This window comes from Triticum aestivum, chromosome 5D (genome assembly GCF_018294505.1).
Source record: "Triticum aestivum cultivar Chinese Spring chromosome 5D, IWGSC CS RefSeq v2.1, whole genome shotgun sequence".
Classification (NCBI taxonomy): Eukaryota; Viridiplantae; Streptophyta; class Magnoliopsida; order Poales; family Poaceae; genus Triticum; species Triticum aestivum.
Window position 1 is genome coordinate 330,660,448 of NC_057808.1, and position 144,179 is coordinate 330,804,626.

The following is a 144,179-nucleotide window of genomic DNA, read 5'->3' on the forward strand; positions in this document are numbered from 1 at the left end:
GCCCATCTCGATGAGACCGAGATCCCATCGGTGAGACCGAATTGGCTAGGGTTTGGCAGTGGCTATGTCAACAGAGGCGCTGGATATAAAGTTTTGGTAGGGCCGAGTTTGACTTTTGGTTTGGGACATATGTGGATGTGAGAAAGTGGTTGAGGGTTTTGGAGCATATCACTAAGCATTTTGAGCAAGCAAGCCATTAAGCAACACCTCATCCCCTTTTAATAGTATTGGCTTTCCTATGGACCCAATGTGATCTTGGATCACTAAAATAGAAAATGTAGAGTCCTGAGCTTTGAGCTTGAGCCAATCCTTTGTCCTCATCATCTTGAAGGGGTTCCACATCCTCTAGTCTATGCCACTCCATTGTTGAACTTATTACCAAAATCACCCAGGGAGCACTTGTGCTTTCACTTGTTGACCATCAACACTTGATGCTCTTTCTTGATTTCTACCTCCGCAACCTTTAGCATTGCGAAGAGGTCGGGAATTTTCTTATCCATCCCTTGCATATTATAGTTCATCACAAAGCTCTTGTAGCTTGGTGGCAGTGATTGAAGAATTCTGTCAATGACACTATCATCAGGAAGATTAACTCCCAGTTGAATCAAGTGATTGTTATACCCAGACATTTTGAGTATATGCTCACTTACATAACTATTCTCTTCCATTTTGCAGCTGTAGAACTTATTGGAGACTTCATATCTCTCAATCCGGGCATTTGCTTGAAATATCAACTTCAACTCCTGGAACATCTCATATGCTCCATGACGTTCAAAATGTCGTTGAAGTCCCGGTTCTAAGCCGTAAAGCATGGCACACTAAACTATCGAGTAGTCATCAGCTTTGCTTTGCCAGACGTTCATAACATCTGGCGTTGCTCCTGCAGCGGGTTTGGAACCTAGTGGTGCTTCCAGGACGTAATTCTTCTGTGCAGCAATGAGGATAATCCTCAAGTTACGGACCCAGTCCGTGTAGTTGCTACCGTCATCTTTCAACTTAGCTTTCTCTAGGAACGCATTAAAATTCAATGGAACAACATGATGGGCCATCTATCTACAACAACATAGACATGCAAAATACTATCAGGTAATAAGTTCATGATAAATTAAAGTTCAATTAGTCAAATTACTTAAGAACTCCCACTTAGATAGACATCCCTCTAATCATCTAAGTGATCACGTGATCCAAATCAACTAAACCACGTCCGATCATCACATGAGATGGAGTAGTTTTCAATGGTGAACATCACTATGTTGATCATATCTACTATATGATTCACGCTCGACCTTTCGGTCTCAGTGTTCCGAGGCCATATCTGCATATGCTAGGCTCGTCAAGTTTAACCCGAGTATTCTGCGTGTGCAAAACTGGCTTGCACCCGTTTTATATGAACGTAGAGCTTATCACACCCGATCATCACGTGGTGTCTCGGCACGACGAACTTTCGCAACGGTGCATACTCAGGGAGAACACTTGTACGTTGAAATTTTGTGAGAGATCATCTTATAATGCTGCCGCCGAACTAAGCAAAATAAGATGCATAAAGGATAAACATCACATGCAATCAATATAAGTGATACGATATGGCCATCATCACCTTGTGCCTTTGATCTCCATCTCCAAAGCACCGTCATGATCACCATCGTCAACGTTGACACCTTGATCTCCATCAAAGCATCGTTGTCGTCTCGCCAACTATTGCTTCTACGACAATCGCTACCGCTTAGTGATAAAGTAAAGCAATTACATGGCGATTGCATTTCATAAAATAAAGCGACAACCATATGGCTCCTGCCAGTTGCCGATAACTCCGTTACAAAACATGATCATCTCATACAATAAAATTTAGCATCATGTCTTGACCATATCACATCACAGCATGCCCTGCAAAAACAAGTTAGACGTCCTCTACTTTGTTGTTGCAAGTTTTACGTGGCTGCTACGGGCTAAGCAAGAACCGTTCTTACCTATGCATCAAAACCACAACGATTTTTCTTCAAGTATGTGCTGTTTTAACCTTCAGCAAGGACCGGGCGTAGCCACACTCGATTCAACTAAAGTTGGAGAAACTGACACCCGCCAGCCACCTGTGTGTGAAGCACGTCGGTAGAACCAGTCTCGCGTAAGCGTACGCGTAATGTCGGTCCGGGCCGCTCCATCCAACAATACCGCCGAATCAAAGTATGACATGCTGGTAAGCAGTATGACTATTATCGCCCACAACTCACTTGTGTTCTACTCGTGCATATAACATCTACGCATAAACCTGGCTCGGATGCCACTGTTGGGGAACGTAGTAATTTCAAAAAAATTCCTACGCACACGCAAGATCATGGTGATGCATAGCAATGAGAGGGGAGAGTGTTGTCCACGTAGCCTCGTAGATTGAAAGCAGAAGCGTTATGACAATGCGGTTGATGTAGTCGTACGTCTTCACGATCCGACCGATCCTAGTACCGAAAGTACGGCACCTCCGCGATATGCACACGTTCAGCTCGGTGAGGTCCCATGAACTCTCGATCCAGCTGAGTATCGAGGGAGAGCTTCGTCAGCACGACGGCGTGATGACGGTGATGATGAAGCTACCGGCACAGGGCTTCGCCTAAGCACTGCAACGATATGACCGAGGTGGATTATGGTGGACGGGGGCACCGCACACGGCTAAGACAATGTCTGTTGTTGTGTTCTAGGGTGCCCCTGCCCCCGTATATAAAGGAGCAAGGGGGAGGCCGGCCGTCCCTTGGGGCGCGCCAAGGAGGGAAGGAGTCCTCCTCCTTGTAGGAGTAGGACTCCCCCTTTCCTAGTCCAACTAGGAGGAGGAAGGGGGAAGGAAGGAGAGGGAGGGTGGGAGGGAAAGAGGGGGCATTGTCGTGGTTCTAAGACTGACAGTAGAATGGGGGGTAGGCATGAGGAGGCAAGATCCTAGCTATGGTGAAGTTGTGCACGCAAGATTTACGAGTTCAGGCCCTTCTCACAGGAAGTAATAGCCCTACGTCTCGGTGCCCGGAGGCTGGTCGATTGGATTATGCGTGAAGTTACAGGGGGTGCGAACCCTTGTGCCAGTGGAGGGGGTGGCTTATATAGAGTGCGCCAGGACCCCAGCGAGCCCACGTTACAAGGGGTTCAATGTACATAAAGAAGGGACGTTACTGGTAACGTCAGCATTAAAGTCATATAAATGATCACTGAAACTACGGAGTGAATGCCTGACCATTGCCATCCATAGTGACCTTATATCTTCGGTACTCTGAGTGGTTTCCGATATGGTCGAATGATTATACCCTGGTCGAATGGAATTGGGTTATCCGAGTGGAACCGTTGGTCGAGAGGGTCATATCTTGAGGTCATTCCAGTCGGTTGATGTAGCTGTCCTTTGAATGCTTCTGACTGTAGGGCAGTGTCCTTGGGAGGGGCGTTTAGATTAGTTCTATTGGCTGGTACATGTCATCATCATTAGCCCCCAAATGGTTTAGGGTCCGAGTGGAGGTGGGGTCGAAGATGGTTCCGACCCAATTTTTGTGCTTTGGAAGCATTTAACTTGGATTAGTGAACCATGCAGAAACTTCGATCTCATTTTCAGTCGCCTTGATCCATTCCGAAGTTGTCGAATGAACATTACTGATAAGCTTCGAATGCTTGATATGGTATGAAATCTCCAGCACGATTGATTGCTCTGCCGTTCCCGGATCTCGCGGGATTCGAAATTTGGGGAAGCGCGCGGGGTGGAGAGGGCCGCGGTAATCGGAGTGGATTAGGCAGAGGCGCCTTGATCCCCGCGCCACCTTTTTCGCCATGTACCACGCGCGCGACTGTTGCGGGATTTGACAGGATTGCCTGGGCCCACAAGTCAGTCACTCGGGGAATAAGCCCATATAAGGCGTCTGGGCCGGTGCCTTCGCATTGTGCGCCCCATTTCCTTTCTTCCTCCTCTGCTTCTCCACTGTGTCCGCCTCCTCCCTCGATGCCGCCGCCCAGCCCGAGCGCAACCCGCAGCGATGGCGAAGGACAAGACGGCAGCCCTGGAGCGTGAGAAGAAGAAGGCGGCGGCGAAGGCGAAGGGCAAGAAGACGAGCCGGGGAGGGTCGTCGTCGAGATCTGGTCTGCCGTTCGGCTGGATTCAGAGCGACTGGATTCGCTCCACGATCCAGCAGGAGGATCTGGAGGATCTAGAGGAGGGGGATTGATTCCCCCTGGCTCATGGCGACTTCCGGAGGACGAGACCGAGCTGCGGCCGCAAGAGGGTGAGTGTGTCCTTGCCATGCACGTCGACCGCGGTTTCTCTTTGCCCCCACATCCTTTTTCCGGGGTTTTCTGAACTTCTTTGGAGCCCAACTTCATCACTTTTCTCCCAACACCATCACATACCTTGCTGCATTCGTGTCCATGTGCGAGAACTTTCTGGGATGTCGACCGCACTGGGGTCTCTTCAAGCACATTTTCACTTGTCGTTCTCAGTCTGTAAAAAAGGCTAATCCGAGTGATGAGAGGACACATGTGATCCAGATGTGTGGAGGTCTAGGGATCCAGATGAGGGGTAAAAGCACTTTCCCTACTATGATTCTTCCCGATTCAGTCAGAGGGTGGCAGTCGACCTGGTTCTACTGCAAAGACCAACCGACTCCTGGTCAGTCGACTGGCCTTCCTCCGTTTTCCATGGAGCGGGTTGAGAAGCTCTCTCCCTTGAAAGTGACTCTAGCTGAGAAAGTGGAGGTGAATATGTTGGTTGATCGAGTAGTCCAACTTGTCCGCGATGGTGTGACTGGCATGGACTTGCTAGAGGTATTTCTCAGTCGACACATCCAGCCACTCCAAGCCCGCGATCATCCAATGTGGATGTACTCGGGTATGGAAGACAGCACTCGGATCCACCCGGAAGAAGTCGATGAGGAGACGGTGGCGCAGTGGTTGCAGGGCATCACTGGCAACAAGGACATCCCAGGGGTTCTAGGAGGGTCCCTCCACTCGACAACACCAACGAACCAGACAAGGTTTGACTCTTTCCTTCCGAGTGTCTTTTTGTTCTGACATGTAATTGCTTTTGACACCGACTGATACCCGGTCGACTCTGTGTCTTGCAGCTTTATACTGAGATGTATTCGATGCCCAATGGGGGGCAGGAGCAGGAGCAAGAGGGAGAGGCGAGCGGAGGTGACAGCGGGGAGTGGCATTCTGACGGACGAGAAGATGATGAGAGTGATGACTCAAGCAATGGCGAGGAAGTTGACGCTCCACCTCGCTCGGAAATACGCTCCAAGTAGAGGCAAGATCCAGCGAGTGTCCGGGGCAAGGCAACTGCACCAACTGGACAGACTTCAAAGCGCACTCGAACATCCTCTCCTGTGCCGACTGAGAAAGCCCCGAAGCAGCCCAAAGTCACGCCGACAAAGCCCCGGAAGGCCTTGCCCAAGATCAAAGTGGTCATCCCTATCGCTTCTAGGTAATTATCATGCTCGACCTCTTAGTTTTGCATAACTTGATTTTAGGTCGACTCACTTTCTTGTTCTGACCGAGTGAATTCTGAAATTTGCAGTGCTGCTACCTCTAGGACTTCTATTTATAAAGATGGTGACGATGAGGAGATGGAAGACGCAGTCACTTCCAACGCGGGTATAACTCTTGTCATCTTGCCTTTACTTTATCAACCACTTTAATGGTCGACTAAACTCTTGCGATCGATTCCTTTGCAGCTCCGCCCAATGTTATTGAACTTCCAGACGACGATGAAGATGTGCCACAGAGGCCCATGGGAAGAAGGGGCAGGACTTCGGGCAAGAAGGCGCCAGTTAGCAAGATGCCCCAGTCGACGCCGGTGACAGAACCAGTGAATCAGCAGTCTGGAGACCTCAACAGGGCTTCTGTTACTTTTGTCGTTCCACTGTCGAGCGCACAGCCTTCAGCATCGACCGCATAGGCTCCTGTTTCATCTGCGCAACTCCAAGCCTCGGATTCTCGAGCTGCTACGGCTGATCCACCGTCTTCACTTTTCACCGCCCATCATGTCCCAGAGGACCAAGTAGGCGCCGCCAAGGAAGCTATACGCCAGGCGGGTCTTATGATGGAGCAGATGAAAGTGGTGCGCGAGGCCAGCCAAGCTGCCTATGATGCTAGCTCAGCCCTCCAGACCAACGTCCAGGTTAGTTGATTTCCGACTGATCTCTTAGCTTGACGCTTGTTCTGTTAGGATATGCTACCTGAAAAACTTTTCATTGTGCATCCATTTGTCGGTCTGCACTTCGCATCTGTACACCCACTGGGTGTTTCAATTTATGCTGAGTAATTTCTCCAATTGAGTCGACTAGGTTGTGTCGATTATATCCTTGGACTAGTGGGGGCACGCAGAGTGCACCCACTTGGTGTAGTCCCCGAGGCCGCCGTCGAATGTGTGATTCGGCGGGGGTCTTGATAAAAATATCTTGTTCTTCAGCTCTTCCACTCGATCTGGGCGGACCATGCCGAGTGGAACCTAAACCAGTGGGGGCACGCTGAGTGCACCCACTGGGTGTAGTCACCGAGACCGCGGTCGAATGCGGGCAGCCGGCTGTGGTCTGAGAATAACTGTGACTTCTCTCTTTTTTGACATTCTTCCACTCGGCCTGGACGGACCATGTCGAGTGGGACATGGACCAGTGGGGGCACGCTAAGTGCACCCACTGGGTGTAGTCCCCGAGACTACTGTTGAATGTTTGATTCGGCAGTAGTCTTAGAACTTTTTTGAATTTGAACTTTATTGCCTGGTAAGCAACCAAACTTTGTATCTGTCGACTGACTGTCCTCTGACCACAGAGATCTTGTGAACTTGGAGCCTGGTTTGCTGACTTGGAACAGAAGCAGATCCAGCTCAATCTTGATCTAGAGCTGGCCAAGGAGAACTTGCAGAAGGCTAACGATGATGCTGCTGGTATGGAAAACTTGCCGACTGACTCTTTTCTAAACCGAATATTATTTCCTTCCTCTGAACCGAGCGTTATTTCTTTCAGAAAAAATGAACCAGGCTTTAGAGAAGAAGAATCTTGACCTTGCGGCTGCACAAAAATTGGCCGAAGAGAAAACAGCACTTGCCGACCAGAAGCTAGCTTCAGTCGGAAAGTTAGAAACAGGAAATGCCAAGCTGAAGACTGCTCTTGACGAGGCCAACAAAGAGGTGACTGATACGTCTCCAATGTATCTATAATTTTTTTATTGTTCCATGCTATTATATATTCTGTTTTGGATGTTTAATGGGCTTTATTATACACTTTTATATTATTTTTGGGACTAACCTATTAACCGGAGGCCCAGCCCAAATTGCTGCTTTTTTGCCTATTTCAGTGTTTCGCAGAATAGGAATATCAAACGGAGTCCAAACGGAATGAAACCTTCGGGAACGTGATTTTTGGAACAAACGTGATCCAGAGGACTTGGAGTGGACGTCAAGAAACGAACAAGGAGGCCACGAGGCAGGGGGCGCGCCTATCCCCTGGGCGCGCCCTCCACCCTCGTGGGCCCCTCGTAGCTCCCTCGGGTCCATAGTTATTAGCTAGATGGCTTCTTCTCTCTCTTTGGATCTCAATACAAAGTTCTCCTTGATTCTCTTGGAGATCTATTTGATGTAACTCTTCTTTTGCGGTGTGTTTGTCGAGACCGATGAATTGTGGGTTTATGATCAAGATTATCTATGAACAATATTTGAATCTCCTCTGAATTCTTTTATGTATGATTGGTTATCTTTGCAAGTCTCTTCGAATTATCAGTTTGGTTTGGCCTACTAGATTGATCTTTCTTGCAATGGGAGAAGTGCTTAGCTTTGGGTTCAATCTTGCGGTGCTCGATCCCAATGACAGTAGGGGAAACGACACGTATTGTATTGTTGCCATCGAGGATAAAAAGATGGGGTTTATATCATATTGCATGAGTTTATCCCTCTACATCATGTCATCTTGCTTAAAGCGTTACTCTGTTCTTATAACCTTAATACTCTAGATGCATGCTGGATAGCGGTTGATGTGTGGAGTAATAGTAGTAGATGTAGGCAGGAGTTGGTCTACTTGTCACGGACGTGATGCCTATATACATGATCATACCTAGATATTCTCATAACTATGCTCAATTCTATCAATTGCTCGACAGTAATTTGTTCACCCACCGTAATACTTATGCTATCTTGAGAGAAGCCACTAGTGAAACCTATGGCCCCCGGGTCTATTCTCCATCATATTAATCTTCCGTCAACAAGCTATTTCTATCTTTGTTTATTTTGCTTTCTTTACTTTTACTCTTTATTATAAAAGTACCAAAAATATTATCTTATCATCTCTATCAGATCTCACTCTCGTAAGTGACCGTGAAGGGATTGACAACCCCATTATCACGTTGGTTGCAAGGTTCTTATTTGTTTTTGTAGGTGCAAGGGACTCGAGCGTGGCCTCCTACTGGATTGATACCTTGGTTCTCAAAAACTGAGGGAAATACTTACGCTACTTTACTGCATCACCCTTTCCTCTTCAAGGGAAAACCAATGCAGTGCTCAAGAGGTAGCAAGAAGGATTTCTGGCATCGTTGCCGGGGAGGCTTACGCCAAGTCAAGTCAAGCTTTGCTCTCCCGACAACGAGCCATTTCTGGCGCCGTTGCCGGGGAGTATACGCAAAAGTCAACATACCAAGTACCCATCACAAACTCTTATCCCTCGCATTACATTATTTGCCATTTGCCTCTCGTTTTCCTCTCCCCCACTTCACCCTTGCCATTTTATTCGCCCTTTCTTTCTGTTCGCCTCTTTTTTGCTTGCCTCTTGTTTGCTTGTGTGTTGGATTGCTTATTCATCATGATGGCTCAAGACAATACTAAATTGTGTGACTTTACCAATACCAACAACAATGATTTTCTTAGCACTCCGATTGCTCCTCTTACCGATGCTGAATCTTGTGAAATTAATGCTGCTTTGCTTGAAGAAAAATTGGCTAGGAATGTGGATAGAATTTCTCTTGATGTTGATTCTTTGAAACTTAGATCTATTCCACCTAAGCATGATATCAATGAGTCTCTCAAAGCCATGAGAATTTCCATTGATGAGTGCAAAGAAAGAACCGCTAGGATGCATGCTAAGAAAGATTGCTTTGTAAAAGCGTGTTCTTCTAATTTTTATGAGAGTAAAGATGAAGATCTAAAAGTTATTGATGTGTCCCCTATTAAATCTTTGTTTTGCAATATGAATCTTAATAATGATGAGACTGGAGATGAGTCAACTTTAGTTAGAAGGCGTCCCAAAAATTTGGAGTTTTTAGAGCTTGATGCAAAAATTGGTAAAAGTGGGATTGAAGAGGTTAAAACTTTAGATACCAATGAACCAACTATCTTGGATTTCAAGGAATTTAATTATGATAATTGCTCTTTAATAGATTGTATTTCCTTGTTGCAATCCGTACTAAATTCTCCTCATGCTTATAGTCAAAATAAAGCTTTTACCAAACATATCGTTGATGCTTTAATGCAATCTTATGAAGAAAAACTTGAGTTGGAAGTTTCTATCCCTAGAAAACTTTATGATGAATGGGAACCTACTATTAAAATTAAAATTAAAGATCATGAATGCTATGCTTTGTGTGATTTGGGTGCTAGTGTTTCCACGATTCCAAAAACCTTGTGTGATTTGTTAGGTTTCCGCGAATTTGATGATTATTCTCTAAACTTGCACCTTGCGGATTCCACTATTAAGAAACCTATGGGAAGAATTAATGATGTTCTCATTGTTGCAAATAGAAACTATGTGCCCGTAGATTTCATTGTTCTTGATATAGATTTCAATCCTTCATGTCCTATTATTCTTGGTAGACCTTTCCTTAGAACCATTGGTGCAATTATTGATATGAAGGAAGGGAATATTAGATTCCAAGTTCCGTTAAGGAAAGGTATGGAACACTTTACTAGAAAGAAAATAAAATTACCTTATGAATCTATTATGAGATCCACTTATGGATTGCCTTCCAAAGATGGCAATACCTAGATCTATCCTCGCTTTTATGCCTAGCTAGGGGCGTTAAATGATAACGCTTGTTGGGAGGCAATCCAATCTTATTTTAGTTTTTTTGCTTTTTGGTTCTGTTTAGTAATAAATAATCCATCTAGCTTCTGTTTAGATGTGGTTTTGTGTTTTAATTAGTGTTTGTGCCAAGTAGAACCTTTGGGATGACTTGGGGAAAGTCTTTGCGATCTTGCTGTAAAAAACAGAAACTTTAGCGCTCACTAGATTAGCTTCAACTTTTTACTGGAGAGTGCTATTTAGTTTATTATTTTTGCATATGATTAATAGATAATTTCCTCACGTCCAGAGATTTATTTTAGAATTTTTGGAGTTCCAGAAGTTTGCGTTAGTTACAGATTACTACAGACTGTTCTGTTTTTGACAGATTCTGTTTTTCGTGTGTTGTTTGCTTATTTTGATGAATCTATGGCTAGTAAAATAGTTCATAAACCATAGATAAGTTGGAATACAGTAGGTTTAACACCAATATAAATAAAGAATGAGTTCATTACAGTACCTTGAAGTGGTGTTTTGTTTTCTTTCGCTAACGGAGCTCACGAGATTTCCTGTTAAGTTTTGTGTTGTGAAGTTTTCAAGTTTTGGGTGAAGATTTGATGGATTATGGAACAAAGAGTGACAAGAGCCTAAGCTTGGGGATGCCCATGGCACCCCAAGGTAAATCCAAGAACACCAAAAAGCCAAAGCTTGGGGATGCCCCGGAAGGCATCCCTTCTTTTGTCTTCGTCCATCGGTAACTTTACTTGGAGCTATATTTTTATTCACCACATGATATGTGTTTTGCTTGGAGCGTCTTGTATAATTTGAGTCTTTGTTTTTAGTTTACCACAATCATCCTTGCTGTACACACCTTTTGAGAGAGACACACATGATTCGGAATTTATTAGAATACTCTATGTGCTTCACTTATATCTTTTGAGCTATATAGTTTTTGCTCTAGTGCTTCACTTATATCTTCTAGAGCACGGCGGTGGTTTGTTTTATCGAAACTATTGTTCTCTCATGCTTCACTTATATTATTTTGAGAGTTCTACAAAACAGCATGGTAATTTGCTTTAATTTTGAAATTAGTCCTAATATGATAGGCATACAAGATTAGTAAAAACTTCCTTATAAGTGCGTTGAATACTAAGAAAAGTTTGATGCTTGATAATTGTTTTGAGATATGAAGATGGTGATATTAGAGTCATGCTAGTTGAGTGGTTATGAATTTGAGAAATACTTGTGTTAAAGTTTGTGATTCCCGTAGCATGCACGTATGGTGAACCGTTATGTGATGAAGTCGGAGCATGATTTATTTATTGATTGTCTTCCTTATGAGTGGCGGTCGGGGACGAGCGATGGTCTTTTCCTACCAATATATCCCCCTAGGAGCATGTGCGTAATACTTTGCTTTGATAACTAATAGATTTTTGCAACAAGTATATGAGTTCTTTATGATTAATGTTGAGTCCATGGATTATATGCACTCTTATCCTTCCACCATTGCTAGCCTCTCTAATACCGCGCACTTTTCGCCGGTATCATACACCCACCATATACCTTCCTCAAAACATCCACCATACCTACCTATCATGGCATTTCCATAGCCATTCCGAGATATATTGCCATGCAACTTACCATCGTTCCGTTTACTATGACACGCTCCATCATTGTCATATTGCTTCGCATGATCATGTAGTTGACATCGTATTTGTGGCAAAGCCACCGTTCATTATCTTCATACGTGTCACTCTTGATTCATTGCATATCCCGGTACACCACCGGAGGCATTCATATAGAGTCATATTTTGTTCTAAGTATTGAGTTGTAAGTAAATAAAAGTGTGATGATTATCATTATTAGAGCATTGTCCCAAGTGAGGAAAGGATGATGGGGACTATGATTCCCCCACTAGCCGGGATGAGACTCCGAACTAAATAAGAAAATAGGCCATTAAAAAAAGAGAGAAAAGGCCCAACAAAAAAATGATGAGAGAAAAGAGAGAAGGGACAATGCTACTATCCTTTTTCCACACTTGTGCTTCAAAGTACCACCATGATCTTTATGATAGAGAGTCTCTTGTTTTGTCACTTTCATATACTAGTGGGAATTTTTCGATTTAGAACTTGGCTTGTATATTCCAATGATGGGCTACCTAAAAATGCCCTAGGTCTTCGTGAGCAAGCAAGTTGGATGAACACCCACTTAGTTTTCATTGTTGAGCTTTCATACACTTATAGCTCTAGTGCATCTGTTGCATGGCAATCCCTACTCACTCACATTGATATCTATTAATGGGCATCTCCATAGCCCGTTGATACGCCTAGTTGATGTGAGACTATCTTCTCCTTTTTGTCTTCTCCACAACCACCGTTCTATTCCACCTATAGTGCTATATCCATGGCTCACGCTCATGTATTGCATGAAGATTGAAAAAGTTTGAGAACACCAAAAGTATGAAACAATTGCTTGGCTTGTCATCGGGGTTGTGCATGATTTAAATATTTTGCGTGGTGAAGATAGAGCATAGCCAGACTATATGATTTTGTAGGGATAACTCTCTTTGGCCATGTTATTTTGAGAAGACATGATTGCTTTATTAGTATGCTTGAAGTATTATTACTTTTATGTCAATATTAAACTTTTATCTTGAATCTTTCGGATTTGAATATTCATACCACAAATAAGAGAATTACATTAAAAATTATGCCAAGTAGCATTCCACATCAAAAATTCTGTTTTTATAATTTACCTACTCGAGGACGAGCAGGAATTAAGCTTGGAGATGCTTGATACGTCTCCAATGTATCTATATTTTTTATTGTTCCATGCTATTATATATTCTGTTTTGGATGTTTAATGGGCTTTATTATACACTTTTATATTATTTTTGGGACTAACCTATTAACCGGAGGCCCAGCCCAAATTGCTGTTTTTTTTGCCTATTTCAGTGTTTCGCAGAAAAGGAATATCAAACGGAGTCCAAACGGAATGAAACCTTCGGGAACGTGATTTTTGGAACAAACGTGATCCAGAGGACTTGGAGTGGACGTCAAGAATCGAACGAGGAGGCCACGAGGCAGGGGGCGCGCCTACCCCCCTGGGCGCGCCCTCCACCCTCATGGGCCCCTCGTAGCTCCACCGACCTACTTCTTCCTCCTATATATACCTACGTACCCCCAAACCATCAGACACGGAGCCAAAAAAACCTAATTCCACCGCCGCAACCTTCTGTACCCGTGAGATCCCATCTTGGGGCCTTTTCCGGCGCTCCGCCGGAGGGGGGCATTGATCACGGAGGGCTTCTACATCAACACCATAGCCTCTCCGATGATGTGTGAGTAGTTTACCTCAGACCTTCGGGTCCATAGTTATTATCTAGATGGCTTCTTCTCTCTCTTTGGATCTCAATACAAAGTTCTCCTCTATTCTCTTGGAGATCTATTTGATGTAACTCTTCTTTTGCGGTGTGTTTGTCGAGACCGATGAATTGTGGGTTTATGATCAAGATTATCTATGAACAATATTTGAATCTCCTCTGAATTCTTTTATGTATGATTGGTTATCTTTGCAAGTCTCTTCGAATTATCAGTTTGGTTTGGCCTACTAGATTGATCTTTCTTGCAATGGGAGAAGTGCTTAGCTTTGGGTTCAATCTTGCGGTGCTCGATCCCAGTGACAGTAGGGGAAACGACACGTATTGTATTGTTGCCATCGAGGATAAAAAGATGGGGTTTATATCATATTGCATGAGTTTATCCCTCTACATCATGTCATCTTGCTTAAAGCGTTACTCTGTTCTTATGAACTTAATACTCTAGATGCATGCTGGATAGCGGTCGATGTGTGGAGTAATAGTAGTAGATGCAGGCAGGAGTCGGTCTACTTGCCACGGACGTGATGCCTATATACATGATCATACCTAGATATTCTCATAACTATGCTCAATTCTATCAATTGCTCGACAGTAATTTGTTCACCCACCGTAATACTTATGCTATCTTGAGAGAAGCCACTAGTGAAACCTATGGCCCCCGGGTCTATTCTCCATCATATTAATCTTCCGTCAACAAGATATTTCTATCTTTGTTTATTTTGCTTTCTTTACTTTTACTCTTTATTATAAAAATACCAAAAATATTATCTTATCATCTCTAGCAGATCTCACTCTCGTAAGTGACCGTGAAGGGATTGACAACCCCTTCATCGCGTTGGTTGCGAGGTTCTTATTTGTTTGTGTAGGTGCAAGGGACTCGAGCGTGGCCTCCTACTAGATTGATACCTTGGTTCTCAAAAACTGAGGGAAATACTTACGCTACTTTACTGCATCACCCTTTCCTCTTCAAGGGAAAACCAACGCAGTGCTCAAGAGGTAGCAGTGACTCGACTGAAGAAGGACAAGGGAGCTTTGACTGACAAGGTTGTTGATCTCAGTCGGAGGAGAGACGAGTTGGAGACTTATCTGGGAGGACACGCCAAGAAGTTATTCCTTACGCTTGAAGGTACCTTTCCTTGTCCGACTGTTTTATTATCGCCGATTCATCATAAAGCCGTCGACTCATTATTTCTTTGTGAGTGCAGAATTCTGCCAAAACTTTGAGGAAGAAATTGGGCGGATCAAGACAAGCTTGGATCCCATCAACTCCCCTGTTAAGGACGAAGCTGCCATGAACATGCTCCGACTAGAATCCCGACTTGCCAGTGTCATAGACTACCTCGCTCGACTGAAGGTTGCGGTGTCGCGGATCGACACGGCGCTCTGGCCAAGGGAGACGGTCCAAAATGACCTCGAGTCTTTGATGACTCGACTCAATGAGATCCCTGGTCGAGTGCAGGAATGGAAGAAATCTTCTGCTCGGTGCGGCGCTGACGTAGCTCTGTCCCTTGTTCGCGTCCATTGCAAGGAGGTCAAAGAAGAGAAGTTGGCAGCGATCAAGGTTGCCAACACCAAGATACTTGACTTCCAGTCTTTCATGGAGACCTTCATTGCTGCTGCTACTCGTATTGCAGATGGAATCGACCTGGATGAGTTCGTCAAGCCTGCCAGTCCTCCCCCTACAGAGTGAACAAACTTTTACAATCCGATTAAATTTGCCTCGGTATACCGAGTGGTTTTGTAACCGTTAAACTCCTTCAGGCCTGATGCCCGAATACTTTAATCTGCGGTCCGGAACCTCGTGGCATTTATCTGAACTTGGTTTTTCCTCAAACATGTTTGTCTTTATTTCCGAGTGGAACTTGTATCTTCACTCGGAGCAGATTTTTGTTCTTGTGATACAACTCTGAGGAGGGGGTCGCGGACGACCTGCACCTCGTCGTTCTTGCAGATCGGGATGGAGCGCACATTTTACTTGCAGCGCAGCTCTGAGGAGAAGGTCGTAGTTGACCTGTACCTCGTCCTCCTTGCGAATCAGGATGGAGCGCACATTGTACTTGTGGCGCAGCTCTGAGGAGAAGGTCGTAGTCGACCTGCACCTCGTCGTCCTTGAGGATCAGGATGGAGCATACATTGTACTTGTGGCGCAGCTTTGAGGAGAAAGTCGTAGTCGACCTGCACCTCGTCGTCCTTGCGGATCAGGATGGAGCGTGTGGCCAAGCCCCCGAGAGAATCATTCTTCACTCGGAGCGTATTTTAAACTTAGGCGAGTACGGAACTGCACCTAAGCCCCTGAGTGAGAGGATTTCTCTTCACTCGGTGGGATTTTTTTCAACTTAGGCGAGTATGGAACTGCAGCTAAGCCCCCGAGTGAGAGGGTTGCTCTTCACTCGGTGGGATTTTTTAAACTTAGGCGAGTACGGAACTGCAGCTAAGCCCCAGAGTGAGAGGATTGCTCTTCACTGGGTGGGATTTTTTAAACTTAGGCGAGTATGGAACTGCAGCCAAGCCCCCGAGTGAGAGGGTTGCTCTTCACTCGGTGGGATTTTTTAAACTTAGGCGAGTACGGAGCTGCAGCTAAGCCCCCGAGTGAGAGGATTGCTCTTCACTCGGTGGGATTTTTTAAACTTAGGCGAGTACGGAACTGCAGCTAAGCCCCCGAGTGAAAGGATTTCTCTTCACTCGGTGGGATTTTTTTTCAAACTTAGGCGAATCGGATTCGCAGCTAAGCCGCCTGAGTACGAGGCTTGCTCTTCACTCGGTGGGATTTTGTTTTTGAAACTTAGGCGAATCAGATTCGCAGCTAAGCCACCCACTGGGGGATTTTGAACATATGTATAAGTAACAACAATCATTTAGGAGACTGTAAAACCGTGTCTTCGATAAACAAACTGAAAGGTACTTCTTATTACATCTCAACAGTCTGAATGCTTAAGTATGAAAATGGCGGAGCAACTCCGCATTCCAAGCGCGTGACTCGTCTTTCTTGTGTTCCACATCGTACAGGTGGTACGCTCTGTTGTGGAGCACTTTGGTGATGATGAAGGGGCCTTCCCAAGCGGGAGCAAGCTTGTGTGGTCGTTGCTGATCCACTCGGAGAACCAGGTCTCCCTCCTGAAATGCTCGACCTCTCACGTTTCTAGGGTGGAACCGACGAAGGTCTTGCTGATAAATAGTCGACCTGATCAAGGCCATCTCTCTTTCCTCTTCCAGAAGATCAACAACATCTTGCCGGGCTTGTTCTGCTTCTGCCTCTGAGAAAAGTTCCACTCGCAGGGCATTGTGGAGTAAATCAGTCGGCAGCACAGCTTCGGCTCCATAGACCATGAAGAAGGGAGTTCGGCCAGTCGACCGATTTGGCATTGTTCTCAGACCCCACAGTACTGATGGTAACTCATCTACCCAGGCACCGGCCGCATTGTTGAGGTCGCGCATCAATTTGGGCTTCAACCCTTGGAGGATCAAACCATTTGCGCTTTCTGCTTGTCCATTCGACTGCGGGTGAGCGACTGAAGCATAGTCAACCCGGGTGCCTTGGGAAGCACAGAAAGCTCTGAACTCATCTGAATCAAAGTTTGAACCGTTGTCTGTGACGATGTTGTGTGGGACTCCATATCTGAATGTTAACTCTCTGATGAAGCTGACGGCGGTACCCGAGTCGAGGTTCTTGATGGGTTTGGCTTCAATCCATTTAGTGAACTTGTCGACTGCAATGAGCAGGTGGGTGAAGCCACTTCTGCCGGTCCTCAGAGGTCCAATCATATCCAATCCCCAAACAGCAAAGGGCAAGACGAGTGGAATGGTCTTCAAGGCTGACGCAGGCTTATGAGACATGTTGGAGTAGAACTGACATCCTTCACATTTGTCGACTATGTCTTTTGCCATTTCATTCGCCCATGGCCAATAGAATCCCGCTCGGTATGCTTTGGCCACAATTGTCCGAGAGGACGCATGGTGACCATAGGTCCCCGAGTGGATGTCATCAAGAATCATTCGACCTTCCTCTGGCGTGATGCATCGCTGAGCAACTCCAGTAACACTCTCTCTGTAAAGCTGTCCACCTATTATGGTGAAGGCTTTGGATCGTCGGACAATCTGACGTGCTTCATATTCGTCTTCTCGAAGCTCTTTCCTGATAATATACGCGATATACGGCACTGTCCAATCTGGAATGACGACCAAAACCTCCATGATTATGTTGACCACGGCTAGGGTTGCAACTTCAGTTGGATCAGTAGAACTCTTAGGTTGTGGGGGCTCTTCCAGGAAGGGATCTTCTTGAACTGATGGTGTGTGAAGATGTTCCAAGAAGACATTGCTGGGAATGGGCTCCCGCTTGGAACCTACCTTTGCCAGGTCATCCTTTGCCTGGTTCTTCAGTCGGGGAATGTGGTGGAGCTCTAGCCCATCAAAGAACATAGTCCAATGTTCCGAGTGAACTTGAGTCGGTTGCTACTGTTCAATCCACTCGACGAGGAAATCTGTTGGGGAACGTAGTAATTTCGAAAAAAAATCCTACGCACACGCAAGATCAAGGTGATGCATAGAAACGAGAGGGGAGAGTGTGTCCGCGTACCCTCGTAGACCAAAAGCGGAAGCGTTATGACAACGCAGTTGATGTAGTTGTACGTCTCCACAGTCGACCGATCCTCAGTACCGAACATACGGCACCTCCGTGTTCAGCACAGGTTCAGCTCGGTGATGTCCCGCGAACTCACGATCCAGTAGAGCTTCGGGAAGAGCTTCGTCAGCACGACGGCGTGATGACAGTGTTGATGAAGTTACTGACAGAGGGCTTCGCCTAAGCACCGCTACGACATGACCGAGGTGGATTATGGTGGAGGGGGGCACCGCACACGGCTAAGAGAGATCAATGATCAACTTGTGTGTCTATGGGGTGCCCCCTAGCCACGTATATAAAGGAGTGGAGGAGGGGGAGAGGGCCGGCCCCTATGGCGCGCCCTGGAGGAGTCCTACTCCCAACGGGAGTAGGATCCCCCCCACCTCTTCCCTAGTTGGACTAGAAGAGAAGGAAGGGGGAGAGAGGGATGAAGGAAAGGGGGGGCGCCGCCCCCCTCCTAGTCCAATTCGGACCAGAGGGGGAGGGGGCGCGCGGCCTGCCCTGGCCTCCTCTTCTCTCTCCACTATGGCCCATTAAGTCCCATACAATTACCGCGGGGTTCCGGTAACCTCCCGGTACTCCGGTAAAATCCCGATTTCACCCGGAACCATTCGGATGTCCAAATATAGGCTTCCAATATATCGATGTTTACGTCTCGACCATTTCGAGACTCCTCGTCATGTCCGCGATCATATCCAGGACTCCGAACTACCTTCGGTACATCAAAACACAAAAACTCATAATAACGATCGTCACAGAACTTTAAGCGTGCGGACCCTACGGGTTCGAGAACTATGTAGACATGACCGAGCACGTCTCCGGTCAATAACCAATAGCAGAACCTGGATGCTCATATTGGTTCCTACATATTCTACGAAGAGCTTTATCGGTCAAACCGCGTAACAACATACGTTGTTCCCTTTGTCATCGGTATGTTACTTGCCCGAGATTCGATCGTCGGTATCTCAATACCTAGCTCAATCTCGTTACCGGCAAGTCTCTTTACTCGTTCTATAATGCATCATCCCGCAACTAACTCATTAGTTGCATTGCTTGCAAGGCTTATAGTGATGTGCATTACCGAGAGGACCCAGAGATACCTCTCCGACAATCGGAGTGACAAATCCTAATCTCGATCTATGCCAACTCAACAAGTACCATCGGAGACACCTGTAGAGCACCTTTATAATCACCCAGTTACGTTGTGACGTTTGGTAGCACACAAAGTGTTCCTCCGGTAATCGGGAGTTGCATAATCTCATAGTCATAGGAACATGTATAAGTTATGAAGAAGGCAATAGCAGTAAACTAAAATGATCAAGTGCTAAGCTAACGGAATGGCTCAAGTCAATCACATCATTCTCCTAATGATGTGACCCCATTTATCAAATGACAAACTTAACCATCTTTGATCAACGAGCTAGTCAAGTAGAGGCATACTAGTGACACTCTGTTCGTCTATGTATTCACACATGTATTATGTTTCCGGTTAATACAATTCTAGCATGAATAATAAACATTTATCATGAAATAAGGAAATAAATAATAACTTTATTATTGCCTCTAGGGCATATTTCCTTCAGTCTCCCACTTGCACTAGAGTCAATAATCTAGATTACACAGTAATGATTCTAACACCCATGGAGCCTTCGTGCTGATCATGTTTTGCTCATGAGAGAGGCTTAGTTAACGGGTCTGCAACATTCAAATCCGTATGTATCTTCCAAATATCTATGTCTCCCAACTGGACTTGATCGCGGATGGAATTGAAGCGTCTCTCGATGTGTTTGGTTCTCTTGTGAAATCTGGATTCCTTTGCCAAGGCAATTGCACCAGTATTGTCACAAAAGATTTTCATTGGACCCAGTGCACTAGGTATGACACCTAGATCGGATATGAACTCCTTCATCCAGACTCCTTCATTTGCTGCTTCCGAAGCAGCTATGTACTCCGCTTCACACGTAGATCCCGCCACGACGCTTTGTTTAGAACTGCTCCAACTGACAGCTCCACCGTTCAATATAAACACGTATCCGGTTTGTGATTTAGAATCGTCCGGATCAGTGTCAAAGCTTGCATCGACGTAACCATTTACGACGAGCTCTTTGTCACCTCCATAAACGAGGAACATATCCTTAGTCCTTTTTCAGGCATTTCAGGGTGTTCTTGACCGCTGTCCAGTGATCCACTCCTGGATTACTTTGGTACCTCCCTGCTAAACTTATAGCAAGGCACACATCAGGCCTAGTACACAGCATTGCATACATGATAGAGCCTATGGCTGAAGCATAGGGAACATTTTTCATTTTCTCTCTATCTTCTGCATTGGTTGGGCATTGAGTCTTACTCAACTTCACACCTTGTAACACAGGCAAGAACCCTTTCTTTGCTTGATCCATTTTGAACTTCTTCAAAACTTTATCAAGGTATGTGCTTTGTGAAAGTCCAATTAAGCATCTTGATCTATAGATCTTGATGCCCAATATATAAGCAGCTTCATCGAGGTCTTCCATTGAAAAACCCTTATTCAAGTATCCTTTTATGCTATCCAGAAATTCTATATCATTTCCGATCAACAATATGTCATCCACATATAATATTAGAAATGCTACAGAGCTCCCACTCACTTTCTTGTAAATATAGGCTTCTCCAAAAGTCTGTATAAAACCATATGCTTTGATCACACTATCAAAACGTTTATTCCAACTCCGAGATGCTAGCACCAGTCCATAGATGGATCGCTGGAGCTTGCACACTTTGTTAGCACCCTTTGGATTGATAAAACCTTCAGGTTGAATCATATACAACTCTTCTTCCAGAAATCCATTCAGGAATGCAGTCTTTACATTGCCAAATTTCATTATCATAAAATGCGGCAATTGCTAACATGATTCAGACGGACTTAAGCATCGCTACGGGTGAGAAAGTCTCATTGTAGTCAACTCCTTGAACTTGTCAAAAACCTTTCGCAACAAGTCGAGCTTTGTAGACAGTAACATTACCATCAGCGTCAGTCTTCTTCTTGAAGATCCATTTATTCTCGATGGCTTGCCGATCATCGGGCAAGTCAACCAAAGTCCACACTTTTGTTCTCATACATGGATCCCATCTCAGATTTCATGGCCTCAAGCCATTTTGTGGAATCTGGGCTCATCATCGCTTCCTCATAGTTCGTAGGTTCGTCATGGTCAAGTAACAAGACCTCCAGAACAGGATTACCGTACCACTCTTGTGTGGATCTTACTCTGGTTGACCTACGAGGTTCGGTAGTAACTTGATCTGAAGTTTCATGATCATCATCATTAGCTTCCTCACTAATTGGTGTAGGTGTCACGGGAACCGGTTTCTATGATGAACTACTCTCCAATAAGTGAGCAGGTACAGTTACCTCATCAAGTTCTACTTTCCTCCCACTCACTTCTTTCGAGAGAAACTCCCTCTCTAGAAAGGATCCATTCTTAGCAACAAATGTCTTGCCTTCGGATCTGTGATAGAAGGTGTACCCAAGAGTCTCCTTTGGGTATCCTATGAAGACACATTTCTCTGATTTGGGTTCAAGCTTATCAGGTTGAAGCTTTTTCACATAAGCATCGCAACCCCAAACTTTAAGAAACGACAACTTTGGTTTCTTGCCAAACCATAGTTCATAAGGCGTCGTCTCAACGGATTTAGATGGTGCCCTATTTAACGTGAATGCAGCTGTCTCTAAAGCATAACCCCAAAACGATAGCCGTAAATCGGTAAGAGACATCATAGATCGCACCATATCCAGTAAAGTACGATTACGATGTTCGGACACACCATTACGTTGTGCTGTTCCGGGTGGCGTGAGTTGCGAAACTATTTCGCATTGTTTCAAATGATGACCAAACTCGTAATTCAAATATTCTCCTCCACGATCAGATCGTAGAAACTTTATTTTCTTGTTATGATGATTTTCCACTTCACTCTGAAATTCTTTGAACTTTTCAAATGTTTTAGACTTATGTTTCATTAAGTAGAAATACCCATATCTGCTCAAATCATCTGTGAAGGTGAAAAAATAACGATATCCGCCGCGAGCCTCAATATTCATCGGACCACATATATCAGTATGTATGATTTCCAACAAATCTGTTGCTCGCTCCATTGTTCCGGAGAACGGTGTTTTAGTCATCTTGCCCATGAGGCATGGATCGCAAGTACCAAGTGATTCATAATCAAGTGATTCCAAAAGTCCATCAGAATGGAGTTTCTTCATGCGCTTTACACCAATATGACCTAAACGGCAGTGCCACAAATAAGTTGCACTATCATTATCAACTCTGCATCTTTTGGCTTCAACATTATGAATATGTGTATCACTACTATCGAGATTCATTAAAAATAGACCACTCTTCAAGGGTGCATGACCATAAAATATATTACTCATATAAATAGAACAACCATTATTCTCTGATTTAAATGAATAACCGTCTCGCATCAAACAAGATCCAGAAATAATGTTCATGCTCAACACTGGCACCAAATAACAATTATTCAGGTCTAAAACTAATCCCGAAGGTAGATGTAGAGGTAGCGTGCCGACGGCGATCACATCGACTTTGGAACCATTTCCCACGCGCATCGTCACCTCGTCCTTAGCCAATCTTCGCTTAATCCGTAGTCCCTGTTTCGAGTTGCAAATATTAGCAATAGAACCAGTATCAAATACCCAGGTGCTACTGCGAGCTTTAGTAAGGTACACATCAATAACATGTATATCACATATACCTTTGTTCACCTTTCCATCCTTCTTATCCGCCAAATACTTGGGGCAGTTCTGCTTCCAGTGGTCATCCCCTTTACAGTAGAAGCACTCAGTCTCAGGCTCAGGTCCAGACTTGGGTTTCTTCTCCTGAGCAGCAACTTGTTTTCCGTTCTTCTTGAAGTTCCCCTTCTTCTTCCCTTTACCTTTTTTCTTGAAACTGGTGGTCTTGTTGACCATCAACACTTGATGCTCCTTTTTGATTTCTACATCCGCAGCCTTTAGCATCGCGAAGAGCTCGAGAATTGTCTTATCCATCCCTTGCATGTTATAGTTCATCACAAAGCTCTTGTAGCTTGGTGGCAGTGATTCAAGAATTCTGTCAATGACCCTATCATCCGGAAGATTAACTCCCAGTTGAATCAAGTGATTGTTATACCCCAGACACTTTGAGTATATGTTCACTGACAGAACTATTCTCTTCCATCTTACAGCTGTAGAACTTATTGGAGACCTCATATCTCTCAATCTGGGCATTTGCTTGAAATATTAACTTCAACTCCTGGAACATCTCATATGCTCCATGACGTTCAAAATGTCGTTGAAGTCCCGGTTCTAAGCCGTAAAGCATGGCACACTGAACTATCGAGTAGTCATCAGCTTTGCTTTGCCAGACGTTCATAACATCTGGCGTTACTCCTGTAGCAGGTTTGTCACCTAGCGGTGCTTCCAGAATGTAATTCTTCTGTACAGCAATGAGGATAATCCTCAAGTTACGGACCCAATCCATGTAATTTCTACCATCATCTTTCAACTTTGCTTTCTCAAGGAACGCATTAAAATTCAACGGAACAACAGCACGGGCCATCTATCTACAACAACATAGACAAGCAGAATACTATCAGGTACTAAGTTCATGATTAAATTAAAGTTCAATTAATCATATTTAAGAACTCCCACTTAGATAGACATCCCTCTAATCATCTAAGTGATCACGTGATCCAAATCAACTAAACCATGACCGATCATCACGTGAAATGGAGTAGTTTTCAATGGTGAACATCACTATGTTGATCATATCTACTATATGATTCATGCTCGACCTTTCGGTCTCAGTGTTCCGATGCCATATCTGCATATGCTAGGCTTGTCAAGTTTAACCCGAGTATTTCTGCGTGTGCAAAACTGGCTTGCACCCGTTGTATGTGAACGTAGAGCTTATCACACCCGATCATCACGTGGTGTCTCGGCACGACGAACTTTGGCAACGGTGCATACTCAGGGAGAACACTTATACCTTGAAATTTAGTGAGAGATCATCTTATAATGCTACCGTCAATCAAGCAGAATAATATGCATAAAGGATAAACATCACATGCAAACAATATAAGTGGTATGATATGGCCATCATCATCTTGTGCCTTTGATCTCCATCTCCAAAGCACCGTCATGATCACCATCGTCACCGGCGCGACACCTTGATCTCCATCGTAGCATCATTGTCGTCTCGCCAACTATTGCTTCTACGACTATCGCTACCGCTTAGTGATAAAGTAAAGCAATTACAGGGCGATTGCATTGCATAGAATAAAGCGATAATCATATGGCTCCTACCAGTTACCGATAACTCCGTGTGATGCCCCCGATTCGACCGTACACTAATCATGCACGCAAACACTAATCATGCACGCAAATGTGTATGATCAAGATCAGGGACTCACGGGAAGATATCACAACACAACTCTACAACATAAATAAGTCATACGAGCATCATAATACAAGCCAGGGGCCTCGAGGGCTCGAATACAAGTGCTCGATCATAGACGAGTCAGCGGAAGCAACAATATCTGAGTACAGACATAAGTTAAACAAGTTTGCCTTAAGAAGGCTAGCACAAAAGTAGCAACGATCGAAAAGGCAAGGCCTCCTGCCTGGGACCTCCTAACTACTCCTCGAAGCCGAACTCCACGTAGAATCATCCTCGGGATCTCTAGCTCCTGGACTCCAGCATCTGGTTGCGACAACCAGGTAGAAAGGAAAGGGGGAAAAGAGGAAGGAAAGCAACCGTGAGTACTCATCCAAAGTACTAGCAAGCAAGGAGCTACACTACATATGCATGGATATATGTGTAAAGGGCCATATCAGTGGACTGAACTGCAGAATGCCAGAATAAGAGGGGGATAGCTAGTCCTGTCGAAGTCTACGCTTCTGGCAGCCTCCATCTTGCAGCATGTAGAAGAGAGTAGATTAAAGTCCTCCAAGTAGCATCGCATAGCATAATCCTACCCGGCGATCCCCTCCTCGTCGCCCTGTTAGAGAGCGATCACTGGGTTGTATCTGGCACTTGGAAGGGTGTATTTTATTAAGTATCCGGTTCTAGTTGTCATAAGGTCAAGGTACAACTCCGGGTCGTCCTTTTACCGAGGGACACGACTATTCGAATAGATAAACTTCCCTGCAGGGGTGCACCACATAACCCAACACGCTTGATCCCATTTGGCCGGACACACTTTCCTGGGTCATGCCCGGCCTCGGAAGATCAACACGTCGCAGCCCCACCTAGGCTCAACAGAGAGGTCAGCACGCCGGTCTAAATCCTATGCGCGCAGGGGTCTGGGCCCATCGCCCATTGCACACCTGCACGTTGCGAGGGCGGCCGGAAGCAGACCTAGCCTAGCAGGCGTTCCAGTCTAATCCGGCGCGCGCCGCTCCGTCGTTGACGTCAAGAAGAGCTTCGGCTAATACCATGACGTCGAGTGCCCATAACTGTTCCCGCGTAGCTGGTTAGTGCGTATAGACCAAATGGCCAGACTCAGATCAAATACCAAGATCTCGTTAAGCGTGTTAAGTATCCGCGAACGCCGACCAGGGCCAGGCCCACCTCTCTCCTAGGTGGTCTCAACCTGCCCTGTCGCTCTGCCATAAAGTAACAATCGGGGGCCGTCAGGAACCCAGGCCCACCTCTACCGGGATGGAGCCACCTGTCCTTTCAGCCCCCTCATCAGAATCACTTGCGGGTACTCAACGAGCCGACCCGAATTTAGTCACCACATGTGTCATGTATATAAAGTATATAGTATATACCCGTGATCACCTCCCGAAGTGATCACGGCCTAGTAGTATAGCATGGCAGACGGACAAGAGTGTAGGGCCACTGATGGAACACTAGCATCCTATACTAAGCAGTAGGATAGCAGGTAAGGGTAACAACCGTAGCAACAATGATAGGCTATGCATCAGTATAGGATTAACCGAAAGTAGTAACATGCTACACTACTCTAATGCAAGCAGTATAGAGAAGGAATAGGCGATATCTGTTGATCAAGGGGGGGCTTGCCTGGTTGCTCTGGCAAGTAGGAGGGGTCGTCAACTCCGTAGTCGAACTGGGCAGCAGCAGCGTCGGTCTCGTAGTCTACCGGAGAGAAGAGGGGGAAGAAACAGTAAATACAATGCAAACATAAGCATGACGATGCGTGACAAGGCAATGAGCGGTGCTAGGTGTGCCCTAACGCGGCAGTAGGTGGTACCGGCGAAGGGGGGGAACATCCGGGAAAGTATTCCCGATGTTTCGCATTTTCGGACAGATGAAACGGAGGGGGAAAGTTGCGAGTTCGATATGTTAGGGATGTGTGGCGGACGAACGGGCTGCATATCCGGATTCGTCTCGTCGTTCTGAGCAACTTTCATGTAGAAAGTATTTTCATCCGAGATACGGATTATTTTATATGATTTTCTAAAGACTTAATCATTTTCTAGAATTTATTTAATTAATTTAAATCAACATTATCCAGAACAGTGTTTGCTGACGTCATCATGACGTCAGCAGTCAACAAAGGTGTTGACCGGTCAAACTGACGTGTGGGCCCAGTGGGACCCACCTGTCATACACTGTTAGGTTAATTAGGGTTTAGGTTAAACTAATTACTGTTTACTTAAACTAACTAGTTAATTAGATTAATTAAACCGGATTAATTAACTTAATTAATTAATTAATTTTATTTTTTATTTTATTTTATTTTATTTGTTAAACACGTTCTGTGGGCGGGCCCCCGTTGCCATAGGCCCATAGGCCAAAACGGGTGCGGGCGCGTGGGCGCCAGCCCGTTAGGCCAGTTGCCCAGGCCAGGGGTGGGACTGGCGGTGCGCCGGCGGCCACCGCAACGAGCGGCCGCAACCGCCGGGGAAGGAAGAGGGCGGCCACGGCGCGGCCCCGGTGAGGCCAGGCGTGGCCGGCAAGCGACACAGGCAGGGGCGACGGGGTACAGGCAGCGAGCGGCGGGTCGAGCAAATGCTGGGGAGGCGGGGGCCGCGGTAGCAGGGGAGCAGGGAGGCGACGTGCACGGGCAGCATCGTGCGCGCGCGCACGGCTGGAGCAGCAGCGAGGCAAGCCGGCACGATGGTGGTGTGGTGGAGCAGGGGAGCGAGCTGGGCATGAGCGGGGAGGGGGCCGGAGTGGCGCGGCAGTGCGGGACGGCCGAGGGCGAGCTGCCATGGCAGCAGTCGCAGCGCTGCAGCAGCAGCCGCAGCGGGGAGGACGGGGTGCGGCCAGGTGCGTGGTCTGGACGCGCGAGGCGCACGGTCGAGCGCGGCGACCGCGGTGCAGGGGCTTGGCCCGCGGCGATGCGTGCGTGCAGCGCACGAGCAAGCGGCAAGAGCGAGCGGGGCGGTGGCCAGCAGAGGCAGCGGCGCACGGCGTCAGCGGGATGAGGTGGGGTGCGGCAAGGGCGTAGGCAGAGGCGGGGAACGGCGGGCGCGTGACCAGTGGCGTGCGCGGCCGAACACGGCAGGGGGCATGCGGGGGGGAGGCGAGCAGTGGGGCTGCAATGGTGGTGGCGGCAGAGCCGCAGCAGTGGCAGAGTTAGGCTCGGGGGCCGCGGCTAGACGGCGCGGCGGCGTGCGCGCGGGGCGCAGGGGGAGGGGCTGCGGGCGGGCAGCGGGGCCGCGCGAGGCCGCAGCGGCTGGCGCCGGCTGTAGTGGTGGCCACGGGGTCTGGCGCGATGAGCACGGGGAGGCCGCGAGCGAGCACGGCATCGGGCGCGCGGTGATGAGGCGAGCCAGGGAAGGCGAGTGCGCGGCCGACGCGGGGAGAGGAGGGAAAAGGCGGCGGCTCACGGCGGGGAGTAGGGTCCAGGGCAGCGTGCTCGATGGAGGTTGATGCGGCGGGATCCAGCGACGGCGGGGACGAGGTCGAGGATGGAGAGGACGGCGACGGGGCGGCGCATGTGGGGGCCGACGACGGCGTCGAGCGGCGGGGGCGGAGCCGGGCTCGATCTCGATCCATAACTGGATCGGGGGGAAGCGAACGAGTGGGGGAGTGGGGTGTCGGTCGGGCTAGGGTTTCCTCAGGGTGGGTTATGGAGAGGAGTGGGGTGGGCCGGCCTGGTGGCCCGGTTGGGCCGAACGGCCCAGGGGAGGGGGGATCTTCTTTGTTTTTTTTGTATTTGCTTGTTTTATGTTTTATTTTAGTTACACTTTATTTTTAGTTTAGTAAAATATGACAATAGCTTCAAAAATAGTGTTTCAAAATAACCCACTACCCTAAAAAGTTCTACCTCAAAAATAAATAGTTTATCATTTTATAAAATATCAAAGGCACTTTTTTTAATCGTTACAACTACTGTTTTAATCATTTTAGAGTACTAAAACATTTTATAAAAGTGGGGTTTCTTCACCACAATTAACTTTGCATTATTTGGTACAACCGGGACATTTTAGTTTTAAAGTTTGAAAACTTTTGTTGTTTGCCTTTAATTCAATTTTGAATTTGAATCGGTTTCGAACTAACGTGAGATTAGCAATAGTAATCGAGGTGACGTGGCATCATTAGTAGAAAGTTACTGTAGCTTAATTATCCGGGCGTCACACTCCGCTACAAAACATGATCATCTCATACAATAAAATATAGCATCATGCCTTGACCATATCACATCATAACATGCCCTGCAAAAACAAGTTAGACGTCCTCTACTTTGTTGTTGCAAGTTTTACGTGGCTGCTACGGGCTGAGCAAGAACCGTTCTTACCTACGCATCAAAACCACAACAATATTTCGTCAAATTAGTGCTGTTTTAACCTTCAACAAGGACCGGGCGTAGTCACACTCGGTTCAACTAAAGTTGGAGAAACTGACACCCGCCAGCCACCTGCGTGCGAAGCACGTCGGTAGAACCAGTCTCGCGTAAGCGTACGCGTAATGTCGGTCCAGGCCGCTTCATCCAACAATACCGCCGAACCAAAGTATGACATGCTGGTAAGCAGTGTGATTTGTATCGCCCACAACTCACTTGTGTTCTACTCGTGCATATAACATCTACGCATAAACCTGGCTCGGATGCCACTGTTGGGGAACGTAGTAATTTCAAAAAAATTCCTACGCACACGCAAGATCATGGTGATGCATAGCAACGAGAGGGGAGAGTGTGTCCACGTACCCCTCATAGACCGAAAGCGGAAGCGTTATGACAACGCGGTTGATGTAGTCGTACGTCTTCACGATCGACTGATCCTCAGTACCGAACATACGGCACCTCCGTGTTCAGCACACGTTCAGCTCGGTGACGTCCCGCGAACTCATGATCCAGTAGAGCTTCGGGAGAGCTTCGTCAGCACGACGGCGTGATGACAGTGTTGATGAAGTTACCGACGCACGGCCTCGCCTAAGCACCGCTACGATATGACCAAGGTGGATTATGGTGGAGGGGGCACCGCACACGGCTAAGAGAGATAAATGATCAACTTGTGTGTCTATGGGGTGCCCCCTGGCCACGTATATAAAGGAGTGGAGGAGGGGGAGAGGGCCGGCCCCTATTGCGCGCCCTGGAGGAGTCCTACTCCCATCGGAAGTAGGATCCCCCCCCTGCTTCCCTAGTTGGACTAGGAGAGAAGGAAGGGGGAGAGAGGGAGGAAGGAAAGGGGGGCGCCCCCCCCTCCTAGTCCAATTCGGACCAGAGAGGGAGGGGGCGTGCGGCCTGCCCTGGCCTCCTCTCTCTCTCCACTATGGCCCATTAAGGCCCATACAATTACCGGGGGGTTCCAATAACCTCCCGGTACTCCGGTAAAATCCCGATTTCACCCGGAACCATTCCGATGTCCAAATATAGGGTTCCAATATATCAGTATTTACGTCTCGACCATTTCGAGACTCCTCGTCATGTCCGTGATCATATCCAGGACTCCGAACTACCTTCAGTACATCAAAACACAAAAACTCATAATAACGACCGTCACAGAACTTTAAGCGTGCGGACCCTACGGGTTCGAGAACTATGTAGACATGACCGAGACACGTCTCCGATCAGTATCCAATGGCGGAACCTGGATTCTCATATTGGTTCCTACATATTCTACGAAGATCTTTATCGGTCAAACCGCATAACAACATACGTTGTTCCCTTTGTCATCGGTATGTTACTTGCATAATCTCATAGTCATAGGAACATGTATAAGTCATGAAGAAAGCAATAGCAACATACTAAACGATCAAGTGCTAAGCTAACGGAATGGGTCAAGTCAAACACATCATTCTCTAATGATGTGATCCCGTTAATCATATGACAACTCATGTCTATGGCTAGGAAACTTAACCATCTTTGATTCAACGAGCTAGTCAAGTAGAGGCATACTAGTGACACTCTGTTTGTCTATGTATTCACACATGTACTAAGTTTCCGGTTAATACAATTCTAGCATGAATAATAAACATTTATCATGATATAAGGAAATATAAATAACAACTTTATTATTGCCTCTAGGGCATATTTCCTTCAGAAACCACTCGGAGTACAGAAGGTCTAAAGTCACTCAGGATAGCAACGGTCAGGCGTTCACTCCGTAGTCTTAATGATCATTTATATGTCTTTATTATTGGCATTACCAGTAACGTCCCATCTTAATGTACATTGAACCCCTTGTCACGTGGGCTGGCTGGGGTCCTAGCGCACTCTATATAAGCCACCCCCTCCACTGGGACAAGGGTTCGCACCCCCTGTAACTTCACGCATAATCCAGTCGACCAAGCCTCTAGGCACCGAGACGTAGGGTTTTTACTTCCTCCACGAAGGGCCTGAACTCGTAAATCTTGCGTGCACAACCTCATCGTAGCTAGGATCTTGCCTCCTCCTACGTACCCCCTATTCTACTGTCAGACTTCACTAGTGCAGAACCGGCCTTTATCACCGGTTCGTAAGGGCCTTTAGTGCCGGTTCTGCAACCGGCACTATGGAGTGGAGACTAAAGCCCCCCCCTTTAGTACCGGTTTGGCACGAACCGGTGCTAACGTGCCACCACGTGGCATGAGCCAGGCCCGGGTGCGTGTAGGACATTAGTACCGGTTGGTAACACCAACCGGTACTAAATGTTTGGGTGTGTTTTGGTTTTAATTTTTATTTTTCCTTTAGTTTTGTGTTTTCAATTTAATTTAGTGATTGTTTTACATTATAATGAGTTGTTAAATCATTAGGTGAAAGTACCGCAGATTAGTTTCGACTGGATGCATGTGGATCCTAGCTAAGTGATCAAGTATATGCCATATCCATATTACTTGATCACTTAGTAATCTAAGTAATATGGATATGGCATATACTTGATCACTTAGCTAGGATCCATCCAGTTGAAACTAATATGCGGTTTCTTTCATAAATGATATAATAACTCATCATCATCATATTATAAGCGTTCATAACACCACAAAAGCAAATCACTCTTTGAGATTAAGTTCAGGACGAAGAACACGGACATGCATGAGAGGACAACAAGTACTAAGAGCATGATAACTAGCTAAATCACTCCTGCTGCTCTCTCTCAGGTAAAATAGCATAGAACATGTATAGCTCTCCTGATTCATCATATTGGAGCATGCAGATGAACCTGTCTCCTAATCGTGGGCTGCGCTTCTGATTGCTGCCCCCTAGTACTTCTCTGCGATCATTAACAATTTTGCTCCAATCTTTCACTATTAAGCATTCATCGCTTTCAGAAATCCTGAATGCACTCATGTGCACTGTAGGATATCTTGGCCGTAAGCTAACAATTGACATGCGACCTTTAGTCTCGATCCACTGAGGCACAACTGTCATCGGGAGTCCTGTTGAAGAACATCGTATAGTAATTAATATACTTAGCAATGAAAGTTTAGCTTGAAAAATAATGTATGCAAAAGATGCACTGAGGACTAATAGTAAAAATCTTACCATCTTTCCTAAATACATGTGACCGTAGTTCAATACGATCACTATTGGTCGCACGTTTTGAGTACTAGATTTTCAAATTCAGGAAAATGATTTCTCTTAACAGCATCAAGATCCTCAAGCCATGAAACATAATGACTTATCTCCTCGCAGTTTAGTTCAGCTCCGGGACAGTAGTAGGTCCTGTCTACCAAGCGCCGGACATGTTTGCTTGAATGGAAATAAGCTGTCAATAGAAATTAGTTGTGAACTATTTTTGAATAAACAATATCAAAGACATAAATATGGTTGAGAAACTCACATAATGGTAGAACTGGAGGCGTCTGCACATCGACCCAGATGTCACTATTACCTTCAATATCATCTTCCGGACGAATATCAAAGGTGATAACCATATCAGGCTCAAATGCATAAGCCTTGCATAGTGCTTGCCAAGTTTTGCATTCAAAATAGGTGTACATGTCTGCATTGTATAATTTGACGTTGAAAGTATAACCATGCTCGGTCTTCAGGTATACTCTTTACCTCAATAGTTTCCATAGCACTGAACCTATCTTATCCAAGACAAAAATTCTTGCATGGCAGGGGATGCGCTAGTAGAATAGTGAAAATTTAAAATTATAAGGAAGCAAATGAAGCATATATAAGTCATGCTTAATTACGAAAAAATACTTGTCGTTGTGACTTACTGTATCCACTTCGAAGGTCTCATCCAGCTTGATGCTGAAGCACCTATCATCAACAAGGAAATTTCTGTCGCACAGGCCGCGCTGGTTTTCACAGAACTCGCACTTAATGAAATCTTTTTCGTCGTCAGACGACATTTCCTATGTTCATATAGGTGAAACATTAAACACTTACTAGTTCTATTAATTCAACTAATTCAACTATTTCTATTAGTTCAACTAGTTCTATTAATTCAACTAATTCAACTAAGCATTTAATAAAAATAAACGTGTTCTATTAATTTTCTTACTAAAATAAAGTAGCTAGTTCCATATAGTAATATTTTAATTAGATCATCAAATCTCAGATATCTAAATTTTCTTACTAAAAATAAACTAGTTTTATTAATTCAACTAATTCAACTAAGAATTTACTAAAAATAAACTAGTTCTATTAATTTTCTTACTAAAATATATAAAGTAGCTATATATATAGTAATATTTTAATTAGATCATCAAATCTCATATACCTAAATTTTCTTACTAAAAATAAACTAGTTCTACTAATTCAACTAGTTCAACTAAGCATTTACTAAAAATAATTCAACTAGTTTAAATAATCTCATATACCTAAATTTTCTTACTAAAAATAAACTTGTTCTATTAATTTTCATACTAAAAATAAACTAGTTATATTAATTCAACTAGTTCAAATCTCATATATATACCTAATTAATATCTAGCTAATTCATCTAAAATTGACATGAATATTTAACATCTTTTCCATATAATTCATCTAACATTAACATTCTAACATTCTTATCTACGTAATTTATCTAACATTAATCTAAACAACAGAAAACAGAAAATAAGTGAAAACAATATGTGTGTGTGTGTATGTGTGTGTGTGTGTGTGTACGAGCGGGGGGCGGCGGCATACGGGCGGCGGCGCGAGACGGCGATGCGACGGGGACGGCGCGACGACGAGCGGCAGGCCGGGGGCGATGGCGCGATCGAGACGGCGACGTGGTACGGGGCGGCGGCGACCGGCGGCGGGGGCGACGGTGGTGAGGGCGACGACGGGCGGTGAGGGCGACGGCGGTGACGGAGACGACGGGCGGTGAGGGCGACGGCGGTGACGGCGACGATGGGCGGCGGGGGCGACGGCGCGCGGCGGGGCGGCGAGGGCGGCGGCGATGTCGCGCGAAGTAGTTGGAGAAGAAGTGGTGGTCGATGGAACTGAATTTTTCGTAAGTGTCATATATATAGGAGGGGCCTTTAGTACCGGTTGGAGCCACCAACCGGTACTAAAGGCCAATTTTCGCCAGGCCAAGGGGCGGGAAACCGCCCCTTTAGTACCGGTTCGTGGCTCCAACCGGTACTAAAGGCCCCCCTTTAGTACCTCGCTACCCGAGGGGCGCCCGCACCAGTTTAAAATCCCCGGCGCGGCTGCTGTCTCGAACTCCTCTCTATAGCAGGCTTCTGGGCCTAACTCTGGCGCGCTGCCCGTTGAGCCTGCATGCCCTTCTGGGCCTGTATTTGCAAACCCTAGGGTTGGCAGGCCCAGCGGGCAGCGCCCCAACAAATTTTTATACAATTTTCTTCTATTTATTTCTGAGTAATTTTTTTGCTGTATTTAGTTTCTTTGTGAATATAAAAAAATTATATAGTTTTTTTCTTTTCTGCATAATTTATTTTCTCCTATTCATTTTGTAGTGATTTTCAATTTCACCGTCATTTAGCTCTCTAAAAAAATCGGTAAATGACTGAAAAACAGCAAATGATGTCAGAACGTGTTGGAAATTGATGACGTCGCTTTGAATGATGCATACTGAACGCAAAAATAGGCTGGAGTTCAAATAAGTTTAAAAAACATTGAAGTGCCCGTGTAACAGATGAGTTCTCGTCCGAAACCCTGATACCCCAAAAGAGATTGTCCAGTTTGTACACGAGGTGCGTCCAGTTTTCGCCGTGACCCTCTCTACTCTTTTGCACATGCTATGCGGGCGAAATGATGATACCATGCCAAGTTCCAACATTTTCAGAGTTCATTTTGTAGTGATTTTCAATTTCACCGTCATTTAGCTCTCTAAACAAATCGGTAAATGACTGAAAAACAGCAAATGATGTCAGAACGTGTTGGAAATTGATGACGTCGCTTTGAATGATGCATACTGAACGCAAAAATAGGCTGGAGTTCAAATAAGTTTAAAAACATTGAAGTGCCCGTGTAACAGATGAGTTCTCGTCCGAAACCCTGATACTCCGAAAGAGATTGTCCAGTTTGTACACGAGGTGCGTCCAGTTTTCGCCGTGACCCTCTCTACTCTTTTGCACATGCTATGCGGGCGAAATGATGATACCATGCCAAGTTCCAACATTTTCAGAGTTCATTTTGTAGTGATTTTCAATTTCACCGTCATTTAGCTCTCTAAACAAATCGGTAAATGACTGAAAAACAGCAAATGATGTCAGAACGTGTTGGAAATTGATGACGTCGCTTTGAATGATGCATACTGAACGCAAAAATAGGCTGGAGTTCAAATAAGTTTAAAAAACATTGAAGTGCCCGTGTAACAGATGAGTTCTCGTCCGAAACCCTGATACTCCGAAAGAGATTGTCCAGTTTGTACACGAGGTGCGTCCAGTTTTCGCCGTGACCCTCTCTACTCTTTTGCACATGCTATGCGGGCGAAATGATGATACCATGCCAAGTTCCAACATTTTCAGAGTTCATTTTGTAGTGATTTTCAATTTCACCGTCATTTAGCTCTCTAAACAAATCGGTAAATGACTGAAAAACAGCAAATGATGTCAGAACGTGTTGGAAATTGATGACGTCGCTTTGAATGATGCATACTGAACGCAAAAATAGGCTGGAGTTCAAATAAGTTTAAAAAACATTGAAGTGCCCGTGTAACAGATGAGTTCTCGTCCGAAACCCTGATACTCCGAAAGAGATTGTCCAGTTTGTACACGAGGTGCGTCCAGTTTTCGCCGTGACCCTCTCTACTCTTTTGCACATGCTATGCGGGCGAAATGATGATACCATGCCAAGTTCCAACATTTTCAGAGTTCATTTTGTAGTGATTTTCAATTTCACCGTCATTTAGCTCCCTAAACAAATCGGTAAATGACTGAAAAACAGCAAATGATGTCAGAACGTGTTGGAAATTGATGACGTCGCTTTGAATGATGCATACTGAACGCAAAAATAGGCTGGAGTTCAAATAAGTTTAAAAAACATTGAAGTGCCCGTGTAACAGATGAGTTCTCGTCCGAAACCCTGATACTCCGAAAGAGATTGTCCAGTTTGTACACGAGGTGCGTCCAATTTTCGCCGTGACCCTCTCTACTCTTTTGCACATGCTATGCGGGCGAAATGATGATACCATGCCAAGTTCCAACATTTTCAGAGTTCATTTTGGAGTGATTTTCAATTTCACCGTCATTTAGCTCTGAAATTGATGATGTCGCTTTGAAAGATGCATACTGAACGCAAAAATAGGCTGGAGTTCAAATAAGTTTAAAAAACATTGAAGTGCCCGTGTAACAGATGAGTTCTCGTCCGAAACCCTGATACCCCGAAAGAGATTGTCCAGTTTGTACACGAGGTGCGTCCAGTTTTCGCCGTGACCCTCTCTACACTTTTGCACATGCTATGCGGGCGAAATGATGATACCATGCCAAGTTCCAACATTTTCAGAGTTCATTTTGTAGTGATTTTCAATTTCACCGTCATTTATCTCTCTAAACAAATCGGTAAATGACTGAAAAACAGCAAATGATGTCAGAACGTGTTGGAAATTGATGACGTCGCTTTGAATGATGCATACTGAACGCAAAAATAGGCTGGAGTTCAAATAAGTTTAAAAAACATTGAAGTGCCCGTGTAACAGATGAGTTCTCGTCCGAAACCCTGATACTCCGAAAGAGATTGTCCAGTTTGTACACGAGGTGCGTCCAGTTTTCGCCGTGACCCTCTCTACTCTTTTGCACATGCTATGCGGGCGAAATGATGATACCATGCCAAGTTCCAACATTTTCAGAGTTCATTTTGTAGTGATTTTCAATTTCACCGTCATTTAGCTCTCTAAACAAATCGGTAAATGACTGAAAAACAGCAAATGATGTCAGAACGTGTTGGAAATTGATGACGTCGCTTTGAATGATGCATACTGAATGCAAAAATAGGCTGGAGTTCAAATAAGTTTAAAAAACATTGAAGTGCCCGTGTAACAGATGAGTTCTCGTCCGAAACCCTGATACTCCGAAAGAGATTGTCCAGTTTGTACACGAGGTGCGTCCAGTTTTCGCCGTGACCCTCTCTACTCTTTTGCACATGCTATGCGGGCGAAATGATGATACCATGCCAAGTTCCAACATTTTCAGAGTTCATTTTGTAGTGATTTTCAATTTCACCGTCATTTAGCTCTCTAAACAAATCGGTAAATGACTGAAAAACAGCAAATGATGTCAGAACGTGTTGGAAATTGATGACGTCGCTTTGAATGATGCATACTGAACGCAAAAATAGGCTGGAGTTCAAATAAGTTTAAAAAACATTGAAGTGCCCGTGTAACAGATGAGTTCTCGTCCGAAACCCTGATACTCCGAAAGAGATTGTCCAGTTTGTACACGAGGTGCGTCCAGTTTTCGCCGTGACCCTCTCTACTCTTTTGCACATGCTATGCGGGCGAAATGATGATACCATGCCAAGTTCCAACATTTTCAGAGTTCATTTTGTAGTGATTTTCAATTTCACCGTCATTTAGCTCTCTAAACAAATCGGTAAATGACTGAAAAACAGCAAATGATGTCAGAACGTGTTGGAAATTGATGACGTCGCTTTGAAAGATGCATACTGAACGCAAAATAGGCTGGAGTTCAAATAAGTTTGAAAAACATTGAAGTGCCCGTGTAACAGATGAGTTCTCGTCCGAAACCTGATACTCCGAAAGAGATTGTCCAGTTTGTACACGAGGTGCGTCCAGTTTTCGCCGTGACCCTCTCTACTCTTTTGCACATGCTATGCGGGCGAAATGATGATACCATGGCAAGTTCCAACATTTTCAGAGTTCATTTTGTAGTGATTTTCAATTTCACCGTCATTTAGCTCCCTAAACAAATCGGTAAATGACTGAAAAACAGCAAATGATGTCAGAACGTGTTGGAAATTGATGACGTCGCTTTGAATGATGCATACTGAACGCAAAAATAGGCTGGAGTTCAAATAAGTTTAAAAAACATTGAAGTGCCCGTGTAACAGATGAGTTCTCGTCCGAAACCCTGATACTCCGAAAGAGATTGTCCAGTTTGTACACGAGGTGCGTCCAGTTTTCGCCGTGACCCTCTCTACTCTTTTGCACATGCTATGCGGGCGAAATGATGATACCATGCCAAGTTCCAACATTTTCAGAGTTCATTTTGTAGTGATTTTCAATTTCACCGTCATTTAGCTCTCTAAACAAATCGGTAAATGACTGAAAAACAGCAAATGATGTCAGAACGTGTTGGAAATTGATGACGTCGCTTTGAATGATGCATACTGAACGCAAAAATAGGCTGGAGTTCAAATAAGTTTAAAAAACATTGAAGTGCCCGTGTAACAGATGAGTTCTCGTCCGAAACCCTGATACTCCGAAAGAGATTGTCCAGTTTGTACACGAGGTGCGTCCAGTTTTCGCCGTGACCCTCTCTACTCTTTTGCACATGCTATGCGGGCGAAATGATGATACCATGCCAAGTTCCAACATTTTCAGAGTTCATTTTGTAGTGATTTTCAATTTCACCGTCATTTAGCTCTCTAAACAAATCGGTAAATGACTGAAAAACAGCAAATGATGTCAGAACGTGTTGGAAATTGATGACGTCGCTTTGAATGATGCATACTGAACGCAAAAATAGGCTGGAGTTCAAATAAGTTTAAAAAACATTGAAGTGCCCGTGTAACAGATGAGTTCTCGTCCGAAACCCTGATACTCCGAAAGAGATTGTCCAGTTTGTACACGAGGTGCGTCCAGTTTTCGCCGTGACCCTCTCTACTCTTTTGCACATGCTATGCGGGCGAAATGATGATACCATGCCAAGTTCCAACATTTTCAGAGTTCATTTTGTAGTGATTTTCAATTTCACCGTCATTTAGCTCTCTAAACAAATCGGTAAATGACTGAAAAACAGCAAATGATGTCAGAACGTGTTGGAAATTGATGACGTCGCTTTGAATGATGCATACTGAACGCAAAAATAGGCTGGAGTTCAAATAAGTTTAAAAAACATTGAAGTGCCCGTGTAACAGATGAGTTCTCGTCCGAAACCCTGATACTCCGAAAGAGATTGTCCAGTTTGTACACGAGGTGCGTCCAGTTTTCGCCGTGACCCTCTCTACTCTTTTGCACATGCTATGCGGGCGAAATGATGATACCATGCCAAGTTCCAACATTTTCAGAGTTCATTTTGTAGTGATTTTCAATTTCACCGTCATTTAGCTCTCTAAACAAATCGGTAAATGACTGAAAAACAGCAAATGATGTCAGAACGTGTTGGAAATTGATGACGTCGCTTTGAATGATGCATACTGAACGCAAAAATAGGCTGGAGTTCAAATAAGTTTAAAAAACATTGAAGTGCCCGTGTAACAGATGAGTTCTCGTCCGAAACCCTGATACTCCGAAAGAGATTGTCCAGTTTGTACACGAGGTGCGTCCAGTTTTCGCCGTGACCCTCTCTACTCTTTTGCACATGCTATGCGGGCGAAATGATGATACCATGCCAAGTTCCAACATTTTCAGAGTTCATTTTGTAGTGATTTTCAATTTCACCGTCATTTAGCTCTCTAAACAAATCGGTAAATGACTGAAAAACAGCAAATGATGTCAGAACGTGTTGGAAATTGATGACGTCGCTTTGAATGATGCATACTGAACGCAAAAATAGGCTGGAGTTCAAATAAGTTTAAAAAACATTGAAGTGCCCGTGTAACAGATGAGTTCTCGTCCGAAACCCTGATACTCCGAAAGAGATTGTCCAGTTTGTACACGAGGTGCGTCCAGTTTTCGCCGTGACCCTCTCTACTCTTTTGCACATGCTATGCGGGCGAAATGATGATACCATGCCAAGTTCCAACATTTTCAGAGTTCATTTTGTAGTGATTTTCAATTTCACCGTCATTTAGCTCTCTAAACAAATCGGTAAATGACTGAAAAACAGCAAATGATGTCAGAACGTGTTGGAAATTGATGACGTCGCTTTGAATGATGCATACTGAACGCAAAAATAGGCTGGAGTTCAAATAAGTTTAAAAAACATTGAAGTGCCCGTGTAACAGATGAGTTCTCGTCCGAAACCCTGATACTCCGAAAGAGATTGTCCAGTTTGTACACGAGGTGCGTCCAGTTTTCGCCGTGACCCTCTCTACTCTTTTGCACATGCTATGCGGGCGAAATGATGATACCATGCCAAGTTCCAACATTTTCAGAGTTCATTTTGTAGTGATTTTCAATTTCACCGTCATTTAGCTCTCTAAACAAATCGGTAAATGACTGAAAAACAGCAAATGATGTCAGAACGTGTTGGAAATTGATGACGTCGCTTTGAATGATGCATACTGAACGCAAAAATAGGCTGGAGTTCAAATAAGTTTAAAAAACATTGAAGTGCCCGTGTAACAGATGAGTTCTCGTCCGAAACCCTGATACTCCGAAAGAGATTGTCCAGTTTGTACACGAGGTGCGTCCAGTTTTCGCCGTGACCCTCTCTACTCTTTTGCACATGCTATGCGGGCGAAATGATGATACCATGCCAAGTTCCAACATTTTCAGAGTTCATTTTGTAGTGATTTTCAATTTCACCGTCATTTAGCTCTCTAAACAAATCGGTAAATGACTGAAAAACAGCAAATGATGTCAGAACGTGTTGGAAATTGATGACGTCGCTTTGAATGATGCATACTGAACGCAAAAATAGGCTGGAGTTCAAATAAGTTTAAAAAACATTGAAGTGCCCGTGTAACAGATGAGTTCTCGTCCGAAACCCTGATACTCCGAAAGAGATTGTCCAGTTTGTACACGAGGTGCGTCCAGTTTTCGCCGTGACCCTCTCTACTCTTTTGCACATGCTATGCGGGCGAAATGATGATACCATGCCAAGTTCCAACATTTTCAGAGTTCATTTTGTAGTGATTTTCAATTTCACCGTCATTTAGCTCTCTAAACAAATCGGTAAATGACTGAAAAACAGCAAATGATGTCAGAACGTGTTGGAAATTGATGACGTCGCTTTGAATGATGCATACTGAACGCAAAAATAGGCTGGAGTTCAAATAAGTTTAAAAAACATTGAAGTGCCCGTGTAACAGATGAGTTCTCGTCCGAAACCCTGATACTCCGAAAGAGATTGTCCAGTTTGTACACGAGGTGCGTCCAGTTTTCGCCGTGACCCTCTCTACTCTTTTGCACATGCTATGCGGGCGAAATGATGATACCATGCCAAGTTCCAACATTTTCAGAGTTCATTTTGTAGTGATTTTCAATTTCACCGTCATTTAGCTCTCTAAACAAATCGGTAAATGACTGAAAAACAGCAAATGATGTCAGAACGTGTTGGAAATTGATGACGTCGCTTTGAATGATGCATACTGAACGCAAAAATAGGCTGGAGTTCAAATAAGTTTAAAAAACATTGAAGTGCCCGTGTAACAGATGAGTTCTCGTCCGAAACCCTGATACTCCGAAAGAGATTGTCCAGTTTGTACACGAGGTGCGTCCAGTTTTCGCCGTGACCCTCTCTACTCTTTTGCACATGCTATGCGGGCGAAATGATGATACCATGCCAAGTTCCAACATTTTCAGAGTTCATTTTGTAGTGATTTTCAATTTCACCGTCATTTAGCTCTCTAAACAAATCGGTAAATGACTGAAAAACAGCAAATGATGTCAGAACGTGTTGGAAATTGATGACGTCGCTTTGAATGATGCATACTGAACGCAAAAATAGGCTGGAGTTCAAATAAGTTTAAAAAACATTGAAGTGCCCGTGTAACAGATGAGTTCTCGTCCGAAACCCTGATACTCCGAAAGAGATTGTCCAGTTTGTACACGAGGTGCGTCCAGTTTTCGCCGTGACCCTCTCTACTCTTTTGCACATGCTATGCGGGCGAAATGATGATACCATGCCAAGTTCCAACATTTTCAGAGTTCATTTTGTAGTGATTTTCAATTTCACCGTCATTTAGCTCTCTAAACAAATCGGTAAATGACTGAAAAACAGCAAATGATGTCAGAACGTGTTGGAAATTGATGACGTCGCTTTGAATGATGCATACTGAACGCAAAAATAGGCTGGAGTTCAAATAAGTTTAAAAAACATTGAAGTGCCCGTGTAACAGATGAGTTCTCGTCCGAAACCCTGATACTCCGAAAGAGATTGTCCAGTTTGTACACGAGGTGCGTCCAGTTTTCGCCGTGACCCTCTCTACTCTTTTGCACATGCTATGCGGGCGAAATGATGATACCATGCCAAGTTCCAACATTTTCAGAGTTCATTTTGTAGTGATTTTCAATTTCACCGTCATTTAGCTCTCTAAACAAATCGGTAAATGACTGAAAAACAGCAAATGATGTCAGAACGTGTTGGAAATTGATGACGTCGCTTTGAATGATGCATACTGAACGCAAAAATAGGCTGGAGTTCAAATAAGTTTAAAAAACATTGAAGTGCCCGTGTAACAGATGAGTTCTCGTCCGAAACCCTGATACTCCGAAAGAGATTGTCCAGTTTGTACACGAGGTGCGTCCAGTTTTCGCCGTGACCCTCTCTACTCTTTTGCACATGCTATGCGGGCGAAATGATGATACCATGCCAAGTTCCAACATTTTCAGAGTTCATTTTGTAGTGATTTTCAATTTCACCGTCATTTAGCTCTCTAAACAAATCGGTAAATGACTGAAAAACAGCAAATGATGTCAGAACGTGTTGGAAATTGATGACGTCGCTTTGAATGATGCATACTGAACGCAAAAATAGGCTGGAGTTCAAATAAGTTTAAAAAACATTGAAGTGCCCGTGTAACAGATGAGTTCTCGTCCGAAACCCTGATACTCCGAAAGAGATTGTCCAGTTTGTACACGAGGTGCGTCCAGTTTTCGCCGTGACCCTCTCTACTCTTTTGCACATGCTATGCGGGCGAAATGATGATACCATGCCAAGTTCCAACATTTTCAGAGTTCATTTTGTAGTGATTTTCAATTTCACCGTCATTTAGCTCTCTAAACAAATCGGTAAATGACTGAAAAACAGCAAATGATGTCAGAACGTGTTGGAAATTGATGACGTCGCTTTGAATGATGCATACTGAACGCAAAAATAGGCTGGAGTTCAAATAAGTTTAAAAAACATTGAAGTGCCCGTGTAACAGATGAGTTCTCGTCCGAAACCCTGATACTCCGAAAGAGATTGTCCAGTTTGTACACGAGGTGCGTCCAGTTTTCGCCGTGACCCTCTCTACTCTTTTGCACATGCTATGCGGGCGAAATGATGATACCATGCCAAGTTCCAACATTTTCAGAGTTCATTTTGTAGTGATTTTCAATTTCACCGTCATTTAGCTCTCTAAACAAATCGGTAAATGACTGAAAAACAGCAAATGATGTCAGAACGTGTTGGAAATTGATGACGTCGCTTTGAATGATGCATACTGAACGCAAAAATAGGCTGGAGTTCAAATAAGTTTAAAAAACATTGAAGTGCCCGTGTAACAGATGAGTTCTCGTCCGAAACCCTGATACTCCGAAAGAGATTGTCCAGTTTGTACACGAGGTGCGTCCAGTTTTCGCCGTGACCCTCTCTACTCTTTTGCACATGCTATGCGGGCGAAATGATGATACCATGCCAAGTTCCAACATTTTCAGAGTTCATTTTGTAGTGATTTTCAATTTCACCGTCATTTAGCTCTCTAAACAAATCGGTAAATGACTGAAAAACAGCAAATGATGTCAGAACGTGTTGGAAATTGATGACGTCGCTTTGAATGATGCATACTGAACGCAAAAATAGGCTGGAGTTCAAATAAGTTTAAAAAACATTGAAGTGCCCGTGTAACAGATGAGTTCTCGTCCGAAACCCTGATACTCCGAAAGAGATTGTCCAGTTTGTACACGAGGTGCGTCCAGTTTTCGCCGTGACCCTCTCTACTCTTTTGCACATGCTATGCGGGCGAAATGATGATACCATGCCAAGTTCCAACATTTTCAGAGTTCATTTTGTAGTGATTTTCAATTTCACCGTCATTTAGCTCTCTAAACAAATCGGTAAATGACTGAAAAACAGCAAATGATGTCAGAACGTGTTGGAAATTGATGACGTCGCTTTGAATGATGCATACTGAACGCAAAAATAGGCTGGAGTTCAAATAAGTTTAAAAAACATTGAAGTGCCCGTGTAACAGATGAGTTCTCGTCCGAAACCCTGATACTCCGAAAGAGATTGTCCAGTTTGTACACGAGGTGCGTCCAGTTTTCGCCGTGACCCTCTCTACTCTTTTGCACATGCTATGCGGGCGAAATGATGATACCATGCCAAGTTCCAACATTTTCAGAGTTCATTTTGTAGTGATTTTCAATTTCACCGTCATTTAGCTCCCTAAACAAATCGGTAAATGACTGAAAAACAGCAAATGATGTCAGAACGTGTTGGAAATTGATGACGTCGCTTTGAATGATGCATACTGAACGCAAAAATAGGCTGGAGTTCAAATAAGTTTAAAAAACATTGAAGTGCCCGTGTAACAGATGAGTTCTCGTCCGAAACCCTGATACTCCGAAAGAGATTGTCCAGTTTGTACACGAGGTGCGTCCAGTTTTCGCCGTGACCCTCTCTACTCTTTTGCACATGCTATGCGGGCGAAATGATGATACCATGCCAAGTTCCAACATTTTCAGAGTTCATTTTGTAGTGATTTTCAATTTCACCGTCATTTAGCTCTCTAAACAAATCGGTAAATGACTGAAAAACAGCAAATGATGTCAGAACGTGTTGGAAATTGATGACGTCGCTTTGAATGATGCATACTGAACGCAAAAATAGGCTGGAGTTCAAATAAGTTTAAAAAACATTGAAGTGCCCGTGTAACAGATGAGTTCTCGTCCGAAACCCTGATACTCCGAAAGAGATTGTCCAGTTTGTACACGAGGTGCGTCCAGTTTTCGCCGTGACCCTCTCTACTCTTTTGCACATGCTATGCGGGCGAAATGATGATACCATGCCAAGTTCCAACATTTTCAGAGTTCATTTTGTAGTGATTTTCAATTTCACCGTCATTTAGCTCTCTAAACAAATCGGTAAATGACTGAAAAACAGCAAATGATGTCAGAACGTGTTGGAAATTGATGACGTCGCTTTGAATGATGCATACTGAACGCAAAAATAGGCTGGAGTTCAAATAAGTTTAAAAAACATTGAAGTGCCCGTGTAACAGATGAGTTCTCGTCCGAAACCCTGATACTCCGAAAGAGATTGTCCAGTTTGTACACGAGGTGCGTCCAGTTTTCGCCGTGACCCTCTCTACTCTTTTGCACATGCTATGCGGGCGAAATGATGATACCATGCCAAGTTCCAACATTTTCAGAGTTCATTTTGTAGTGATTTTCAATTTCACCGTCATTTAGCTCTCTAAACAAATCGGTAAATGACTGAAAAACAGCAAATGATGTCAGAACGTGTTGGAAATTGATGACGTCGCTTTGAATGATGCATACTGAACGCAAAAATAGGCTGGAGTTCAAATAAGTTTAAAAAACATTGAAGTGCCCGTGTAACAGATGAGTTCTCGTCCGAAACCCTGATACTCCGAAAGAGATTGTCCAGTTTGTACACGAGGTGCGTCCAGTTTTCGCCGTGACCCTCTCTACTCTTTTGCACATGCTATGCGGGCGAAATGATGATACCATGCCAAGTTCCAACATTTTCAGAGTTCATTTTGTAGTGATTTTCAATTTCACCGTCATTTAGCTCCCTAAACAAATCGGTAAATGACTGAAAAACAGCAAATGATGTCAGAACGTGTTGGAAATTGATGACGTCGCTTTGAATGATGCATACTGAACGCAAAAATAGGCTGGAGTTCAAATAAGTTTAAAAAACATTGAAGTGCCCGTGTAACAGATGAGTTCTCGTCCGAAACCCTGATACTCCGAAAGAGATTGTCCAGTTTGTACACGAGGTGCGTCCAGTTTTCGCCGTGACCCTCTCTACTCTTTTGCACATGCTATGCGGGCGAAATGATGATACCATGCCAAGTTCCAACATTTTCAGAGTTCATTTTGTAGTGATTTTCAATTTCACCGTCATTTAGCTCTCTAAACAAATCGGTAAATGACTGAAAAACAGCAAATGATGTCAGAACGTGTTGGAAATTGATGACGTCGCTTTGAATGATGCATACTGAACGCAAAAATAGGCTGGAGTTCAAATAAGTTTAAAAAACATTGAAGTGCCCGTGTAACAGATGAGTTCTCGTCCGAAACCCTGATACTCCGAAAGAGATTGTCCAGTTTGTACACGAGGTGCGTCCAGTTTTCGCCGTGACCCTCTCTACTCTTTTGCACATGCTATGCGGGCGAAATGATGATACCATGCCAAGTTCCAACATTTTCAGAGTTCATTTTGTAGTGATTTTCAATTTCACCGTCATTTAGCTCTCTAAACAAATCGGTAAATGACTGAAAAACAGCAAATGATGTCAGAACGTGTTGGAAATTGATGACGTCGCTTTGAATGATGCATACTGAACGCAAAAATAGGCTGGAGTTCAAATAAGTTTAAAAAACATTGAAGTGCCCGTGTAACAGATGAGTTCTCGTCCGAAACCCTGATACTCCGAAAGAGATTGTCCAGTTTGTACACGAGGTGCGTCCAGTTTTCGCCGTGACCCTCTCTACTCTTTTGCACATGCTATGCGGGCGAAATGATGATACCATGCCAAGTTCCAACATTTTCAGAGTTCATTTTGTAGTGATTTTCAATTTCACCGTCATTTAGCTCTCTAAACAAATCGGTAAATGACTGAAAAACAGCAAATGATGTCAGAACGTGTTGGAAATTGATGACGTCGCTTTGAATGATGCATACTGAACGCAAAAATAGGCTGGAGTTCAAATAAGTTTAAAAAACATTGAAGTGCCCGTGTAACAGATGAGTTCTCGTCCGAAACCCTGATACTCCGAAAGAGATTGTCCAGTTTGTACACGAGGTGCGTCCAGTTTTCGCCGTGACCCTCTCTACTCTTTTGCACATGCTATGCGGGCGAAATGATGATACCATGCCAAGTTCCAACATTTTCAGAGTTCATTTTGTAGTGATTTTCAATTTCACCGTCATTTAGCTCTCTAAACAAATCGGTAAATGACTGAAAAACAGCAAATGATGTCAGAACGTGTTGGAAATTGATGACGTCGCTTTGAATGATGCATACTGAACGCAAAAATAGGCTGGAGTTCAAATAAGTTTAAAAAACATTGAAGTGCCCGTGTAACAGATGAGTTCTCGTCCGAAACCCTGATACTCCGAAAGAGATTGTCCAGTTTGTACACGAGGTGCGTCCAGTTTTCGCCGTGACCCTCTCTACTCTTTTGCACATGCTATGCGGGCGAAATGATGATACCATGCCAAGTTCCAACATTTTCAGAGTTCATTTTGTAGTGATTTTCAATTTCACCGTCATTTAGCTCTCTAAACAAATCGGTAAATGACTGAAAAACAGCAAATGATGTCAGAACGTGTTGGAAATTGATGACGTCGCTTTGAATGATGCATACTGAACGCAAAAATAGGCTGGAGTTCAAATAAGTTTAAAAAACATTGAAGTGCCCGTGTAACAGATGAGTTCTCGTCCGAAACCCTGATACTCCGAAAGAGATTGTCCAGTTTGTACACGAGGTGCGTCCAGTTTTCGCCGTGACCCTCTCTACTCTTTTGCACATGCTATGCGGGCGAAATGATGATACCATGCCAAGTTCCAACATTTTCAGAGTTCATTTTGTAGTGATTTTCAATTTCACCGTCATTTAGCTCCCTAAACAAATCGGTAAATGACTGAAAAACAGCAAATGATGTCAGAACGTGTTGGAAATTGATGACGTCGCTTTGAATGATGCATACTGAACGCAAAAATAGGCTGGAGTTCAAATAAGTTTAAAAAACATTGAAGTGCCCGTGTAACAGATGAGTTCTCGTCCGAAACCCTGATACTCCGAAAGAGATTGTCCAGTTTGTACACGAGGTGCGTCCAGTTTTCGCCGTGACCCTCTCTACTCTTTTGCACATGCTATGCGGGCGAAATGATGATACCATGCCAAGTTCCAACATTTTCAGAGTTCATTTTGTAGTGATTTTCAATTTCACCGTCATTTAGCTCCCTAAACAAATCGGTAAATGACTGAAAAACAGCAAATGATGTCAGAACGTGTTGGAAATTGATGACGTCGCTTTGAATGATGCATACTGAACGCAAAAATAGGCTGGAGTTCAAATAAGTTTAAAAAACATTGAAGTGCCCGTGTAACAGATGAGTTCTCGTCCGAAACCCTGATACTCCGAAAGAGATTGTCCAGTTTGTACACGAGGTGCGTCCAGTTTTCGCCGTGACCCTCTCTACTCTTTTGCACATGCTATGCGGGCGAAATGATGATACCATGCCAAGTTCCAACATTTTCAGAGTTCATTTTGTAGTGATTTTCAATTTCACCGTCATTTAGCTCTCTAAACAAATCGGTAAATGACTGAAAAACAGCAAATGATGTCAGAACGTGTTGGAAATTGATGACGTCGCTTTGAATGATGCATACTGAACGCAAAAATAGGCTGGAGTTCAAATAAGTTTAAAAAACATTGAAGTGCCCGTGTAACAGATGAGTTCTCGTCCGAAACCCTGATACTCCGAAAGAGATTGTCCAGTTTGTACACGAGGTGCGTCCAGTTTTCGCCGTGACCCTCTCTACTCTTTTGCACATGCTATGCGGGCGAAATGATGATACCATGCCAAGTTCCAACATTTTCAGAGTTCATTTTGTAGTGATTTTCAATTTCACCGTCATTTAGCTCCCTAAACAAATCGGTAAATGACTGAAAAACAGCAAATGATGTCAGAACGTGTTGGAAATTGATGACGTCGCTTTGAATGATGCATACTGAACGCAAAAATAGGCTGGAGTTCAAATAAGTTTAAAAAACATTGAAGTGCCCGTGTAACAGATGAGTTCTCGTCCGAAACCCTGATACTCCGAAAGAGATTGTCCAGTTTGTACACGAGGTGCGTCCAGTTTTCGCCGTGACCCTCTCTACTCTTTTGCACATGCTATGCGGGCGAAATGATGATACCATGCCAAGTTCCAACATTTTCAGAGTTCATTTTGTAGTGATTTTCAATTTCACCGTCATTTAGCTCTCTAAACAAATCGGTAAATGACTGAAAAACAGCAAATGATGTCAGAACGTGTTGGAAATTGATGACGTCGCTTTGAATGATGCATACTGAACGCAAAAATAGGCTGGAGTTCAAATAAGTTTAAAAAACATTGAAGTGCCCGTGTAACAGATGAGTTCTCGTCCGAAACCCTGATACTCCGAAAGAGATTGTCCAGTTTGTACACGAGGTGCGTCCAGTTTTCGCCGTGACCCTCTCTACTCTTTTGCACATGCTATGCGGGCGAAATGATGATACCATGCCAAGTTCCAACATTTTCAGAGTTCATTTTGTAGTGATTTTCAATTTCACCGTCATTTAGCTCCCTAAACAAATCGGTAAATGACTGAAAAACAGCAAATGATGTCAGAACGTGTTGGAAATTGATGACGTCGCTTTGAATGATGCATACTGAACGCAAAAATAGGCTGGAGTTCAAATAAGTTTAAAAAACATTGAAGTGCCCGTGTAACAGATGAGTTCTCGTCCGAAACCCTGATACTCCGAAAGAGATTGTCCAGTTTGTACACGAGGTGCGTCCAGTTTTCGCCGTGACCCTCTCTACTCTTTTGCACATGCTATGCGGGCGAAATGATGATACCATGCCAAGTTCCAACATTTTCAGAGTTCATTTTGTAGTGATTTTCAATTTCACCGTCATTTAGCTCTCTAAACAAATCGGTAAATGACTGAAAAACAGCAAATGATGTCAGAACGTGTTGGAAATTGATGACGTCGCTTTGAATGATGCATACTGAACGCAAAAATAGGCTGGAGTTCAAATAAGTTTAAAAAACATTGAAGTGCCCGTGTAACAGATGAGTTCTCGTCCGAAACCCTGATACTCCGAAAGAGATTGTCCAGTTTGTACACGAGGTGCGTCCAGTTTTCGCCGTGACCCTCTCTACTCTTTTGCACATGCTATGCGGGCGAAATGATGATACCATGCCAAGTTCCAACATTTTCAGAGTTCATTTTGTAGTGATTTTCAATTTCACCGTCATTTAGCTCCCTAAACAAATCGGTAAATGACTGAAAAACAGCAAATGATGTCAGAACGTGTTGGAAATTGATGACGTCGCTTTGAATGATGCATACTGAACGCAAAAATAGGCTGGAGTTCAAATAAGTTTAAAAAACATTGAAGTGCCCGTGTAACAGATGAGTTCTCGTCCGAAACCCTGATACTCCGAAAGAGATTGTCCAGTTTGTACACGAGGTGCGTCCAGTTTTCGCCGTGACCCTCTCTACTCTTTTGCACATGCTATGCGGGCGAAATGATGATACCATGCCAAGTTCCAACATTTTCAGAGTTCATTTTGTAGTGATTTTCAATTTCACCGTCATTTAGCTCCCTAAACAAATCGGTAAATGACTGAAAAACAGCAAATGATGTCAGAACGTGTTGGAAATTGATGACGTCGCTTTGAATGATGCATACTGAACGCAAAAATAGGCTGGAGTTCAAATAAGTTTAAAAAACATTGAAGTGCCCGTGTAACAGATGAGTTCTCGTCCGAAACCCTGATACTCCGAAAGAGATTGTCCAGTTTGTACACGAGGTGCGTCCAGTTTTCGCCGTGACCCTCTCTACTCTTTTGCACATGCTATGCGGGCGAAATGATGATACCATGCCAAGTTCCAACATTTTCAGAGTTCATTTTGTAGTGATTTTCAATTTCACCGTCATTTAGCTCCCTAAACAAATCGGTAAATGACTGAAAAACAGCAAATGATGTCAGAACGTGTTGGAAATTGATGACGTCGCTTTGAATGATGCATACTGAACGCAAAAATAGGCTGGAGTTCAAATAAGTTTAAAAAACATTGAAGTGCCCGTGTAACAGATGAGTTCTCGTCCGAAACCCTGATACTCCGAAAGAGATTGTCCAGTTTGTACACGAGGTGCGTCCAGTTTTCGCCGTGACCCTCTCTACTCTTTTGCACATGCTATGCGGGCGAAATGATGATACCATGCCAAGTTCCAACATTTTCAGAGTTCATTTTGTAGTGATTTTCAATTTCACCGTCATTTAGCTCTCTAAACAAATCGGTAAATGACTGAAAAACAGCAAATGATGTCAGAACGTGTTGGAAATTGATGACGTCGCTTTGAATGATGCATACTGAACGCAAAAATAGGCTGGAGTTCAAATAAGTTTAAAAAACATTGAAGTGCCCGTGTAACAGATGAGTTCTCGTCCGAAACCCTGATACTCCGAAAGAGATTGTCCAGTTTGTACACGAGGTGCGTCCAGTTTTCGCCGTGACCCTCTCTACTCTTTTGCACATGCTATGCGGGCGAAATGATGATACCATGCCAAGTTCCAACATTTTCAGAGTTCATTTTGTAGTGATTTTCAATTTCACCGTCATTTAGCTCTCTAAACAAATCGGTAAATGACTGAAAAACAGCAAATGATGTCAGAACGTGTTGGAAATTGATGACGTCGCTTTGAATGATGCATACTGAACGCAAAAATAGGCTGGAGTTCAAATAAGTTTAAAAAACATTGAAGTGCCCGTGTAACAGATGAGTTCTCGTCCGAAACCCTGATACTCCGAAAGAGATTGTCCAGTTTGTACACGAGGTGCGTCCAGTTTTCGCCGTGACCCTCTCTACTCTTTTGCACATGCTATGCGGGCGAAATGATGATACCATGCCAAGTTCCAACATTTTCAGAGTTCATTTTGTAGTGATTTTCAATTTCACCGTCATTTAGCTCCCTAAACAAATCGGTAAATGACTGAAAAACAGCAAATGATGTCAGAACGTGTTGGAAATTGATGACGTCGCTTTGAATGATGCATACTGAACGCAAAAATAGGCTGGAGTTCAAATAAGTTTAAAAAACATTGAAGTGCCCGTGTAACAGATGAGTTCTCGTCCGAAACCCTGATACTCCGAAAGAGATTGTCCAGTTTGTACACGAGGTGCGTCCAGTTTTCGCCGTGACCCTCTCTACTCTTTTGCACATGCTATGCGGGCGAAATGATGATACCATGCCAAGTTCCAACATTTTCAGAGTTCATTTTGTAGTGATTTTCAATTTCACCGTCATTTAGCTCTCTAAACAAATCGGTAAATGACTGAAAAACAGCAAATGATGTCAGAACGTGTTGGAAATTGATGACGTCGCTTTGAATGATGCATACTGAACGCAAAAATAGGCTGGAGTTCAAATAAGTTTAAAAAACATTGAAGTGCCCGTGTAACAGATGAGTTCTCGTCCGAAACCCTGATACTCCGAAAGAGATTGTCCAGTTTGTACACGAGGTGCGTCCAGTTTTCGCCGTGACCCTCTCTACTCTTTTGCACATGCTATGCGGGCGAAATGATGATACCATGCCAAGTTCCAACATTTTCAGAGTTCATTTTGTAGTGATTTTCAATTTCACCGTCATTTAGCTCCCTAAACAAATCGGTAAATGACTGAAAAACAGCAAATGATGTCAGAACGTGTTGGAAATTGATGACGTCGCTTTGAATGATGCATACTGAACGCAAAAATAGGCTGGAGTTCAAATAAGTTTAAAAAACATTGAAGTGCCCGTGTAACAGATGAGTTCTCGTCCGAAACCCTGATACTCCGAAAGAGATTGTCCAGTTTGTACACGAGGTGCGTCCAGTTTTCGCCGTGACCCTCTCTACTCTTTTGCACATGCTATGCGGGCGAAATGATGATACCATGCCAAGTTCCAACATTTTCAGAGTTCATTTTGTAGTGATTTTCAATTTCACCGTCATTTAGCTCTCTAAACAAATCGGTAAATGACTGAAAAACAGCAAATGATGTCAGAACGTGTTGGAAATTGATGACGTCGCTTTGAATGATGCATACTGAACGCAAAAATAGGCTGGAGTTCAAATAAGTTTAAAAAACATTGAAGTGCCCGTGTAACAGATGAGTTCTCGTCCGAAACCCTGATACTCCGAAAGAGATTGTCCAGTTTGTACACGAGGTGCGTCCAGTTTTCGCCGTGACCCTCTCTACTCTTTTGCACATGCTATGCGGGCGAAATGATGATACCATGCCAAGTTCCAACATTTTCAGAGTTCATTTTGTAGTGATTTTCAATTTCACCGTCATTTAGCTCCTAAACAAATCGGTAAATGACTGAAAAACAGCAAATGATGTCAGAACGTGTTGGAAATTGATGACGTCGCTTTGAATGATGCATACTGAACGCAAAAATAGGCTGGAGTTCAAATAAGTTTAAAAAACATTGAAGTGCCCGTGTAACAGATGAGTTCTCGTCCGAAACCCTGATACTCCGAAAGAGATTGTCCAGTTTGTACACGAGGTGCGTCCAGTTTTCGCCGTGACCCTCTCTACTCTTTTGCACATGCTATGCGGGCGAAATGATGATACCATGCCAAGTTCCAACATTTTCAGAGTTCATTTTGTAGTGATTTTCAATTTCACCGTCATTTAGCTCTCTAAAGAAATCGGTAAATGACTGAAAAACAGCAAATGATGTCAGAACGTGTTGGAAATTGATGACGTCGCTTTGAATGATGCATACTGAACGCAAAAATAGGCTGGAGTTCAAATAAGTTTAAAAAACATTGAAGTGCCCGTGTAACAGATGAGTTCTCGTCCGAAACCCTGATACTCCGAAAGAGATTGTCCAGTTTGTACACGAGGTGCGTCCAGTTTTCGCCGTGACCCTCTCTACTCTTTTGCACATGCTATGCGGGCGAAATGATGATACCATGCCAAGTTCCAACATTTTCAGAGTTCATTTTGTAGTGATTTTCAATTTCACCGTCATTTAGCTCCCTAAACAAATCGGTAAATGACTGAAAAACAGCAAATGATGTCAGAACGTGTTGGAAATTGATGACGTCGCTTTGAATGATGCATACTGAACGCAAAAATAGGCTGGAGTTCAAATAAGTTTAAAAAACATTGAAGTGCCCGTGTAACAGATGAGTTCTCGTCCGAAACCCTGATACTCCGAAAGAGATTGTCCAGTTTGTACACGAGGTGCGTCCAGTTTTCGCCGTGACCCTCTCTACTCTTTTGCACATGCTATGCGGGCGAAATGATGATACCATGCCAAGTTCCAACATTTTCAGAGTTCATTTTGTAGTGATTTTCAATTTCACCGTCATTTAGCTCCCTAAACAAATCGGTAAATGACTGAAAAACAGCAAATGATGTCAGAACGTGTTGGAAATTGATGACGTCGCTTTGAATGATGCATACTGAACGCAAAAATAGGCTGGAGTTCAAATAAGTTTAAAAAACATTGAAGTGCCCGTGTAACAGATGAGTTCTCGTCCGAAACCCTGATACTCCGAAAGAGATTGTCCAGTTTGTACACGAGGTGCGTCCAGTTTTCGCCGTGACCCTCTCTACTCTTTTGCACATGCTATGCGGGCGAAATGATGATACCATGCCAAGTTCCAACATTTTCAGAGTTCATTTTGTAGTGATTTTCAATTTCACCGTCATTTAGCTCCCTAAACAAATCGGTAAATGACTGAAAAACAGCAAATGATGTCAGAACGTGTTGGAAATTGATGACGTCGCTTTGAATGATGCATACTGAACGCAAAAATAGGCTGGAGTTCAAATAAGTTTAAAAAACATTGAAGTGCCCGTGTAACAGATGAGTTCTCGTCCGAAACCCTGATACTCCGAAAGAGATTGTCCAGTTTGTACACGAGGTGCGTCCAGTTTTCGCCGTGACCCTCTCTACTCTTTTGCACATGCTATGCGGGCGAAATGATGATACCATGCCAAGTTCCAACATTTTCAGAGTTCATTTTGTAGTGATTTTCAATTTCACCGTCATTTAGCTCTCTAAACAAATCGGTAAATGACTGAAAAACAGCAAATGATGTCAGAACGTGTTGGAAATTGATGACGTCGCTTTGAATGATGCATACTGAACGCAAAAATAGGCTGGAGTTCAAATAAGTTTAAAAAACATTGAAGTGCCCGTGTAACAGATGAGTTCTCGTCCGAAACCCTGATACTCCGAAAGAGATTGTCCAGTTTGTACACGAGGTGCGTCCAGTTTTCGCCGTGACCCTCTCTACTCTTTTGCACATGCTATGCGGGCGAAATGATGATACCATGCCAAGTTCCAACATTTTCAGAGTTCATTTTGTAGTGATTTTCAATTTCACCGTCATTTAGCTCTCTAAACAAATCGGTAAATGACTGAAAAACAGCAAATGATGTCAGAACGTGTTGGAAATTGATGACGTCGCTTTGAATGACGCATACTGAATGCAAAAATAGGCTGGAGTTCTGAAAAACAGCAAATGATGTCAGAACGTGTTGGAAATTGATGACGTTGCTTTGAATGGTGTGTACGGAACGCAACAAAGTCTGGAGTTGTAATAAGTTTAAAAAAATGAAGTGCCCATGTAACAGATGAGTTCTCGTCAGAAACCCTGATACTTCGAAAGAGATTGTCCAGTTTGTACACGAAGTGCGTCCAGTTTTTGCCGTAACACAAGAAGTCCGGAGTTGTAATAAGTTATTAAAGATAAAAAGAGGCACAATGCTCGTTAATTAGCTTCAAGACTTTCGGAATAGTGCAAACTGCACTGCACATAGCTCCATGCAGTCTACATTATTCCTCAAGGCTTAAAGCTAAGCAACGTGCAGATGAGCATTGCGCCTCTCCTTCATCGTCTCTGCACTCAGGGCTTATAAACCGCTCCTAGTGCCTCTCTCTTCGCGAGGTGGGACTAAAAAACAGCTTACTAAGAAACTATAGTACCGGTTCATGGCACGAACCGGTACTAAAGGTGCCCGTGGGGCCCCAGCCTGACCACAGCCTGACGCAACATCATTAGTACCGGTTCGTGACACGAACCGGTACAAAAGGTTGCTCACAAACCGGTACTAATGATCTTCGCCCACCTAGTCGTTGGAACCGGCACTAATGGACACATTAGTGCCGGCTCAAAATCAAACCGGCACTAATGTGCTTCACATTTGACCCTTTTTCTACTAGTGCTTACTCCCACGACAATCCACAGACAAGAAGCAGCTAGAAAGGATGTCGAGAGGGCGTTTGGAATTCTATTGGCCTATTTTGCAGTTGTTCGTGGGCCTGCTAAACAATGGGATCCGGAGACCTTGTGGGAGGTGATGACATGTTGTACGGTCATGCACAACATGACTATCGAGGATGAGGGTGAGGATGCTGCCGCAACTCTAGAATTTGAGAACATGGGTGATCATATCGAACTTCTAGACCAGAATCCAGACACATTTGAAGAGTTTATTCAAAAGCATCAACAGTTTCGGCATCAAGCAACTCACGAGCAGCTGAAGGAAGATCTGATTGAGCATCTGTGGGCAGTTAAAAGGGACAACAATGTCGGGTGTAATATTTGAACCTTTTAAAATTTGAACTATTGCTGCATGCGGCTATTTGACGTATGTACTCTATGTATGCGGCTATTTGAACGTGCAGACTTTAAAAAAAATAGAAAGACCGGATGTATGCGGGCAGCGTTGGATGGCCGCCTCCCGCATCCGTGTCCGCGGATTGGTCCCATCCTATCCGCGAACGGATGCAGGAGAAAATTTGCGGGTCACTATTGGAGATGCCCTTATCCATCAAGCATCAAGCCTTTAATTTCCGTCAAGAGATGACCATATGTTGACTTGTCCAGAGCCTCATTCGCAAGTGTTGCAAGAGCAACTGCACAATCCGATTGAAGTTGAACAGGGAGATTTGAACGTTGGATAGTAAGGCTTACAGCCCTCCATGATCACATGTATTTCCGCTTCGAGTGCCTCATTGCAATGGAACGCCAATATGCAGCAAATAAGATAACTCCCCTATCATCACACAAGATCATGCCTGAGCATCCTCAGCACAAAATGGCCCACCAACGGACAATGTCGCCCATCCCGTTGGTGGAGCAGGCCATGGTAGCATGGGTGGTTCCAGGCGTATTTGTTTTGTCAGTTGTTCCATCATCATATGAGATTTACCCTTGATCATCTCTTCCACTCCCATCCGAGTAATTTGGAGCAAAAAATGTAGGTAGCTGCAAAGACGGTCACACGATACCTCAGTTGAAACACATAGCCCGAGTTCCCCCTTGAGCATAATCCTAGCTGCCACTCACTGTTGTTGCTTTCAACGATCTCATCCGATCAACCGCGTGCATGACCGTTCGGGAGAGCAGACCTCCGGAAGCCCGCCATTTGCGATCCTACACCGGGAGAAGGGCGATAAGGCGGGGAGCGTCTCGGCACAACTGCCCTAAGTTCGTCTTCGTTTTCCTCCTCTACTTCGACCACTTCCCCGACGTTGACACATTCGCTACCACCGCCGCCGCCAAGAAGAAACCTGCGGAGGAAGCCGCAGCCGCTGCCGACACCACAACTTTAGCCTGGCCTACTAGAGGGTACCATCTGCTTATCCCCTATTTGCTTTCATGTGCTAGCCATATATACTACCTTCATAGACGTTTTGGTTCTATGTTTAGTATGTGCTCCCATACTTATATTTCGGTATGAGCTTCATACTGTCTTTGCTAGCATCATGATTTACTTGTGGATTAACTTATCTGAAAAGTTGCTAATATAGCTAGATAGTAATGTACTTTCTTGGACTTTGTGTTTCTTCCAGACCCATCATATGACATTCCATGGTATCTTGTCTAGGCCTTCTTCAAAAGTCAATGAACAAAATACGTAAGTCATTCTTTTGATTCGCGTATCTCTTCATAAGTTGTCGTACCAAAAAAATAGCTTTCTCGATTGACCTTAACCAAACTGATTTTTGGTCACGTTTGTCTTTTTTTTTAAGCGATGCTTAATGGCTCTCTTCCATAACTTTATTGTATGGTGCATCGGCTTAATTTCACGGTAATTAGTAGAGGGGTACGCTCTATTTTTTTTTTACTACTGGTCTAATATAGTTTTGCCAAATTATCCTTAGTCAACATAGCCCCTTTACATAGGCACCAATCAAAAATCTTGTGGACTTATAGCATCTAGATGATATCTCACGATCTTTCTGGTGAGATTCTAGGATCATCCAGACACCACGATCTCTAGTAATATCTGCAATGCCATCCAGATAATATAACCAGCTCAGCAATCGCTACAGCTACTGCCGGTGCAAGCAAAGGAGCCAATGAGTAACAGCCTAGTACTTACAAACGATAGTGTGCTGTGCTCCGATCCCAAAGGACCATGTAGCGATCTCGTGGCACACGACGATGTGATACGATAATATAGGAAATGCGCTTGGCCACGGGCGTTTCCTTCCTGGATCGGGGTGGGCGATCGATACAGGGACGAACAGCTTTCCCCCCACCTCCCATCCCATGTGATGGGTGCAATTTGCCGGGCTTAACGACGAAGTGATGTCTTTTTGAGATGCATGATCGGGGCAGCAGCGCCGGCTTATTTTCCGCCCCCGTGCCTCAAACACGAGAAAATCCAGATAGATCAGTTTGTTAATTCAGGACTGCCTCGAGTAGCCCACACGCAGTAGTGTAGACTATCCTGAAACGGAAGCCTATGAGGGGTCGCGGACGTCAACCATCCATGGACCATGCGAGATTGGCAAGTTTTGCTACCGGGATGTACGTGTGTGGTAGTAGGACCGGGAGCGTGCAAATCTGCAGGAAGCCGATCGATGCACCAACTGATACTGGTCCCCTGAGAGATCTAGCTAGCTAGCTAGGCTGGTTATTTGTAGCAACTGACAGTGTGCTTAGTGAAAACTTTGGTACGGAGTAGTGCATTTAGCTTGCTTGTGTCTCAAATTCTCAACGGGGTGTGGGATTTGGTGGTCCTGCTAGAATGTTCTCCACTGACAGCATTTAGTATGACCGATGATTTGATAAAGAAGCACTTCTGAACTTGCATGGTTTTCTTTGAAGGTCATATTCTCCGAGCTCAAATGCACCCTGATAAACAGTAAAATCAAAAACAATAATAAATGAGTTAAAAAAATCTGAATTTTTTTGGTGGTAAAGTTTGACAAATATATTGTACTCCCTTCGTCTCAAAATAAGTGTATCCAATTATAGTACAATTTTATACTAAAGTTAGTACAAAATTGAGACACTTATTTTGGGACGGAGGGAGTATGCTTAATAAATTTCAGCACGAAATAACATTCGTAAAAGTCGTGGCAAAAGAAAAATAGTACTCCAAAATGTTTTCAAAAGTAACATTTTTGGAGTACTGATTTGCTTTTGCCACGACTTCCACGAATGTCATTTCGTGCTGAAAGTTTGCATGCATACAAAACATTTGTCAAAATTTACCACAAAGAAAATTCAGATTTTTTTTTTTAATTTTGTTTACTATTTTTTTTTATTTTACTGTTCATCAGGGTGCATTTGAGCTCGGCAGCAGATACTCCATGTCCAGTTTTCTTCTTCTTCCTTTATTGAAAGGAATATGGTTTTCTTCTTGCTTGTACCCTTCTGCCCATCGCGTATGGGTTATGATGATTTCGCGAAGAAAGAAGACTTCATAAAGAACACAGAAAATTGATTAAAAACAACATTAAAACAAACATTAAATAAATAAATGCCTCTGCAAACCACACCAATTCGAAAAATTGCCATTTTACTGAAGTCACCGGAAAATGGCACTCCAACTATTGGATACACATCATACACATCCTCAAAGGTCATGATGGCCATTACATCCTTATAGTACATGACATGTCTTTTCATCTGCATCTACACAATGAGCAAAATACCCTTTGTCCTATAGCCACGAAATGATGGTCATGACATCTGAATGTGGTTCGATCGAGCCACATACAAACTTCACGATATGTAGATGCTGCTGGGCACCACCGGATTGTAGCAACTCCTACGCCACGTCTTGAAGGTGAGGTGGCGGCATAACGTATGGTCACACCCTGAAAGCAAGGAATCGGTTGCTCTCGACGCCTCAAGTTCTTAACCCGGCCACCCATATTTTGGCGTGGACATCGGAGGCAAGCCACACAATGGGAATGCCAATGATTCGACAAATCTGCAACCGAGAAAGGGGCCAATGTTGAAGGGATTGGAATAGGGATGGGATGTGTTACGTTGGCAGAGTGACGACAACATGACAGACATAGCGGATGATGGAGGATGAGGAACCAAGGAGATCGTAGTTCAACGGCGACAACAGAGCTAAAAGGCAAAAGCAAACCCTACATAGGCAATCACAAGGTCAAATACTCTTCGGCTTTAGCAAATAATATATGTGATTCGCTTAAGCGTTCGTACACTAGTCGACCAGTAGTGAATCCCATGGTTCACCTTTTTGTTTCTTATTTAAATTGGTTTGCTTGTCACATTTTTCTTTGTCTTTTTTTGTCTTTATTCTTTTATGTGTTTGCAGAAAATACATTAACATTTATTGAAGTACGCAAAAATTTAATTTTGAAGTATTGAATTTTCTTTCATACATGTAAATATTTTGCTCTAAAATTTAAAATATATTCTAAAATACATGAATTGTTTTGCAAGTACTTGAACACTTTTTTTAGTCAAATACCTATTTTAAAATACATGAATATTTAATTTTCTCAATATCAAAATACTTTTTCTCATTTATTACATTTTTAGAACATATATAAAACAAAACACATGTTTCTCATTTTTATAAAATAAATCTATATGAAATGGGCCGTGCTAGTGGCTGGCTGTAAATATACCTTGTTGTATTGAGAATATTCATATAATTTTAAGAAGTGTTCACCCATTTCAAAAACTATTAGTGTAGTTCTAAACAGCATTCACCTGTTAAAAAAATGTTTGCCATGTATTTAAACATGTTCATCATGAATTAAAAAAACAACATGTATTAAAAATGTCTGCCATATATTCTATAAGTGTTCACACATTTTAAACTGTTAAACCCCCAAAAAATTAAGTAGAAAAGAAAGGTTCACCGTGTATGTTGAAATTACTCAATGAGTCATGTCTTCCTGAAATATTTCTGTAAATGGTAAAAATTGTCCCCGAATCAAAGAAAAACTTGATTATACCCCGACGTTGTTGCGGGAATTGTTGTTCTATATTTGATAAAGTTGGAACATGAGTATTTTATTATTGTATAGATGTAGGATATTTATCGGAAATTGTAGGATAATTGTTTTCACATTCATGGTTGCATGTTGTTGTGGATCTTTTCTCATGCATGTTAGCATGTTGAGGTAGCCATTTTCCCATGCATAGTTACATGATGATGTGGGATAGTTGCATGGAGATAAATACAAGTTGTAGGGGTCACTCTCTACACGTTGTTGTGAGGATGTATTGTAATATATTTTAATTAGATTTGGTTCGTACGAAACATGAACATTTGGGATCATTATATGAAACTAAAACTGAAAATTCATATGATTATTGTAAATTTATTTTTATATTAAATATAGTGAAAATTATCAGGCATGTTAGCATGCTAACGCGGGCCTTTCCCATGCATGTTGCATGTTATGGCATGCTTGTATTGTATTGAGAGAAATATATTAGCAAGGGCTAGATATTTAGATATAGAAGATATATGATTCGTCTATCCATTAAAAAATGTATGTTTCTTTTAAAACAAACAATAGAGCAAGAATAAAGAAAAAAAAGAACATATTCATGTGTTCTCTTTAATAAATATGGCTCACATCCCAATTTTCCAACGCCCATTGGCCGCCTTCTTTGTTGTGAGACGATGTGCTCGTTGGTCCCGCATCACTGCTCTCCCCCTTTTCCTTATATCCAACGAAGAGTACGCCAAGATTTTTTTTCCATGAGCCCTCATCTCCTACCTTCCCACATGCATCATGGATTCACCTTTCGATCTGCCTCGCACCCAAAATTGACGGCATGCAAGTGCCATTCCAAGAGAAAATGAGGAAGAGAGAGCAACCCATGGCCGGATCTTACTGCTGCAAAAGCCAGCGTCCCTACCACAAAGCCCAGGGGCCTCCGGTCTACTGAAAAGCCTGGGGATGTGCTACGGCCGACGCCACGGGAGGTCACGGGATGTCGCAGCGAGGGCACCTCCTGTTTTTGTAACCCTTCACTGCAGCACCGCGATTGTTGCAAGCTAGAGGCGCCCCCACAGTCGGTGTGAGTCGACGATGTCACCGACGAGCCTAGGTGGTGATCACAATATGCGCAGTGATGGAGGAGGGGTGTTGTTATGAGCCAGTGTGCAAACAGTGAGCGGGTCGCTGAGAGGCGATGTTGTGTAGTGATGACCCGCAATGACGACGATATTGTGTCATGGCGCTGCAACGACGAAGATGTTGCTGCAATGACGGTCATGTCGTGTTACGGCAGCTGCAACGTCGGTGATGTTTCATAATGAGGAGCTCATCAGAGGCGACATTGTGATGGTATTCGCAATATTGACAATACTGCATAAACGACTGTCAAGCCCATTGATAAGCAATCAGTCGGTTAACACATAGGGTTAGCCAAAAAATATTGCCCGTCAAGAAATTATTTTTAGATAAAAATGAAGAAAACAAAAATAAGGGAAAATAAATTTTAAAAAAAGTTGAATAAAAACAAAAGAAAAACGAAAAGGAGAAAAAAAAACATAAACAAGCCAATGGAGCGGAAAAAACCAAAAGAAAAAACATTAGAACCGGATGGCTAACAAACCAAGAAAAACTGTATAAAAGATAAAATGCAAAAAAATGAGAATAAAACTGGGATGTAAAAACTACTGGGAAGCCCAATTTGCCGCTCGCTACACATGAGATTTAACTTTTGAGCCATAATCTCTCTGCCCGTGGTCGCGTGACCGGGCCAAGTAGAAGCTTTGTGGGGCAATCAGAAGGCGTGGGAGCTATGTCTCGCTTATTGAGAGACCTAGTCCAGCTCACCACCAGCAAGGTGTTACTATGCCGACAAATGGCGCAGGGCCGGCCAAATGTTGTATCTGCACGCGAGTGGTTTTTCTATACAGTTTTCTTGTCTTTTTTCATCATTTGTATTATTTTTCCTCGATTGGTCTTTTTCCCTTTTCTATTTGTTTTCTTATTATTTTTAATTTGGTTTACTTTGTTTCTTTCTTCGATTTTCACTGGTTTTCTCTGTTTTCTTTCCTTTTTCTCAAGACATGTCTACATTTTCATATACATTGTACATTTTTCATATACTTCAAAAACATTTTGTATACACGTTTAACATTTTTAAAGACATGAATAACATTTTTTTCAAACATATGTTTTGATGTCTATTTTTTTATACTCATTGTACTTTTTTCTTATACATCTATTTTTTTCATACACGTTTCACATTTTTCAAATATAGGATTAACATTTTACAAATACATGTTTTTGAACATTTTTTGGAGTACATGTTCGTTTCAAGTACATGTTGAAACATTTTTTTATGATACAAACATTTTCATAAAATTGTGCGAACATCTTTACATTGTATAATTTTATTTTTCTAAAAATGACAAAATTGTATTTTTGAAATGTAACATCATTTTTTTCTGAACAGAACGAAACATGTTTCTTGAATGACACGAATATTTTTTCTAAATGATATGATACTTTTTAATTGCACAAACTTTTTTTTACATTGTATAAACCTCTTTTAAAAAGGTCACATACATTTTTTTGAAATGTGGAAACCTTTTTAAAATGGCATGATTACTTTGAATGCTATCAGTTTTTGTTTTAAAAAGACTACGCTAACAATTATTTTACACTGTGCCAACTTGAGGTTGCCGTAAGTAACATATAGCCGGGTCCATCAGAAGCCACAAAATCTTTTTTTCGACATAGAAGACGCAAAAACTATATCTAGCGCTCATCTACAGGGCTGCAATTCGAAGAGCAATTCTGATGGACCCTGAACATTTTTTGGATACACGATGCAATTTTTGAAATACACTTTAATTTTTTTTCTAAAATACACAATGGACATTTTTTTAATATGTGGTGTAGATTTTTGTAACATGTGACAAACCCTTTTTGACCACACGCCGAAGAACAAGTTTTTTCCAATACACGATGATCATTTTTGAAATACACCAAATAGTTTAGTAGAATATACATATTTTTCTAAATGTATATTTTTGGATTATTTCTAAAAGTATAGAAAAACAAAAGAGAAAACTCAACTTGAATGTGAGGGCCGTTTTGTTTTGGATTCAATGGTTCAAGAGCTGGATCATGGGGCAAAACCAGCCACACATGTCGGCTAGTACCCAAAAAGAAACATCCAACTTAGAAGATAAATGAGCTTCAAAATTAAAGTTTTTATGTTCATGGACATAAGAACAAAAATAAAAACTTATCCTATTCTCCTGTATGATAGCACCATGGCCTACATTCGGTCCCTCCTTTATTTCTTGCACCACTTTTTGACAAACAGAGGGCACATAGTGATTTTAAATGAGATCCATGGACACTAGCATGCAGGACATATTTTTATAGAAGAAGCCCACCTGGATGAGGAATCAGAAATTCGCTCCCGACAGGATTCGAACTCTAGCCGCAGGATGCACCACTGTGACCCTTTGCCACTAGGCTACAGCCTAGTTCTCGCCACATAGTAATTTTGAAGAGATAGGTCCACCACTAGCACCTGCATGCGATAGCTTCGAGGGTAGTTGGAGCGTTTATCCTTTCACAAGAACCACTGTTTGTCTCCTGATGCACCGAGGTACAAACCATTGTGATCCCTGCATACATCGGCTATTGCCACATTCCTGCATTACATGAGGTTGCACCATCGACATTAATTTTGGCACAATCATTAATTTTGGCACAATCATTTGGTGGGGATGCCCACTGGGACGAACTGTCCCGAACGTGCGGGGCGTTTGGGAGCGACCTGGAAAAAACATAAGATTTTGTTTTGAGTGGTAATAAACAGAAGATTTAAGATGAGAGAACTAAGGGACGCTATGGGTCAGCTCATGTTTTTTTAGACCATATGGGTCAGCCCATGTGCTAGCATTTCAGGTGGGGTGATGTTCAGGTTTACACGCGCTATGACCCGGTGCTTCGTATTTGGCGCTTCAGGCGCCCGTTAGCATACATTTTGCAAACGGACGCACACAACCACTCCACACTGGGCCGACCCATCTCCACTTTGTTTATCTTTTTTTTAAACGCAAACAGAGCGCGCTCGAGGAGAGAATCGAACCAGCAACGTCCCGCATCGAGGGACACTGCACTAACCGCTGCGCCACACAATCCAACCGGATTAGTTCCTCTTTTTCTATCCTTTCTTCTTTCTCTTTCCCTTTTCCATTTTCCTTTTACCTTTTTTCATTTTCTGTTTTTTTTCTTCTTCCTTACTCAATGAACTTTTTATTCAAATCGATGGACTTTTTTCATGATGTACTTTTTTGAATATCAAAGAACATTTTTTTTCAAATTTGAAGGACTTTTTTTAAATTCGATGAACTTTTGCCAAATTGAATGATTTTTTTCAAAATTGATGAACTTCTTTCAAATTTGAAGAACTTTTTTTAAGTTTGAGGAATTGTTTCAAATTTGACGAATTTTTTCAAATTTGATGAACTTTTTAAAGTTTGTGAACTTTTTTCACATCCATGAAATTTTTTGAATTCATGATTTTTTAAATATATTTTTGAACTTTTTCAAAAGTCAACTGTTGACCGGTCAAACCACAACTAGTGACTAGCGACCAACAGCGAACGTGCAACGTGCGAGCGAGCGAGCACCCGCGTTCGGCTGGCCCAAGTTCATGGCTGCATGAGCGCCAATTCCATGAATGGGCGCGTGAAGCGCCGTATAGGAGCTCCCCTAAGACCCAAACGGAATGGTTTCCTGGATGGAATCCGCGCAGCAGTACCCAGACCAAGCCCGCGAATCATATTCAGTGCTTCAAAAAAGGGCACTGGTTAATGGGTGCGAAGTTATGGTGGACGAACATCATGGTGCCCTTTATTTTGAACTTTTTAAACATATTTAGGAGTTTCAGCAAAAAATCTGTGAAAACTTGTATGTGTTCACTATGGATGTATGATTATTTTTTTGAAAAATAAAATTTGTAAGCTGTATTAACAAAGCAAAACTCCGGCCCAAAAACAAAAAAAAGCAGTCCGTTTGAAAATACATATTTGTCCTTTCTTTGTACGCCACGTGTGCAAGTATGTTGTGATTTGCACATACGTCGTATACATGTGTGTATGTTTACAAAAATAATCAATTTTTTTAACAGGCACAATGGTTCCCAACTAGCAATTTTGGGCCTATTGGTATGTAGCGCACAGGGATTTTTTCACTACATGATTAATGGGCTGTCCCAGTCCTAGTCTGTTTCCTTTGACCAGTTTCGGAGCATTCTAGGAGGTTCTTACAGGCTGGTTTTGTTCGGTTTTCCCCGGATCTGTTTTTTCGTTTTTCATTCCTTTCCATATATTCTTATTTTTCTATCTTTTATTTTTGGAGGCTACTAGGCGTCCGTCAGTGGATGAATTGGAAACATCCGTCGCCTGGCTGGCCGTTGGATGGACGCGCTACTGGCCGTCCAATATAAAACTCACGTTCTCCACCTCCCTTCTACAACAAGCGCGGTGTTGCAGAAACAAGCCCACCTCCCACGCCGTTAGACCTCCCCACGTGAGCGTCACAAAATTGCAACAAGTTGGTTGTTGCTGAAACAGAAACTTTGTGCGGAGACGTGATGTAACTTTTGCAACAATGGTATTGTTGCAGAAAACTTTGCAACTGTGGTGATGTTACAGAAAAAAGTTGCATAATTTTTTTCTGCAACAAAGCTAATGTTGCAGAATTTTTTAGAGATTTGAAACATATCTAATGTTGCATAAATTTTTCTTGCAACAAATAGGATGTTGCAATACCAGGGACACGATGGCTTGCCTGCATCAGCGACCGCTTCCCTCGTAGGAGCGTCGGTAGCAACGCAGTGCGGCAGTAGGAGTAAAAGCAACGCGCGGGGCGACGAGGCTAAAGAGTTGCAGAGCCATGAACCAGGAGCTTGAGAAAGAAGCGGTGGAGAATTTTGGATGGATAACAGTGCGGTGGCGTTGACTCATGAAAGAAGAAGGATGCTCTGATTGGAGCTGGATATTTCTAGAGAAAGGTGGGACCAAAAGAGCACAAGACGGCTGGGCAATCCGACGGCTGGGCAACAGGCGGATGCATCGGTTGGATCAGCCGGTCGGACTGAAACTTTTCCCTTTATTTTTTCATTAAAATTTTCATGAAGTTTTCTTTTTCAAATCCATGAACTTTTTTTCAAAACATGAACATTTTGCAAGTTAATGAATTTTTTTCAAATCCATGAACTGTTTTTCAAGGCATGAACATTCTTCACATCCGTAAACATTTTGAAATCGGTCAGCTTTTTTCAATGTAGTGAACTTTTTTAAAATCCGTGAACTTTCTTCAAATCCGCGAACATTTCGAAATCGGTGAACTGTTTGAACAGTTTTCAAATCAGCAAACATTTTGTAAATCCACAAACATTTGAAAAGAAAATGAACCGATGGGTCTATGGTCGAACACGATCGGGCGTGTGCCCTTGACGAGCGAGACTGGTCGTTGGTTTAGCTGTGTTGGCCCACGCAAGGTGTCATGCGAGCCCTGCGTCCGCTACCTAGCCTAGCAAGCGCTGGCTAGGAGGATCTCCCATCCGAGCCTGGGCTGCCATGAGATACTCTTATTACACATCTCCGTGGACTGGTTAGGGTACCCTGGTGATCTCTCTTTTGTACCTGTAAACATTAAATCAAGTTAAATAAAGCTTCATGTGATTGTTTCAAAAAAAAAATTCTCCACAGACTTCCCTAAGAATAAATACTCCCTCCGTTCAAGATTACACGTCACAGAAATAAAAATAGATATAAATGTCTGGATACATCTATTTTTGTGACAAGTAAGAATGTTTGGATACATCTATTTTTGTGACAAATAATTTGAAACTAAGTGAGTAAAATCTATGCATGCGGACTGGCATCGCGAGCGACTCCGCCAGCTGCTCCGCCTCCGCCGACGAATCCGCGGGTAAGGTACGGGGTGCCCAGGTAATTTCCATGGCGCCGTGGCCTGGCCGGCAGAGCGCGCGTCTCGCTAAACCCAGGCGCAGCCCCTCCTCCTCCTACGGGATCTGCCAGCCTCGGGGCACGGTTTCGCTTTGGACGCAAGCGATCACGGCGTGTTCCGCGAGCGCGGGGCCAATGTTTTCCGTGCGGGTCGCGCTCTGATCAGGCCAGCAACGGATTTTTAATCACACCAACTCACTGCCAAGTGATTAAGGCGAACTAGGTCAGAGGATATGGAGTATACTACGGTACGTGCTACGTAGACGTGCCTCCTGGTGTTGAATGATGGTTACCGGGAACTTTCCTCTCTGCGCGATGCAAAAAAGGTAAAAAATCCTGCCTGCGAGTGCGAGGCTCACATTCTCTGGTGAGTTTTTTTTCCATACCTTGGTTTTTCGAAAACGTTTTATATCTCGATCCGTGCATTCAAATCGCAAACTATTTTTACTATTTGATTTCTTGCCTTGAGATATTTGAAGTTGTAATGTTAATAGTCTTCAAAGAACTGTTTGTGTTTTCCCCCAAACTCGTAAACATGATTTTGCTTTTTTATTTTATTTTGAAGCACGGCTGTGATTTTCTACTTTTTAGAAAGCACATTTTATGCTTTTTGCGGAAGCACATGTTGTGCTTTTTCATTATCGAAAAGCATAGTTGTGCTTCTGGTGAAAGTACAACTTGTGCTTTTTTTCTTTCTAGTGGAAACACATGTTATGCCTCTCGCGGAAGCATAATTGGATGTGTCCTTTTCCGGAAGGCATAGTTAGAGCAACTCCGTCGCGTCGACCCAAACGGACACGTGTATTGTCCGCTTTTTATCTTTTTGAGTCGGCCAAGCAGACGGTCGCATCCACTTTTTCATTTAGGTCTACCGGTGCACCCAACGAATGGCAGAGCCAAATTTGCAAGTGGCATTAAAACAACTCCGTAAAAACGCGGCTAACCAAACAGAATTAAACGTAATTATACATAAATGGCCGGTCAACCTGCCGGTCAAAGTCAACTTAAACATTAATAGAAATTAAGAAGACTTAAAAATAAATTGCGCCACCAGCGCACTGCCCTAGGCGTCGCCGTCCTCCTCCTCCCCGAGGCCGTTGAGGTCAATGAATGTCGGCGTTGGCCCAGCTCAGGGGAAGGTGACCTCCCAAGCGCACACGCCGCCTCCTCCACCGTCTGTCCCGCCAGCGTAGTTTGTCCCGCTGGCTGTGGGGGGTGGCGGCTGCACTGTTGCTGCGCGGGCGCGCTCCTCCTCCTCCCTCTCCAGGTGCTCCTCCTCCACCTCCAGCGCCAAGCGGCACTCCCGCTCCATTTGTCGCGCGCCTTCGGCGCGCTCGTCCGCCAGCGTGCGCGCCCTCCATTGTTGAAGGTACGCGACTTCCTGCTCCGGCGTCGCCCCGAGCCACACGGGCGGCGCGCTGACCCATTCACGGAGCTGGCTGGTCCATTGGTAGACCTCCGGCTCGTGCTCCGTGGACTGCGGCTCAGGCTTCGGCTCGGGGAAGAAGGCCAGCGGCGGCGCCGAAGGGGGGATGACGCAGTCGCCGGCCGCGGACAGCGCTAGGGCTTCCTGCATGCTAAAACAGCGCGTGTCCTCCTCGCGTCGGCTCTCCTCTAGGGCGGGTTGCATGGTAGCCTCCAACGCGTCCTGGTAGGCCTCCTCCTCCTTCTCCTCCTCCTCCGGCAAGACGTCTGGGGGCAGCAGGGCCACGACATGGTCGATGTGTGATGTCTACTACGCAACCTTCTCCTTGTAGACGTTGTTGGGCCTCCAAGTGCAGAGGTTTGTAGGACAGTAGCAAATTTCCCTCAAGTGGATGACCTAAGGTTTATCAACCCGTGGGAGGCGTAGGATGAAGATGGTCTTTCTCAAACAACCCTGCAACCAAATAACAAAGAGTCTCTTGTGTCCCCAACACACCCAATACAATGGTAAATTGTATAGGTGCACTAGTTCGGCGAAGAGATGGTGATACAAGTGCAATATAGATGGTAGATATAGGTTTTTGTAATCTGAAAATATAAAAACATCAAGGTAACTAATGATAAAAGTGAGCGTAAACGGTATTGCAATGCTAGGAAACAAGGCCTAGGGTTCATACTTTCACTAGTGCAAGTTCTCTCAACAATAATAACATAATTGGATCACATAACCATCCCTCAACATGCAACAAAAAGTCACTCCAAAGTCGCTAATAGCGGAGAACAAACGAAGAGATTATGGTAGGGTACGAAACCACCTCAAAGTTATTCTTTCCTATCAATCCGTTGGGCTATTCCTATAAGTGCCACAAACAGCCCTAGAGTTCATACTAGAATAACACCTTAAGACACAAATCAACCAAAACCCTAATGTCACCTAGATACTCCAATGTCACCTCAAGTATCCGTGGGTATGATTATACGATATGCATCACACAATCTCAGATTCATCTATTCAACCAACATATAGAACCTCAAAGAGTGCCCCAAAGTTTCTACCGGAGAATCACGACGAAAACGTGTGCCAACCCCTATGCATAGGTTCATGGGCGGAACCCGCAAGTTGATCACCAAAACATACATCAAGTGAATCACGTGATATCCCATTGTCACCACAGATACGCATGGCAAGACATACATCAAGTGTTCTCAAATCTTTAAAGACTCAATCCGATAAGATTACTTCAAAGGAAAAACTCAATCCATTACAAGAGAGTAGAGGGGGAGAAGCAACATAAGATCCAACTATAATAGCAAAGCTCGCGATACATCAAGATCGTGCCAAGTCAAGAACACGAGAGAGAGAGATCAAACACATAGCTACTGGTACATACCCTCAGCCCCGAGGGTGAACTACTCCCTCCTCGTCATGGAGAGCGCCGGGATGATGAAGATGGCCACCGGTGAGGGTTCCCCCCTCCGGTAGGGTGCCGGAACGGGCTCCCGAGAGGTTTTGGTGGCTACAGAGGCTTGCGGCGGCGGAACTCCAGATCTATTCTGTTCCCCGATGGTTTTAGTGTATATTGGTATATATAGGAGGAAGAAATACGTCAGGGGAGACACGAGGGGCCCACGAGGGTGGAGGGCGCGCCCCCCTGCCTCGTGCCTTCCTCGTTGCTTCCTTGACGTGGACTCCAAGTCTCCCGGGTTGCTTTCTTTCCAAAAATAACTTCTTCAAAAGGTTTCATTCCGTTTCGACTCCGTTTGATATTCCTTTTCTTCGAAACTCTGAAATAGGCAAAAAACAGCAATTCTGGGCTGGGCCTCCGGTTAATAGGTTAGTCCCAAAAATAATATAAAAGTGAATAATAAAGCCCAATAATGTCCAAAACAGAAGATAGTATCGCATGGAGCAATCAAAAATTATAGATACGTTGGAGACGTATCAAGCATCCCCAAGCTTAATTCCTGCTCGTCCTCGAGTAGGTAAATGATAAAAACAGAATTTTTGATGTGGAATGCTACCTAACATATTTCCCAATGTAATTTTCTTTATTGTGGTAAGAATATTCAGATCCATAAGATTCAAGATAAAAGTTTAATATTGACATGAAAACAATAATACTTCAAGCATACTAACAAAGCAATCATGTCTTCTCAAAATAACATGGCCAAAGAAAGCTATCCCTACAAAATCATATAGTCTGGCTATGCTCTATCTTCATCACACAAAACATTTAAATCATGCACAACCCCGATGACAAGCCAAGCAATTGTTTCATACTTTTGATGTTCTCAAACTTTTTCAATCTTCACGCAATACATGAGCGTGAGCCATGGACATAGCACTATAGGTGGAATAGAATGGTGGTTGTGGAGAAGACAAAAAGGAGAAGATAGTCTCACATCAACTAGGCGTATCAACGGGCTATGGAGATGCCCATCAATAGATATCAGTGTGAGTGAGTAGGGATTGCCATGCAACGGATGCACTAGAGCTATAAGTGTATGAAAGCTCAGAAAGAAACTAAGTGGGTGTGCATCCAACTCGCTTGCTCACGAAGACCTAGGGCATTTTGAGGAAGCCCATCATTGGACAAGCCAAGTTCTATAATGTAAAATTCCCACTAGTATATGAGAGTGACAACATAGGAGACTCTCTATCATGAAGATCATGGTGCTACTTTGAAGCACAAGTGTGGTAAAAGGATAGTAGCATTGCCCCTTCTCTCTTTTTCTCTCATTTTTTTTATTTGGGCCTTTCTCCTTTTTTATGGCCTCTTTTTTTAGTCCGGAGTCTCATCCCGACTTGTGGGGGAATCATGGTCTCCATCATCCTTTCCTCACTTGGGACAATGCTCTAAAAATGATGATCATCACACTTTTATTTTCTTACAACTCAACAATTACAACTCAATACTTAGAACAAAATATGACTCTATATGAATGCCTCCGGCGGTGTACCAAGAATTATGAATGGTGGCTTTGCCACAAATACGATGTCAACTACATGAGCATGCAAAGCAATATGACAATGATGGAGCGTGTCATAATAAATGGAACAGTGGAAAGTTGCATGGCAATATATCTCGGAATGGCTATGGAAATGCCATAATAGGTAGGTATGGTGGTTGTTTTGAGGAAGGTATATGGTGGGTGTATGATACCGGCGAAAGGTGCATGGTATTAGAGAGGCTAGCAATGGTGGAAGGGTGAGAGTGCGTATAATCCATGGACTCAACATTAGTCATAAAGAACTCATATACTTATTGCAAAAATCTATTAGTTATCGAAACAAAGTACTACGCGCATGCTCCTAGGGGGATAGATTGGTAGGAAAAGACCATCTCTCGTCCCCGACCACCACTCATAAGGAAGACAATCAATAAATAAATCATGCTCCGACTTCATCACATAACGGTTCACCATACGTGCATGCTACGGGAATCACAAACTTTTAACACAAGTATCTCTCAAATTCACAACTACTCAACTAGAATGACTCTAATATCACCATCTTCATATCTCAAAACAACCATAAGGAATCAAACTTCTCATAGTATTCAATGCACTTTATGAAAGTTTTTATTATATCCCTCTTGGATGCCCATCATATTAGGACTAAATTCATAACCAAAGCAAATTACCATGCTGTTCTAAAGACTCTCAAAATAATATAAGTGAAGCATGAGAGTTCATATATTTCTTCAAAATAAATCCACCGTCGTGCTCTAAAAGATATAAGTGAAGCACTAGAGCAAACAACAAACTACTCCGAAAGATATAAGTGAAGATCAATGAGTAGTCGAATAATTATGCAACTATGTGAAGACTCTCTAACATTTAAGGATTTCAGATCTTGGTATTTTATTCAAACATCAAGCAAAACAAAAGAAAATAAAATGACGCTCCAAGCAAAACACATATCATGTGGTGAATAAAAATATAGCTCCAAGTAAAGTTACCGATGAATGAAGACGAAAGAGGGGATGCCTTCCGGGGCATCCCCAAGCTTAGGCTCTTGGTTATCCTTGAATATTACCTTGGGGTGCCTTGGGCATCCCCAATCTTAGGCTCTTGCCACTCCTTATTCCATAGTCCATCGAATCTTTACCCAAAACATGAAAACTTCACAACACAAAACTTAACAGAAAACTCGTAAGCTCCGTTAGCGAAAGAAAAAAAACACCACTTCAAGGTACTGTAATGAACTCATTCTTTATTTATGTTGGTGTTAAACCTAGTGTATTACAACTTCTCTATGGTTTATAAACTATTTTACTAGCCATAGAGTCATCAAAATAAGCAAACAACACACAAAAAACAGAATCTGTCAAAAACAGAACAGTCTGTAGTAATCTGTAACTAACTCAAACTTCTGGAACTCCAAAAATTCTAAAATAAATTGGTGGACCTGAGGAATTTGTCTAGTAATCATCTGCAAAAAGAATCAACTAAATAGCACTCTCCAGTAAAACGTTGAAGCAAATCTCGTGAGCGCTAAAGTTTCTGTTTTTTACAGCATGATCATAAAGACTTCACCCAAGTCTTCCCAAAGGTTCTACTTGGCACAAACACTAATTAAAACACAAAACCACATCTAAACAGAAGCTAGATGGATTATTTATTCCTAAACAGAACCAAAAAGCAAGAAACTAAAATAAAATTGGGTTGCCTCCCAACAAGCGTTATCGTTTAACGCCCCTAGCTAGGCATGATGATTTCAATGATGCTCACATAAAAGATAAGAATTGAAACATAAAGAGAGCATCATGAAGAATATGACTAGCACATTTAAGTCTAACCCACTTTCTATGCATAGGGATTTTGTGAGCAAACAACTTATGGGAACAACAATCAACTAGCATAGGAAGGTAAAACAAGCATAACTTCAAAACTTTAAGCACATAGAGAGGAAACTTGATATTATTGCAATTCCTACAAGCATATATTCCTCCCTCATAATAATTTTCAGTAGCATCATGAATGAATTCAACAATATAACTAGCACCTAAAGCATTCTTTTCATGATCTACAAGCATAGGAATTTTATTACTCTCCACATAAGCAAAATTCTTCTCATTCGGAATAGTGGGAGTATCATAAGAGACTTGAATACTATAAATTGTTTCCACATTAAAAGAGTAATGTTCAGAAAAAGGGTAATCATAATCATGACAAGTTTTATAAATATAATCATCACTACTTTTCATACCATAAGTTTCATCACAATAATCATCATAAGTAGCAACTTTGTTGTCATCATAATCGATTGAAACCTCTTCCAAGATAGTGGAATCATCACTAAATAAAGTCATGACCTCTCCAAATCCACTTTCATAAATATTATAAGATTCAACATCCTCCAAAATAGTGGGATCATTACTTCTAAAGTTGACACTCTTCCAAACCCACTTTCATCAATATAATCATCATAGGTAGAAGGCATGCTATCATCATAACAACTTTGCATATCAAAACTTGGGAGGCTAAAAATATCATCTTCATTAAACGTAGCATCCCCAAGCTTGGGACAACATTAATTGCAGCAAATATATTCTCAAAAACATCATCTTCATCAAACATAGCCTCCCCAGGCTTGGGCCTTTTCATATCATAAGCATAATCACTCTCATCATTAATAGTGTGGATAGCACCAATAGTATAGCAATTGTCATATTCCAAGCAAGTGCCAAAAAGATTTTCAAGATCATAAGAAGTATCATTATCTTCCCAATCATAATCATCACAACAAGCAATAGGCATAATGAGATCATCATCAAGTGCATCATCTTCATTTTCATGAGGCACAACAATAATAGGAGCAACATTATTTGGGGGAGATATCTTTTTACCTCTCTTCCTTTTTCTTTTCTTCTTCTTCACCTCATGTGTGGGTTCAATCCTCTTTTTGGAGCTCCTTATTAATGAGATTGGTTGAATAGAAGGCTCCTCCTCGTTACCTGATTCATCATAAGAAATAATAGGAGAATATTGGGAAGTCTCTTCCCTTTCGTTAGTATTCTCTTCACCTTATATTTGTTTTCTTTTCTTTATGTAATTGGAAATATAAGGATTTTCAATGCAATTCACCGCACAATACATATAAATTTCTTCTAGATCAAAACCAAGAAGTTTATAACGGGCGAATTCTGGAAGATGCCTAGTTATATGTTTCATTTCTTCGCAACCCATAAGCAAGCTAAGTTCATTATAATGTGCAAGGGAAATCAACTCATCACAATTTTTGGACACGATTAGATCATGAAACAATTTGCATCGGATAGCTAAATGACCACTTTCATTGCAAAGTTCACAAGTACGACCAAGAAAATTTAAATTTTCAGCACAATCATCTAGCCTTTCTTGCAACAATTTAGTTTCTAAATGCTTATGCCTCTTGCAATATCTATCTTCCCTATTCGGTGTGTACTTGCAAACCCAATGCACTCCACAAAAATTGACATGTTTATAGGAGGCATTTTCATCATAACTAGTGCAATCATCATTAGTACTATGGATATTCAAGGAGTTCATACTAACAACATTGCAACCATGCTCATCATTCAAAGATTTAGTGCCAAACATTTTAATACATTCTTCTTCTAACACTTTGGCACAATTTTCCTTTCCATCATACTCACGAAAGATATTAAAAAGATGAAGCGTATGAGACAAACTCAATTCCATTTTTTGTGGTTTTCTTTTATAGACTAACCTAGTGCTAAAACAAGAAACAAAAAGATTCGATTGCAAGATCTAAAGATATACCTTCAAGCACTCACCTCCCCGGCAACGGCGCCAGAAAAGAGCTTAGTTGACGGGGTGTGAGTGCCGCTTACCTCGCCTCCCCGGCAACGGTGCCAGAAAAGAGCTTGATGTCTACTACGCAACCTTCTCCTTGTAGACGTTGTTGGGCCTCCAAGTGCAGAGGTTTGTAGGACAGTAGCAAATTTCCCTCAAGTGGATGACCTAAGGTTTATCAATCCGTGGGAGGCGTAGGATGAAGATGGTCTCTCTCAAACAACCCTGCAACCAAATAACAAATAGTCTCTTGTGTCCCCAACACACCCAATACAATGGTAAATTGTATAGGTGCACTAGTTCGGCGAAGAGATGGTGATACAAGTGCAATATGGATGGTAGATATAGGTTTTTGTAATCTGAAAATATAAAAGCAGCAAGGTAACTAATGATAAAAGTGAGCGTAAAAGGTATTGCAATGCTAGGAAACAAGGCCTAGGGTTCATACTTTCACTAGTGCAAGTTCTCTCAACAATAATAACATAATTGGATCACATAACTATCCCTCAACATGCAACAAAGAGTCACTCCAAAGTCGCTAATAGTGGAGAACAAACGAAGAGATTATGGTAGGGTACGAAACCACCTCAAAGTTATTCTTTCCTATCAATCCGTTGGGCTATTCCTATAAGTGTCACAAACAGCCCTAGAGTTCGTACTAGAATAACACCTTAAGACACAAATCAACCAAAACCCTAATGTCACCTAGATACTCCAATGTCACCTCAAGTATCCGTGGGTATGATTATACGATATGCATCACACAATCTCGGATTCATCTATTCAACCAACACATAGAACCTCAAAGAGTGCCCCAAAGTTTCTACTGGAGACTCACGACGAAAACGTGTGCCAACCCCTATGCATAGGTTCATGGGCGGAACCCGCAAGTTGATCAACAAAACATACATCAAGTGAATCTCGTGATATCCCATTGTCACCACAGATACGCACGGCAAGACATACATCAAGTGTTCTCAAATCTTTAAAGACTCAATCCGATAAGATTACTTCAAAGGGAAAACTCAATCCATTACAAGAGAGTAGAGGGGGAGAAGAAACATAAGATCCAACTATAATAGCAAAGCTCGCGATACATCAAGATCGTGCCAAATCAAGAACACGAGAGAGAGAGAGATCAAACACATAGCTACTGGTACATACCCTCAGCCCCGAGCATGAACTACTCCCTCCTCGTCATGGAGAGCGCCGGGATGATGAAGATGGCCACCGGTGAGGGTTCCCCCTCTGGCAGGGTGCCGGAACGGGCTCCCGAGAGGGTTTTGGTGGCTACAGAGGCTTGCGGCGGCGGAACTCCAGATCTATTCCGTTCCCCGATGGTTTTAGTGTATATTGGTATATATAGGAGGAAGAAATACGTCAGGGGAGCCACGAGGGGCCCACGAGGGTGGAGGGCGCGCCCAGGGGGGTGGGCGCGCCCCCCTGCCTCATGCCTTCCTCGTTGCTTCCTTGACGTGGACTCCAAGTCTCCCGGGTTGCTTTCTTTCCAAAAATAACTTCTTCAGAAGGTTTTGTTCCGTTTCGACTCCGTTTGATATTCCTTTTCTTCGAAACTCTGAAATAGGCAAAAAAACAGCAATTCTGGGCTGGGCCTCCGGTTAATAGGTTTGTCCCAAAAATAATATAAAAGTGAATAATAAAGCCCAATAATGTCCAAAACAGAAGATAATATAGCATGGAGCAATCAAAAAATATAGATACGTTGGAGACGTATCAATGTGGGCGCCGCGGCAGCGCTCCTCCTCGTGCTCTAGTGCAAACTAGCGCTACCAGCTGGGGGGGGGGGTCTGGCGTGTAGGCACGCATCACGTGCTGGTCTGGCGTAAGGAGCTCGCGCCACCGGCGAACCTCCTCGGCATGCGCCCTCGCCGAGCTCGGCACCGCCGGAATGGGGATCTGATGTGGGTCTAGATGCTAACCGTGCGGCAGGTTGACATCTGGATATTGCAGCGGGCGATGGTACTCGAAACAACAAACGAAAGGGAATGAGAGAAATGATCGGAACGATTGAGGAAAGAAAGAGAATGGCGGCCCCTTTCCTTTCGCCCAGGGGGCATCGTCCACAGCTTACTCGAGTGCTTGATATATTCATTTGGTTTAAGGCACCTTCATCGTAGGAAGGAAAAAACCCAGATCCCCGGGCGGATTCGATGATCCCTATAGGGCGCGGTCAGCGAGAGTTCATTATTGGGGACAGATCGATAGCTATTGCAGCTTTTCCAGTTTGTCTGTCCCCGATTATAAGTTCTCGTTGACCATGGCCTATAGGAACCAGACTATCCACTGCTTTTAAGCCTGTTTGCATGGGTTCATGCACAAATTTACGTTCAATAATCCCTGGGGCCACCGAAGCCTAAGACTACAGAGGAAATTAGGTGAAGTACGCCAGATACAAAGTACGGAAAAGTATCTAGAACTTCCCCCCGGCCCTACTCCCCAACCTAGAGTAGCTAAGTGTGGAAGTAAAATCAACCCTTGTTCATACATGGGCTTTTCCGGTACGAAATGGGCCACTTAAAATTCTTAGAAAGCCACTTCTCTAAGCATGCATGCCGGCATAAGTGTCGTGGTAATCACAGAAGTTTGATTGCTGCATCTCAGAAACTGTCTCACGTCTTATCCGTGTGCGCGGTTGAGGAAATTGGACTTCGTATTCTTCCTGGGTCTGGCTCGTGGGCCGATGTCATCTTGTGTTGTAATCGGGGCACGAGTATTCAAAGTAGAAGCGCTAACATCCCCCTTCCTTGAGAAAGCGCTTGACCCCAAGCCGGTGCATAAGGAAAACGAGTCTTCAGGTCGATGAGGTCCTCCCAAATATTGTCCAGTGCCATCGACTCGGACCAACGAATCGAGCCTTGTTCCAGGCTAAAAACAAGGGCATAGTATGCCAGCCACCTAGACCACCTAAAAGGAAGGAATTGGTCTTTATCTTTGAGTGATCCAATCATTGGTGAATGGGTTCAGTAAGGTAGAAGGAAAGGGCCCCTCCCGACCTGGGAAATTCATAGAAGGAAAGACTGGCGCCGGTCAGCGAAAGCGAACCCTTCAGTACATCGCGTTCAGCCCTCCCTCAGAATCCCTTTTGTTTTATTGAGGAATCACTCTTGATCCTCTAAAGGCTCTTCTCCGTCTATAACTCAAAGTCCATCCGTCTCTCATGGAAGCACTAGAAGTTTGAGATCGTGCCCGACCGTTTTGGAGTTTGTTCAGGAGCTCCTTCAGTGCCCGGGGATTGAGGTCAGACTGGAGGAACTATAAGTATTCCTTTAGTTAACCACCATCACTCTAACAAAAATACTTGTATGCACCAAAAACCTCGGGTTCCACAGGGTAAATCCATTAAAAAGGACAAATTTTAGCGGAAGGAGCTGCCACAGTTGGGGAAGGGCAGGAACGAACGAAATCAATGTGTTCCAATTTATCCGGAGTAAGGACAGCAGCTGAGAAGGGACAAAAAATAGCGTAGACAAAAGGTAGGTGGCACAAGGGTTGTTTTTAGGTGCTGTCCTCGGCAGACCACCACAAAAGGTCCGAATCAGGCGAAACTTCTTTTGGTGCCAGCGAGAAGTAGTAACAAGAACTCCTCCTATGTTCAATATCAGCCTGGTTTAGGTCTAGGTCATAATGAATTTTCTGATACCTTCCTTCGTCCATAGATCAGCATTATGCTTTTGTCCCATGATGAAGATGGATAGAAGAATGGTAAGATAGGATCGTATTACTGAGCCGTGGGAATAGAGTTTTTTCGTACCTTGATTGGACCCACCCAAAAGCAACAGGAATCCCTTTCTCCTCCTATAACAATCTGAATAGGATTCGGAGTCTCCTGTACTGCCTTCATTCACTGCCAAGCTCTAGTAAATATCTGAGTAAGTTATGGGCCAACGACAGATTAGTCTCTGGGTCGGTCAAGTGATAAATTGGCGAGATTAGTTAAGGAAACTGGGACTTCTGATTGTTCAGCGGATTAGCAAGGTAATGAATCTGATGAAGCTATTGCTCCGCTAGAATAAGGGGGCATGATCACTGATTTGACCGGGCAGACCGCTTTACCGGGCCGGAAAAGTGACACCGTCACGTCTCAGGGTCGTATGCCTGGAACAAGACGGGTTGTCGTACAATTTTGGCGATTACAAAAAATAAGGAGGTGAGCTCACTATCCCTCTTTGTCTTTCCACTTCCCTCGTTCAGGAACAAGAGCTTTTCCAACCAAGCTAGCGTGTGATTGCGATGAAATACTTTTGGGCGGGGCATTACCCATACTATGATGAAATTCGAAATGAGAAAGGGCTTCAAGACCTAAATATTCTACTGAGGTCATGCCAAAGTAGCACTTTGAGGGTTTAGTGAAGAGGGCATTCTTTTGTCAAACAGATAGGACCATTTCTAAATGGCTCAGATGAGAGTGCAGATCAGTACTATAGACTAGTACGTCGTAAAAAAGACTAGTAACAATTTCCTGAGGTAAGGGGAAAAGATTTCATTCGTGAGAGATTGAAAGGTAGTCCTAAGCAAGCTACTGCATCTGTGAAGGCAATTGGCTTTTTAGTCATGTCTTTTCATTGGCCATCTATCTAACCTTTGTCTATGAAACGTCGAATGCCTCTATACAGTGACGAAAATAGGATTGTACCTGTAATAACATCTCTTGATACCAGTATTCTAGCTTATGGTTCATGTGGGATTCCTTGCTACTTCCTATAGCTCTTCTTTTGCAGATACATTAGCAACTTTAGCCTCTATGATTTTGATTACCGAGGGACTCTGATACTAGCCAAATTACTAAACAATAGGGGTCTTTCTGTGCAAGTTGGCTGAACACCGTAATTGATGAGTGAGTAGGTGGGTTAGGTGCACCCCTCGCCCAGTGGGAAGTCATGAGGCTAGCCCCCCTGAATGAAGGAGTAGTGGGACCCCTGCCCGCCCACTAGGTTTAGTTTCTGATCTGCTCAATAGGGTTCCCTAGGTACATTCCATTTTCTAGAAATCCAGCAGGGATAGTAGCTGCCTTTTGCAGGGCAAAAAAACAAGTTAGGCTATCCAAGATTTGCTCTTTTTTCCAGCTTTTTGGACTGAAAATAAGGAGTGCCCGACCGTCTAAAGTCCCAGTCCAAGTTCCCCTCCAGGCTGCAGGGTAAAGGGCAGACACAGGTTCAGAGCGAGGGGAAAGGATCAAGGGTGCTTAGTATGCTTCTTACCTGCTTTATCTGCTAGGTCTAGGATTTGTTTTGTTAACTAGAGATCTTTTCCTGGGCGTGGTTTCCTCTTCCTCGGTTTCTATTTTCTTATTCGGGATCTTGCTTTTCATGGTTCTCATTTCTGCAACTCATGTTTTTCGCGTGCCAGCAGCCGCGTTAAGACAAAGGATGCAAGCGTTATCTGGAATGATTGGGCGTAAAGCGTCTGTAGGTGGCTTTTCAAGTCCTTCGTACGGCCCAAAGAAAGGCGGCTAAGCCGTCTTAGTTCGTGAACAATGACCCAGGTGCATAAACAGGTGCATAAAAAGGAAATCAAGTTTGGGAAATGGTACCTGGCTAGTATTTATGCCGAAATCTAGTGACATTATTTACTATTACTATAGTCAAGAAGTCAAGAGTAAAGGCTTTGGCTTCTCACCTCGGGGAGGGAGATATGAACGTGGCGATAGCGGTATCTTTGATAGAAGCCCACATACCCACTCTTCTATCCCACCTATCCACATGGGGGCATCAGTGGCCTTGTGATCTCCATGAACAGAGATCACTACACAGGAAACAACTTATGTTTCCCCAAACTCAACATATTTCATCTCTTTTGAGTGAGTATTATCCCACTTTAGTGGTGGAGACAATAGTCTTCACTGCCCTCAAGGTCATAGAGTCCTTCATAGTAATCCAACCATCTCCTCACATGGTAGGACATGGATTTCTATTACTATGAAATTCATAAATGAAAATGAAGTAGTTAATGGGAGGGCTACCGTTATCCTTTTTCTTGTATGTGTTCCTAAGAGAAGTAATTTGTCCTCATGTTTCGAGGTCTCAAGAAAAGGGCGTGGAAACAGATAGAAACTCTTGAATGGAAATTGAAAAGAATTGTAGCCCCAGTTCCTTCAGAAATGGTAAGACCTTTGGCGCAAGAAGAAGGGGCGACCCATATCATCTTGACCTGGTTCTGCTTCCCGGAAGACATGGGAATAAAGGGATCATGTCTTTTGCCTAGTCAAGATATGCCCTATTTGCAAGATGGAACACCCGTTGATATCGTCTTCAATCCCTTAAGAGTACCCTCCCGAATGCGAGCGAATTGAGCGAGCCATGAGGCACCTATCGGCAAGGCTTGGAAAAGTCTTAAGTTTAGGCTCCCTTCCTTCATTGAACTGATTCACCCGGGTCCAAACCTGCTGAGCTACCTATTAGAAGTAGAAGGTGCTCTGGTGCAATCCTTACCGTCAGAAAAAGATTGCAGTTAGGTTGATAATAGTTGAGTGACATTACTTCATCGGTCCCTTGCTTGTTCTTGAGCGCGCAAGGTGCTTAAGACGGTGATTCTTGCTTAAAAACGGCTAAAGCACTCCAGCTTCGAAGCTGGAGTTTGCAACTTCAAAACTACATGTTTTAGCCCTCTTGCTAGGTGGGCGCTTCCTTCGTCTATCGTATGTCTCGCTTGGCTTCAGCCATATAGAGACTTTTGAATTGTGAGGTACCATTACGAGCACAATATATAAGTGTGTTATTCTATGAAATAACTTGAATTTCAAATCATTCACTTGCTTCAACTACTCATGCTATGGATGTGGGAGCATCAACTCCGTTCCTTTGGACTTTTGACACTACAAAAAAAAGACACATCCGTGACATTTTGGGCCGAACGATTTTTTTCTGTCATGCTTATGACACTTCTATGACGATAATTGTGACAAAACCCGATATCATCATAGATGTGTGGGCTTCTACTTCTATGACAAAAAATCATGACAGAAAATGGGCTTTTCGTCCTGGGCGGGCTGGAGACGCAACTGCATGACATTCTTTGGGTCGTCCATGATGGAAAAAATCATGGTAGAAGCGAGGGCGAGGAAAATATCGGGGAGTTTCCGGCTACGGTGGGTGGTCGGGGCCGAGCGATGCATGGAGGGATTGCGCGTTTCTCTCGTACACGTACGTGCGTGGATGTGAGGTGTTGGGCTCTAACTGAACCCGAGCGATTGCACTACAGGCTATGCGTTAATGAACCCGAGCGATTGATCGATCTGACTCTTAACTGAACCCGATCGAGCGATTCCTTCGCTACTGCTACTAACTGAAGCTGATCGAACCTGCTGCCTCTTGATGAACAGTGAGCATTGTTGGGGGTTGGATGAACAGTTCCCAGTGGGGGTTGGATGAACAGGGCCCCGTGGTAGTAGAGGCCGTTGCCGCTGGATGAACAGGACCCCGATCGAGCCGTTTGGGGGTGGATGAACAGGACCCCGTGGTAGGCTGGATGAACAGCAGCCGATGGAGGGCTGATTGAACAGTAGCCGATGGAGGGCTGGATGAACAGTAGCCCGTGGAGGGGTGGTTGAACAGGACCCTGTGGAGAGGGCTGGTTGAACAGTAGCCGGTGGAGGAGCGGTGGAGGCTGGATGAACAGGAGCTCGTGGATGAACAGTAGCTGGTGGAGGCAGGAGGGAGATGCCGTGGATGAACAGCCGCAGGTGGAGGCTGGAGGAGGTCGACGGTGGATGAACAGTAGCCCGTGGAGGCTGGAGCGAGGCAGTAGATGGTGGATGAACAGTTGCCCGGTACGCCACACCCCGCCCGATGAACAAGACCCTCGTTCGACCGTAGGAGGTCAAAGAGAAGACCGTTTTGCGGTACGCCACACCCCTCTCGATCAATAGGACCCCGTTTCAACCAGAGGTGAAGAAGCACTACAGCCGTTGGATGGACATTATACGGTCACTGGAGCTAGAATCGTTCATATTGACTAAGTTGACAAAGCCCTCCGTCTGCATCAACTTAGTAGGCCCACAAGTCAGCCTCGCACTATGGTGGGTCCCAGCTAGCAGGGGGAGTATTCATTTTTGTGTGCGTAATAAGGAGGCACTTCCTTGCGTGTGAAGATATGGCTGGTGGGTTCGAGCTGTCAGCGCGGGGGGGGGGGGGCTTTTTTTGCCCGTAGTAAGGACGCACTTCCTTGCGTGCGAAGATGTAGCTGGTGGGCCCAGCTATCAGGGGAGAAAACATTTTTTCAGGGTAAAAAGGATGCAGTTGCATGCATGCGTCCATGGCCGTGGTGCGTCCCCACCGTTAGCCTCTCACGTACAGTCATCTTCCGATGACTCTCGTTCGTTGACCACGTTGACCACACCATGCAGAGCGCACCAAGCCGATGGACGATGGCGAGGCCCCAGACTGGAACACCCCGGAGATGGGGAAGACGCGGCAGTGGAGTCGCAGACGGAAAGGAGTGGGAAACTTGACTGGTTCGGGTGCGGGGTGGGCCCACACTCGGCAGAGAATAACGGGAGGTGCGGAGGAGTGGAGGGATGGCCTGGCCGTCGGTGGGGTAGCGTTTCGCTGCGAGGCGTGCAAAACAGCGCCGTTGGACGCCGGAGGCTAGAGCAGGCGGTCCCGGTAGCGCTGGGGGAAGAAGACGAGAGATTGAAGAAGAATACCGGCCGTCGGATGTAAATCCAACGCCTTGCTTAGGCTTCAACCTTTGTATTGTTATTTTTTGCGAAAGTGCTTAGGCTTCGACCTACTGGCCCACATGTCAGCCAGTCCATTTGTTTTTTTAGTCCATGGGGTGGGCCGGGTGAAACAATGATGTAGCGCATATGCAACCCATTTTTATATTATGGTAGAATTTAAAGCCCATTTGTATTTTTCTCGAAATCCACGGACTTGCTAGGCCGGGTGAAAAATATCATGTTGGGTTGGACGGACAAATGTTATAAAAACATAAACACATGATTGCACATCTATTACTGCATTGGTCAGCAAAATCTTTGCAAGCTTATGTACGCAATCACCAGGAGTTAACTTGCCAGGTTATATATAAAACAATTATTATTATTATTTTGTAAGAACTTTCAATTTACGAAATAAAATATCATTTTAATTTGATGAGTTAATAGGACGTGGGGTATTATTAATTTTTAGGCTAGACGTGGGACAGTTGAGTTGGTTCTAGGGAAAAGTACTGGGAGAAAACTCAGATTCCATCGAAAAAGAAAGTGGGAGAAAATTCAGATATAGGATTAATGAAAACAAAAATAAAGGAAGTGGGAGGTCTATAAAATGGTTGGACGAACGACAGGTTTAACGAAACCTTATGTTGTTTATATTATATATATGTAATAAAATAAGATATCAATATAAATATATATACTATTATAGAAGGGAAAACATAGGTTTAGTTTTGCATTCTTATAGAAAAATAGAACTGAGTTGTGCGTCATCTTGAAAAAACAAATATAACTTGGGCTGCTGATGTTATAGACAAGCTAGGCTGGGAGGCCCAGAGGCTGCTTGATACCTGCTGGATCCAAAAAAAAGTTGAAACATGTCGTGGGATGCGCATGTTAAACAACAAAACCTAGGCCATGGACGTGGTGGGCCCGGGACTGTCAGTCTCTCGACGAATAGTCATCTCCCGATTCCTGTTGTTTTGCTGACCATGTTGGGAATGACAGACGGCGGCGCCACGGCGAGAGCACCAAAGTGGAGGACGACATCGAGACCTCGGACCGAACGAACTGGAGCAGGGAAAGACGCAGGCGGAGGGGAGTACGAGGGTTGACTTGTTCGGGTGCAGTGTGGGTCAGTGGAGCTATCGCTGCCGGACAATGTGTGGGAGTAGAGGGATGGCCTGGCCAACGCCATAGGCTATGATGGGTCACCGAGGCGTGCGCGGCAGTGCCGCCAGCCACTGTATAAGAAGAGGACGAAAGATTGAACAAAATAAAGAAATACAAATGGATAGGTGGTTGGTCCCAGATGTCTGTGTACGAGACCTGCTGGGTCCCCCTCAGAAGGAGAATATGTTGGGAGGAAGGAGATTCAAAGCACGGCAGCCCAGTGAACTAGTTACATACATAAGCCAATAGCCACTAAAAAATATGTTAACGGGTTCTTAGACGAAATATTTCGGACAAAATAGATAATTACGACACATAGGCTAATGCATGAAACACTCAGATGATAAAGGTGCTTAAACAGATAAAGTACATCATCTAGACCTTCCTAGCACGCTTGATCATGACACTGCGGTTGTCCGTGTACTCGTCGGTTACGGGAAGCTGACGCGCCCTCATGTCCAAGATCTGCCTATACATGTCGTAGCATGCGTATGTGTCCTTGGCCGCATAGGTTATGTAGGCTAGATTCAGAGGTACTCCCACGTGTTTAGGTCCTTGCTATCGTTGTCTTCTTTCATGTTAGCGTAGCAGGGGTCGATGATGGTCTCGGCGAGTTCAACCACGGAGTCCTTCTCCTGCCCATTGCCGATGATCTTGTATTGCTTCTGGATGTCGACAAGCTTGTTGCACCAGATGGCCGAATTGTCGCGTTCTTCCTTCTCTCCAGCGTAGCGAAGGTGCAGTCGGCGCTGCCGATGAAACGGGCGAATGCTCCAGAACCTTCGACGGCCCTATAGCAGTGGTAGATGAGAACCTCATCCCGCATGCATACCTGGGCGACAGCGATCCGCTGGTCCCTGTCAGGAGAAGAATGGATGGGCACAATGTCTAGTCCTGTGACCTTGTGCTTTCTCGTCCTATAGGTGAAGGAAATATGCCCTAGAGGCAATAATAAAGTTATTATTTATTTCCTTATATCATGATAAATGTTTATTATTCATGCTAGAATTGTATTAACCGGAAACATAATACTTGTGTGAATACATAGACAAACAGAATGCCACTAGTATGCCTCTACTTGACTAGCTCGTTGATCAAAGATGGTTATGTTTCCTAGCCATGGACATGAGTTGTCATTTGATTAACGAGATCACATCATTAGGAGAATGATGTGATTGACTTGACCCATTCCGTTAGCTTAGCACTCGATCGTTTAGTATGTTGCTATTGCTTTCTTCATGACTTATACATGTTCCTATGACTATGAGATTATGCAACTCCCGTTTACCAGAGGAACACTTTGTGTGCTACCAAACGTCACAACGTAACTGGGTGATTATAAAGGTGCTCTATAGGTGTCCCCAAAGGTACTTGTTGGGTTGGCGTATTTCGAGATTAGGATTTGTCACTCCGATTGTCGGAGAGGTATCTCTAGGCCCACTCGGTAATGCGCATCACTATAAGCCTTGCAAGCATTGCAACTAATGAGTTAGTTGTGGGATGATGTATTACGGAACGAGTAAAGAGACTTGCCGGTAACGATATTGAACTAGGTATTGAGATACCGACGATCGAATCTCGGGCAAGTAACATACCAATGACAAAGGGAACAACGTATGTTCTTATGCGGTTTGACCGATAAAGATCTTCGTAGAATATGTGGGAGCCAATATGAGCATCCAGGTTCCGCTATTGGTTATTGACCGGAGACGTGTCTCGGTCATGTCTACATAGTTCTCGAACCCGTAGGGTCCGCACGCTTAAAGTTCGATGACGGTTATATTATGAGTTTATGTGTTTTGATGTACCGAAGGTTGTTCGGAGTCCCGGATGTGATCACGGACATGACGAGGAGTCTCGAAATGGTTGAGACGTAAAGATCAATATATTGGACGACTATGTTTTGACACCGGAAAGGTTCCGGAAGGTTTCAAACATTTATCGGAGTACCGGGGGTTACCGGAACCCCCCGGAACTAATGGGCCTTGTTGGGCCCTAGTGGAGAGAGAGAGGGGCCGGCCAGGGCAAGAGGCGCGCCCCCTCCCCTTGAGTCCGAATAGGACAAGGAAGGGGGGGCGGCGCCCCCCTTGCCTTTCCCCTCTCCCACTCCTTCCTCCCCCCTCCTTCTTGGACTAGGAAAGGGAGGGGCAAACCTACTTGGAGTAGGTTTCCCCCTCCTAGGGCGCGCCACCCCCTTGGTCGGCCCTCTCCTCCTCCCCCCATTTATATACGGAGGAGGGGGGGACCCCATAGACACAACAATTGATCTCTTGATCTCTTAGCCATGTGCGGTGCCCCCCTCCACCATAATCCACCTCGATAATATCATAGCGGTGCTTAGGCGAAGCCCTGCGTCGGTAGAACATCATCATCGTCACCACACCGTCGTGCTGACGGAACTCTCCCTCAAAGCTCGGCTGGATCGGAGTTTGAGGAACGTCATCAAGCTGAACGTGTGCTGAACTCAGAGGTGCCGTGCGTTCGGTACTTGATCGGTCGGATCGTGAAGCGTATGACTACATCAACCGCGTTGTGCTAACGCTTCCGCTTTCGGTCTACGAGGGTACGTGGACAACACTCTCCCCTCTCATTGCTATGCATCACCATGATCTTGCGTGTGCGTAGGAATTTTTTGAAATTATTACGTTCCCCAATAGTGGCATCCGAGCCTGGTTTTATGCGTTGATGTAATATGCACGAGTAGAACAGAAGTGAGTTGTGGGTGATATAAGTCATATTGCTTACCAGCATGTCACACTTTGGTTCGGTGGTATTGTTGGATTAAGCGGCCCAGACCGACATTACGCGTACGCTTACGCGAGACTGGTTTTACCGCCGTGCTATGCACACATGTGACTAGCGGGTGTCAGTTTCTCCAACTTTAGTTGAACTGAGTGTGGCTACGCCCGGTCCTTGCGAAGGTTAAAACAGCACCAACTTAACAAACTATCGTTGTGGTTTTGATGCGTAGGTAAGAACGGTTCTTGCTCAGCCCATAGCAGCCACGTAAAACTTGCAACAACAAAGTAGAGGACGTCTAACTTGTTTTTGCAGGGCATGTTGTGATGTGATATGGTCAAGGCATGATACTATATTTTATTGTATGAGATGATCATGTTTTGTAACCGAGTTATCGGCAACTGGCAGGAGCCATATGGTTGTCGCTTTATTGTATGCAAGGCAATCGCCCTGTAATTGCTTTACTTTATCACTAAGCGGTAGCAATAGTCGTAGAAGCAATAGTTGGCGAGACGACAACGATGCTACGATGGAGATCAAGTTGTCGCACCGGTGACAATGGTGATCATGACGGTGCTTCAGAGATGGAGATCACAAGCACAAGATGATGATGGCCATATCATATCACTTATATTGATTGCATGCGATGTTTATCTTTTATGCATCTTATTCTGCTTAGATCGACGGTAGCATTATAAGATGATCTCTCACTAAATTATCAAGGTATAAGTGTTCTCCCTGAGTATGCACCGTTGCGAAAGTTCTTCGTGCTGAGACACCACGTGATGATCGGGTGTGATAGGCTCTACGTTCAAATACAACGGGTGCAAAACAGTTGCACACGCGAAACACTCAGGTTAAACTTGACGAGCCTAGCATATAACAGATATGGCCTCAGAACACTGAGACCGAAAGGTCGTGCGTGAATCATATAGTAGATATGATCAACATAGTGATGTTCACCATTGAAACTACTCCATCTCATGTGATGATCGGACATGGTTTAGTTGATAAGGATCACGTGATCACTTAGAGGATTAGAGGGATGTCTATCTAAGTGGGAGTTCTTAAGTAATATGATTAATTGAACTTAAATTTATCATGAACTTAGTACCTGATAGTATCTTGCTTGTCTATGTTGTTGTAGATAGATGGCCCGTGCTGTTGTTCTATTGAATTTTAATGCGCTCCTTGAGAAAGCAAAGTTGAAAGATGATGGTAGCAATTACATGGTGTCGTGGTATTCTCACGGGGGGGTGTGAGGCGACAGATGCCACAAGGGCTTAGTGTGAGGGTAAGACTGCTGCTGATAGGCCCGGGAGCGGGTATGCGAGTAGCACGCGCTAGTTTACCCAGGTTCGGGGCTCTCCGGAGAGATAATACCCCTACTCCTGCATGTCTGAGTATATGTAGTATATCTGGTACAGAGTTGCTCCTAGAGCTGTATCTGAGGTCAGTGCCATAGGCATCTGGCATCTGGCCTCGTATATGCCTCGCATGTGGCATGCTAGTGGCCGGCCATGCTCATGCGTGAGTGTGTCTGAGAGTGAGTCCATCCCCTTGGATGGATGGATGGATGGCTATATATAGTGTGGAGCTAGCTTACTATCTAAGCTATGTGGTGGTATGGGAGCAAGGCATGGTGCATGTCATGCTTGTCCCCTAGGTCACTTCATAAATAGTGCCAGGGGACAAGTGACACTATACATGACGGCTGGGGTGACATGTGAATAGTGCTCGGGTACGACCGTCTCGTCGGTGTCTTGTCGGTGTCGAGTCGGGCTGCAGTCGACAGCCGGCTGGTCGGCGCAGTCGGTCAGCTGGCAGCCGGCCGGGTGGAGCAGTCGGACGGGGAGCCGGCAGGAGCGGCCGGGCAGTCGGACTGAGGGGCTTTGGTAGCCCCGATGTCTTGAAATATTGTCTTGCCGTCTTCGGGATACCCGTGTCCAATTACTCCGACACATGGACTGGGTCTGTTACTTGAGGATTATCCTCATTGCTGCACAGAAGAATTACGTCCTGGAAGCACCGCTAGGTGCCAAACCTGCTACAGGAGCAACACCAGATGTTATGAACATCTGGCAGAGCAAAGCTGATGACTACTCGATAGTTTAGTGTGCCATGCTTTACGGCTTAGAACCGGGACTTCAACGACGTTTTGAACGTCATGGAGCATCTGAGATGTTCCAAGAGTTGAAGTTAATATTTCAAGCAAATGCCCGGATTGAGAGATATGAAGTCTCCAATAAGTTCTACAGCTGCAACATGGAGGAGAATAGTTCTGTCAGTGAGCATATACTCAGAATGTCTGGGTATAACAATCACTTAATTCAACTGGGAGTTAATCTTCCGGATGATAGCGTCATTGACAGTATTCTTCAATCACTGCCACCAAGCTACAAGAGCTTCGTGATGAACTATAACATGCAAGGGATGGATAAGACGATTCCCGAGCTCTTTGCAATGCTAAAGGCTGCGGAGGTAGAAATCAAGAAGGGGCATCAAGTGTTGATGGTCAATAAGACCACCAGTTTCAAGAAAAGGGCAAAGGGAAGAAGAAGGGGAACTTCAAGAAGAACAGCAAGCAAGTTGCTGCTCAGGAGAAGAAACCCAAGTCTGGACCTAAGCCTGAGACTGAGTGCTTCTACCGCAAGCAGACTGGTCACTGGAAGCGGAACTGCCCCAAGTATTTGGCGGATAAGAAGGATGGCAAGGTGAACAAAGGTATATGTGATATACATGTTATTGATGTGTACCTTACTAATGCTCGCAGTAGCACCTGGGTATTTGATAATGGTTCTGTTGCTAATATTTGCAACTCGAAACAGGGACTACGGATTAAGCGAAGATTGGCTAAGGTCAAGGTGACGATGCGCGTGGGAAATGGTTCCAAAGTCGATGTGATCGCAGTCGGCACTCTACCTCTACATCTACCTTCGGGATTAGTTTTAGACCTGAATAATTGTTATTTGGTGCCAGCGTTGAGCATGAACATTATATCTGGATCTTGTTTGATGCGAGACGGTTATTCATTTAAATCAGAGAATAATGGTTGTTCTATTTATATGAGTAATATCTTTTATGGTCATGCACCCTTGAAGAGTGGTCTATTTTTGTTGAATCTCGATAGTAGTGATACACATATTCATAATATTGAAACCAAAAGATGCAGAGTTGATAATGAAAGTGCAACTTATTTGTGGCACTGTCGTTTAGGTCATATTGGTGTAAAGCGCATGAAGAAACTCCATACTGATGAACTTTTAGAACCACTTGATTATGAATTACTTGGTACTTGCGAACCATGCCTCATGGGCAAGATGACTAAAACGCCGTTCTCCGGAGCTATGGAGCGAGCAACAGATTTATTGGAAATCATACATACAGATGTATGTGGTCCGATGAATGTTGAGGCTCGCGGCAGGTATCGTTATTTTCTCACCTTCATAGATGATTTAAGCAGATATGGGTATATCTTCTTAATGAAACATAAGTCTGAAACATTTGAAAAGTTCAAAGAATTTCAGAGTGAAGTTGAAAATCATCGTAACAAGAAAATAAAGTTTCTACGATCTGATCATGGAGGAGAATATTTGAGTTACGAGTTTGGTCTTCATTTGAAACAATGCGGAATAGTTTCGCAACTCACGCCACCCGGAACACCACAGCGTAATGGTGTGTCCGAACGTCGTAATCGTACTTTACTAGATATGGTGCGATCTATGATGTCTCTTACTGATTTACCGCTATCGTTTTGGGGTTATGCTCTAGAGACAACTGCATTCACGTTAAATAGGGCACCATCAAAATCCGTTGAGACAACGCCTTATGAACTATGGTTTAGCAAGAAACCAAAGTTGTCGTTTCTTAAAGTTTGGGGCTGCGATGCTTATGTGAAAAAGCTTCAACCTGATAAGCTCGAACCCAAATCGGAGAAATGTGTTTTCATGGGATACCCAAAAGAGACTGTTGGGTACACCTTCTATCACAGATCCGAAGGCAAGACTTTTGTTGCTAATTTTTGAATCTTTCTAGAGAAAGAGTTTCTCTCGAAAGAAGTGAGTGGGAGGAAAGTAGAACTTGATGAGGTAACTGTACCTGCTCTGTTATAGGAAAGTAGTTCATCACGGAAACCAGCTCCTGTGACACCTACACCAATTAGTGAGGAAGTTAATGATAATGATCATGAAATTTCAGATCAAGTTGTTACTGAACCTCGTAGGTCAAACAGAATAAGATCCGCACTAGAGTGGTGAGCCTACGATGGTGAGCACAGATTCCGAAAAATGGCTTCCGCAAAATGGCTTGAGGCCATGAAATCTGAGATGGGATCCATGTATGAGAACAAAGTGTGGACTTAAGTTGACTTGCCCGATGATCGCCAGGCCATTGAGAATAAATGGATCTTCAAGAAGAAGACTGACGCTGACGATAATGTTACTGTCTACAAAACTCGACTTGTTGCAAAAGGTTTTCGACAAGTTCAAGGGGTTGACTACTCTGAGACTTTCTCACCCGTAGTGATGCTTAAGTCTGTCCGAATCATGTTAGCAATTGCCGCATTTTATGATTATGAAATTTGGCAAATGGATGTCAAAACTTCATTCCAGAATGGATTTCTGGAAGAAGAGTTGTATATGATGCAACCGGAAGGTTTTGTCGATCCAAAGGGAGCTAACAAAGTGTGCAAGCTCCAGCGATCCATTTATGGACTGGTGCAAGCCTCTCGGAGTTGGAATAAACGCTTTGATAGTGTGATCAAAGCATATGGTTTTATACAGACTTTTGGAGAAGCCTGTATTTACAAGAAAGTGAGTGGGAGCTCTGTAGCATTTCTGATATTATATGTGGATGACATATTGCTGATTGGAAATGATATATAATTTCTGGATAGCATAAAGGGATACTTGAATAAGAGTTTTTCTATGAAAGACCTCGGTGAAGCTGCTTATATATTGGGCATCAAGATCTATAGAGATAGATCAAGACGCTTAATTGGACTTTCACAAAGCACATACCTTGACAAAGTTTTGAAGAAGTTCAAAATGGATCAAGCAAAGAAAGGGTTCTTGCCTGTGTTACAAGGTGTGAAGTTGAGTCAGACTCAATGCCCGACCACTGCAGAAGATAGAGAGAAAATGAAAGATGTTCCCTATGTTTCAGCCATAGGCTCTATCATGTATGCAATGCTGTGTACCAGACCTGATGTGTGCCTTGCTATAAGTTTAGCAGGGAGGTACCAAAGTAATCCAGGAGTGGATCACTGGACAGCGGTCAAGAACATCCTGAAATACCTGAAAAGGACTAAGGATATGTTTCTCGTTTATGGAGGTGACAAAGAGCTAGTCGCAAATGGTTACGTCGATGCAAGCTTTGACACTGATCCAGACGATTCTAAATCGCAAACCAGATACGTGTTTATATTGAACGGTGGAGCTGTCAGTTGGTGCAGTTCTAAACAAAGCATTATGGCGGGATCTACGTGTGAAGCGGAGTACATATCTGCTTCAGAAGCAGCAAATGAAGGAGTCTGGATGAAGGAGTTCATATCCGATCTAGGTGTCATACCTAGTGCATCGGGTCCAATGAAAATCGTTTGTGACAATACTGGTGCAATTGCCTTGGCAAAGGAATCCAGATTTCACAAGAGATCCAAGCACATCAAGAGACGCTTCAACTCCATCCAGGAACAAGTCCAGGTGGGAGACATAGAAATTTGCAAGATACATACGGATCTGAATGTTGCAGACCCGTTGACTAAGCCTCTTCCACGAGCAAAACATGATCAGCACCAAGGCTCCATGGGTGTTAGAATCATTACTGTGTAATCTAGATTATTGACTCTATTGCAAGTGGGAGACTGAAGGAAATATGCCCTAGAGGCAATAATAAAGTTATTATTTATTTCCTTATATCATGATAAATGTTTATTATTCATGCTAGAATTGTATTAACCGGAAACATAATACTTGTGTGAATACATAGACAAACAGAATGCCACTAGTATGCCTCTACTTGACTAGCTCGTTGATCAAAGATGGTTATGTTTCCTAGCCATGGACATGAGTTGTCATTTGATTAACGAGATCACATCATTAGGAGAATGATGTGATTGACTTGACCCATTCCGTTAGCTTAGCACTCGATCGTTTAGTATGTTGCTATTGCTTTCTTCATGACTTATACATGTTCCTATGACTATGAGATTATGCAACTCCCGTTTACCAGAGGAACACTTTGTGTGCTACCAAACGTCACAACGTAACTGGGTGATTATAAAGGTGCTCTACAGGTGTCTCCAAAGGTACTTGTTGGGTTGGCGTATTTCGAGATTAGGATTTGTCACTCTGATTGTCGGAGAGGTATCTCTGGGCCCACTCGGTAATGCACATCACTATAAGCCTTGCAAGAATTGCAACTAATGAGTTAGTTGCGGGATGATGTATTACGGAACGAGTAAAGAGACTTGTCGGTAATGAGATTGAACTAGGTATTGAGATACCGACGATCGAATCTTGGGCAAGTAACATACCGATGACAAAGGGAACAACGTATGTTGTTATGCGGTTTGACCGATAAAGATCTTCATAGCATATGTGGAAGCCAATATGAGCATCCAGGTGCCGCTATTGGTTATTGACCGGAGACGTGTCTCGGTCATGTCTACATAGTTCTCGAACCCGTAGGGTCCGCACGCTTAAAGTTCGATGACGGTTATATTATGAGTTTATGTGTTTTGATGTACTGAAGGTTGTTTGGAGTCCCAGATGTGATCACGGACATGACGAGGAGTCTCAAAATGGCCGAGACGTAAAGATTGATACATTGCACGACTATGTTTGGACATCGAAAGGTTCCGGAAGGTTTCGGACATTTATCGGAGTACCGGGGGTTACCGGACCCCTCCCCCCCGGGAACTAATGGGCCTTGTTGGGCCCTAGTGGAGAGAGAGAGGGGCCGGCCAGGGCAAGAGGCGCCCCCTCCCCTTAAGTCCGAATGGGACAAGGAAGGGGGGGGGCGGCGCCCCCTTGCCTTTCCCCTCTCCCACTCCTTCCTCCCCCTCCTTCTTGGACTAGGAAAGGGAGGGGCAAACCTACTTGGAGTAGGTTTCTCCCTCCTAGGGCGCGCCACCCCCTTGGCCGGCCCTCTCCTCCTCCCCCCTTTATATATGGAGGAGGGGGGACACCCCATAGACACAACAATTGATCTCTTGATCTCTTAGCCATGTGCGGTGCCCCCCTCCACCATAATCCACCTCGATAATATCGTAGCGGTGCTTAGGCGAAGCCCTGCGTCGGTAGAACATCATCATCGTCACCACGCCGTCATGCTGACGGAACTCTCCCTCAAAGCTCAGCTGGATCGGAGTTCGAGGGACGTCATCGAGCTGAACGTGTGCTGAACTCAGAGGTGCCGTGCGTTCGGTACTTGATCAGTCGGATCGTGAAGACGTACGACTACATCAACCGCGTTGTGCTAACGCTTCCGCTTTCGGTGTACGAGGGTACGTGGACAACACTCTCCCTCTCGTTGCTATGCATCACCATGATCTTGCGTGTGCGTAGGAATTTTTTTGAAATTACTACGTTCCCCAACAATAGGTACTGCTTGAACTCGGTGAGGCAGAGCTTCACCGAGTCCGAATCATTGGTGTACATCACATTCAACTTGGTGCAGCCATGGGACTGAATGGTGAACTCAAAGGTGAACTCCTTGCTGAAGTCCATATCCAGCAGGCTCACCTCTCGAATCACCATGGGAGTCTCTTCAAGTGAACGAGCGGGTAGGTGGCGGCAGCAGTTCGTTTTTTAGCTCTTGGGGAACTGGATTCAACAGTAAACTGAGTGTGTACAGGCGACAACAGTTACTACCCCTCCCTCGCCCGTTGCACGCTCGGCAGAACATGCATCCTTGGTGCATTCAAACGCCTCCATTAAGAAACCTATTCTGGCCACACATCGGTTCACGAGCGGGTTTGTATTGGTAGTGTAATAACAAGTGTTAGTGGTCACTTTACTTAAATTTAATTAGCTTTAATTAAAATTTATTCTTAAAACAAGCAATGCATTGGCTTGTTCTATCAGTGCCATAGGATCGATCAACATGCACAACAATTAGAATTATTATTCTCAGGACACACACGATCAGCACATTTGTGGCACTTTCACACAAATAATACTACCAAGTTTGAACTGTTTGTTATGGTTGCTGTCCTGTGCATTATCATGCCGTGTTTCCCAGCTTGCAAGATTCAGAACCAGCAAATAAGATTCAAATAATAAGTACAACAAAGATGCCTACACATCTCATTGATTCCCAGCTTGCAAGATTCAGAACCAACAAATAAGATTCAAATAATAAGTACAACAAAGATGCCTACACATCTCATTGATTCCCAGCTTCCAAGATTCAGAACCAACGAATAAGATTCAAATAATAAGTACAACAAAGATGCCTACACATCTCATTGATTCCCAGCTTGCAAGATTCAAAACCAACAAATAAGATTCAAATAATAAGTACAACAAAGATGCCTACACATCTCATTGATTCCCAGCTTCCAAGATTCAGAACCAACAAATAAGATTCAAATAATAAGTACAACAAAGATGCCTACACATCTCATTGATTCCCATCTTGCAAGATTCAGAACCAACAAATAAGATTCAAATAATAAGTACAACAAAGATGCCTACATATCTCATTGATTCCCAGCTTGCAAGATTCAGAACCAACAAATAACATTCAAATAATAAGTACAACAAAGATACGTACACATCTCATTGATTCCCAGCTTGCAAGATTCAGAACCAATAAATAACATTCAAATAATAAGTACAACAAAGATGCCTACACATCTCATTGATTCCTAGCTTGCAAGATTCAGAACCAACCCATTAGAGCCTTTTGATAAAGTGAATATCGGGATTAAATCCATCTTGGCTAGCCGTGTCATACAACCAAAGAACTTGGTGAATGCTCTTGACCATCACAACATTTGTAGTTGAGTATTCCTATTTGCATAGATAAGAAAGAGCATGATTAATAGTGGCGCTAGTTGAAGTCAACCTGCAACTCCACTCGATGATTCAACTCAAGCGAATTTTCTTGAAGTTCACCTGAAATGAAGCAAAGATTGCATCATTCAGCTAGCAAGAAGTACTTGCTCTCATGAGCTGGCAGGTTCTTCTTTAGTAGTTGCACTAAAATTGAGCAACATTAAGGTTGGTTGTCCGGCTCATGTAAGGTGCAACTATAATTTGCTTATCCTTTTGTGTAGTTCCACTAAAATAAAGTGCCATTGTGGTGACAGTGATGGCTCATCTTGCAAAGGCTAATAAAATGTTGCACGAGATTACCAGCAGAATTTGACGGAGATTTTTGAAACTCCAATCACCATTTTGTGCAGTTCCACCAAAATTGAGAGATGTTGCCTGATACGTCTCCAACATATCTATAATTTTTGATTGTTCCATGCTGTTATATTATCAATCTTGGATGTTTTATAATCATTTTATAGTCATTTTATATCATTTTTTGGTACTAACCTATTGACATAGTGCCAAGTGCCAGTTGCTATTTTCTGCATGTTTGTTACAAAGCAGGAAATCAATATCAGACGGAGTCCAAACGCAACAAAACTTTACGGAGATTTTTTTGGACCAGATGGAACGTAATGGGCCCTGGCTGCGCCTGGGGGGTGCCTCGAGGAGGGCACAGACCACCAGGGCGCTCCAGGAGGCCCAGGCGCGCCCTGGTGGGTTATGCCCACCTCGGGTGCCCCCTAGACCGCCTCTTTGCTCTATAAATACCCCAATATTCCAGAAACCCTAGGAACATGGACGAAATATACATCCAGCCGCCGGAGAATCCAGAACCACCAGATCCAATCTAGACACCATCTCGGATGGGGTTCACCACCTCCATTGGTGCCTCTCCGATGATGCGTGAGTAGTTCTTTGTAGACCTTCGGGTCCGTAGTTAGTAGCTACATGGCTTCATCTCTCTCTCTGAATTCTCAATACAATGGTCTCTTGGAGATCCATATGATGTAACTCTTTTGCGGTGTGTTTGTTGGGATCGATGAACTTTGAGTTTATGATCAGATCTATCTTTTTATATCCATGAAAGTATTTGAGTTTCTTTGATCTCTTCTATGCATGATCTCTTATAGCCTCGTATTTCTTCTCCGATATTTGGGTTTTGTTTGGCCAACTTGATCTATTTATCTTGCAATGGGAAGAGGTGCTTTGTAGTGGGTTCGATCTTACGGTGCTTGATCCCAATGACAGAAAGGGAACCGTGTCGGATTTTGGGTTCCGGCAAAACCCTTGAGATTCGAACACTGGCGTGCGCACGAAGATCTCCCCCTACCTAATCACGCCCTCAGCCTCACCGCGATCTCAAAGCCTAGCTCATCGAACCCGCAACACAAGAGACACGAGATTTATACTGGTTCGGGCCACTGTTGCGGTGTAATACCCTACTCCAGTGTGGTGTGGTGGATTGCCTCGCAGGCAGATGATGAACAATACAAGGGGAAGAATAGCCTCCTGAGGAGAGGTGTTCTTGTGCTTGGTAAACTTGTGTGGCTGAGGGAGAGCTCAATCATTCGTCTATGGTTGTGGCTAGCCCTATTTATAGAGGTCCTGGTCCTCTCACCAAATATTGAGCGGGAAGGGAGCCAACAACGGCCAAATTCGAAGGGAGACAACTAGTACAAGTTATCCTGACTAAAGGTGGTCTTTGCCTGCCAAAGGCTCTGGTGGTGACGCCGTCTTGGGCTACACGGTGACCTCCGTCCTGCCGTCCTGCTGGTCTTGGTCTCATTGCACCGATATGGGAACCTTTGCCTGATGCCTCAGGACTCCTTGCCTGCGTTTGCCCCCTAGCACCAAAGAGGAAACGAGGACACTGCGCACGCTGGCGCCCGCCTGGCTCCGGTCGTCATGGCTTGCGTCACAGGAACCTCGCGAGGTGTCCCTTGCCTTGATCTCTCTGCCCCTCACGAGCCAGCCTAGTGAGGCTGCTCCCGAGGAGGTCTTGTGTCGTCCGCCTCGCGGGGCTTGGCCCTTCGCAAGGGTCTTGAGTGTTTACTGGTGAAGATAGGTCGTACGGTGCCGCTGGTGGAGCCATGTCGTGGGCCGCAGGCAGGTAAGTCTGGGGACCCCCGTTCCCAGCACGCCGACAAACCGACATGTATGTATCGTTGCTACTAAGGATAAAATGATGGGGTCTATCTCTACATAGATAGATCTTGTCTACATCATGCCATCGTTCTTATTGCATAACTCCATTTATCCATGAACGTAATACACTAGATGCATGCTGGATAGCGGTCGATGTGTGGAGTAATAGTAGTAGATGCAGGCAGGAGTCGGTCTACTAATGATCATTGCCTGGATATCATCATGAGTATTTGAAATTCTATCAATCCCAACAGTAATTTGTTCACCCACCGTTTGCTATTTTTCTCGAGAGAAGCCACTAGTGAAACCTACGGCCCCCGGGTCTCTTTCTCATATATTTGCCTTTGCGATCTACTTTTTCCTTGCATTTATTTTCAGATCTATTGAACCAAAAATACAAAAATACCTTGCTGCAATTTATTCTTATTTATTTTATTTGGCGTTCGATCTATCAATTTACTACAAATTGACCTCACGTCTGTTTGCCTACTTGAGGCGCCATACCCCGGAAGGGATTGACACCCTTTAACACGTCGGGTTGCGAGGATTTGTTATCTGTGTGCACGGGCTGTTTACGTTGTGTTGCTTGGTTCTCCTAATCACAAATCTCATCTCCTTGCAATTTACATTATTTTCCATTTGCCTCTCGTTTTCCTCTCCCCCACTTCACAAAAAATTGCTGTTTTATTCGCCTCTCTTTTTCGTTCGCCGTTTTCTTGCCGGATCTGTTTTTGAGTGCAATCTTGTTGTGTAGTCTTCATGACTCAAGAGAACACCAAGTTATGTGATTTCTGATACGTCTCCAACGTATATATAATTTATGAAGTATTCATGCTGTTATTTTATCATTCTTGGGTGTTTTACAATCATTTTATAGCAACTTTATATCATTGTTTTGGGACTAACCTATTGGTCCAGTGCCCAGTGCGAGTTGCTGTTTTTTGCTTGTTTTTTACATCACACGAAATCAATATCAAACGGAGTCCAAACACCAAGAAATTGTTAGAGATTTTTTTGACTAGAAGGAACCCAATGGGCTAGAGCTGCACCTGGGGGGGGGTGCCCCGAGGGGTTCACAACCCACCAGGGCGCGCCAGGGCCCCCTGGCGCGCCCAGGTGGGTTGTGCCCACCTCGGTGGCCTCCCGCACCCCTCTTTGCACTATAAATTCCGAAATATTCCGAAACCCCACGGGGTTAACCTAGATCATAAGTTCCGCCGCCGCAGGGCTCCGTAGCCACCGAAAACCAATCTAGACCCGTTCTGGCACCCTGCCAGAGGGGGGAATCATCTCCGATGGCCATCTTCATCATCCCGGCGCCCACCACGATGAGGAGGGAGTAGTACACCCTCGGGGTTGAGGGTTTGTACCAGTAGCTATGTGTTTAATCTCTCTCTCTCTCTCTCTCTCTCGTGATCTATATCATGGGCTTTATTAGCATAGTCAGATCATATGATGTCTCTCCCCTCTATACTCCTATTGTGATGAATTGAATCTTTACCCTTTGAAGTTTTGTCATGTCGGATTGAATATTCAGAGATGAGAACACATAATGTATGTCTTGCGGTATGAATACTTGAGGTGACATTGGGGTATCTTATTGATTCACTTGATATATGTTATGGCATTCAACTTGCGGATCCCCCCGGTGATATTGGGGTAATCTTTGCATAGGGGTTGATGCACGTTTTTATTATATTTTCTCCGATAGAAACTTTGGGGTCCCCTTGTAGTTCTTTGTGTGGATTGAGTATTATGAATATGAATATGCTTTGGTGTTATTCTAGTACGAACTCTAGGATAGATCGAACAGAAAAAATAGCTTTGCGTTATACTCTTGAATAGATCGAGCGGAAAGAATAGCTTTGAGGTGGTTTCGTACCCTACAAACAATTCCTATCTTTTGTTCTCCGCAAATAGGAACTCGGGAGTGATTCTTTATTGTACTTTGAGGGATAATCATATGATCCAACTATGTTAGCACTGTTGAGAGATTGCACTAGTGAAAGTACGGACCCTAGGCCTTATTTTTAAGCATTGCAATACCGTTTTTGTGCCCGTTTACTATTTACTACCTTGCTGTTTTTATTTATTCAGATTACAAAAATATATCTCTACCATCAATATTACACTTTTATCACCATCTGTTCGCCGAACTAGTGCCCTTGCCATTGTATTGGGTGTGTTGGGGACACAAGAGATTTCTTGTATTTGGTTGCAGGGTCATTTGAGAGAGACCATCTTCATCCTACACCTCTCACGGATTGATAAACCTTAGATCATCCACTTAAGGGAAAATTGCTACTGTCCTACAAAACTCTGCGCTTGGAGGCCCAACACGTGTCTACAAGAATAAAGTTGCATAGTAGACATCAAGCTCTTTTCTGGCGTCGTTGCCGGGGAGGTGAGTGCTTGAACGTATATCTTTAGATCTTGCAATTAAATCTTTTAGTTTCTTGTTTTATCACTAGTTTGGTTCATAAAACAAAACTACATAAAAATGGAATTTAGGTTGCATCCTATTATTGATCATCTTTATAATATTTTTCTTGAAAATGATGGTTCGAAAAATTGTGCTCAATTGTTAGAAGAAGAAGTCAATAAAATGCTTGGCACAAAATATTTGAATGATGAGCATGATTGCAATGTTGTTCGTGTGAATTCTTTGAATATCCAAAATGCTAATGATGATTGCACAAGTCATGACAAAAATGTTTCTTATGAGCATGTCACTTTTTGCGGAGTGAATTGGGAGTGCCTTTGCACACCAAAAAGGGAAGATAGATTTTGTAAGAAGCATAAATATTTAGAGACGAGAAAGTTGCAAGAGATTCTAGATGATTGTGCTGAAAGCTTTAAATTTTTTCGCCATCCTTGTGAACTTTGCAATGAACATGGTCATTTAAAACTCCCATGCAAATTCTTTCATGATCAAATCCTGTCCAAAAATTGTGATAACTTGATTACCCTTGAGCATCATAAAGAGCTTAGTCTCCTTTTGGGGTATAAAGAAATGAAACATATAACTAAGGGTATTCCAAAATTTAATATCGAGAGATTTCTTGATTTTGATCTAAAATAAATTTATATGTTTTGTGCGGTAAATTGCATTGGGAATCCTTATGTTGCCAAATACTTAAAGACAAGAAAACAAATGGTTAGCGGTTGAAGGAGGAGAATATTATGACCCGGATTCCCCGCTCCGAGCCGGCCGTGGCATCTCCTCACCTCGTTGACCCACCTGTTTCTCTCTCTACCGCGGGTCAGCCCGGCCGTAAGTCGCCCGGCCAGCTCGCCGCTGTGCAAAAACTGCCCCGGACCGATTTGTTCATCGCAAGTTGCAATTCATGCGTCCATGATCACTGCTACTTCGGAGAAGAAGAATTGCAGCAGTGCATGCCTGACTACTACTGGGGTGTTTTCCGTGTCATCACATAAAGGCATCAACCGAAGCCAAACAACCGAAGCAAGCTACACATCAGCTTGATAGAATCACGCCGAGGCCACCACCGCCCATGGACGCAGCACTGCTGTCGTCCGCCAGAGACGCCGCCGCTCCTGGGTTACGACCGCGACGCTCAGCCACCTCCGCGTATGCTAGTCTTGGTCAGGAGTGAGCGCTGAATCGAGTCCACTGCCATGATCAACGGAGCGCACCTCGAACTGGCCCTTCCCTCGCCCGTGTCGCCTCTGAGATGCCTTAGTCCGCTTCAAGACACTGATGTTGGGCCGGGTCTGACCCGCAGTGGCCTCGCCTCCGCGATCTCAAGCTCACTGCCACTCTGCACCACTACCGAGGACGCCGCCGAGCGGCCTCATCAAGTCGCCCCCGTTGAGCTGCTATCCTTGCGAGTCACCATACCTCCACCCTGAGCCGGCCTCGCTCCGCCTTGGCTTTGTTTTAGCCTGCTCCGAGCAACCAGTACTGCTACAAGCCGCCGGGACCCTGCCTGGTCATATATGAGGGTCAGAGTTCAAGAACTTGCTGAAGGAACATATTTGAAGAATTATGATTACATACGCTGTTGTTGAGGGTGTTTGCCTTTGCCTCGCCGGGTGCTTCATCCGCGTTGCCGAGCCGCCCTTCGCTTGAAACTGCTGAGACCGTAACCCGCCGGCGCCCCTGTTGAGCCGCCGCTACTCCACCTCTGTCATGATCCGGAGTCTCCGATCCAGCTTGTACTATTGCTAAATCGCCGCTCCGGGTTACCTCTGTCATTGAGCCCCTATTGAGCAGTTAGGAGAAGCCACCTCCACTGTGGTCGGCCCGGCCGGGGGTTTCCTCGAGCCGCCTCGTTCCGCCATGGATGAGCCGCCCGCTTTGGAGCTGCTCTATTGACCCGTCGGCGTGGCACTGAGTCGCCCCCAACCCTGCTCCGGTTCTGCCGCATTTCCTCCTCCGCCGGCTTACAATGGCTACGAGTCGCCGCCTCCTAACCATCTCGGTTGTGAGTCGCCTCTTTCAGGACGACCCTGAGCTGCCGTTCTTCGCCTCTGCCTCCACAAGCCGTCGCCACTGCGGCTGACACCCGCAGCCTCATCTCGAACCGCTGCCGTCGAGGCCTTCTCTTCGAGTAGCCACCCGTAACTTCGCCACTTCGAGAACCTGCAGCTGCCGCCGTTAAGGCCTACACCCTCGCCTTGAGTCGCCGAGGGGCTCGCGGCAGTCACGGCTTATCAAGCCGGCCCCGCAGGAGTCGCCGCAAGTTGACTCGCCTCGCACCCGCGGCCGAAGCTGAACCGGCGCGTCTCGCCCGTCCTCGTGCCTCCACCGCGACCAGCTCTTGCCACTGTAATCCACCTCGCCACAGGATTCCTCACAGCAGCCGTGTCGACCTGCCGCTGGAGAATCGCCCTGTGTTGAAGTTACCGCCGGAGCGCCGCCCCGCGTCGAACCAGCCTCCGAGCCGCCCCGACGCCCTCCTGCTCCGGCCGTGTCTGCCTCAAGTCACCACCGGGCTTGTCTCCGCAGCGCCTTCACCTCTGCTTTGAGCCGCCCTCAAGCCGTTCGCTGCTCCTGCTACGAGCTGCCATCTCCGTCGCCATGGGCCGCCTGCCTTCCGCTCGGTGCTGCCGCAGTGTCAAGCCGCCCCTCTGCAAGTCGCCTCGCTGTGGCCCTTTCTCTGCTTCCATCTCCACAGAGAGCCAAGTCGCCGCCTGAGCCGTCACTTCGGCGCCCGCTCACCCGCACGGCCTCGGCCTTGACCGGTTCAGGTTGCAGCGGCATGCCCGCCGGCCCACGGCCCTGTGCAGGCCGGCTCCTGCATCCCCCGGCCAGCTCCCTGTGCGCCTCGGCCGTCTGGATTTCCTCCGGCTACCCTATTGGCTGAAGAGAAAGAAAAAGAAAAAAGGCGTTTACGGAGCCCACAAGAGAAACAAGAGCCAAAAAAAGCCTGGAGACGTCAGTGACTCGGCTGGTCCAGGGGTTTCCATCCTGTTCACGCCAGGCGACCTCACGAGTGCGAGACAGTTCATTGATCCACTCGGAACAAATATCAGGTTATATTTTTCTATGATACTTCTGCCAATGCAACTTTCATTGAACATCTTACTTTTGACTTGTATTATACTGTATACACAGGTCAATCAGCTAATGGCTGTCAAACAAAAGTGGTTGCCGTCACCAGAGGCCGTGCCAGCCTTCGCCCTGCCAACAGTGATGCACCTGTTCGCATGAGCGGTTTAATAAGCGTACACAAGTTGTCCCTCCTGCAGTCCGGTCTATTCCGACAATTCTGAAGCAAATTATATTATATTATCGGCCTCCGTCCGCACCGGATAGCTCAATGGACAGGTGTACAAGTCGCCACCACTGCAGCTTGGCATTCTGCTATTCAACTATATGCCGATTTATATCACGGTCAAGTATGGAGAATCTCAAGACCACTCCTTGAGTCGCCCTGAGACTCGGGGGCTACGATGACATGACTCAGTAAATGACTGACAGTTTAAAGCAAGTCAAGAACTCCGGGTCAATGGAAGGAAGATAACCCGGTCCCGGAGGCTACTGCTATATTGATGAAAATTTAAAAGGCCGTCAGAAAATTTCTGGCTCAAAATGAAGATTCCGGCTTAAAATCCGGCTCAAGAGACATCTCTCTCCCATAAAGCTTTGAAACTCTCAATATCCGGTTTAAAACTCCGGTTGAAAAAGAAATTCATCTCTCGCAAGTTCGAGTTCTCAGAAAAATTAAAGGCTGCCAAAGAGAGCTTGCTGCCATGATGCGCGGTTCAAACATAGGTATCCTGCCTTATGGGCTTATCTTATTATGGTTACATGGGGGCTTCCTGCTCAGTGAGCGAAGCTATGATTACCCTTTGATCCGGCTTATACGCCATGCTAACAAAACATTTGGGGGCTTGCTACCCAAGTTAAAGGGACCAAAGAGAGTCTGTTGCAAAAGCACAACTCAAACATAGGTGCCCATTGAGCACAACTCAAAAATATTGCTTGGGGGCTCTTTGTTCTAAAGGACAGGAGTTTTTATGACCCTTGTAATAGGCTTAAAAGCCAGGCTTGGAAGCCAGGTGTATTCACCTAAAACCCCGGGTTATCCTGCCTTTTTAAGTCTGCCACTCCGCCCAGGTAATCCTGGAACAACCCGCCATACTTTTGACAAGTCAATCTTATACAGACCCTGAACTTGTCAAAGTTAAAACGATGATTGGTTGTGTGAGGTCCGGCTTATAAGGTTTGTATGAAGGTTTAACTCAGTGGTCGTGCGGCCCGTGAAAACACTTGAGTTTTAGGCCTGGCCGCCTATGAAAGCCTTGATTTTTTGTTGTTTGATTTGAACATTTTTTGAGGTTTTTTCTTATATGACATAGTAATACATGGTTAAAAAAATCGATGAGGGCTGTGATGCCTTATGGTTTATACATGAGACTACCCGGTGTTTATTAACCCGGCCTGGCTTTCGACTATAAGTCACCAGTACATGATGATATTAAATATTTGGAAGCATTGTGCTCTAAGGTTTGGGATATTACCCCTTTCAGCTTATGGCAACATAAGCCGACAATATGTGACAATTCAACAGAGCATTATGTGCTCAAATTTTTGGGTTATCACCCTTACTGCATTGGTTTGATAAGCCGACAGTATGATCAAATATCACAGGAACCGGTTTTTAAACCGGGTTATATTATTCAAATCTTTAATAGCCAACATGGCTGGATTTTTATTATGGTTATCAATAACTAGTATTATGATTGAGGTTTTCAAAGTCGCTTTAGCGCAATGGCTATTATTTTATCAATGGATATGATTTATTCTACAATGGAAGGAATAGTCCCGAGTCGTTGCAGGCTTACGACCCGGCACTTGGGGGCTACATTATTCAAGTTGAGATCACACAAATATGCAAGTCCCATGTCACTACCAGCATGCACCATGGCACTTGGGGGCTAATGCAAAGTCATTTTTAGTTCACCTTATTGAAGACCCGACTCATCACATTATAATGAGCCGACCCTTGGGGGCTACCAATTGCTCCTGTTAAAAATCACACAAGCCTTATTCCCTTATATTCAAGGGTCCATTGCTCAGTTGGTAAAGCACAAAGCTCTTAACCTTGTGGATGTGGGTTCAAGCCCCATGATGGGGGATACACGTTGCTGTACAAGTCTACATGATCATATCTATAAAGTCCCTGCTCCTTATTGCATAATAACCCGACCCTTGGGGGCTACACTGGTTGAAGTTTTTATGAGCATAAGACAATTACAAGTCCCAGGTTGCTGCAAGCATGACAACCCGGCACTTGGGGGCTACATATGTGGAATACTCAGTTTATGACTAATGATTGAGATGAACAACCTGAATTTCTTCAAGCTTGTGACATTCATATTGAAGCAAGTCTTAAGCTGTTACTACGTTTCCTTCTTAAGACTTGGGGGCTACAAGTGATATACAAATAAGGGGGTACGCTTTCAAAGCTGATGTTAACAAACAATTATGACCCGGTGCCATCAATATTTATAAACCGGCAATTTTGGCAATGATAAGCCGACAAGTTTTACATCTTTAAGCCGGCTGAAAATCAGATGAGTATTTCAAGACTAATATTTTTTGTTAAGCATTGGGAGGTGAATCAAATGAATTATCCTTCATAGTATTTCTCTGTGAGAAACCAATGTCAGCAAACTGAGTATGAAGCTGGCCTATTGACCCGGATTTTCTAGAAGAAGGAAATGGCAAGGACTTAAGGATGTTCAGGTGCCGACTTACAAGAATATTTAACCCGGAGCACAACCTGTTAAATTTGTTCTTGTGTTTTGTTTACAGGATTAGTTTAACATGGATAAATCCAAATTAAACTGGGGGCTAATGTCGGGGATATACCCCGCAGTATGACCCGGCCGGGACTTGGTGTTTCATTGGTAACCTGGCAGATGTTAAGTCAGATGATAAGCCAGATGGTAAGTCAGATGGTAACCCGGCAGATGTTAAGTTAGATCATAAGCCGGCAGATGATAAGCCAGATGGTAAACTGGCAGACAGTTAAGTCAGATGGTAAACCGGCAGATAGTTAAACCAGATTATAAACCGGCGGACAGTCATAACCCAGCAGACAGAGTCGCCTGGGGTTAATAAGCCCGATACGTTAAGAAGCCCAAGATGTTAAGAAGCCCATGAAGAGAAGTCAGAATAGTTTAAGTCTTAGACCGAGATGGACTCTACATGTAACCCGCCCCTTCAACTTATATAAGGAGGGCAGGGCACCCCAAGAGGAGACAAGAAATAATCTTAAGGCTAGACACAACTAGGAGAGCCGGTTTACGGTGACTCCCTGATGATCATAATGAGACCTAGCCATAAACAACATGTATGGTTATTACCAGATGATGTTTACCGGAGCCCGAAGCTGTCTAAACCTTTGTCTTGTGTTGTGTCTCTCGACTCCGATCAACCCCTCTCAAGCTACCACATAGATGCGTTGGCCTCACGACTAAGTCCTCACACTAAGACATCTGTCGTGACAATTCCACCACAAATGGAGTATAAAGAGATTACTAATGAAAGGGAAAATGTTTCCCAAAACCCTCCTAGTGTTTATTATGATGAATCAGGTAACGAGGAGGAGCTTCCTATCCAATCAATCTTTTCAACAAGAAGCTTGAAAAAATTAATTAAACCCACACATGGTGTGATGAAGAAGAAGAAAAGAAGAAATAATAGAGGTAAAAAGGTATCTCTCCCAAATAATGTTGCTGCCATCACCATCGTGCCTCATGAAAGTGAATCAAATATGTTGACGGAGGATGATGATATTGATGATGATTTTGTTATGCCTATTGCTTGTTGTGATGATTATGACTGGGAAGACAATGATATCCATTATGATCTTGAAAATCTTTTTAGCACTTGCTTGGAAGAATATGAAAATAATGTTTGCTATACTATTGGTGCCATTCATGCTATTGATAAGAATGATTGTGATGATATGAAAAACCACAAGCTTGGGGATGCTATGTTTGATGAGTATGATATGTTTGAAGATTTATTTGCTGGAAATAATGCTTGTCCTAAGCTTGGGGATGCTTTGCTTAATGAATATGATCCTTTGATTCCTTCTACTTTCGATAAGAAAATTTATTATGACGATAGCATGCCTCCTATTTATGATGATTACGTTGATGAAAATGGGTTTGGAGGAGTGTCAACTTTAGGTAGTAGTGATCCCACTATTTTGGAGAGGTAATGACTTTATTTAGTGATACATCCACTATTTTGGAAGTGGTTTCAATTGACTATGACAATAAAGTTGCTATCTATGATGATTATTATGATGACATGTATGCCATAAAGAGTAATAATTTTTCTATGCTTGTGCATCATGAAAGTGCTGTATGTGATAGTTATATTGTTGAATCCAGTCATGATGCCTCTGAAAATTATTATGAGAAAGGAACTTATGCCCTTACATATCTCAATAATATCAAGTTTCTTCTGTGTGTGTTGATTGTTTTGAAGTTACACTTGTTTTGCCTTCCTATGCTAGTTGATTCTTGTTCCCATAAGTTGTTTGCTCACAAAATCCCTATGCATAGGAAGTGGGTTAGACCTAAATGTGCTAGTCATATGCTTCATGATGCTCTCTTTATGTTTCAATTCTTATCTTTTATGCGAGCATCATTGAAATCATCATGCCTAGTTTAAAAGGCATTAAAGAAAAGCGCTTGTTGGGAGACAACCCAACACTTTTACCTACTGTTTTTGTGTGTTCACATGATTATTCTACTGTAGTAATCATGTTTTATAGCTTTTATTTCAATAAAGTGCCAAGTAAAGCCTTTGGGATCATGTTGGGTGATAGTTGATTTGATCTTGCTGAAAAATAGAAACTTTTACGCTCAAGAAAATAATTCTCATTTTTAACAGAAGGGTGATTTTGAGTTGATTCTTTTTGCATAAGATTAATATAAAAAATTCTCACGTGGTCCTAAATTTTCAGAATTTTTGGAGTAGCAGAAGTATGGTTTGAGTACAGATCACTACAAACTGTTCTGTTTTTGACAGATTATGTTTTCAATGCATAGTTTGCTTGTCTTCTAGTTTCTATGGCTTATATTGCTCAATATAAATTGTAGAAATGATATGCTACAGTAGGCATTGTGTGAGAACAATTATGAATCTTGTCTTTGACAGTACCAAAAGTGGAATGGTTTGCTCTTTATCATACTAACCTATCTCACAAAGTCCCGTTAAGTTTTGTGTGATTGAAGTTTTCAAGTTTTGGGTGAGATATCGATATGAGGAGAATAAGGAGTGACAAGACCCTAATCTTGGGGATGCCCAAGGCACCCCAAGTTAATATTCAAGGAAGATCCAAGCAACTAAGCTTGGGGATGCCCCGGAAGGCATCCCCTCTTTCGTCTCCAACATTATCGGTAACCTCACTTGGAGCTATGTTTTCATTCATCACATGATATGTGTTTTGCTTGGAGCGTCAAATTTATTTTGTTAGTATTTGCTTGCTGTTATTTAGAATAATGTTTTGCATCTTTTATTTCAATAAAAGTGGCATTGATAGCATGTGCCATGCTTATTTTGCAAGTCTATATGTTGCTGTTTGAAAACAGAAAGTTTACCGCTGTTGCAAAAATTTCCTAGAAAAGTCAGAATGTCATAAAATGTTGAAACTTTTTGCATAATAAGATCTGATATTTTTCTACAGTGTGTTAATTTTTCAGAATTTTTTGAGTTGAATAAGTATTGATACTCTTGCATTCTTTACAGACTGTACTGGTTTGGCAGATTGCTGTTATGTTTGCATTATTTGCATATGTTTGCTTGTTTAATGATTCTATTTGAGGATATGAGTATTAAATATGCAGAGGCATTTAGTATGCAATGTTGAATAATAATTTTAGTGATTTGCTACAGTAGAGAATGATAAGGTTTTTGCATTGGTTTATACAAACTTATCTCACGAGTTCTTGTTGAGTTTTGTGTGGATGAAGTTTTTAAGATTTAGGGAAACCATGATATAAAAGGAATTAAGGAGACACAAAAGCTCAAGCTTGGGGATGCCCAAGGCATCCCAAGATAATATTCAAGAAGTCTCAAGCATCTAAGCTTGGGGATGCCCCGATAGGCATCCCACCTTTCTTCTTCAACAATTGTCGGTTAGTATCGGTTGAGCCTAAGTTTTTGCTTCTTCACATGATGTGTGCTATTATTAGAATGTCATTTTATTTTGTTTTTGCTTGCTGTTTTAATGAAGTACTTAGATCTCAATATCCAGGAAGGCTAAGTAAGCGGCACTCACATCCCGTCAACAAAGCTCTTTTCTATGGAATTACTCTTGTGCTTCACTTATATCCTATGAGTAAATTGTTGAATAAATTGAATGTCATGAAGTTGAAATCATATCATGCCTAGTGGTAGCTTCACATCGGGTTTAGAAAGTGAAATCTTTTGAGGCTTGACAATCACAATATTGGTCATACAAGCAATTCACGAATAATTAGTATAAGGAAGAGAACTTTCAAATGGAAATACACTATCTTGGAAATCTTTTGTGATTGCGAGCCACCATCAAAATAATATATGCCAGAATTGTTGACGTTGGACAAGGAAGACAACATAATGATTTGTGTTTGTTCATATTCACATAGAAGTTAAATTGTCATAGATCCTTCAATATGTGGTGCTTGCCCCCTATCTTTGCTGGCCAAAAATTCCGCACTAAGTAGAGATACTACTTGTGCATCCAAAAACCCTTAAAACCCAAATCTTTTTTCAAGAGTCCACCATACCTACCTAAGGATTGAGCAAGATCCTTCAAGTAAGTTTTCATCGGTGCAATAAGGCAATAAAAATTGCTTCTAAAAGTGTTAGGTCATTTAGTGTAAGAGAAAATTGAGCGTTGTACGAACTTATGATGGCAAAGCAATAAAAGCGACGGACTGCATAATAAAGGTTGCTATCATAAGGGGAAATATAACATGACGTTCTTTTGCACTAAGGGGTTGAGCATACAAACAAATAAGCGCATGGCAACCTCTGCTACCCTCTGCGAAGGGCCTATCTTTTACTTTTCTGTATTTACTTTTATGCAAAGAGTCAAAATATTTCTCTCTATTCCTTTTTATTTTTCTCTTTTGGCAAGCATCATGTGGTGAGGAAAGATCTAGGCACATATGTCCAGTTGAATATGGGTAGCATGAGTTATTATTGTTGACATCACCCTTGAGGTGAATACGTTGGGAGGCAAAACAATAAGCCCCTATCTTTCTATGTGTCCGGTTGAAACATTTTGCTCATGTGTATGCGGTGAGTGTTAGCAATCATAGAAGAGTATAAGATGGTTGAGTATGTGGAGCTCTTACTTAAACTCTGTTGAATAAGTTGAATTGCAATTGCTTGGTGAATAAGAACATAGGTTGTTGTGTTTCAAGAGAATTCATTGTTTAAACCTTAACATGTGAATTGGTTGCTACTATAACACGAGAAGTTTCATAAGAAAGAATTGTTGTTATGATGCTAGGAAAAGTGATTAAAATTATCATTGATCAAACTTATGCACTTTGCTAGCATTCACACTTCATAAATTATTTCTTTTATCATTTACCTACTCGAGGAAGACTAGGAATTAAGCTTGGGGATTGAGGGAGTCCTGGACTAAGGGGTCCTCGGGCGTCTGGCCTGTTGGACATGGGCCGGACTGATGGGCTGTGAAGATACAAGACCGAAGACTCTCACCCGTGTCCGGATGGGACTCTCCTTGGCGTGGAAGGCAAGCTTGGCGTCCGGATATGAAGATTCCTTTCTCTGTAACCGACTTTGTATAACCCTAGTCCTCTCCGGTGTCTATATAAACCGGAGGGCTTAGTCCGTAGAGATAAGGAGAATCATAGTCATACAGGCTAGACTCTTAGGGTTTTAGCCATTACGATCTCGAGGTAGATCAACTCTTGTAATACTCATATTCATCAAGATCAATCAAGCAGGAAGTAGGGTATTACCTCCATAGAGAGGGCCCGAACCTGGGTAAACATTGTGTCCCCCGTCCCCTGTTACCATCAACCTTAGACACACAGTTCGGGACCCCCTACCTGAGATCCGCCGGTTTTGACACCGACATTGGTGCTTTCATTGAGAGTTCCGCTGTGACGTCGAAGACAGGATTGATGGCCCGCCTTGTTATCAAGGACAGTATCACCTTTGGAGGTGCCCTGGCCTCAGGCCAAACCCTACGACTGGGCGGCTTTACCATGACCGCCCCTACGACCGTTAAGCCAACGATGACTTCTCGCGTCATCGAAAACCACCTCCGTGTTAGCTCTGAATACTCCAAACAGATGGATCCGACGGAATTGTCGTCTTTAAACGAACTCCTAGATCGCATCGCCGCTTTGGGGGTCGCTACAGACTACGAGCGGATTGGGCTTAAACCCGACCGAAGAGAAATCAAATCTCCGCCGATCACCCATCAGATAGCGGTAGTAGAGGAGCAGAACGGCAACTCTTCCTCTATATTAAGGACGAACTATGTCTGGATTTCCGAGCTCGAAGAGCCGGATACCTGCCCGCTGAGCGACGTGCCCTGTCCTCCGAACCTAGAATCGGATGATGGGCTTGAAAAATCGGTTGATATCCTGGAGCCCGAACCATTAAGTTTGGAGATTTCCCAAACTCCGGATCCCCAATTGGGTCAGGGCTCGGATTTAAAGCCACCCACCCACCCAGATATACGCGATCTCATGTACATACGGCAGCAGTCTCAGGAAACAGTCCATCACTTTTGGGCTAGATTCCTCCTTGTCAAAGACAAGATTAAAGACTATCGCGACGAAGACGCGATCTCAGCATTCTGCAATAATTGCACGGACGTAGGACTCCTCAATGCCATCAATCACCGTCGCGTATTACACTTCACTAACTTGGCAACCATCATACAAAAGTACTGCGCAATGGAAAAGCGCCTAGAAAACTCAGGCAGCTCTCTGGGAACCACCGGTTTCCACTCAACCCTTCGTCCGGGCAAAAAGGATGCACCCTCGCGGCACACCAGAACCAATAGTAAAGAAATCTTCACGGGGCGCAGAACCGTTCTGGAGGGATGGCTCGATAGACCATGCAAAATACACACAACACCGGACACCATACAACCCCACAGCCTTAGAGCATGTTGGATACTCCGACAAGTGGCCAAGAGCGGCGAGGATATCCTCACCAAAAATACCCCAGAGCAACACCCCACGGAAGATGACGACCCCAGCGTATTGACAGTCTTCGAGACTTTCGCTTCAAATAATCGGCGTAAAAGGGCTTTCCACGACCTCGCCGAAGTCTGCCAAGTCGCAGCAATAAACCCCTGGAACGACACGGTCATAACTTTCAATGCCAGTGACGAACCAAAATTCCGGACAGTCCGGGCACCAGCCGCCTTGGTCCTCAATCCAATTGTGGACGGTTTTCGGCTCACCAAAGTGCTCATGGACGGCGGCAACGGATTAAACCTCATCTATGAGGACACACTCAACAAAATGGATATAGACAGGAGCTGCATCGAGCAAAGTAGCACGACCTTCCGAGGAATCATTCCCAGTCGGGAGGCGCGATGTGCGGGAAAAATCACACTCGACGTGGTATTAGGCACGCCGGAGAATTATCGGTCCGAAAAAAATAACCTTCCAAGTGGCCCCTTTCAACAGTGGATATCACGCCCTATTGGGGCGAGATGCATTTACACGCTTCCAAGCTATACCTCATTATGGGTACATGAAGCTCAAGATGCCTGGGCCCAATGGTATAATCACTCTTGCCAGTGATCCGGACATAGCACTCTGCGCCGAAAACAAAACCGCATCCCTGGCCCTCGAGGCATTGTCCGAAGCCCTCGCGGCCAAAGAATTAACCGCGCTACGCTCCATAGTGGATAGGGATGACGTAATCCTGGACAAGCGACCCAAATCCACCTCCTTTAAACCAGCAGATGAAATAGTCAAATTTCAGGTCCACCCAACGGACCCCAAGAAGACAGCATCCATCGGGGCACAACTCGACCCAACGGTCGATGACGCGCTACGAGAGTTCCTGCATGAAAACCGGGACATATGCCTGGCACCCTTCTGATATGCCAGGAATCCCATGCAGGTTGGCCGAACACAACCTCAATATATTGAAGGGATATAAACCGGTCAAGCAAACACTGCGGCATTTTTCCGAACCCAAACGACAAGATATGGGAGAGGAGCTAGCCAAGTTACTCGAGGCCGGATTCATCAGAGAAATAAAACACCCGGACTGGCTACCAAACCTGGTGATGGTACCAAAGAAGGATAAATCCTGGCGCTTATGCGTCGATTTCAAAGACCTCAACAAGGTCTTCCCTAAGGATCCCTTCCCCCTCCCTCGCATCGATCAGATTATTGATGCAACCGCAGGACAGGACTCACTGTGTTTCCTCGACGCATACTCCGGATACCATCAAATCGAGATGAAGGAGTCCGATCAAGCCGCAACGGCATTCATTACCCCATATGGGCCTTTCTACTTCAACACTATGCCTTTCAGGCTCAAAAATGCTGGCGCCACCTACCAACGCATGATTCAAACATGTCTGGAGAAACAAATCGGCAAGATAGTTGAAGCATATGTGGATGACGTATTCATCAAGAGTAGGCACCTCGAGTCACTAATAGACGACTTACGTCTCACATTCAGCAACCTCCGTACATATGACATCAAGCTCAATCCGGAAAAGTGTGTTTTCCGCGTTCCCGCCGGAAAACTGCTGGGCTTCATCGTTTCCAATAGAGGAATTGAGGCCAATCCAGCCAAAATCTGGGCTCTATCACAATTGGCTATACCAATTGACCTTAAACAGGTCCAAAAACTAGCCGGATGCGTGGCAGCTTTAAGCCGCTTTATCTCCAGATTAGGAGAAAAAGCATTGCCACTGTATCGTCTTCTCCGACGCACTGACCACTTCGAATGGACGGATGTGGCAATGGCCGGACTGGAACAAATAAAGGCTCTTTTAGCGAGCAACCCAATCCTGGCCGCACCAAACGCCGGCGAACCCATGTTATTATACATATCGGCAACACACCAGGTCGTGAGTGCGGTGCTCGTCGTTGGACGAGAGGAGACGGACACATATTCCCGTTTCAGAAGCCGGTCTATTACGTATCCACTGTCCTCACACCATGCAAATCCCGGTACCCTCATTACCAAAAAATAGCATACGCGGTCTTCATGGCATCCCGGAAGCTACGACACTACTTTCAAGAGTGCTCAATCACGGTGGCATCCGAAGTACCACTTAATGACATAATAAACAACCGCGATGCCACGGGCCGGATTGCCAAGTGGGCCATTGAGCTCCTCCCATTTGACATAACATAAAAACCGCGCCGGGCCATTAAATCCCAAGTGCTGGCCGACTTCGTCGCTGAATGGACAGAGGCCGAACTCCCTAAAGAGTACGACACATATTCCAACTTGGTCATGTACTTCGACGGCTCCAAAATGCTGGCGGGCTTGGGAGCGGGCGTTGTCCTAACGTCCCCCACTGGAGATACAGTTCAATACGTACTCCAAATATTATACACAGACTCCAACAATGCAGCTGAATACGAGGCCTTGTTGCATGGTCTTCAGAAGGCTGTCTCCATGGGCATACAACGCCTGGAAGTGCGCGAGGATTCAAACTTGGCAATATCTCAAATAAATGGAGATTTTGATGCCAAACATCCGAAGATGGCGGCTTACCGTAACGCCGTTCTCAAAATGCCGGCTCGGTTCGAGAGGCTCGAGTTTCATCATGTGGCTCGAGAAAGTAATCAAGCGGCGGGTGTCCTTGCTCGCATCGGTGCCAAGCGCGACCCTGTCCCACCTAACATCTTTTTGGAAAGACTCTTCAAGCCATCCGTGGTGTGGCAAGGGGAGAGCGGCAACACCAGTCCGGATCCAACTATGACCCCAGATTCCGAACACACCGATATCATCAGGGGCTCAGCCACCGAAATAATACCGTCGGCCCATCTTATCATGGCAGTCATTGCCCCATGGACCGAACCCTTCTTGGCCTACCTTAATAGGCGAGAACTCCCTGAGGATCAGAATGAGGCTCGCCGCATTGTCCGGCGCTCGAAAGCCTACAAGGTTCACGACGGAGAACTCTACAAGAAAAGCGCGACCGGAGTACTTCAAAGATGTATCTTCGAGGAAGAGGGGCGGCAGCTATTGGCTAAAATTCATGCCGGTCTCGGTGGTCACCACGCCACGGCTCGGGCCCTTGTAAGCAAGGCCTTCCGTATAGGTTTCTATTGGCCGACGGCCCGAGCAGATGCACATGACCTTGTCCAGCGCTGCGTCGGATGCCAGCTTTTCGCCAACCAAAGCCATATGCCACTCACCGCTCTACAAACAATCCCCATCACTTGGCCTTTTGCGGTCTGGGGGCTTGATATGGTCGGCCCCTTAAAGGAGGAAGCCATAAGAAAAAATATCTGCTGGTCATGGTGGATAAATTCACTAAGCGGATAGAGGCCAAACAAGTTAAAACGGCCGAAGCTGGACCAGTGATAGACTTCATATCCGGTGTTGTGCACCATTATGGTGTTCCACACAGCATCATCACCGATAACGGTTCCAATTTCACAGCCGATGAGGTGAAAACCTGGTGTGCTAATCTGGGTATCAAGCTCGATTACGCCTCCGTCTATCACCCGCAAACAAACGGTCAAGTTGAAAGAGCAAATGGTCTTATTATGAGCGGCATTAAGCCCAGACTAGTGCGGTCTTTGAAAGAATCAGACAAGCACTGGGTGGAGGAGCTCGACTCCATACTCTGGGGGCTGCGGACCACGCCCGATCGCACTACCGGATATACACATTTCTTCATGGTGTACGGTGCAGAGGCTGTGTTACCCTGTGACATTATTCATGACTCACCTCGAGTGCGCATGTACGAAGAGAGAGAGGCCGAGCTCGATCGGTAGGACAACTTAGATGCCCTGGAGGAGGAGCGCGACGTCGCAAAAGCCCGTTCCGCACTTTATCAACAGCAGGCCCGCAGATACCAAAGCAGAGAAGTGCGGGCCAAGACTTGTAATGTTGGCGAACTCGTTCTACGCTTGCCAGAGAAGAAAAAGGACAAACTCAAGCCCAAGTGGGAGGGTCCCTTCATCATTGACGAAGTTCTCACTGGAGGAGCGTACTGCCTGCGTGATGCATCAGACAATCGCCTAGAGCCGAACCCCCGGAACGCGGCCTGACTCCGAAGATTCTATGCCTAGCGCCGAACTCTTTGTTCGTCTCCTTCTCCCTATTGTTTCATTATTTTTCCTCTCTTTTCACTTTTTCTTTTCTTAGCCTTAAAGCTTTCGTACGGCTAAAACCATGCACCTATGACGTACACATCCTCAAATATGTACGTCCATTATACATGGGGGCTTCTGGCACATAAGCTTATTATTGTTATTTTCCGAGCATCAAGCTCATCACATATGCGTTTTTTCCTCATATGTACCTTTTCTTCGCCATTATATGCATCGATATGACTTCAGTTTTGGCCAAAGTTGGGTTTCCTGGCTCCTGTGCTTATGCGCTACGTTCCCGTTAGTTCGGCTAGGGCATAAAGGGAGCACCTCTGCGATTGTTACTGCCGGGTCATCCAGATGTGTACCTCAGACAGGGTGAAGCCGAAAGCTAGCGTTCTTAAGGGAATATTCGGTCGACGGACTAAAGATGTTTTTACATTCATTCCACTATGAACCCCCAGATGTTACGTATACTGCGATTTTTTCAATCACAGTTCGAACATGCACATTAACGCATGTACACCCAGGGAAAGGAACCCTTAACGGAACTATTCTCTCTGGAAGATGTTTCTTATAATCATAATGTAATATAACATAGCTAGCCAGATACAACTTGTCTGTTCAAGCAACTATGACCCCTACGCCTGGTTTCCATGCATACCCCGGTCTATTTTGCAGTTCATGTATTCGAAACACTCCGCACCTTTGGGTCCAGAGGTCGAAGCGAAAAGGTCTGCCATGACAATCGTTTTACAATCCGGCTAGGGACAAATATGTCAAGGAAATTACATAGTCACTTGGACTCAAAAAATTCCTCCTCTATACCGTCTAATAGGCTGTCTAACTTACAATCCTGTTGGGAATATTTGGTGGCTACTTCTACTTGGTCATATACCAAATTAACGGGAATTTCTTACCCATATGACCCTAGAGGTCCGACCCAGGCCATATGATTTGGATCAAGCTTGGTATACCGTGTTTTCACCATGGCCCAGGCCTCTCGCGCACCTTCCCGACAGGCCGATATCTTCCATAATCGGAAACGCCGCCGCGCTCCCTTGAATAGTTGTACAAGCTCCTCCATACTTCCTGGAGGGGAGGCGGATGGCCATAACTCCTTGGCAACACTTCGCATCACCTGCCGAGCTCGCTCGTGCATTTGCGACAGCTCTTGTAGCAGATCGCCCGAAGATCCGGACATCTCCTCCTCGGGACGGCCAGTTAGCATACCTACAGACATAACTCTGTCAGTTCCTTTCCTCTCTGAATTACACGAAGGAAAGTTTGAACACATACTAAATATGCCGCCTCGCAGCCTCTTATTTTCCTTCATGGAGTCAGCCAGCTGGGCCCGCACATCTTTCAGTTCTTCGCCCAGCTGGGTATTGGTATCCTGGATTTTGTTTTTCTCCTCCCTAACCCGTGTCAGTATACGTTCGCCCGCAGCCTGTTGCCTTTTGGCTTCTTGTTCACCCGCCTGCGTGACTTCCAGTACCTCCTCCAGTTCATCTGACGCTCATGCCATGAGATATGCAACAATATTAGCATTGCTGGTATATAATTATATTTTCTTGAGGGATGGGAATATTATCAGGCAATGCCTTCTTGGATTTTTCCAGTTCAACAGTAGCGGCATTTAGCTCGGTCCGACACTTTTCCAGTTCTTGAGACAACATGTTGTTCTTCTCCGTAAGCACCTGGTTATACAATGATCCTTAAATCAGTTGTATCAACTGTTTCAAGTCTCGGGGGCTACTGGTATATAATTATCATATTTGGACAATGTAAACTTACCCGTATATCTTTCAAATACTGGTCTGTGGCTCTGGTAAGCCCGTCTCGAGCAGCTCGGATGTATGCATCAGCCGAGCTAAAGGCATTGAATGCCTCTTTTCTAAAGCCGGGGTCGCGTAGAATGGCCCTCCGGCACCGATGATTCACGGCGCTCTCCACTTCCGAGTTTGTGACGGATACATCATCCGAATCCTCTGCCAAAGGACAATCGGGCGTCACTCCCGTATCAGCCCCCGTCTTTACGGCAGGGTCTGGAACCTGGCTGTTGGGAGTGTGATCGGCAGGACCCCCGGACATAGTCCGGCGAACGCTTTTCCTGATAAGCCACAAGCGGACAATGTCACAGTTGGATGTGACTGCCAAGCAACATATTTACAAAGCCATACCTCTTTGATGAAGCCTCGGTCGTGTCTTCGTTTGCCTTCCTCTTTGAAGGCTTGCCCGGCGTGGGCGCCACCCTCTTTGGAGTTACCCCTAGTGTAGCATGGCGCGCCGAACGCCTCCCCTTTGGAGCACGAGACAGTGCGGTGGGTGAGGCCGAATGAGGAAGCTCTTTCAGAGGATATGTCTCCTGATTACTTACGTGTGAGGCAGGGAGAAGAACGGGGTAGTCGGTGGTGATGGCCACATCCGTACCGTCATAGCTTGCTTGGTAGAACACCCCATTCTCGATCTCCATGAATATATCTGGATCCTCTTCGAATCCAGGGTCCAGGTCCCAGTTGTGGTCCTCTGGCTGTGGGGCGGGGCTGTGGAGCCCCTTGGTGATCTTTCGCCATTCCTGTTACGAATGGACGGATTAATGTTCATTAAAATTGACTCAGGGATTAGATTGAGTAGAGTAGTAGAATAGGAACTCACCCAGCTAGGAGGATTGTACATGGAAAATCCATCTCGGCGCTTGATACGAGTGAATTCCTCTTTCTCCCCTCTGAATAGTTTGGCCAATATTTTGGCCAAAGCGGCGAGGGTGTCCGGACCCTTTCGGCCGCAGCGGGAGACGTCATCTTCCCCATTATAGTGCCACATGGGAAGCCCTCTGTATTGGAGTGGCTCAACCCCCTGCGCTATGGAAGTCGCCATTACCTCGACTATTGATAATCCGGACTGGGCGAGCGTCTTTATCTTGCCCATCAATTGACGGACTTCCGCGCTGTCTTCCTCCTCGAGGCTCCGAGGGTGCTAGCTGTGGCATTTCTTCAACGGAGCGCTTGAAAATTCGGGCAGACTCATTCGGACTGGGTCAGGAAGGGCGACGTCCTCAATATAGAACCACTCGGAAGGCCACTCTTCAGACGCCTTCTTTGGCGTGCGGGACAGGTATCCGGTCCCGGCGATGCGCCATACCTCGGCTCCGCCCACTTCGAATATTGATCCCTCTTGGTTACGAGGGACGAGGCAAAATAGTTTCCTCCATAATTCAAAATGGGCCTCACAGCCCAGGAATAGCTCACAAAGAGCGACGTAACCCGCGATGTGTAGGATGGAGGCAGGAGTGAAATTGTGAAGTTGGAGGCCATAATACTCCAGAAGTTCTCGGAGGAACGGATGGATTGGAAATCCGACGCCTCTTAGCAGGTAGGGAACGAAGCACACTCGTTCCCCCTGGATGGATTGGGGAAATCTCAGCCTGAGCCCCGCCGTTGAAGGAAGTCAATCCTGCTCGAACGGGGACTAGATCCGTGGGGGGAAGAAATCCCTGTGTTTGCAGCTTCACTAGCTGACCGTGGTATATGGAACATCTCTCCCAATCATCTTTTTCAGGGCCGTGGGGACGGGAGGAAGAATGGGGAGTGCTAGCCATGTTGGAGTGGTCTCTCCTAGCAAGCTTTGAGGATTTTCCGCGTGATGTGGAACGGATCTGAGATCCAACCCCTTTAAATAGACGCTTTTCTTACATGGCCGAGGTGTTATATGCAAAAAATACCCCGACCTCTCATATTCGCTCGACACGTGGAAGATGAAGCTATGGACGCACAGAAGCCGATGGGTATGACATTAAATGGAAGGCCGAATACAGCTCTTTGAAGTCATCGGAGGAGGAACCCGCCTTGCAATGCTGAAGACATTCTGCGCGCCGGACACATCGTCATTGAAAGCCTGGTTCGGGGGCTATTGAGGGAGTCCTGGACTAAGGGGTCCTCGGGCGCCCGGCCTGTTGGACATGGGCCAGACTGATGGCTGTGAAGATACAAGACCGAAGACTCTCGCCCGTGTCCGGATGGGACTCTCCTTGGCGTGGAAGGCAAGCTTGGTGTCTGGATATGAAGATTCCTTTCTCTGTAACCAACTTTGTATAACCCTAGTCCTCTCCGGTGTCTATATACACCGGAGGGCTTAGTCCGCAGAGATAAGGAGAACCATAGTCATACATGCTAGACTCTTAGGGTTTTAGCCATTACGATCTCGAGGTAGATCAACTCTTGTAATACTCATATTCATCAAGATCAACCAAGCAGGAAGTAGGGTATTACCTCCATAGAGAGGGCCTGAACCTAGGTAAACATTGTGTCCCCCGTCTCCTGTTACCATCAACCTTAGACACACAGTTCGGGACCCCCTACCCGAGATCCGCTGGTTTCGACACCGACAGGGATGCTGATACGTCTTCTCCAACGTATCTATAATTTATGAAGTATTCATGCTGTTATTTTATCATTCTTGGGTGTTTTACAATCATTTTATAGCAACTTTATATCATTTTTTGGGACTAACCTATTGACCCAGTGCTCAGTGCCAGTTGCTGTTTTTTGCTTGTTTTTTACATCGCAGGAAATCAATATCAAACGAAGTCCAAACACCACGAAACTTTTCAGAGATTTTATTGGACCAGAAGGAACCCAATGGGCCAGAGCTGCACCTGGGGGGTGCCCCAAGGGGGGCACAACCCACCAGGGCGCGCGAGGGCCCCCTGGCGCGCCCAGGTGGGTTGTGCCCACCTCAATGGCCTCCCGCACCCCCTCTTTGCACTATAAACTCCCAAATATTCCGAAACCCCTCGGGGTAACCTAGATCAGAGGTTCCGCCGCCGCAGGGCTCCGTAGCCACAGAAAACCAATCTAGACCCATTCCGGCACCCTGCCGGAGGGGGGAATCATCTCCGATGGCCATCTTCATCATCCCGGCGGCCACCACGATGAGGAGGGAGTAGTCCACCCTTGGGGCTGAGGGTTTGTACCAGTAGCTATGTGTTTAATCTCTCTCTCTCTCGTGATCTATATCATGGGCTTTGTTAGCATAGTCGGATCATATGATGTTTCTCCGCTCTATACTCTTGTTGTAATGAATTGAATCTTTACCCTTTGAAGTTTTGTCATGTCGAATTGAATATTCAGAGATGAGAACACATAATGTATGTCTTGTGGTATGAATACTTGAGGTGACATTGGGGTATCTTATTGATTCACTTGATATATGTTATGGCATTCAACTTGCGGATTCCCGCGGTGATATTGGGGTAATCTTTGCATAGGAGTTGATGCACGTTTTTATTATCTTTTCTCCGATAGAAACTTTGGGGTCCCCTTTAGTTCTTTGTGTGGATTGAGTATTATGAATATGAATATGCTTTGGTGTTATTCTAGTACGAACTCTAGGATAGATCGAATGGAAAAAATAGCTTTGCGTTATTTTAGTACGAACTCTTGAATAGATCGAGCGGAAAGAATAGCTTTGAGGTGGTCTCGTACCCTGCAAACAATTCCTATCTTTGTTCTCCGCTAATAGGAACTCGGGAGTGATTCTTCAATGTACTTTGAGGGATAATCATATGATCCAACTATGTTAGCACTGTTGAGAGATTGCACTAGTGAAAGTACGGACCCTAGGCCTTGTTTTTAAGCATTGCAATACCGTTTTTGTCCCCATTTACTATTTACTACCTTGCTGTTTTTATTTACTCAGATTACAAAAATATATTTCTACCATCAATATTACACTTTTATCACCATCTCTTCGCCGGACTAGTGCCCCTATACAATTTGCCATTGTATTGGGTGTGTTGGGGACACAAGAGATTTCTTGTATTTGGTTGCAGTGTCATTTGAGAGAGACCATTTTCATCCTACACCTCTCACGGATTGATAAACCTTAGGTCATCCACTTGAGGGGAAATTTCTACTGTCCTACAAAACTCTGCGCTTGGAGGCCCAACACGTGTCTACAAGAATAAAGTTGCGTAGTAGACATCAATTTCTCAAATACCAACAACAATGATTTTATTGGCACACCGATTGCTCCTCCCACCTCTAGTGCGGAGTCTTGTGATATTAATACTGCTTTGCTGAATCTTGTTATGAAAGATCAATTTTTTGGTACTCCTAATGAGGATGTCACGTCCCATCTTAATACCTTCGCGGAATTATGTGATATGCAAAAGAAAAAGATGTGGACAATGATGTGGTGAAGATGAAATTATTTCCGTTTTCTTTGCGTGATTCTGCAAAAATTTGGTTCTCTTCTTTGCCTCGCAATACTATCGATTCTTGGAATAAGTGCAAAGATGCTTTTATCACTAAGTATTTTCCGCCCGTAAAAATTACTTCCCTTAGAACCCAGATCATGAATTTCAAGCAACTTGAACATGAGCATGTTGCATAATCTTGGTAAAGGATGAAAATGATGCTAAGGAATTGCCCAACTCATGGGTTAAATCTTTGGATGATCATACAAAAATTTTATGCGGGATTGAATTTTGTTTCTCGTAATCTTTTAGATTCCGCCACGGGTGGGACTTTTATGGAAATTACTTTGGGTGAAGCCACCAAATTGCTTGATAATATTATGGCAAATTATTCACAATGGCATACCGAAAGAGCTCCTACTAGTAAAAAAGTTAATTCGGTTGAAGAAATTTCTTCTTTCAGTGAAAAAGTTGATGCTCTTGTGAAATTGGTTGCTAGTAAAAGTGCTCCTATTGATTTTAATGATATGCCTTTGTCTACTTTGATTGAGCAAAATAGTGATGCCATAGATGTGAATTTTATCTCACGAAATAATTTCAACAACAATGCCTATAGAGGTAATTTTAATCCTAGGCCTTTTCCTAGTAATTCCTCTAATAATTATGGTAATTCCTATGGAAATAAATCTTATAATAATAATAGGAACACCTCTGATGTGAGAATAATATTAAAGAATTTATCAACATGCAAAAAAAATTCAACACTTCCATAGAAGAAAAGTTGAGTAAGATTGATGACTTGTCAAGAAGTGTTGATAGAATTGCTCATGATGTGGAAAATCTCAAGATGAAAATTTTTGTGCCTAAAGTAGATGAATCAATTAAAGCTCTCACTACTAGGGAAAATCCTAGCAGCAGCGCGGGTTTTAGGTACATTAGTAGCGCGGGGACCGGCGCTATTAATAAGGTGCTACAGCTAACATTTAGCAGCAGCGCGTGGGCGCCCGTTCTACCGGTATACAAGTGTAGCAGCAGCGTGCTTCGTGCAAGCTCGCTACTGCTAATAGCTCTAGCGTGCTTGGGCTGGGCGCGCTACTGCTACTGTCACGCTGCTGCTAACTTTCTCCACTCGCTACTGCTAATTTTAGTAGTTTTTAGTTTTTTCTGCATATTTGTTTTGTATTTGAAAATGCTTTATACAAGAATCTTTAGCAGATACAAATGTCATCATGATACACATACAAATGGCTGCATGGCCACAAATGTAATCATAGCATATACATACAAATAGTTTCATCATAATCATCATCCAACACAAAGTGGTAGCTCATCACCATTTCGAAAATAGCGATACAAGTCTCGATTACTTTGAGTGAGAGCGAAACTATGCAGTACATGAGTTCATATCCCTCTCTCGCATTAGCATGAACCTAAACTAACTACTGCCTATCGCTCGGAAACTGGTACACCTGGGGCTGACACTCCGGCCAGTCGTCGTATATATACTCCTGGCGTAGCACTTCTTCGCCATCGATGATCTATGCACCTGCATCGTCACATGAGTCGATGATATGCAACATATATAGTTGAGCAACAGAAAGAGACAGACTTGGCAAAAATAGAAGCAACATATCATAAGCATAAATAACAAAGTTGATCGTACCCAAAATGCCCTAACTAGAGTGATCGTCACTAGTCGAGGAGGACGGTTTAATTACATCACAAATAAAGTTTTGTCGTGCATAACTCAAAGTTTCGTCATACAGAAAGTATGGACTGAACGGACACATTGTCATATATCGACAATCACTCCAACATGTCATGCCATCCATCCAAGTCAGGGAGATAGTCCCCGAGCCTAGTGAAAGGCTTCAGGTCAAGACGCTGAGAGGCTACCCGTGTTCGGACGTCTTCCCGTGACATTTGTCCTTCTTAATATAACATCCCTGTTTTTCCGACGACCTCCTTCATGATGATTTGGGCAAGTTCGCGCTGGATGTGATAGAACTCGGCTCGAAGTCTTTGATCCTCGATATCTCCTACGTTCTTTGCCCATTGCAGAATATGGGCATCGCCGGATGTAGGTGACGTGCGAAGGTTCTGGTGATCCTGTCTGTACTCCAGCATGTGGTGTAGGACATAGAATACATCATTAAGAGAACCACTCGGTTGCTGGATGCAGCAGAAGTCGGTCTAATGGCCGAAGGCGAGCCTGCCGCCCCTTCTCTTCTTGTCCTGGACCTCTCCACCCCGTGCTTCGTAGTAAAACATAGCACTGTTGAGAACATCCTTGATGTGGGTGTAATCCTTTTTGTTAATGTTCTTCGACGAGTCCAAGTAAAGAGCGTGGGAGTATCGGGGGTAGAGGATGATGAGGACGGCGTGCCCGCCGCTGCGCAAAATAAGTACACCTCAAATTAATTAGCCTCCACCGTGCAAATGAATGATTGAAATCGAAGGAAGGATATCTGTGCGGATAACTTACAAGGGATGATAAGGCACGAGAATCGCCTCCTTGTCCTTATTGGCGAGCATGAAATTCATGATGTATTCCCTCGCGTATTCACGGTACTTTGCGCATACTCCCAAGAAGCTCTCGTGCATGAAGTACGGGTCAGCGACACAGATATGAGGTATCTGCTCAACCCCGATGATGTAGTTCATGTGCAAGGCATAAAGGCGGACAAACGTAAAATCCAGCTTCTTCACGTGAAACATGTCGAATATGTAATCGAATCGGAGGAAGAACTTATCCGCGGGGAAGAAGTCGACGTACGACAATTGCCGCGGAACGTTAGCCACGTAGAGTGGGTATCCTGGATCTTTCGAGGCGATGAGGCCTTTCTCTATCCGCAGCACATCGTCATGAAGACTCCTTAGATCACCGAATCTGGCCCTTAGCGCTGCTGCAGGTAGGATTGGTTGACCGGGGATATGCAATTTATCCGCACCGGTGATATCTATACGGTCTTGAACCCGAGGCTGCTGAGGCGGCTGGATCATAGAATCAGCTTTCTTGCCTTTCCTCGGTCTCTTCCTAGGCTTCTTTGCCAGAAGGTTGTCTATAATACGTTGAGCCTCTGGAGGCGGCAATTCAGGCACCGACTCATGACGCTCAAACCCTGAGTAGGCGCCAGTATAGACATATTGTTGAGTGCCATCGTCATCGTCATCCTCATCCATGGCGACGTCATCAGTGACTAATGGAGCCTCTTCCTTACCCCGTTCTCTATCACCCAACCCGACACCCGGCGCTAATTGGGTAGGTGGGGTGTTGATGTTCATACCTTGCTGAGGCTGCGTGCTCGTGGGTGTGCTCTCGGCCGCCTCCAGACGAAGCAGACTCTTTGGCCACAACAGGACCCACCCATTGCAACAATCACCAAGCCGCCGCGGGGTCTCGTCGTCATCCCCCCTAGTACCAGAGGAGGCAAATTCTCGTGGCCCGGTTTGACACTGGCCACGGAAACCTTGAAGACGTTCGGGGGGATCGGCCGGCTGTGGAACAATGGTTCCTTCGGCTTCATTATCATTGCCTTCCCCACGTCCACCTTCTGGTCGCTAATGGTGTACAATATGGTGCACGGGGTTTCGTCGGCCTGCAAAGAAAAGTCTGCGACGTGAGACATCCGAAAGGCAACGAAAACGGGAGATTATACATTTATTGAAGGGGCCGGTGTGACAGATACCGTGAGGGCGTCGAGCTCAGCCAAAGACGAAGCACCACCAAGCACGTCCGGTGCGGGAGCAAGTGCGGGAGCCGGTGCGGGACTAGGTGCAGGTGCAGGTGCTGGTGCAACGCTAGTCGAGCTGCTCCCCAAGAAGTCAGCAAGGGGAAAGTCCGCTGCATTTTTTCTGGATTTTTCTGGTCCAATTGAAAACGGCCGGAACCAAGGAAGTAGACATATCTACAACCATCTGTTTTGCGGTAGCTACCGCTGTTGCAACTGTCTGAGATGATTTCTTCTCAACCGCAATCTCAACCTTCTTGTCGATGTTTTCTTCGGTTAACCTCCGTCTTTTGTTTCTCTCCTCCTTGGTCTCACTGTAGTACTTCTTCCACGTGGCGCCGTCTCCAACACCGTGCACGCGTCCATACGACGGTCGAGTATCCACCAGGAGTCGTTTCAATATGTTCAACGCCCGGTTGAATGGAGTGTCCCACTTGGGCCTCGCCAACGCCTCAAACGGCGAGTCGCTTTTGGTCGCAATCCTGTGCTGCTCTCTCTGCAAAAGGCACAAGGATCGTTTACAAATATGACTAACATGCAGTCGAATTGATCAAAAACTAAAATTACCAGCAGTCTCATGAACTCCGTCGTGACCGCGCTCGTCTCGAAAACCTTCTTCACTGGGTCCCAACGGTGTCGGGCCCTGAGGACGTCATGCTCCTGCGGGACGGTGAACTCCGCCAAGGGGTCTGGGATGCCCAGACTCGCAGCTTCCGCGTCCTCCTTGGCCCATTTGGACCTCTTCCCGCCGTAACCATGACTTCCGAGGTGGTGGCTCCCAATGTTCCTCTGTTGAAGCCCCTTCATGTACTTAGACTTTTTTTGGCAGCTTCGGCCTCGCAAGCCGCCTTGAATATTTGAAACTGCTCTTCCGTGATTGTCGGCTTATCCTTTACAATATCAGAGTAGGGTTCCTTCTTGTCGATGATCCTTGCTTTCACCCTTGCTTTCTAGGCGGCCAACGCATCGCTAAACTTGGTCATGGCGTGTTTGTTTATCTTCTTCATTGCCGGGTCCTTATCTGGATCTTTATAATCCTTTTCATTCCGGCCCGGGAACAAGAATATCTGGTGAAACTTCTTTAGGAGGGAGGGCCTCATATTATCTATCTTCTGTAGTTTCTCATCATTGATGGTGGCGGTTGTCCGTACGCTGCAGCCTATTTGATTGCCGTAGCACGCGCGCGCTTCCTGGGGCGCTTTTGGCTCAAAATTGCCGTCGTCCACCTCCGTGACCACCAGTCTAGTAGTCCTGAGCTTGTTAGGAAGCTGTTGCCTCTTTGCTTTTGGTTCTACATTGGCTCCGCTAGTCTCGGCGCCGGTCTCAGTCTGAGCGCCAGTCTCGATGCCGGTCTCAGTCTCAGCGCCGGTCTCAGTCTCGTCGGCAAGGCTCAAAAATTCGTCTGCCGCCCGTTAGACGTCGTCGCAATCACCAAAACCTTGTCCTTCATCGTTGCTAGCCATGTTTCCTACGATTAAATCTAGTCAATTAATTCTAGACCTAATAAAATGAATAATGACATAAAAAGGCCTATTGTTTTGCAGGAACGTTGACTCCTTCCCAGTGCGGCAAATCCCGGGCACTCGATATGTCCTAGTTTGTAGCACAAGTCATGCCGAAATTCACGGAAAATTTCGGCATGACCTTTGCTAAAAAATGGACAAATCGAGAACCTGAAGTTTACCGGAACGGAAATGAATCAACATTTCGGCAAAACATAGGCCACTCGGCTTCATTCCCTGGAAACAACAAAAGGCCACTTGGGAACAATCGAACCACTTCAATGTCGATTATGATCAATGAGCAAACACAATTAAGGATTTTTCATATATCATGACCACTTCAAATTTGCATCTCCTAGTGTTTGACACTTCAAGAAAATCTACACAAATATCATGCTCTCTGAAACTCAATTCAAAAACCAAATATAGATGGATGAACCCTAGAACTCAAATTATGTCCTAAATTTTTGTCCTAATAAAAATTCACTAAAAATTAAGAACCTACTAGACTTGCAACACTAATAGAAATTTATATTTTTTTATATTGATTTTTTCTCTAAACTAAATCGTACCACCCTAGTTAACATCTAGTTGAACCTTACTTTCCTAAAATTTGTAATTAAACACTACAACCCTAACCCTACTGCCCTAGTTAAGCATATACAATTTTTTCCTACGGCGAGAGAGGCAGATGTGGCGAGGGAGGCAGGGGCGTCTCTGTCAAAGCCCTATCTAAATTCTTTTCCTAACTAAATTCTTTTCATAACAAAATTAACCTAACTAATTTAGAGAGAGAGAGAGGAGGGGTGGGGGCTTACAGAGGATGGCTCCGGTGGTGGCGCGGGAGGCAGTGGTGGCGAGGGAGGCAGGGGCATCTCCGGTGACGGCGAGGGAGGCAGTTGTGGCGAGGGAGGATCCGGTGGCATCGACTGCATCTCTGGTGGCGTCGACTGCGGCTCCCGTGGCGTTGATGAGGCCGCGCAGCTCCGGTGGCGTTGGGGGCGGCTCCGGTGGCGTCGACGGCACGCGGCTCTGGTGGCTCCGGGGGCGTTGACGTCGGCAGGAGACGGCGGCGAAGTGAGGCGACGGCGAATCGGGCAGACGGCAGCGGGGTGGGTCGAGGGATTTGGGGGAGAAGTGGTGGCCGGGGGGAAACGGGTTTTTGGTTAAGTCAAACTTAGTGGTAGCGCTTTTCGCAAAACGCGCTATAGCTAAGTTAGCTATAGCGATTTTCACAAAACGCGCTACTGCTATAGCTATGTAATTTCCTTCATATTTCTTATTTCCTTCTCTATTTCTACAACGGGGGTCTAGGAAATGCGCTGCAGCTACGTTAGCTATAGCGCCTCTTACGAACAAACGCTACTGCTACGCCTTTCTCCTTTATTTCGCTTTTTCATTTATTTTGCTCTACATTTTATTTTTTCCTTTCTCCTTTTTCTATTTCTTTCTTTTTCATGTACTTTTCCATTTGTTTTTCATTTTATTTTATTTCCATTAGCAGTGGCGCTTTCCGTGCGAAACGCGCTGCTACTTATGTCCTAGCGGTAGCGCGCTTCTCTCAAGACCGCTACTGCTATGCGTAGCCTATCATTTTAGCAATGGGAATATTAGTGGTAGCGCTTTTTCACGTGCACGCGCTACTGCTACTATTTTATCTGTAGCACCGTTTTCGCACGCGCGCTACTCCTACTTAGCACTAGCGCCCTTTTTTTACATGCGCTACTGCTAAATTTCTGTGTATAAGGTTTTCCCTAGTAGTGTCTTTATGTTTCTATGGATGAAAGTAAGAAAAGAACCGATATGCTTAGAGCTAAAAGAGAATTTTTAGAAAAAGCGTTTTCTAGCGATTTCTTTCGCAAAAAAAGATCTCAAAATGATTGGTGTTTCTTCTGTTGATTCCTTATTTAGTAAAGTTAAGATTGATGAAAAAGGGACTGGAGAAGAGTCAACTTTAGGTACAAGGCGTCCCAATATTTCGGAGGTTGAAAATCTTGTTGAGAAAATTGATGAAAGTGGGTTTGAAGAGGTCAAAACTTTAACTAGTGATGTGCCCACTCTTTTGGATTACAAAGACTTTAATTATGATAGTTGCTCTTTGATTGATTTTATTTCTTTGCTGCAATCCATGATAAATTCACCCCATGCTTATGAACAAAATAAAGCTTTTACTAAACATATTGTTGATGCTATGGTGAAAGCTTTTGAAGAAAAATTGGAATTAGAAGTTTCAATTCCTAGAAAATTGCATGATGAGGGGGAACCTACTATCAAAGTCAAGATTAAAAATTATGAATTTTTTGCTTTGTGTGACCTGGGTGGTAGTGTTTCTACAATTCCGAAATCTTTATGTGATGTGCTCGGTTTTACCGATCTTGAAGATTGTTCTTTAAATTTGCACTTGGCGGATTCTACTATTAAAAAGCCTATGGGAAGAATAAATGATGTTCTTATTCTTGCAAGTAGGAATTATGTGCCCATAGATTTTGCTGTTCTTGATATTGATTGCAATCTGTCTTGTCCAATTATTCTTGGTAGACTGTTTTTACGCACTATCGGTGCCGTGATTGATATGAAATAAGGAAGTATTAAATTCCAATTTCCTTTGAGGAAGGGTATGGAACACTTCCCTAGAACAAGAATTAGGCCTCCCTATGAATCAATCAGGAGGGCATCTTATGGATCTCGAACCAAAGATGACAAAACTGAGATCTTGGCTTTATGCCTAGCTAAGGGCGTAAAACTATAGCGCTTGTTGGGAGGCAACCCAATGAATAAAATTTATTTTTGCTTTTCACTTTCTGTTCTTGAGTGTTAGAATAATTATGCGACTATTATGATTGTGTTTTTTGTGTTTTAATTAGTGTTTGTGCCAAGTAGAACCGATAGGATCTTCTTGTGTGATAGTTGTTTGATCTTGCTGAAAAACAGAAACTTTTGCGCTCACGAAAACAATTCTTATTTTTTACCAGAGTGTGATAAAATGCCAATTCTCTTTGCCGAATATTAATATACAAATTTCTCAGGTCGTCCTATTTTTTCAGAATTTTTGGAGTTCTAGAAGTTTTTGAAATAGTCAGATTGTTACAGACTGTTCTGTTTTAACAGATTCTTTTTTCTTTGCGTTGTGTGCTTATTTTGGTGGCCCTATGGTTTTCTTTGATGAGTTTTTGCCATAGAAAATTTGGAATTCAGTAGATATAATGCAAAAACAAAATATGAATTGGTTTGGTACAGTACTTATAGTACTGATTTGCTTCCTTTTACTAACGGATCTTACGAAGGTTTTGTTGAGTTTTGTGTGATTGAAGTTTTCAAGTTTTGGGTTATCTTATGATTAATGAAGGACTAAAGGATAGAAGAGCCTAAGCTTGGGGATGCCCCAGCATCCCAAGCTATTATCCAAAAATGAGCAACCAACTAAGCTTGGGGATGCCCCCGAGTGGCATCCCCTCTTTCTTCTAACGACCATCGGTATTTTACTCGAAGCTATATTTTTATTCGTCACATAATATGTGTTTTTCTTGGAGCGTCTTGTATGATATGCGTCTTTTCTTGTTTTATTTTGTGTTTTAAGTCTTGATCCCTTGCTGGACACACCTATTTGGGAGAGCCAAAATTATGTCATGACTTGTTAGAATTGCTCTCTATGCTTCACTTAAATTTTTATGAGCAATGGACTTGCTCTAGGTGCTTCACTTATATCTTTTTGAGCATGGTGTTCTTTAGTATTTTTGAAGAAATTATCTCTTGCTTCACTTAGATTTATTTGAGAGTTCGTGAAATTTTCAAGAAATTCTCTCTTGCTTCACTTAAATTAATTTGAGAGAAAGAAAGAAATATTATGCTCATGATCTTCACTTATATTTGTTTGAGCTTATGAAAAGCAACACATGAAAATTAGTCCCAAGGTGATAGATATCCAAGAAGGATATAATAAAAACTTTCATGAAGATCATTGGACAAAATAAACTTGATTCTTAGTAATATTTTTGAGATATGATTATGTGATATGTGAGTCACCTTGATGAGTAATTATGCTTTAGTAAGAATATTGGTGTGAAGGTTTGTGATTCCCTATGCAAGCACGAAAGTCAATAGTCATGCAATGAAATTATGTCCTACTTGTGGTGCATTATTCAGTGTTATTTATGCTTAATGCTTGCTTATGAGATTATTCGTTTCTTGGTTGGTCACTTCTCAATCTTTTGCTAGCCTTCATTTTGCACTAAGTATGATCTCTACTTGTGCATCCAAAAACCTTTAAACCAGTTTTGCCACATGAGTCCACTATATCTACCTATATGCGATATTCTTTTGCCGTTCTAAGAAAATTTACATGTGCCATCTCTAATTTTCAAAATAAACTTCTCTTTTGTGTGTTTGTTTCGCTCGTGGAGCATTGAGGGGTGGCTAATATTTTCCATGCTAGATGTGTTATTCTCAAGATGAGTATTTATTCACTTGTCATTGCACGAGAGTAAGGCAAAGGTATTAGGGATGCTGATACGTCTCCAACGTATCTATAATATTTTATTGTTCCATGCTATATTATATTCTGTTTTAGATGTTTATTGGGCTTTATTATATACTTATATATTATTTTTGGGACTAACCTATTAACCGGAGGCCCAGCCCAAATTGCTGTTTTTTTGCCTATTTTAGTGTTTCGAAGGAAAAGGATATCAAACGGAGTCCAAACGGAATGAAACCTTCGGGAACGTGATTTTCGAAACAAATGTGATCCAGAGGACTTGGAGTCTACGTAAAGTAATCAACGAGGAACGCACGAGGCAGGGGCCGCGCCTACCCCCCCCCCCCAGGCGCGCCCTCCACCCTCGTGGGCCCCTCGTTGTTCCACCGACGTACTTCTTCCTCCTATATATACCCATGTACCCTGGAAACATCATATACGGAGCCAAAACCCTATTTCCACTGCCGCAACCTTCTGTACCCGTGAGATCCCATCTTGGGGCCTTTTCCGGCGCTCCGCCGGAGGGGGCATTGATCACGGAGGGCTTCTACATCGACACCATAGCCTCTCCGATGATGTGTGAGTAGTTTACCTGAGACCTTCGGGTCCATAGTTATTAGCTAGATGGCTTCTTCTCTCTCTTTGGATCTCAATACAAAGTTCTCCTCGATCTTCTTGGAGATCTATTCGATGTAATCTTCTTTTGCAGTGTGTTTGTCGAGATCCGATGAATTGTGGGTTTATGATCAAGATTATCTATGAACAATATTTGAATCTCCTCTGAATTCTTTTATGTATGATTGGTTATCTTTGCAAGTCTCTTCGAATTATCAGTTTGGTTTGGCCTACTAGATTGATCTTTCTTGCAATGGGAGAAGTGCTTAGCTTTGGGTTCAATCTTGCGGCGCTCGATCCCAATGACAGAAAGGGAAACGACACATATTGTATTGTTGCCATCGAGGATAAAAAGATGGGGTTTATATCATATTGCATGAGTTTATCCCTCTACATCATGTCATCTTACTTAAAGCATTACTCTGTTCTTATGAACTTAATACTCTAGATGCATGCTGGATAGCGGTCGATGTGTGGAGTAATAGTAGTAGATGCAGAATCGTTTCGGTCTACTTGTCACGGACGTGATGCCTATATACATGATCATACCTAGATATTCTCATAACTATGCTCAATTCTATCAATTGCTCGACAGTAATTCGTTTACCCATCGTAATACTTATGCTATCTTGAGAGAAGCCACTAGTGAAACCTATGGCCCCCGGGTCTATTTTCCATCATATTAATATCCCGTCAATAAGCTATTTCTGGCACTGTTTATCTTTGCATTATTTATTTTTACTCTTTATCATAAAAATACCGAAAATATTATCTTATCATACCTATCAGATCTCGCTCTCGTAAGTGACCGTGAAGGGATTGACAACCGCTTTATCGTGTTGGTTGCGAGGTTCTTATTTGTTTGTGTAGGTGCATGGGACTCGAGCGTGGTCTCCTACTGGATTGATACCTTGGTTCTCAAAAACTGAGGGAAATACTTACGCTACTTTACTGCATCACCCTTTCCTCTTCAAGGGAAAACCAACGCAGTGCTCAAGAGGTAGCAAGAAGGATTTCTGGCGCCGTTGCCGGGGAGTCTACGCACAAGTCATTGTCGGGGAGTCTACGCAAAATTATGCCGGGGAGTCTGCGTATACCAAGTACCCATCACAAACTCTTATCCCTCGCATTACATTATTTGCCATTTGCCTCCCGTTTTCCTCTCCCCCACTTCACCCTTGCCGTTTTATTCGCCCTCTCTTTTCCGTTTGCCTCTTTTTCGCTCGCTTCTTGTTTGCTCATGTGTTGGATTGCTTGCTTGTCACGATGGCTCAAGATAATACTAAATTGTGTGACTTTACCAATACCAACAACAATGATTTTCTTAGCCCTCCGATTGCTCCTCTTACCGATGCTGAATCTTGTGAAATTAATGCTGCTTTGTTGAATCTTGTCATGAAAGATCAATTCGCCGGCCTTCCTAGTGAAGATGTCGCTACCCATCTAAATAGCTTCATTGATTTGTGTGATATGCAAAAGAAGAAAGATGTGGACAGCGATATTGTTAAATTGAAGCTATTTCCTTTTTCGCTTAGAGATCTGGCTAAAGCTTGGTTTTTGTCTTTGCCTAAGAATAGTATTGATTCATGGAATAAGTGCAAAGATGCTTTTATCTCCAAGTATTTTCCTCCCGCTAAAATCATCTCTCTTAGAAACGATATCATGAATGTTAAGCAACTTGATCATGAACATGTCGCACAAGCTTGGGAGCGGATGAAATTAATGATACGTAATTGCCCTACACATGGTTTGAATCTTTGGATGATTATACAAAAAATTTATGTCGGATTGAATTTTGCTTCTAGAAATCTATTAGATTCGGCCGCGGGAGGCACTTTTATGGGAATCACTTTAGGAGAAGCTACTAAACTCCTAGATAATATTATGGTTAATTATTCTCAAGGGCACACCAAAAGATCTACTAATAAAAAAGTGCATGCGATAGAAGAAATTAATGTTTTGAGTGGAAAGATGGATGAACTTATGAAATTATTTGCTACTAAAAGTGTTTCTTCTGATCCTAATGATATGCCTTTGTCTACTTTTATTGAGAATAATAATGAATCTATGGATGTGAATTTTTTTGGTAGGAATAATTTTGGTAACAACGCGTATAGAGGAAACTTTAATCCTAGGCCGTTCCCTAGTAATTCCTCTAATAATTATGGTAATTCCTACAACAATTCTTATGGAAATTTTAATAAGATGCCCTCTGAATTTGTGACTAGTGTTAAGGACTTTATCAATTCGCAAAAGAATTTCAATGCTTTGCTTGAAGAAAAATTGCTTAAGGTTGATGAATTGGCTAGGAACGTTGATAGAATTTATCTTGATGTTGATTCTTTGAAACTTAGATCTATTCCACCTAAGCATGATATCAATGAGTATCTCAAATCCATGAGAATTTCCATTGATGAGTGCAAAGAAAGAACCGCTAGGATGCGTGCTAAGAAAGATTGCTTTGTGAAAGCGTGTTCTTCTAATTTTTGTGAGAATAAAGATGAAGATCTAAAAGTAATTGATGTGTCTGCTATTAAATCTTTGTTTTTCAATATGAATCTTGATAATGATGGGACTGGAGATGAGTTACCTTTACCTAGGAGGCATCCCAAAAATTCTGAGTTTTTAGATCTTGATACGAAATTTGGTAAAAGTGGGATTGAAGAGATCAAAACTTTAGATATTAATGAACCCACTATTTTGGATTTCAAAGAATTTAATTATGATAATTTCTCTTTGATAGATTGTATTTCCTAGTTGCAATCCGTGCTAAATTTTCCTGATGCTTATAGTCAAAATAAAGATTTTACTAAACATATCGTTGATGCTTTGATGCAATCTTATGAAGAAAAACTTCAGTTGGAAGTTTCTATCCCTAGAAAACTTTAGGAGGAGTGGGAACCTACTATTAAAATTAAAATTAAAGATCATGAATGCTATGCTTTGTGTGATTTGGGTGCTAGTGTTTCCACGATTCCAAAAACTTTGTGTGATTTGCTAGGATTCCGTGAATTTGATGATTGCTCTTTAAACTTGCACCTTGCGGATTCCACTATTAAGAAACCTATGGGAAGAATTAATGATGTTCTTATTGTTGCAAATAGGAACTATGTGCCCGTAGATTTTATTGTTCTTGATATAGATTGCAATCCTTCATGTCCTATTATTCTTGGTAGACCTTTCCATAGAACGATCGGTGCAATCATTGATATGAATGAAGGGAATATTAGATTCCAATTTCCGTTAAGGAAAGGCATGGAACACTTCCCTAGAAATAATATTAAATTACCTTATGAATCTATTATGAGAGCCACTTATGGATTGCCCACCAAAGATGGCAATACTTAGATCTATCCTTGTTTTTATGCCTAGCTAGGGGCGTTAAACGATAGCGCTTGTTGGGAGGCAACCCAATTTTATTTTAGTTTTTTGCTTTTTTCTTCTGTTTAGGAATAAATATTTGATCTAGCCTCTGGTTAGATTTGTTTTTATGTTTTAATTAGTGTTTGTGCCAAGTTAAACCTATATGATCTTCTTGGATGATAGTTATTTGATCTTGCTGAAAATTCCAGAAACTTTCTGTTCACGAAAACAATTGTTAAAAATCAACAGAATGTGATAAAATACTGATTCCAATTGCAGTAGATCAATAAACAAATTTTCTAGGTCGTCCTATTTTGGTAGATATTTCTGAGTTCCAGAAGTTTGCGTTACTTACAGATTACTACAGACTGTTCTGTTTTTGACAGATTCTGTTTTTCGTGTGTTGTTTGCTTATTTTGATGAATCTATGGCTAGTAAAAGAGTTTATAAACCATAGAGAAGTTGGAATACATTAGTTTTAACACCAATATAAATAAAGAATGAGTTCATTACAGTACGTTGAAGTGGTGTTTTGTTTTCTTTCGCTAACGGAGCTTACGAGATTTTCTGTTGAGTTTTGTGTTGTGAAGTTTTCAAGTTTTGGGTAAAGATTTGATGGATTATGGAACAAGGAGTGGCAAGAGCCTAAGCTTGGGGATGCCCATGGCACCCCAAGATAATCTAAGGACACCAAAAAGCCAAAGCTTGGGGATGCCCCTGAAGGCATCCCCTCTTTCGTCTTCGTCCATCGGTAACTTTACTTGGAGCTATATTTTTATTCACCACATGATATGTGTTTTGCTTGGAGTGTCTTGTATGATTTGAGTCTTTGTTTTTTATTTTACCACAATCATCCTTGCTGGACACACCTTTTGAGAGACACACACATGCTTCAGAATTTATTAGAATATTCTATGTGCTTCACTTATATCTTTTGAGCTATATAGTTTTTGCTCTAGTGCTTCACTTATATCTTTTAGAGCACGGTGGTGGATTTGTTTTATAGAAACTATTGTTCTCTCATGCTTCACTTATATTATTTTGAGAGTCCTGAAAAACAGCATGGTAATTTGCTTTAATTGTGAATTTAGTCCTAATATGCTAGGTATTCAAGATTAGTAATAACTTTCTTATGAGTGTGTTGAATACTAAGAGAAGTTTGATGCTTGATAATTGTTTTGAGATATGGAGGTAGTGATATTAAAGTTGTGCTAGTTGAGTAGTTGTGAATTGAGAAATACTTGTGTTGAAGTTTGCAAATCCCGTAGCATGCACGTATGGTAAATGTTATGTAACAAATTTGAAACATGAGGTGTTCTTGGATTGTCCTCCTTATGAGTGGCGGTCGGGGACGAGCGATGGTCTTTTCCTACCAATCTATCCCCCTAGGAGCATGCGCGTAGTGCTTGGTTTTTGATGACTTGTAGATTTTTGCAATAAGTATGTGAGTTCTTTATGACTAATGTTGAGTCCATGGATTATACGCACTCTCAACCTTCCATCATTGCTAGCCTCTTCGGTACCGTGCATTGCCCATTCTCACCTTGAGAGTTGGTGCAAACTTCGCCGATGCATCCAAACCCCGTGATACGATACGCTCTATCACACATAAACCTCCTTATATCTTCCTCAAAACAGCCACCATACCTACCTATTATGGCATTTCCATAGTCATTCCGAGATATATTGCCATGCAACGTTCCACCGTTCCGTTTACCATGACACGTTCGTCATTGTCATATTTCCTTGCATGATCATGTAGTTGACTCGTATTTGTGGCAAAGCCACTATGCATATTATTTCATACATGTCACTCTTGATTCATTCATCCCGGTACACCGCCGGAGGCATTCATATAGAGTCATACTTTGTTATAGTATCAAGTTGTAATCATTGAGTTGTAAATAAATAGAAGTGTGATGATCATCATTCATAGAGCATTGTCCCCAAAAAAAGATAAAGGCCAAAATAAAAAAAGAAACGCCCAAAAAAATAAAAATAAAATAAAAAGGGGCAATGCTACTATCTTTTTCCATACTTGTGCTTCAAATTAGCACCATGATCTTTATGATAGATAGTCTCTTGTTTTGTCACTTTCATATACTAGTGGGAATTTTTCGTTATAGAACTTGGCTTGTATATTCCAACAATGGGCTTCCTCAAATGCCCTAGGTCTTCGTGAGCAAGCAAGTTGGATGCACACCCACTTAGTTTCTTTTGTTGAGCTTTCATACATTTATAGCTCTAGTGCATCCGTTGCATGGCAATCCCTACTCCTCACATTAACATCAATTGATGGGCATCTCCATAGCCTGTTGATTAGCCGCGTTGATGTGAGACTTTCTCCTTTTGTCTTCTCCACATAACCCCCATCATTATATTCTATTCCACCCATAGTGCTATATCCATGGCTCACGCTCATGTATTGCGTGAAAGTTGAAAAAGTTTGAGATTACTAAAGTATGAAACCAAATTGCTTGGCTTGTCATCGGGGTTGTGCATGATGAGAGCATTCTTGTGTGATGAAAATGGAGCATGACCAAACTATATGATTTTGTAGGGATGAACTTTCTTTGGCCATGTTATTTTGAGAAGACATAATTGCTTAGTTAGTATGCTTGAAGTATTATTATTTTTATGTCAATATTAAACTTTTATCTTGAATCTTCCGGATCTGAGTATTCATACCACAATTAAGAGGGTTACATTGAAAATTATGCCAAGTAGCATTCCACATCAAAAATTCTGTTCTTATCATTTACCTACTTGAGGACGAGCAGGAATTAAGCTTGGGGATGCTTGATACGTCTCCAACGTATCTATAATTTTTTATTGGTCCATGCTATATTATATTCTGTTTTAGATGTTTATTGGGCTTTATTATACACTTTTATATTATTTCTGGGACTAACCTATTAACCGGAGGCCCAGCCCAAATTGTTGTTTTTTTGCCTATTTCAGTGTTTCGAAGGAAAAGGATATCAAACGGAGTCCAAACGGAATGAAACCTTCGGGAACGTGATTTTCGGAATAAACGTGATCCATAGGACTTGGAGTCTACGTAAAGTAATCAACGAGGAAGGCACGAGGCAAGGGGCGCGCCTACCCCCCAGGCACGCCCTCCACCCTCGTGGGCCCCTCGTTGCTCCACCGACGTACTTCTTCCTCCTATATATACCCATGTACCCTGGAAACATCATATACGGAGCCAAAACCCTATTTCCACCGCCGCAACCTTCTGTACCCGTGAGATCCCATCTTGGGGCCTTTTCCGGCGCTCCGCCGGAGGGGGCATTGATCACGGAGGGCTTCTACATCAACACCATAGCCTCTCCGATGATGTGTGAGTAGTTTACCTCAAACCTTTGGGTCCATAGTTATTAGCTAGATGGCTTCTTCTCTCTCTTTGGATCTCAGTACAAAGTTCTCCTCAATCTTCTTGGAGATCTATTCGATGTAATCTTCTTTTGCGGTATGTTTGTCGAGATTCGATGAATTGTGGGTTTATGATCAAGATTATCTATGAACAATATTTGAATCTCCTCTGAATTCTTTTATGTATGATTGGTTATCTTTGCAAGTCTCTTTGAATTATCAGTTTGGTTTGGCCTACTAGATTGATCTTTCCTGCAATGGGAGAAGTGCTTAGCTTTGGGTTCAATCTTGCGGTGCTCGATCCTAGTGACAGAAAGGGAAACGACATGTATTGTATTGTTGCCATCGAGGATAAAAAGATGGGGTTTATATCATATTGCATGAGTTTATCCCTCTACATCATGTCATCTTACTTAAAGCATTACTCTGTTCTTATGAACTTAATACTCTAGATGCATGCTGGATAGCGGTCGATGTGTGGAGTAATAGTAGTAGATGCAGAATCGTTTCGGTCTACTTGTCACGGACGTGATGCCTATATACATGATCATACCTAGATATTCTCATAATTATGCTCAATTCTATCAATTGCTCGACAGTAATTCGTTTACCCACCGTAATACTTATGCTATATTGAGAGAAGCCACTAGTGAAACCTATGGCCCCCGGGTCTATTTTCCATCATATTAATCTCCCGTCAACAAGCTATTTCTGGCGCCGTTTATCTTTGCATTATTTATTTTTACTCTTTATCATAAAAATACCGAAAATATTATCTTATCATATCTATCGGATCTCAGTCTCGTAAGTGACCGTGAAGGGATTGACAAGCCCTTTATCGCGTTGGTTGCGAGGTTCTTATTTGTTTGTGTAGGTGCGTGGGACTCGAGCGTGGTCTCCTACTGGATTGATACCTTGGTTCTCAAAAACTGAGGGAAATACATATGCTACTTTACTGCATCACCCTTTCCTCTTCAAGGGAAAACCAACGCAGTGCTCAAGAGGTAGCAGATGCCCATGAAAAATGAATTTACTTTATGTTGTCAAATAATAAATTCCATGGGAAGTGTTGGTATGGAGGGCAACCGTGGATACGGCTAGCCATGGAAAGTGAAAGTATGGTTGAAAAAGGAATAAACTTTATTTTTTGTTTGGGAACCGCCTATGATATATCTAGCATGGAAAGTGTTGCTAACTCTAAGTCGTTTTCGTTTGTGGGATGGATACACCTCCCAAAATGTTTTATCTCTAAGTTTTTCGCTTTGAGCTCTGGCACCTCTACAAATCCCTACTTCCCTCCGCGAAGGGCCTTTCTTTTACTTTATGCTATTTTTATTTTTGAATTTGAGTCTCCATCTTCTCTTAAAAAAGCACCAACTAGGAGGCAATATGATCGTACTTAAGTATTGGGTGTAGCTAATATGCTAGTGTGTTTCATGAATGGATCAATGGTTGAGCATGATGGGCTAGGGATAACTTATTTTAGCTTTGATATTTTGAAAGACATGGTTGCTTGTTGATATGCTTGAGTATTTAAATTATCATGTCAAAACTAGACTATTGCTTTGAACATGTTAGGCAGCATTCCACATCAAAATTCTGTTTTTATCACTTCCCTACTCGAGGACGAGTAGGAGTTAAGCTTGGGGATGCTGATACGTGTCCAACGTATCTATAATTTTTTATTGTTCCATGCTGTTATATTATCAATCTTAGATGTTTTATAATCATTTTATAGTCATTTTATATCATTTTTTGCTACTAACCTATTGACATAGTGCCAAGTGCCAGTTGTTGTTTTCTGCATGTTTTTTTACATCGCAGGAAATCAATATCAGACAGATTCCAAACGCAACGAAACTTTACGGAGATTTTTTTGACCAGAAGGAACGTAATGGGCCCTGGCTGCGCCTGGGGGTGCCTCGAGGAGGGCACAACCCACCAGGGCGCGCCAGGAGGCCCAGGCGCGCCCTGGTGGGTTGTGGCCACCTTGGGTGCCCCCTGGACCGCCTCTTTTCTCTATAAATACCCCAATATTCTAGAAACCCTAGGAACGTCGAAGAAATATTCATCCAGCCGCCACAGAGTCCAGAACCACCAGA

General features: G+C 43.9%; 1 long non-coding RNA gene across 2 annotated transcripts; it reads right to left on the minus strand.

Moving 5' to 3' along the window:
• Nucleotides 1-103,425: 103,425 nt before the first annotated feature.
• On the minus strand, nucleotides 103,426-105,493 carry LOC123121540 (uncharacterized). Of its 2 annotated transcripts, none has more exons than XR_006459778.1 (2): nucleotides 104,063-105,493; nucleotides 103,426-103,987 (listed from the first exon to the last, which is right to left on the minus strand). It is a non-coding gene; the product is annotated as an uncharacterized lncRNA (long non-coding RNA). The 2 variants fall into 2 exon arrangements; XR_006459777.1 differs by having other exon boundaries at nucleotides 103,426-103,991.
• Between the last annotated feature and the right edge of the window lie 38,686 nt (nucleotides 105,494-144,179).